General features: G+C 41.7%; 1 long non-coding RNA gene across 1 annotated transcript; it reads left to right on the top strand.

The window, feature by feature from the left end:
* Nucleotides 1-75,966: 75,966 nt before the first annotated feature.
* LOC138756484 (uncharacterized) lies at nucleotides 75,967-125,461 on the top strand. Its single transcript, XR_011353090.1, has 3 exons — nucleotides 75,967-76,064; nucleotides 117,702-117,912; nucleotides 125,295-125,461. It is a non-coding gene; the product is annotated as an uncharacterized lncRNA (long non-coding RNA).
* Nucleotides 125,462-144,179: the final 18,718 nt, after the last annotated feature.

Below are 144,179 nucleotides of genomic sequence, written 5' to 3'. Positions count from 1 at the left end.
TAGAGAAAGAAATTTGTCTGGTCACCGACTCGTGTGCCTGGTTTCTCTGGCTTGGTTGGTAAATGTAAACCTCTTTATATGTGTATATTAATTCTGTGTGTGTGTCGCTTCTCTATATGTGTGCTATGTCATGTTTTTGCACCGAGGAATGGAGAAAACTGTTCTGTCAGGAGGTACTTGTGTAATTGGATGATAATTAAACTTGAACTTGAACTAATTCTGTTTTCATTAAGGGGACCAAATAAAAAGGGATCAGTTCACAACTCTGCTTCCGTCTCAAGTTTTTAACTGAAAACCAATATATCACTGGCAGTGGTGAACATTATTAGTAAATAAACTAATTGCAACATTCCAATATTTTATGTGTAGAATTATTTGTAACTGGGAGTGATTAGGATACTTCCATAGATTATTGGTTTTTACAATGCATTTGACAAACAGAGAATGATTGCACAGCACCAATTTTGTTGTGGAATTCATAGCATGTCAGGAAATCCACAAGCCAAACATGATCCATTTTAAATTGTCATCTGAGATCTGAGGTTAGATTTATTGCACTGAAGTCACTGCAGGGTATCTGCTTTTTAATAATATCAACTTTATGGGCAGCTTTTATACAATCTTGGGTCTGTTTAGTTGTCATGAGGGGGGTCTGGGTTACTGTTATTTTCACACAGCATGATAGGCCCTTTATGCTCATTTCTGCAATGGACAAAATTTAGCTCATCACTTTACATTGCAGGAATTTTTTAATTAGAAACAAAAAGAAAGTTTTGTATTTTTCTGGCCCTTTCATATCACTTTCAAAATGTTTTTGCAGAGAATTAATCATTTTTAAAATGGTCTCTGTTGCATTGTTGAAAATAAAGCAGCCAATTTGTACCCATCAAGATTCTGTCGCTCTGCTCTTGCATAGATAGGGTAAGCTAGTTGCAATGTCTTTCCCAGGGCAGGGGGTGTCAAATCCTGGAGGACGCACATTTAACATGAGAGGGGACAAGTTTAAGGAAGTGCATGGCAACTTTGGGAGAGAATGGAATGTGTTTGCAATTGGCTTTCAGAGTAGTGGTGGAAGCAGATAATTGTGTTTAAAAGGCTGTTAGATAGCACTGACAAAAGGCAAAGGAGGAAAAACCCAACACCCAACCCCAACCCACCAATTTTCCCCTGCAACCGCTGCAATCGTGTCTGCCTGTCCCGCATCGGACTTGTCAGCCACAAACGAGCCTGCAGCTGACGTGGACTTTTTACCCCCTCCATAAATCTTCGTCCGCGAAGCCAAGCCAAAGAAGAAAGAAGAGATAGCACGTGAATGTACAGGGAATTAAGGGATATAGATTATTTGCAGGCAGAAAACCTCCTGTTTCTATTTGGGAATCAGTAGATTTTCAGCACTTTGTGAAGTTCAGTCTTAAAGAGACAAAAAAAAAGTGGGAATGTCGCTCTTAAGATAAAGTAAAACGTTTGGGTTGGGTGAGTTTATTTTGTGTATGCGTTGTCTTCACTTTCTATCAAACCCATAGAAGTGGGGTTTCAAGACTCCAGGAATGGCCAGCCACAGTGCTCAATTCCTCACCACAACCTCTCATGCTGTGAATACATCACTTCTAGCCCATATGTACAACTTCCTTCATTCAACACTTTATGGAACCACTGCTCAAAAATCTTCATCAATTTCCAACAATGAACTTAAGATATAGAAGTGCTCCAAAGATTTATTTTTATGTTGCAACCATTTCAACCGCACTGCAATCTACAGCAGGGAAAACTAACCAATGGAAGAACTCGGCACGTCAAGCAGAACTCATGGAAGGAAACTGAGACCCTTCATCTAGACTGAAAGATAGCCAGCATAAAGAAGTGAAGTGAAGGCGTGGGGAAAGAGCTACTGAGCAATAGGTGGATCCAGGTGATTAGGAAATGGAGTTAAATGGCACAGAGAAGGGTGGAGATAAGAAGGAGCATGATTATGGGATATGATAAGAAAGGAAGATAATGAGTGGAATTGAGTAGAGGAAGATTGGTGGATAGATGGGAACAGTGTGGAGAAGGGGTAGGGACCCGTTGGAAGCAGAATGACGATAATGGGCTGATGAAGTAGGGAAAGAAAATGGGCGTCAAGTGGTTGAGGGTTGGAAAGAAGAGTGGATCAGAAGGAGGGAGAGAAGGCCAGAGGGGAAACAGATCACCTGAAGTTGGAGAATTTAATATTCATGTCACTGGGCTGCGGACAACCTTAGCAGATAATGAGGCGGAGCTCCTCTAGTTTGTGCTTAGGCTCACCCTGGTAGTGGAGGAGGGTGAGGAGAAACAGGTCGGAGTGGGAAAGGGGAAGGGAAATTAAAATAACTTGTAACCAGGAACTCCAGCAGGGGGCATAGCCAGGTTCTAAAGTTAAGGAAGTGAGCACATGAAAAAGGTGCCTCGATGGTGACTCAATGGTTGAATGGCCAGCCGCACTGATTTTTTCGCAGTGTCAGACCATGGGATGGAGGGCGGGTGATGGTGGTGTCGGATCAGGGAGGGGGAGTGTGGCAGTGGCAGATGGGGGTGGGTGGAAAGGCGGCACTTTTGAAAAATGTGCTGTCACTCCCCCTACACACCCCCTAGCTATGCCACTGAGCTCCAGGTGACTATTGCAGTCATAGCGTGGGCATTTGGCAAAGCGGTCACCTTCTCTGGACTTGGCCTCATTGATAAAGAGGCGGGCAGATCAAGAGTACCGATAGGATCAGGCAATTGCCCATGAGAATAACATTTCATCTTGGTTTTTGCTTTCAGAATTAAATCCCTTCAATGCGCATCAGACCGTTCCATCTCAGGCTGTCAAAATCTAGATTTTGCAGGTCAGTCAGAATTGCGTTCTACAATGGTAAGTACTGATTCCATTCTCAAGCATTGCAGGTGGACGAGGAGTTTCTGATATTTATTAGCAAGTGAATGTACAGAGAGAACAGCAAAGTAACACCTTGTTAGTATCTTTGAAGAGAATTCTGAAATGACTTACTAATAAGCCAGTGGGCCAGACCATCTATCTTTGTGTTACTATCACTGTGGTAACAGGTATCAAATGAATCTTAATGTAGCATCTAGGCTGCACTGTTAGATTAATAGAAATAAACTGACAAGTTTTCAACTTCAGATTCATTTCAAGAACAACCTTTGCCACAATGAGGGGAAGATGTTTTTCATTGCCTTGCTTTCCTCCCCTTCAATCCCATTTTAATGTATAGGTGCTAATTCAACCTCAGCACTCTTAAGAACTAGAGCTAAAGGATGTGCTTTATTAAAATTTAAAACAAAATTATACATAGCAGCATTGCACAATTTAACCTCAGCTCACAAAGCTCCTGCTTTCATTCCCCTGAGAGGGGATTCTGCATCATCCTTAATTGATACACTGCCAAATTCTGGTAGTTAAGGGAATGTCTCCAACTTGCATGCTCAAACTGAGGTGAAATATTGACTCTTGATATAGAAAAAGCGCAAAGCTATTCAATCGAATTACAGCCCCCCACCCCCAAATGATCTTTCCTGCACAGAGTTGTGTTGGCTGATCTTGACCCTGATCTTGCCAAAGTCAGAATCACAATTTATTATTGTGAATACAAATCGAGATTTGTTGTTTGGCTGCAACATTACAGGTTCAAATATTGGTATAAATTACATTTTTAAAAATTAATAAATTTGTACAAAAAGAAGAGAAAGTGAGGTAGAGTCTGTGGTTCTTTGGTTATTCAGGAATCTGATGGCGGAGGGGAAGAAGCTGTCCTTGTGCCGCTGAGTGCTCGCCTTCAGGCTCCTGTACCTTTTACCCAATGGGAGCAGTGGAAAGAGGGCATGGCCTAAGTGGGGGTCCTTAAGGATAGAGGCCGTTTCCTTGAGACATAACATCTATGCTTATATTTTCAGTATCTGCCCTTGGACATTCAGTGTAGGTAAAATATGAAACTATAACTAATGAGGTATTCTCTTTGGCAATGGCCATTATCTCAACCATCTCTCTTTCAAGTATGATATTTAGGAGTGATCTGTAAGCTGCTCCTTTGGATGTCAAAGCAAGAATCATTTATTAAATAACATTGCAAGCTTGAGGGGTGAGTGACAATACTCCTATTCCTAATTCCAGTTTTCTGCATTACAATGGAAATTAACATAAGTAGCAGAAGTCCAACTAGGTCATACAAGCCTAAATCTGCTCTGCCATTCAATATGATCTTGGCTAATCTGGCATCTCAAGTCACACGATCATTTGATTCCATTTCCTGTGGCCCAACCAGAATTTCTTATCAGTAGTGTAAAAAAAAAGTCCAAGTAGGTCATACAAGCCTAAATCTGCTCTGCCATTCAATATGATCTTGGCTAATCTGGCATTTCAAGTCACACGATCATTTGATTCCATTTCCTGTGGCCCAACCAGAATTTCTTATCAGTAGTGTAAAAAAAAATGTTTTACAGTAGTGGTTAGCACAATGATTCAACCCAGGGTTGAAACTGGTGCTGTCTGCAAGGAGTTTGTGTGTTCTCCCCATGGGTGCTCCAATTTCCTCCCACACTTGGTTCTTAGTTCTTGATCTTCAAAAATATTCTTCATGGAATTTAAACTGAAAGGTGGGTGCGGGTGTCTTTGAGGAGATTTTTACCCTTCAAAAAACTTTCTGGGGTCGTAGGTTAATTGAGGTATTTAGCAGCATGTCCTTAGGGCAGGATTACTGGGCTGTGTCCATTACCTTTTGCAGATTTATCAGCTCAGAGGTATTGGTGCCCCCATATCAGGCTGTAATGCAGCTGGTCAGCATACTTTCCTCAACACATCTGTAGAAATTAGCCAAGTTTTCAATGTCATACAAAGCTCTGCAAACTCCTGAGAAAATAGAGGTGCTGGTGTGCTTTCTTCGTGTTGACATTTTTGTGTAATGTGAATGTGTGGAGAAAAAAAAAATAGTATTAATATTAGATTAGTATAAGTTGATGCTTAATGTGGCAGAAGAACCCGTTCCAATGCAGTATGACCTATTCATCACCAGGGACATTTAAGGACAGTTCAAACACTCATCATGGTGGTCTTGAGGGGTGCTGGGGCTTCAGATTCCTTCACCTGAGATAAATTTGCTGGTTTCCACTGACTCTATTTTGTGCGAGAGAACTTACAATCAAAGGATCTGCTAAGACAACCCATAATCTCTTGAACAAATTAAGGCGGGCAGAGTTGGGACAGGTTTGGTGATGGCTATGTGATGCTTCATTACCCGATGAGCTGAACACTTATGCACACTTTGAGTAGAAGAAGCAAACAATGTCTCAGAATTCCTGAAAAGGCTGAGGACTCTGATATCTGTCTCTGAGGATGATGTCAGAACATTATTCAAGAGGGTGAACCCTCGCAAGGCATCAGGCCCTGACAGCATACCTGACAGGGTACTGAAAATCTGAGCCAACCAACTAGCTGGAGTGTTCATGGACATTTTTTACCTCTCATTGCTACAGTCAGAGGTTTCTACCTGCTTCAAAAGGGCATCAATCATCCTGGTACCCAAGAAGAGTAGTGTGAGCTGCCTTAACGACTATTGGCCGGTAGCACTAACTTCTACTGTGATGAAATGCTTTGGTCATAGCCAGAATTAACATGTACCTAAGCAAAGATCTGGACCGAGTGCAATTCACCTATCATCACCATTGCTCCACTGCAGATACAATATCGCTGGCTCTCCACTCAGCTCTGGATAATCTCAAAAACACCAAATCATACATACGGCTGCTCTTCATTGACTACAGCTCAGCCTTTGATAGCATTATTCCCTCAGTGCTGGCCACAAACTCTAGGCCTCTGTATCCCACTCTGCAAATGGGACCAAAGTCAGTATGAATTGGAAACCACATCTCCTTCTCACTGATCATCAACACAGGCACACCCCAAGGATCCATGCTTAGCCCACTGCTCTACTCATTATACACCCACGACTGTGTGGCCAGGCACATTTCCAATGTTATCTACAATTTTGCCGATGACACCACAGTTGTCGGTAGAATCACAAGCAGCAATGAGGAAGCGAACAGGAGGGAGATCGATCCGCTCGTTGAGTGGTGTCACCACAATAACCTTGGGCTTAACATTAGCAAACCCAAGGAGACGATTGTGGACTTCAGGAGGAAGTCAGAGGAACACAACCCAGTCCTCATCGAGGGCTCAGTAGTGGAGAGGGTCAAGAACTTCAAATTCCTGGGTGTCAACATTTCCGAGGATCTGTCCTAGAGCCTCCATGTTGATGCAATCACAAAGAAGGCTCGCCAGCTGTTATACTATGTGAGGTGTCTGATGAGATTCGGGATGTCACCAAAAACTCTCGAAAACTTCTTCAGGTGTACCTTAGAGAGCATTCTAGTGGTTTGCATCACTGTCTGGTATGGAGGCACCAAATCTCAGGACAAGAGGGTTGTTAACTTGGCCTGTGACATCACAGGCACCAGACTTCACTCCATTGAGGACATCTACATGAGGTGGGTCTTAAAAAAGCAGCCTCTATCCTCAAAGACCCCCACCACCCAGGCCACACCCTCTTCACTCTGCTACCATCAGGGAAAAGAAACAGGAGCCTAAAGCCAAGGCCTCAGCGGCACAAGGACACCTTCTTTCCCACTGTCATCAGATTCCTGAATAATCAATGAACCCTTACTTTTCATGTGCTATTATTTTTAATTTTATTTATAGTAATGTTGTAAGATGGTTACAATGAATATTTGCACTAAGATACAAAACACCAAATTTCATGACTTGTTCATAACAATAATTTCTGATTCTGAATCTGAAGTTTGGGTGGAGGGCTGGATTCGATCAGAATGATCAGTCCTGTTATATGTCTGCAATTTATGGTCTCTTTGTTAAACTTGTTAATGATTATTTGGGGTAGATGCATCTGGTGATGCCTTGTCCTGGCACACTTCTGAACATAATACATTCTCATTGATGGTTTTAATGGATGGAGGAAAGAAAAGTAAAGACTGAGGGTTGTTTGAGGCATGTTACATTTTGACTAGGAGGTTAGGAATGTTTGACAGGGTTTTCAATCTTTAAATATTTATATTGCTCCCAGCTCTTTTACTCCTTCCAATTATACTGCATCAGGAGGCATGGCAGGCGAAGGCAGAGCTTACCTTCTCACTATGAACAAACACAACAGTCAGAGAAGGAAATCTGTCAAGAACATTCTAAATCTAAATTCTAAATCCTCACGCTGTAGGGAAGCAAAAAAAGAGCCATGGCTTTTCTTTAAAATGTAAAATTGTCTTGTGATGTCAGGTCAGATACCACAGGGAGCAGGTCCAGGAAGGATTCTCTCTCTTCTACTTAAGACATTATTATTCATGGAAAGTCCTAGCAATTTATTAGCAGTCCCATCACAGGAGAAGATTTCATTTTTATTTGGCTGCTTGCTCAGTTATTGTGATCAGAAACAGCACTTTGACCGATTAAGCATCTGTAATGATTTATAAATGTCATGATCGAAGTTAACGTTCTTATTTTAATTTTGCCTCTCCATTTTGAAATTTATTCTCTTACTTCCTTAGCCTATCATACATTGCCACTATAAAGGAACCTATGAAATTCTTGAGCAATCCTAATCAGAGGTCTATGAGAGCAGGTCGAGTTGGTCAGTGTTGCTGATTGAGACGTGGGTGTGTGGAGAATCTTATTAGTTGTGTGTCCCTATTGACATATCAAGGTCTTCTGAAGCTTGCTTCGTTGATTTGTGGAGTTCAGTGAAATGTCAACGTTTTTCTTCCTGAAATTAGCCATTGGTTTGCCTCTTCTGGAGTTGACAATATGAAAGAATAGAGCAACCTTTTTCTTTCCACTCACATACCACTTTAAGTCATCCCTATGCGATTGGTGCTCTGTGATTAGTAAGGGATATCTTAAGGTGGTATGTGAGTGGGAAGGAAAGGTTGAGAACCACTGCTGTAGATCCATTTGTTTCTGAAATATTTTGCTTGAGAAAAATTGTCATTAGCCCATTTCCTTTGGAGTTCTGAAACCTTGCACATAACGAGTCAATTAGGAACGATTAAAAAAGTGGTATTCAAACTTTTTCTTTCCACTCACATCCCTCCTTAAGCAATCCCTTCCTAATCACAGAGCACCGATGGCATAGGGATGACTTAAAGTGGTATGTGAGTGGAAAAAAAAAGGATGAGAACCACTGGAATAGAGAAAAGAAGTAGTTTTGCCATTAATTTCAGTGATTTTATTCTATGACTTGATATTGACAATGTTTATTGTCATATACACAAGTACAACACACATATTCACAGAAATTCTTACTGCAGCCAATAGGTACATAAGATACACCAACTACAATGGTAAACATGAATTACCCTAGTACAGAAAGAGTTAATAAACAGAGATAAATAAATGTTCACAGTTATAGTTAGTGCAAGAAAAAAGTGGAGTTTAACAATGCAAGCAGATCTTTTTGGTTACCTCAGAGTAGTTTATAGTTAGGGTAGTAAGAGGAGGTTTATGGACCTGACAGATATTGGATAAAAACTGTTTTTGAACCTAGAGTTGCAGAACTTCAGGCTTCTGTACTTGGTTTTGGAAGGTAGCAGCAAGAAGCTGTTACGAGCAGGGTGATGGGAATCCTTTATAATGCTGTTTTCCTTCTTAAGGCAGCATCTCACATCGATGTCTTCAATGGATAGGAAATTGGAGCACATAATGGACTTAGCTGCATTCTGCAATCTTTTGCATTCCTGAGCCCTTGAATTACCAGACCAGGCTGTTATGCATTGTTAGTATATTGTTCACAGTACACTTGTAGAAGTTTGATGATGTGCCAAATTTACTCAGACTTCCTAAAAAGTAGAGACATTGGTGTGCCTTCTTCACATGTGCTTCCATGTGCTGGTTCCAGGTCCTCTGAAAGGTGGACTCTCCGGAACTTGAAGGTATAGGTTGTACCTCTCTAATCCAGCACACTCTGGTCCGACAATGGCCAGGTCCCAACATCACCAGATTAAAGAGGTACAAACTCCCCACTACTGTCCTATTAATAAAGACTGATGCATGGTCCCTCACCCTTCCCTTCTTCAAGTCCACAATAAGCTCCTTGGTCTGGTTACCAGCATAACTGAGTGTGCACCATTCTGAAATCCAGGGAGCTCAGGGAAGTCTCATGGAGAAATACTGTAAATGATACTCAACTTGATACTTAAATGATACTTAACATGGGTTGGACACTTCCTTAGTCAGCTCATCCTTGCATCTGTAACTCAAGCCAATTGAAATGATAATTACATTGTAATAGCACAGTGTTTTGAACTGAGAAAATAGGATAGAGCAGAGTTATTCCCAGATCTTTTGCATTTTGATTTGTTTTTTACTGCTTCTATTACCCTCCCCCCCCCCACCACCCCAGCATGATCTGGGGGGGGGGGGATAAAAGACCTGGCATGACACCCACCCTGTGCATACGCCAGGTCTTTTAAACTGTAATTGATGATTGGGGTTCCACAATTTTCAAGTGCTCCCCAAAATGGTTCCATGAGCTTGGGATGTTCGGGAAGCCCTGACCTTGGGAATAAAGCATATACTAACAAGAATTTCACAGATTTGTCTGAAATTCCTCAATCCACATTTTAATGAAGATGCCATCGAGTTATGTAAAGCAGCCATTCTGAACGTGGTTCCAATGCCTCCCCACCCCCACTCAGGTCCACAGCACATTTACATAAAACCCATGTTTGCTTTTCACCTCACATAACATAAATTTTTTAAAATGATGTTTATGCAATCAGTAGGATAGATGTACGGAAGAAACCAAAACCTGACTGCTTCACAGGAAAGGTGGTCCCCCCCCATCGACTTTGATCAGAGTTCTGGGGGTGGGGGTGGGGGAATTGCCAAATAAAGGTTGAGAATGGTTGATTTAAAGTGTGTGGAAGGCTCCACCACTTCAATGGAGAAGGAAATTCTGATGAAGGCATTAAGTGTTTGTGCGCTGAGATTTTGCCAACTGGTTGCCGAGTCATATAAATGCCCAGGTGAACATGTTTCTTTTACTATAAATTTGCTTCTGTGCAATGTTTGGATTTGGATATTGTCCCATCACTATTTGAGAAACCATCTGGGAAGAGATAGACTTTGTGGTTCAGTATGTTTGGAACAACAGCAAACGCTCAAGGGAGGAATACCCATAATTATGTAGAACCAGAGAATGGTGCCCGACTAAAAAGGTGGCCTATCAATAAATGGGGAAGCAAGAAAGAATTGGAGAGTCTCAGAGCAAACAAATGTGGGCAGCAGTTCACAAAATGCCTCCCAGAAGTGCCTGGACCAATAAAGCAGCATTCCATCATGTATCTGCAACAGATGTGTGACAATGTGAATAAAGCATCAGCATTCAAAACATATAATTGGTGATTTGAACAACTTATTCTATGTAGTTCTTTCGTCAATTCTTGTTCAAATAAATAAGTTTGGCTTTTGATTTAATGTTTCCATATGGTTTTTATTACCGACAGCATGAGAAATGCCAAATTTATTGATGGGAAATGCACTTCAGTGAGAGAACGTTGTCCCTCAGATGTCGCTAAATATTTGAACAAGTTTCACTGAACCTCCTTGGAGCACAATGCACTATATACATTTATTGTTTCACATTCATTGCAGTAAATACATTCAGCGGCAGATTCATTGTTTAACCATGGGCTAATTTAAAGGTGGGATTTTCCTGTCCTCACACAGATGTGGAATCATGGCCATTTCATCATCAGAAAGGAGGCTGAGTGGTTTTTTTTGGTTCAATAATTGAATGAGGACAACCCTGCAGAGGATAGCATTGTATTGCCAGCCCATTTTACTCACTGGCATCAGGAGTGTTTGAAGTGATTAATATCAATATACTTAGGGGAGGCTGGGAAACATAGATGAGGAAAGACAGGAGGAGGCTCGAGTGGAGCAATAAATGCAGCATAAATTAATGGGGTCGAATGGTCTGTACCTGTGTGGCATATCCTTTGTTAAACTAATTGGCCTTGAATTAAGAAGACATCTTAATGGGCTGCTGTGGTTTGACCACTTTGTCACGGATCTGGAGTAACATAAAGTGTAAAGGCAGCAGGTTTCATTCCCCTAAGGATATTAATGAGCCAGATGGGTTTTTAGGACAACTCAACATTTCCACGTTCATTATTAGCTACTAGTTTCTCACTCTAGATTTAATTTATTAAATTAATTTCAATTTCCTAACTGCCAAGTTGATGTTTCAACTCCTGCCACTGAACTATGGTCAAGGGACACTATGGGGCAGCATGGTTATCATAGACATTAATGCAACACTGTTACAACACCAGTGACCAAGTTTGGCACTGTCTGTAAAGAGTAAATACACAATGCTGGAGAAGCCCAGTAAGTCAAATAGATACGTTTCGGGTGTCAGATATGTATTTTTATTTTTGGAATATAAAATTCACTCTTTGACCTGCTGAGTTTTTCCAGCATTGTGTTTTTACTTCAACCACGGGATCTGTAGACTTTCGTGTTTTACTGCTATAAGGAGTTTATATGCTCTCCCCGTGCCTGTGTGGGTTTCCTCTGGATGCTCTGGTTTCCTTCCTCCGTCCAAAACATATGGGGGTTATAGGTTAATTGGGTGCAATTGGGCAGCATGGGCTTGTGGGCTGGAAGTGCCCGTTACCGTGCAGTAGGTCTACATTTAAATTTTAAAAATATACATTTAAAATTACTATTACACCTCCACATCCACCATACTGTGTCTCTCGATACCTTTCTGTTGATTTTTCTAAATTAAAAACTATCAATTAAATAACATTGTCAAAAATTGGAAATATTGAAAGACGTCCATCATACAAGAGGTGAACCAATGCCTTTTAAACAGTTATTTGATGGTTCATTAGACAATTGTCCTCTCTTGTAGTTACACAGATCTGAGGACTCAAGGTTGGATCAAGGCAAAGTATGTTAACCAGGCCCTAAGAACTGTTTTCTTTGTGCCCTTTCCACCTCAAATGTTACATATGAAATATGAATAAAGAATCTCAGAGTTGTATATGATATCATGCATAAATCGGAACTTTGAACTTTGATATGGGTTCCACAAGTGAGCACACCACTGGTGGGTTCACCACATTAGGCTGTAATCCACTCTTTTTCTGCTGTTCTAGAAATAGCCTCTTGGTGAGACTGGACTTGGAATATTGTGTGTGGGTTTGGTCACCCAGCTCTAGGAAAGATATCATTCAGCTAGAAAGGGTGCAGAGATGATTCATGAGACTGTTATCAGGAATGTTAGGCATGAATTTATAGGGAGAGAATGGATAATCCAATTCAGAATTTACTGACATGGACATGTGTCATGAAATTCGTTGCTTTGCGCCACGTGTAAAAATTATATACGTTACATTTTTAAAAAATAAATTACTCATTGAAAAAAAGAAAAATTGAGGAGGGTCTGTGGTTCATTGTCCATTTAGGTGGAGGGGAAGAGGCTGTTTTTTTGCTGTAGGGCGTTTGTTTTACAGTTGGGACTTTTGTTCCTGTGGCATCAAGCACTAAATGGGGACCTGGTGGTATATAAAATTAAGAGAGGCATAGATGAGGTAGATAGTTATAGTCTTTTTTCCAGGGTGGGGAATTGAAAATTAGAAGACATAGATTTAGGATGAGAGAAGAAAGATTCTAAGGGGAGCTGAGAGATATCTTCGTCACACAGAGGGTGATGGGTATATGAGACAAATCACTAGAGAAAATGGTGGCGTCAAGGACAACAGTAAAATTTTTAAGATATGGTTTGTGCATAGAAAAAGATTAGAGAAATATAGGTAGAACATGGGTAAGTTGAAGTAGCTTGTTTAGCATGGAAAGGTTGGGCCGAACAGCCTGTTTCCATACTGTAGAACAGGGGTGGCCAACTATTAATTTTTATTTTTTAATATAGACATACAGCATGGTAACAGGTCATTTCAGCCCATGAGTCCATGCCGGGGGTGAAGGTTAATTGGGTGGCACGGACTCATGAGCTGAAATGGCCTATACTATGCTGTATGTTTAAATTAAAAAATAAAAAGGTTAGCCTCCCCTGCTGTAGAACATTATGAATCTTTGAGTTTGCACTCCCCAGCTGATGTCCAGTGCAGGGCTGTTCTTGACTGTTCATTTCAGTGACAACACACACCTGTTCCTTTTCCATCTCCGATTCACAATGGGTTTAGTTCTGTGATGCAACTCTTTGAGGTTCATCTTGATCTTTCATTGTGCTGAGCTTGTGAGATGTGTTGTTTTAAACTTTCAGACCTTTCAGCCTGTGATAGTACAGACCTATCACTAATGTATATAGTTACAGTATCTAGAGTGTAATGACTGTGCTTACAGCGATTGCCTGAGAGCTTAGCCACGCCTACTGTCTGGGCCTTAAAGGGTTGTGTCCCTAGCCAGGTCGGATCATTCCGGACTGGTCGGCCACCTGTGAAGAGCTCCTGTCTTTTGCTAATAAAAGCCTTGGTTTGGATCAATAAGTCTTTGGTTCTTTCGACGAGCTCTACAATTTTATTAGCAAAAATAATTTTTTTAAAAAGGGATGGAGTGTCTGACTCGGCCAGAAAAACTTGATATCGACCCATAGTCAGCTACAGCATTCAAAGCCTTTAAGTTCTGGCTGCTGAACTTTGAAAACTTCCTGAGATTCATTGAGGTGGAGGAGGATAACCAGCGTCTAACAGCATTGCTGTCTATGGTGTCCTTGAGAGTCTACGAGAACATCCAGGATGAGACCACTTACACCGCAGCCATAAAGGTACTGAAAGAACTGTACGATCAACCAATGAACAGAGTTCATGCCCGGCTCGTGCTTGCGTCGAGGAAGCAACAGCCCGGCGAGTCCAGCAGGGCATATTTACAAGTAGTCAAGGCGTTGGGCAAGGACTGTAACTATGTGGACAAAACTGCTGCCGAGATCACAAATGATCTCATCCGGGATGCCTATGTGGCCAGGCTCCGATCGAACAAAGTGAGGCTGCACTTGCTCGAACAAGGGGTAGAAAAACTAGAGGACGTGGCCTGGATTGCAATCATAATGGAGGATTCAGCCTTAAAGTCAAACGAGTTCTCTAGGGACTGGACCTCACATTCTGATGTGAGTAGAGTGCCCTTCTACCCTACCACCCCCCGAGATACTGACGGCCTGTCGACTGCTGCTACACTGCCCTCTGCGAACCCAAAATGTTATTTCTGCGGGAGGGACAAGCACAGCAGATCCCAGTGCCCAGCAAGAAAAGCCAGGAGCTAGAAGTGCCTTAAAAACAGCCACTTTGCTGCAGTCTGTAGGTCTAAAGTGGCCGCCGGCAAACACAGTGCCTCGTGTGAAGCCCAACCACCACTATCCCATTCAAACTCTTCTTCGCCAGAGCTCTTGTCCAATGAGAGCGAGGGCTCCCCTGCACGGCAACGCCTGACATCACGGAGACGTCGAACCCGGAAGGGGCAGCCCACCCTAGCAACCATGATGTTGGCCTGCCTCTCTCCCCCTTGCGGAACACTCGACCTGGCATCAGTCCCAACTGTAGCGCTCGCTATTGCCAAGGCCACGACCACCCCTGGGGCCGACGCTATCGCCGCTGCAACACTGCACGCGATCGATGAGTCTGTCCCGTTTCAAGTCGAGAGCGATGCATCCGACTTCGCCCTGGCAGCCAGCTTGAAGCAGGCCGGTCGGCCTGTAGCCCTCTTCTCCAGAACCCTCCAGGGTCCAGAGAGTAGACACTCCTCGGTCGAGAAGGAGGCCCAGGCCATAGTTGAAGCGGTGTGTCGTTGGAGACATTACCTCGCTGGGAGGTGCTTTACACTGTTGACTGATCAATGCACGGTCTCCTTCATGTTCAGCAACACCCAGGGAGGTAAGATAAAAAACGACAAAATCGCCAGATGGAGAATTGAACTCTCCACCTTTAACTATGACATCAGGTAAGCTCAACGACCCGCCTGACGTGCTCTCCAGGGGGACGTGCGCCAGCGTACAGATGGACAGACTACAGAAACTCCATGAGGTGCTCTGTCATCCAGGGGTCACTAGGTTTGCCCACTTTGTGAAGGCACGCAACCTACCCTACACAATCGAGGAGATTCGCTCCATTACCCGAGCCTGATCGGTGTGCGCTGAATGCAAGCCCCACTTCTTCTGTCCGGGGAACTCCCATGTTATAAAAGCCACCCGCCCCTTCGAGCGTCTTAGCGTAGACTTTAAGGGGCCCCTACCATTGACTAACCGTAATAACTACATCCTTATGGCCATCGACAAGTACTCCCGCTTCCCGTTCGCTGTGCCCTGCCCAGATACCACCTCCACCTCAGTGATACAGGCCCTTCACAGTATCTTCGCCATTTTCGGGTACCCCAATTCCATCCACAGTGATAGGGGGTTCTCATTCATGAGTGCAGAGCTGCAACAGTACCTTCTGGAGTGTGGTATCGCTTCAAGCAGGACCACTAGCTATAACCCACGTGGTAACGGCCAAGTCGAGAGGGAGAATGCCACCATCAGGAGAGCGGTTACACTGGCTCTCTGGTCTAAAGGTCTCCCCACCTCTCACTGGCAGGAGGTTCTCACTAGTGCCTTACACTCCATCCGCTCCCTTCTATGTACCACAACAAATGCCACCCCCCACGAAAGGATGTTCCTTTTCCCAAGGAAATCCGAATCAGGAACCACTGCACCGGCAGGGCTCACTGTCCCTGGCCCCGTCCTTTTGCGACGCCTCGTCCGGCACTCAAAGAACGACCCCCTTGGTCGACCGAGTGACTCTACTCCACGTGAACCCACATTACGCCAACGTTGAGTTCCCAGACGGGCGGGTGGACACTGTTTCGGTGAGGGACCTAGCTCAGGACGCGGTAGGCCCAGCAACCCCCCAACCCAACCTTCCCCAACTCCTTATTCCCCAAGCCCCGTGCCGGAACAGAAGAACCAACAGCACCCCAACGACTTGGGCCACCCTGCCGACAACATGGCTGGGGAATTGAGCGAAGGAGCGGTCACACCCGATGAGCCTGCTGGCGACACCACTCCAGCGACCCCAATCACGGCACCACGGCGGTCACGCCGGATGGTCAGACCCCCTGACCGCTACAGTCCTTAACCTACCCCTTCCATTCATTCTCTCCCTCATTTTTTTTTCCTTCCCTTCTCCCTCTTCAGCCCCTCCACCCCAGGGTCAGTTCTCCAAGAAGGGGTGAATGTGATAGTACAGACCTATCACCAATGTATATAGTTACAGTATCTAGAGTATTTAATGACTGTGCTTACAGCGATTGGCTGAGAGCTTAGCCACGCCTACTGTCTGGGCCTTAAAGGGTTGTGTCCCTAGCCAGGTCGGATCATTCCGAACTGGTCGGCCACCTGTGAAGAGCTCCTGTCTTTTGCTAATAAAAGTCTTGGTTTGGATCAACAAGTCTTTGGTTCTTTTGACAAGCTCTACACAGCCATAATGTGTTCAAGATACTTTTGTAGATCCACAACATTGTTTTCTTTCAACCTTGAATTAACATGCAGATGTTCCTCTATGTGGGAAAGGACACTGCTTATTAAGGTCTTTTGTGTGCGTATGCCTATTTCATCTTCAATCATTAATGGAATTATTTCTCCTAAGGCATTGGTGTTGATAATGTCAGAGTTAATGTTTGCTTTCTGAATCATTAACATCAATTTTATCTTTCAAGATATTTTTTCTCTCTAAGAGTAAGGAGTCATGTTGGTCTTAGGATAGAGAAACACTGGAAATGGTACAGAGAAGAACTCAAAAATTCTGCTTGAATATTTTAAGATAGGAAGAATTGATGAGTTGGAAGAGGAAATCTCAGTATTTTCAAGCTCGTTCGACAGTTCTTCGGAACTCACAAAAACTGCCTGTACAAAAGGTGTCTACATGGTTTATCAAACCTGTAAGATTCTTAAGTCATCTGAGTTCATCATCTATTATTTCTCGTAGTTCGTTCGATAATTTTATACCCTATCCTCTTTCAGATGATTCTTACTGTTTATATAAAGGAGACTTTGGTTTTTTTTCCACCAATTTGAATCATAATATTCTAAATTTAGCTTTTAAATTCCAAACAGGTCTTCTTTTCCTGGATGAAATTTGTCTGGGTTTACTCGTAGTGTAGATGCTGGAAATGCTCATTGTTGCTCTTTTCCCAGTCTCCAATATTAGAGCATCCCCAATCTGACAAATTGACCAGAACAGAACAGAATGAGGACTTGAGGAAACAAAACCATTTTTTTCAGTCTCAATGAGGATTGGGAATGTTGAGGTGTATTGCCCAATGATTGCTACATTGCACCATTTGAAGGATTAGAAAAGTTCAAGGGAAGGTGATTTCTTCCATTACCTCAGGTGCTGAAAAGCCTCCAGTGTGGTCAAGACGGTGTGCATTAATGTCAAGGAGTTATACAGTATGTAAACAGGCCCCTCAGCCCAATGCTGTCCCGTTTCCCTGCATTTGGCCAATACTCTTACAAAACTTTCCTGTTCATGGATCTGTCTTTCAAATTTGTCATGTTCATCTGCCTTTAGCTCAAAATTCCTTCCTTGCTAAGATGCTGAACTAAGTACAAGTTGTCACAGTTAGTGTCAATGCTCAGTCAAATAGGATCTTTGACCTACCCTCAAATGTTGACTATTTTGGACTAAGTCCATTTGCCTGCATTTGGTCCATATCCTTCTAAACCCTCCTTCTCTGGATGTGTTATGATTGTAAACATACCCGCTTCTATGGCTTTCTCTTTTTGCTCATCCCCGAAATAGGTTACCCTCTGGAATGTGATGTCCGTCAGGTCCTACTTAAATCTCACTTCTGGGCTCAACTTTGCACTTGTAAAACCTTTTAGCACTCATTAAAGACCCTACTTACTGTTTTGATGGCTGGGGATTAACTGCCAAATAGAGCCGCAAAGCTATAGAGTCACATAGCATGGAAAGAGGCCTTTTTGCCCACATCTGCTCACTAAGTACTTCATCATGTATAAGCGACAATATACAATTTATAGGTCAATGTCTTTTAGTAGAACATGCTGGTCAGTAAAGTGCAAGTTGCACCTTGTGTCCATAATAGAGTATACCCACTGATATAGTTCAAATCCAGGTTCATGTTATGATTTAAAACCAGGGGTCACGTCTGGAGAGAGTATTACAAGCTTTATAACACTAGCAGAAAGCATTGCCCTTTGCACGTCTTTGGCTCATGGTAATAACAACAGATCTTTGAGAGACTGAACTTATCACCAAAAGGTAACTTTTTTCCCCCCACTGATATAGTAAATAATACACTGACAATTCTTAGCACTCAATTTCAGCTTTGCATTCAGCTGCTGCAATACAATGTTACAACAGTTGCTCTGACCTGCTCCCCTTGATTTATATTTATCTCTGACACTGTCCTGTTGGGTCTATTGATGGGCAATACAAAAGGTCCCAATGGAATTTCCAATGTATGTGTGGATCCTCTGGAATTGTCCTGAACATTTTAATGACACTGTGCAGGGAGCAACTACTCTGGCAGTGGTTTATAAGAGTCACTGCAACCTGCATTGCAAGAACAGAAGAGTTATAACAAGCTTGTGGACAGACTCATTCGGGATTCCGACAGGGGAGCCCTTTGACATCGCATACCTTGGAGATTACCCTGAAACTAAATTAACAGCACGTTTTGCAAACTTGAAAACTCTGGAAATATGTAGCTTGCAGGATGAGTCATTGGATACCACTTTCCTAATGTTGTAGAGTCTCAATTGCATCAGGAAGTCACCATGTAGCCTCAGAAGCCCCATCCTTTAATTTTAATGGACAAACTCTGGTCAGTCAATGTGTGCATCTGCTGATCAGGGCTCCACTTTGGGAGATCACAATCAAAAATTCTAACCCCACGTGAAAACCATTTGTAGAGAGAAAGCTGAGGATTCCTTCATGGCCCCTCAAAGGAGATATTGATTGACAATTGAACACGCATAATTGGTGTAAAATATGAAGCCAAGATCAGGATTATGCCTGTCGGTGTCATGCCAGAAAGCTTGCACAATAGCAAAGAAATTTTCTTAATTAGTTCTTGCATAGTCCACAATTCTGCTCAGGTCCTGCATATGTTAAATCTACTGCACTCATTATTTAGAATTTATATCGATGTTGCCCTTGTTAGAATGGGTGATAAAAAACAGGGCGAAGTTCTGCAAACTATCACAAAGGTTCAACACAGAAGATGTGAGTCTCTGAGTATTGTACTCAATTAGAATGCCAAATGCTGGATTACAAAGGAGAGAGAGAGAGAGAGAGAAAACTGAAAAGAACCACTCTTTGCCGAGGGCACTTTCTGATTGAGCTAGTCTACAAAGTGTGATTTTATTTTCATATTAAATGATGACCTTTTATTGTGCTTTTCTGTGGAGGCAACAATCCACTTGCCGGCTGGTTGAAGGCTAAAGCTGCAGGCTAATGTGTTTAAAGTAAATAACATATTAATGCAAGGCACGTTTGACATTGTAGCATGAAAAAGGTGTACTCTGGGGACACATTTTTTTGAGTAATGTAAGAATTACAATTTTAGTTCTTAATCAAATGTTATCAGTGATGCCTACTGGCAAAATGATCACATGAACATATTCAAGTTTAAGAGTTAATAAATGTATATTAAGCTATGGTTTAGGAATAGAGGAACTGGTAAGATGGGTCAAATGGCCTACTTCTGAGCTTGTGAAGCTGTGATCAACAATGGTCTCCCTTTCTTCAGCTGATTGAGGCATTTTATAAATACTATGTGGATAAGGTGCTGAATGGAGCAGTGTATTGGATGCTGACCTTTGGGTTCTGGGTTCAAATCCACCCCAGGCTCATGAATGAAGGCTTCCTTTGTCTACAGAACTTAATGAGGGTCTGCTAAAATGAGTTGAGTTCTGTCAAACTTCAGTTCCTTACACCTTATTGTCAAGGCTAAATTACTTTTAATTTGGCAGCAATTAGCAGAAAAGGATAAGTTTTGGAATGCAGTAGGGCATCTCCTCTGTTTACAAAGTGTATATTTCATTTCTAATGACTACACCAGTGAGTGTCTGACCAGAGAATCATAGAAGTGTACAAAGTAGAAGGAAGAATTTTGTCTAATCAAGACACATTGGCCAAATATAGATTTTAGGTGATCAAAACTCTCCCCACCATCAAGAATATCTCCAGGGAACACTGTCATAGGAGAGCTGACGCAATCATTAAGGATCCACACCAGCCAGCACATGTTCTGTTCTCACTGCTGCCATCAGGAAAGAGATCTATCTAGGTGCCACAAGACTCACACCATAACGAATAGAAACAGCTGCACCCCCTCCACCATCAGATTCCTCAAACAACAAACTCATTCAGGGACTCTTAATTTGCCCTCTTTTTTTCCCCTCTGTATTGCAAAGTCAGTTTGTTTACATTTCTTTACGTTGAATACATTTTTTTGCACTAATGAGTGGTAATTCTGCCTCGCCTGCAGGAAAAAGAATCTCAGGGTGGTATGTGATGTCATTTCTGTACTCTGACAATAATGGGAAATGTGAAATCTGATACTTGCTTTTTAACGGTCTGTAACCCTGTAGGTTCTAACTCTTTAATTGGTTTAAGTAAAACACAAAGCTGGAGAAACTCAGCAGGTCAAACAGTGTGCTTTATATAGTAAGGAAGCCTTTGCTGTACAGGTATAGTCCACTTTACAAATACTCGAATTACAAAAATTTGCTCTTATGTAGGAAGTCCTGTTCACTTTTATGAAGAAATTTTAATGGTTCTAAATGGGTTTTCGCTTTTATGAAAATTGCCTCCAATAGTATTCAATGGGTCTTCGCTTTACAAATTTTCTGTTTAGGAACAGTTTCTCAGGGACAGTCTACCTTCATAAAGCTGGTTGTATCTGTAGTCCAGTGCATGGACCATTTAAACACCAAGGGCACTACCAGCAGCAGATCCACGGGCCAGGTAAAGAGACCCAACCATATGGACACAAAGAGGGGCTACAGGTCAAACTGAGGTGCTGGGACCTGAGGCTTCTACTCCCTACTATCATCTTGGCCAACATGCAGTTCTTAGAGAACAAACTTGATGAACCTCAAGAGAGACTTCAACATCAGAGAGTCATCAGGGAGTGCTGCGTGATGTGGTTTACAGAAACGTGACTAAATGTCACGTAGCCCAAGGGCTACACCCTCCATCACGCTGACCAAACACCGTGTCTGGAAAAACCAGGAGAGGCGGCATTTGTGTCATCGTGAAGCATAGACGTGATGGTCATGTCCCAGTTCTGCTCACCCAACCTGTGTACATTCTGCCCCAGGCTAACGTCAAGCTGGCACTGGAGTGACTGAACACTGAGATTAATAGCACATCCAGATGCCTTCCCAATCTTTGCAGTGCACTTCAATCAGGCCAACCTAAAGAAGTCTATGACAAACTACCACTAACACATGACATGCGAGACCAGGGGAACCAACACACTTGACCACTGCTCCATCACCATAAATAACGGACTCCGAGTCATACCATGACCGCACTTTGGCAAGTCTGATCACTGACTGTACTACTCCTGGCGTATAAGCAGAGACTAAGGACCACAGTGAAAGTATGGTCGAGGGAGGCGGAGGATCGCGTGCAGTACAGCTTTGAATTGGTGGACTGGAACATATTCAAGAACTCATCCATAGACTTGAATGAATATGCAACAGGTGTCATCAAGTTCATCAAGACCTGCACGGATGAGTGTGTGACTACGCACACATACTGGGTGTTACCCATCAGAAGTTCTGGATGAATCAAAGGATTCACAACCTGCTGAGGGCGAGAACAAGGGTGTTTAAGCCAGGGATCAGGATCTTTACAGGAAGTCCAGATACGAGCTGTGGAAGGCCATCTCTGAAGCAAAGTGTCAATTCCAGAGGAAGCTAGAGACAGAGATAGATACACGCCAGCAGGATGTGCAGCCCATTACAGCCTAGAAAGCGAAAGCAAACACTCGAGATGGCTATGATGCTTCATTACCCGATGAGCTGAACACCTTCTATACCTGCTTTGAGAAGAACTAAACAATACCAAGTAGAATCCCTGCAAAGGCTGAGGACCCTGTGATATCTGTCTCTGAGGGAGATGGTGAACCCTCACAAGGCATGAGGCCCTGATGGCGTACCTGGCAGGGTACTGAAAATCTGTGCTAACCAACTAGCCGGAGAATTCATGGACATTTTCAACCACTCATTTCAGTAGTCAAAGGTTTTCACCTGCTTCAAAAGGGCATCAATCATCCTGGTATCCAAGAAGAGTAGTGTGGGCTGCCTCAACAACTGTCACTCAGTAGCACCAACTTCTACTGTGATGAAATGCTGGTCATGGCCAGAATTAACATGTACCATAAGCAATGATCTGGATCCACTGCAATTTGCCTATTGACACCATTGCTCCACAGCTGGCTCTCCACTTAGCTCTGGATCACCTCAAAAACAACAATTCATACATACAACTGCTTTTCATCGACTACAAATCAGCCTTCAATACCATTATTCCCTCAGTGCTGGTCAAGAAGCTCTGTACCCCACTCTGCAACTGGTTCCTCGACTTTCTCATCAGAAAACCACAATCAGTATGAAGTGGAATTGACGTCTCTTCCTCACTGATCATCAATGCAGGTGCACCTCAAGGATGCATGCTTAGCCCACTGCTCTACTCATTATACACCTGTATCTGTGTGGCCAGACACAATTCCAGTGGTATCTCGAAGTTTGCTGATGACACCACAGTTGACAGAGTACAGGAAGGAGGTATATCAGCTCATTGAGTGGTGTAACGACAACAACCTTGCGCTCAACGATAGCAAAACTAAGGAGATGGTTATGGACTTCAGAAGGAAGTCAAGGGAACACAACCCAATCCTCATCGAGGGCTCAGTAGTGGAGATGGGCAAGAACTTCAAATTCCTGGATGTCAACCTTTCCGACGATCTGTCCTGAGGCCTCCAAGTTGATGTAATCATAAAAAAGGCTCCCCAGCAGCTATACTTCGTGGGGTGTCTGATTTGACTCTCAAAAGCTTCTACAGGTGTACCATGGAGAGAATTCTGGCTGCTTGCATCACTGCCTGGTCTGGAGGCACCAACTCCTAGGACAAGAATAAATTCCAGAGGGTTGTTAACACGGCCTGTGACATCACAGACACCAGGTTTCACTCCATCAAGGACATCTACTCGAAGCAGTGTCTTAAAAAAGCAGCCTCTATCCTCAAAGACCCCCACCACCCAGGACATGCCCTCTTCACTCTGCTACCATCGGAAAAAAGGTACAGGAACCTAAAGACGAGCTCTCAGCGGCACAAGGACAGCTTCTTCCCCGCTGCCATCAGATTCCTGAATGATCAATGAACCAAAGACACTGCTTTACTTTTCATGTACTATTATTTTTTTAGAGTAATGTTGTAAGATGGTTGCACTGTGACGCTGCCACCAAACACCAAATTTCAAGACTTATTCATGACAATAAATTCTAATTCTGATTCTGATCTTTGCTACATAAAGGACACTGTTTGACCTGCTGAGTTTCTCCAGCATCGTGTTTTTACTTCAATCACGGTGTCTGCAGACGTTCGTGTTTTACTCCTCTCCTTCCTGTGGTCATTTTAAGAATGAGGTGTTCCATGGTGCCCAAGGCAAAAAGTTCCAGTGATGTGCATATATTCATTTCTGAGTTTCACAGCGGCAGAAGAACTTTGCATGAAAGTAACATAGAATAGAAATCATCGTAGTTCTTCACAAAGTGTGTTCATAGACCTGCTCAATCTTGCTGAATTACCTGAGCTGATGGTATATGTTCAGAGGAAACCCATGTTTGCAAATTGAAAATTGGTTTTTCGCTAACAATTCCAAATATTTTATGGTAATTTAGGCAGTGTGTCATCGTGGAGCACAGACGTGATGGTCATGTCCCAGCCCTGCTCACCCGACCTGTGTACGTTCTGCCCCAGGCTAACGTCAGGCTGGTACTGGAGTGACTGAACACTGAGATTAACAGCACATCCAGATGCCTTCCCAATCTTTGCAGTGTCTATCAATGACCAAGCTTGTTAACCAATATTTGTTTTTTGTGGCTGTCAAGTTGTGTTGTCCATGGCAACTGTGGATAACTTGATACGCTGATAGGAATTGCATCTGTCCCAAGACGCATGGTTTATCCAGTGGGAAAAGCAGATGGTAAATTGCTGGCCTGTACTGTGCTCATTTAGTTAATGTGATCAGATCATGATGGAAAGACTCGAGGATTTGTGCTGAATTACCTCTGAGGTATTCCCTGCACTTCCATCCATCAGTCTCTCGCATGAAGGCGAGACTTGAGAGAGCTTTAATTTTTTTTAAAATTTAGAGACACAACATGGTAACAGGCCCCTCTGGCCGATGAGTTCAAGTAAACCCATGTGACCAATCAATCTATGAACTTCATATGTCTTTAGAATGTTGGAGGAAACTGGAGCACCTGGAGAAGGTACACAATCCTTACACACAGCACTGGATTCAAACCTAGGTCACGCACTTTATTAGACTTGTAATGGTGAAGCCATTCAGTTAACTTAACCTATTGTGAAAAACTCAGAACAGGAGGAAACTATTCAGCACTTCAACCTTATTTTATTATTCATAAGATAATGCTGAACAGTGACCCAACTCTATATACCAGGTCTTTTCCTCATAACTATTGAGAACAAAAATCTCTCAATCTCAGATTTAATTTTAATACATATATTTGATTTGGCATCAAGGACTATTGTCGGAGGAAATTTTCAGATTTACAGTATTATCTGTGTGCAGAAGGTTTTCCTAATTTTTGAAAAACTTGCCTTTAATCCAGAGGAAATGAGGACATTGCTTTTCATTATTCATTTAGTAATTTCTCCATAAAGTCTTGTTAACTTCAAACAGAATTACCTTCAACCTTGTAAATTTGAGGAATTGGAAGCCCTGTTTTTGTAGTAGCTTCTTGTAGTTACCTTTTCAATGCTTAGTGTACAGGTCTCTTTCTCATAGACCAACATATCTTTCTTAAGGCATGCTTACGAGGGTACATATTGCTTCAAGAGTGCTCCAGCTAAGGTTTATATCATTCTAATAATATTTCTACACACTTGCATAAGAACACAAGAAATAGGAGCAGGAATAGGTCATCTGACCCTGCTCCGCTATTGAATATGATCATGGCTGATCTGAGGATAGGCTCATCTCCACCTCCCTGCCTTTTCCCCATATCTTTTAATTCCCCTACTATGAAAAAAATCTATTCAAACTTGTCTTAAGTATATTTACTGAAGTTGCCTACATTTCTTCAGTGGGGAGTGAATTCCACAGATTCACCAGCCTCTGGGAAAAGCAGTTCCTCTTCATCTCTGTCCTAAATCTATTACCCTGAATCTTGAGGCTATCTCCCTCAATTCTACTCTTCCCCCACCACTAGAAACAACGTACTTACTTATCTATGACTTTCATAATTTTTTACGTTTCTATAGGAGCCCCTCTCATTCTTAAATTCAAGACCTTTAGATGCTCCAGTATTCTTGCTGATTGTTTTATGTATCTTTGAAGGTGGATCTCCAGATTGATTTGGACCAAAACTATTGTTTGGATATTCAACATTTTAGTTTTTACAATGAATTCCTATTTTCTTATGATGAAGTATGCTTGCCATAGTTTTGCCCATTAGCTTAATCTACACATTTCCTTTTAGTATTTTTATCTGCACTGTTTTAAATTCTTTGCCAGTTATGACTGGATAAGTAGCAAAGTTCTTGGAAGGTTGTGGATTTAAAACCAGAAACTGGAACACCAAAACTGCAGATGTTATTCTTGTACAGCAATGGGAAACATTGCATTGTTGAAAGTCCCATCTTTCTGACACAATGCCAATCAAGGGTCCAGATTTTTTCCCCATGTATATGGAAAAGATTCCATGGTGCTCCTTTGAAGAGCAAGTTGTTCTCTCAAGATGCCTTGGGTCCATATTTATCTTCCATTTAATAGGACTATAACAGATCTTCCAGTCATTTATCACATTGCCATTGGTGAGAGTTTGTTTAGTCTAAATCTAGGGTTCCTGGATTTCCTACATTACAAACATGACCACTCTTCTAAAGTCTCAGTATGGACAAGACAGTGGAGATGATTGTGGAGTTCAGGAGCATCAGGGTTGACCACCCTCCACTACATATTAATAGCCAAATAGTGGAGAAAGTAGAGGTCACCAAGTTCCTCCGAGTCCACTTGAAAAGTGACCTATCCTGAACACACATTTCCTCACGTCAGGAAAGCACAATGATTGGACTTCCTGAGAAGGCTAAGGTGGGTAAGACTACCTTAGTAGTCACCATTCTGTCAACATTCGACAGGAGCTCTAGTGAGGGTGTCCTGGCCGGCTACATCACAGGGATGTTACGTTGCTGCAGAGAAATGGTTTGGAGGTCAATCCACAGGATTATAAAAATGGCAGAGAGGATCACCGGAGTTTTCCTCAGCCTCATCATCATGATCTACTAGGATCAGTGCTCGCAAAATTGTTGAGGACCCCACCACCCTGCTTGCAGCATCTTTCAGCTGAGGAAAGACATACAAGAGAATCAGAACCACCTGGCTGAGAAAGAGCTTCTTCCGACGGCCAGTGAGACTGCTGAATGGTTGAATGAAACTGCTCATACAAACCTCTTTATCCTCCCAATTTGTAGGTTTTGCAAACGAGACTCTTGGAGTTTGCCAAGGTGGAATAACGGAAGAATTCAGCCACTGAAGTTGGAATTCGAGGGCCAAACCCATCAGGACCATTGCCTGAAAAGGGCGCACAAAATCAGTGAACCGGTGCGGACTCGAAAGGCCAACGTGTCCTGTTTCCGCTCCGTAAATGGTTATATGGTTAAACATTCTAGGACTCTTACTAATAATTAAACAATATTTATTTAGTTTTATATATGTATATATCGACTACATATGTATCATTTATCTGTTCGTGTGTTATGTCTGGCTGTGTTTTTACATGTTTTTGCACCGAGGACCAGGGAACACTATTTCATCGGGTTGTGCTTGTACAATTGGATGACAACAAACTTGACTTAAATCTCTTCGCAATGCCGTTAAAAGCACTAAATAAATGCAGTTATTTTCTATAGTTTTTTTATATCATGTAAATGTGATATAGGTTTGAGTGAAACAGTTCAACACAAAGCAGAGTGTGGTTCGAACTCCCATGGATTTGGAAGGTTGATACGACTGTGGTGTTTAAAATATTAAAGTAGATGCATAGAAACAAGTTCTTTCATTGAGGAAGCCAAAACAAAGAAGCACAATTTAAAAATCAGGGGAAGGACATTTTGGAGTTTAGTTGTGAACTTGATTTTAAGGACTGTGGAAATCTGGAATGCTTTTCATCAAAGAGCTGTGATTTTTTTTCTTACATAAATATTTGGTCACAGGATGTGGATATCACTGGCAAGGTCAGCATGTGTTATTTATCCTTGATTGTCCCTGAACTGAGGAGGCATATAACATTCAACCTCAATGGCGATGCTGAAATTACTTAGAGGAAGAGAGAAGTAAAAATGGCTGATTTCTTCCCTTGCAGGTCACTAGTGAAACTAGCAATTTTATAGTTACAGCAAAACCCCTGATATCTGGAATTCAAGCAATTGGCAGCCTCAAGCACCCAGCAAAACAAATTGAGGAACATAAAGGATAAAAAAAAATTAAAGTAAATTTATGTTTTCTCTGCTGCCCGTCCTTTCTCACAAACTCAGAACACATAGCATCATGCTTTTGACTTTGACCTTCTGCCCTATTCTCTATGTTCACATTCTGGTTCCTCAACCACCCCCCCCCCCCCCCCCCCACTGCCAAACCTGTTTAAACCCTCCCCAACAGTTATAGAAAACCTGCCCAGTATATTGGTCCCTTTCCGTCCTTTTTGCACAGGTCAGACCTTCACCAACCATCCAATGTTCTTTCATTGTTTCATTTTCCCCCAAATTATTATTGTAAACTGGATCTGAGCAAATCCTGATGAAACATTTTCTCTCCAGAGTCTTGCTATTTCTTCTTCAGACATTTTCCCATCGATGGACATTAAGCTATCTGGCCTATAGTTATCTGCCTTTTGTCTACTTCAGTTTTTAAAGTGTGGAGTTACATCTGCTGTCCTCTATTTTGCCAGGATCTGCCCAGAATCCAGAGAATTTTGCCAATTACTACAAGCTCATTTCTTTCAGTAAAAGGCAAATTTCAATATAGATTTAACACCAAATCCTTTAGTGGTCCTTTTTGGTACAATGGGAGCGAATGGTTCTTCTTTATCTCCATTTCAGAGTCAGGCTATTTCTTTTGCCTCTCTTATGGCGAGGTGTGCGATTTTACTTAAATGGAAGGATGCTGACCTGCCTACTCATGATCAGAGGTTGCGAGACATCATGTCCTGTTTGAACATGAAAAAGATTCTTTATTCAATTAATAATTCAGATATAAGATTCCAGAAATTATGGGGGTCATTTATGACTCATTCTCTTACTTTATAATTTTACTCCAATGTAATTAATTTGCCTGACTCGCATCTTTCCTTGTACCTTACATTAATTTTGTTTTTCTTTTAATACCAGTCTTTCTTCTTTCCTCTTTTTATATTATGTTCGGAATATCTTATTTAGTTTGTGTAACATACTATCTTATTGAATTGTACTTTTTTTGTTTGTATAAGTTCTTTATTAAAATCAATAAAAATATTTTAAAGAGAAAAGTAAGCCAAAATAATTGTGTACTCCTTAATTACTTGATAAATCCTTTTACTTCTGCAGTCAGTTGTCTTATTGGGTAATCAGTTGGCCTGTTGACTTGACTCCTAATCAACATCAGAATAAGTTGCAACTTGGCATGTTCCATGTCCCAAAGACAGTCCCAACTGAAACAGAAGGGAAGCCATTCAGAGATGTGGGGCAACATAGCTGAGTGATTTAGTTGGTGGTGCTTTTCACACTGAATTATTATATTCTGGGCTTGCAAACGGGAGAGCATAAATTTAGGTTGAGGCTCTTGTGCAGCATTGAAGAAGTGCTGTATTATTTATTGCCCCTGCCATCCTTTGGATGAGACACTAATCTGAATGTTCCACTGGACATGGGACAGTGGAATCCGGTGCAACTCTGAAGAAAATCAGAAAGGTTATCCCTGATTGTAACTGCTCTGACTGTGACCTCAACTCTTTATTCACCCCTTTCATGTTTCTGCTTATCTCTAATCTGTATCAGCATTAACAATTTTCGAGGGCTGTTTCCACTACCCACAAACAGGCATCCAAAGCTTCAGAGCCAACTAAAACTAAAATAAAATCCTGATCTTCTGTCTCAAATGGACAACCTTGTATTTTTAAACAAAGATCCTCGTTGCAAATTCTCCCACAAGAAGAAACATATCTCTATCTCTCTCTCCACATCCACTGCATCACAACCCCTCAGGATCTTGTGCGTTTCAATCAAGTAACCCATCGTTCTTTTAAACTCCAGAGGATACCAGTCTAACCTGTCTAACTTTTCCTCATGAGATGATATACCCAGTGCAGATTATTAGTCTAGAAAACTTCTCTGAATTGCAGATTAAGTGCTATGTATACTTCAGTATTGTTTCATTGCTGTTTGGAGTTTGGAACATGATGAAAGGTGTTATTTAAATGCAACAGCTCTTTTAACATTCTGTGCCACATTGAACTGGCAAGTTACACACACACACACACACACACACACACACACACACACACACACACACACACACACACACACACACACACACACACACACACACACACACACACACACACACACACACACACACACACACACACTTTATGAAATGACTATACATAAACATGGAAATCTTTTGATAAGTTGCAAGAAAGCCATTGCTGAACTTCAAGTGTTTAGCTCTGAATATTGGTCACCTTAATGTCATCATGATAGATCTCCAAGTTACACCGGATATTTTACAAACCAAATCTCAGCAGATTTTACAAGGTATTCCAATCAGTGAGTCAGAAGACATGTCACTTCTGAAGTCTGACAATGCACAACTCACCAGAGGTCTTTGCTAACAAGGGACTTCTAATATTTTACAGATGCAATGCACTGAAATGTGAAGACAGGGTTTTCAATTTTGTAAAGTGTTCATGGTAAGACGCTTCGTGAAACAGTGATGGAAGTATTGACGTTACTCACTTTACAATTCTGTCACGCAACCAAGATAATTTACTGGACCTATCAAGGCAACAGTGCCTAATAAACTTGTTTATGATGGACCTGACGTAGCATCAAAGTTAATTCTTCATCAGTTTTCCAACAGGCTGGCCTTTTGTATCCTAATGTCAGTAACCCAGCTTGTGCTAAATATATTACGATGGATTTTTTTTTAAGCAGCAGGCCACAACCGATTTCAATATTACTTGGAAACATAGTTGAAGGCTTACAGAACACAAATCAATATTCGAAAGACAGTTCCTTTCTCAGACTGTGACAAATCACCCAATTGTAAATAAAAAATATTAGATTCCTCCACAGGGGGCATTACATATGCCTTATTTATATTGAATAATTTCTACTGGAGTAAACATATTGCAAGCATGGAATTTCTCAACCAAATCAGAAAGGATGAAAATCAGCAATGAGTAAACAAAATTAAATTAAATTAGACATAATTTTAACAGGGGCCGAAGGCATTTCCCAGTTATAACTTTCATTGACTTTAATTGGGGCAAACTTGCAGTGAGTAAATTACCACATACTCGTGTAAAAGATGTAATTCTCTCGTAAAAGTCGACCCACTATTTTTGGCCAAAAAATTTGGAATTTTACATATGTCTCGTGAAAAGGTCAACTCTATTCTCTCACTTTGGCTCTGGCTGCCTGTAGACTGGAGGTCCCAACTCCTTCGACGTGTATTTCCCACCAGGTGCTGGCTGCCCACAGACTTGATCTCCCGACGCCTCAATGATGCCTCCAACATACCGCGGTCCTGACCTTCCACGTACAAGCGTCCAAAGTGACTCCCTCACCAGTTTCAACACCATCCTCAGCCTCTACAAGGCTGACACCACTGCTGGATTCCACAAGCTCATCCTCCTTACCCTTCCCTCTCCCCTTACACCTCTCCCTACTCAACCCCCATCTCCTCCTTTGAGTTTCCCCTTTCCTTCTAATCCCCCCCCAACCCTTTGTGTTTTTACTTCATTCACAGTGTCTGAGGACTTTCGTGTTGTACTCTTAGAGTTTTTGCTACTTGGTGGGACGTGTGATTTGATACACAGACTCTATTATTACTTTAAATCATTCTAGTTTTGGTCATTATTCGTTTAGAGATCATTTGGATATGGTATTTAGGATTAATTTAGACATACAGCACTATAACAGGCCAATTTGGTCCTTCGAGTTCATGCTGCCCATACCCATTAACCTACACCCCGGTACGATGTTGAAGGGTGGGAGGAAACTGGAGCCCCCGGAGAAAACCCACGTATACACAGGGAGAATGTACAAACTGCTTACCGACAGCGCGGGATTCGAACCTAGGTCTAGTCCCGATCGCTGGCACTGTAAAGGCGTTGTGCTAACTGCTACACCAACCATGCTGCCAATTCTAGTGCTAATTTCAGCTCCTCAATCCATGTAGTAGTTGAGCCCATAAATTTAATATTAAAAATTGGTTTAGAAAATTTGACTTTTATATGCAGTACCAATTTTTCAGTATTACTTGATTTTGAAATAGCTTCTACCATGGTTTATTTTGTGCATGTAATCTAATGTGGTCTAAATGTTAGGGTAGAATGCAAAGGATCTAAGGCATATTAGATCCAGAATTGGTTATTGGAGACAGAGTAATGGGAAGCTTTGCTTCTGTGATTGAATGCCTGGTACCACATTGGTACTTGGACCTTATTGCTTATGGTGTATATTAATGATGTTTACACTAATATAGGAGATGTAAATCATAAGTTTGTAAACTGGTGGATAATGAAGAGCATTGTCTCAGGATCCAGAAAGACATTGATCAGCTGGTAAATTGTACAAAGCAACAGGAGGTGGAATTTAATCCTGATATGTGTGAAGTAATGCATTTTGGGAGGTAAAATAAGAGTTGGGCATACACGAAAAATGGTGGAGAATATTAAGGAACAGGGGGACCTTGGGTTGCAAAATCCAAAAGTCCCTTTACACAGCAATACAAGCGGGCAGGCAAGGAAGGAAATGAGGATATTAGCCTTTATTAACTAGGACAGGATAGTTATGTTATACATTTTTTTTAAAAACATTGGCTGAGCTATATCTGGAATAGTGTGCAGCTTTAGTCACCTTGATATGAAAAGAACATGATTGCTCTGGAGTTGGTGCAGAGGAAATTCACTGCAGTGGGGGTGATGTTGTCTGAGTGGAGGCTCTCAGTTATGAGGAGAAATTGAACAGACTGGACGTCTTTCTTGGAGCAGAGAACCCTAAGGGGACACCCGATAGAGATGTACAAAATTATCAAGGGCACACATAGGGTAGACAGTATTACACTTTACCCCATTGTTTGGGAATCTTCAACTGGAGATCATAGGTTTAAGAGAATGTGTTAAAGGAAAGATATTTTTGACCAAGCAGGTGTTGGAGTTTTGAGTGCACTGCCTGAGAGACCAGAGAGGTTGGGTCTCTCATTACATTAAAGAAGTATCTAGTCAAACACTTGTATTGTCAAGGCACAGAAGGCTATGGGCCAAGTGCTGGTTTTTAGGGTTGGTGCAGAATGCACTGTTGGTGTTGCGCAATTGCTCAGCAAAAGGAGGTGCAAGGCACTCCTTCCATCCAATAACCTAGGTCACCCTTGGGCAAGGTGTAGTACCTGTTTAGCCTCCCAATCAGGGCCACGTAAAGCCATGGATTGCAAATGGTGGATGGTTTTTACAAGCAGATTCTACAAATTGGAACTTATGCTTATAAAACTAAAAAGCACTGAGCAGTTGAATCTGCTGATCAATGGCCAGGACAACTGAAGAAACCATTTCAGTATTTTTCCCTCATATACTCATGAACTCAACATCGAGTATGGGCTCAACTCAAAGATGGAGCCTTCACTGAAGGAGAACAGGGAAGGAAATAACTACAATTCAGAGGGTCAGAGATCGAGACAGATGGAGAGACAGGATCGCCCACCCCTAATGACAAGGCACCTGAATGATGATAAATGATGCAGAAGGTTATTTGATTGTTGGCACAGACAGTCTGGATGAAGGGCCTGTCCTCATGCTGAAAGAGTCTGTATCTCTTGGATTATATTAGAGTTTGAGGATTTTGAAGTATTCCCATCAGCATGTGAAGATTGAGATCGATTATGAAAAGGTTATTTGTATTTATGTAGTACCTTTCATAATATTACAGCTAGAGAAGTGCTTTTGAATTGTACTTACTTTTGTAATGTAGGAAGTTCAGCAGGCCAATTTGTATAGAGTAAACTCCCACACACAATAATGACCAAAGGATCTGTGATGTTGACTAAGGGTTAAATATTGACCAGTACTTCAAGTGAAATTTGCTTTATTCTTTTCAAATAATGCGATCTCTGACATTCTCTTTACAAACAAGATATTGCCTCTGTTCTTATGTCATAACCAAATAAATATTCCCAACTGCACAACTCTCGAATGAGGTGCTGGAGAGTGTTGGGCTACATTTTGTGTTTTAATTCAACATTCCTCATTCCTGTCCTGTTCATCTGAAATATTTGGGTAAATAGCCAGCCAATTGGTTTCATCTGACTTGATACCTTAAGAAGATATTGGAGATCACTCCTACTTATTGGCAACTCACCAATCCTCTACCATCATAAAAGAAGAAAAACAATAAAAAATAATAAACACTATACATTCCTTTTAAATTAAAAATGCATTTGAACTTCCTAAAGAGTGCCTTACTAACTAGTTAAATCCACACAAGAATGATCTGCCAGGACTATCTTGAACATCTGAGCAGCTAACTAGGAAGATGGCCAGCTCCCCAGCACCTGTTATTTGGCTGTGGCAGGCACAAATTTGCTTACAATTTGGGTACGTGGTATGTGAGTGGAAATTGTCGTACACAATGCACCAAATGTAAAGGGATGAGTACAACTTGCAGTGAATAGACCACTGAGTAAGATGAATTCCTCATGTCTTTTCTTGAGTTATTAAACTGATGGTGCATCTGCCAATTCGAGTGGATGTTAATGATCCCATGAAACTACTTAGAGAAAAGTAAATGCATCTCTTGGAGTTTCTGCCAACACTCATCCCTCAACTGAACATATCCAAGAATGGATTAATTAGTCATTCATCTGATTAATGGGATATCTTGGTGTTTACAAGGATTGTTTAAGTTTTCCGAATCTGCATAGGATTACAGATTTTTTTAAATTAGCTGTTTTTTTTGCGTACTCACATTGTTTAGGCAAAATTGTTTAATTCTTGTCTGTCTCTTGTGCGTTGGAAGGGATAGCTTTCATGCTTTGTGAAAAGCCTTGTGCAAGGTAGTTTTTTTAATATAATTTCTTCTTTTTCTCTTACTATTAGTTTTGCTGCTTGCAGCCAAGCATTTAATTTACATACATTATATATATATGTAATTGGTTGTAGATAATTATTAAATGCTCTCTCCCAAGCCAGCAGGAGTCATGCTGCTTTTGGGGCTGCTCATGTGTCACTGTTTAGATCTTTGACAGATGCTGTTTTAGTTGATCTCTGTAAGGGTTGTGTTTGTAGATTTGGCAGTTTAATAATAAATAAAATTCTTAAAGGATGAAACTCAAGTCTCCATTTTTTGTGTGTTAGGTTTTAATGACCTGGTTAATGAATCTGTGGATGGGCCAAGATTTGGCAGTAGAGTGGGTAGTTTTCTTTTTAGAGTGGGTAGTGTTGAAGGTAATATAAGATTACAAAAGGATTTAGAAGAAGTGGAAAAGTGGGCCAAAGAATGGCAAATGGAATTGATCTTGGACCAGTGTGACGTGTTGCACTTTTGTAGGTTAAACCAGGGCAGGGCTTATAAGTTCTCCAAGTCCTGGGGAATGTAGAACAAAGAGACTTGTGGATATTTGATTCATTTATACATACAGCACAGTAACAGGCCTTTTTGCCCCGTGAGCCTTGTGCTACCTTTATTATGTCCAATTGACCTACAATCCTGGTACATTTTTGAAGGGTGGGAGAAAACCGGAGCACCCGGAGAAAAGTCACGCAGACATGGGGAAAACCTACAAACTCCTTCCGGACAGCGCCAGATTCGAACTCCAGTTGCTGGCGCTGTAACAGCGTTACACCAACAGCGATACTATTCGTGCCATCTGAATAGATACATAGTTCCAGGAAATTACTGGTAAAGAAGGCATTTGGCATGATTACCTTCATCAGGAGCAAGGACAGTACTTTGGTGAGACTGCTCTTGGAATATTAAGTACATTTTTGATCACACAGCTGTAGGAAAAATATTAAGCTGGAAAGAGGGGAGAAAAAATTCATGAGAACGTATCTGGCACTGGCAGGCTCGAATTACAAGGAAGGTCTGGATGGTCTGGGGTGATTCTCCCTGGAGCAGAGGAGGCCAAGACCTTGTAGAGGATGAAAAAAATCAAAAAGGGAAAGAAAAAGTAAATCAACATATCCCTTATTCTAGAGTAGGGAGATCTACAACCAGAGAGCAGAGATTTAAGATGAGAGGGGAAAGAGTTAAAAAGGAACTGAGAGGCATCTTTTTCACACAGAGGGTGAAGGGCATATGGAACAAGTTTCCAGATGAAATGATAGAGAAAGGGATGACTGTGACCTCAAAAAATCCACTGAGATATTGAGCGGCATGTTTAGCATCAAGGTTGGTGCATTTCTATTACAGCATCAGCGATCCGGGTTTGAATCCAACATTGTCTGTCAGGAGTTTGGGTGCTCTGGTTTCCTCCCACCCTTCTAAGGGTACAGGGGTTGTACATTAATTGGGGTATCTGTGCAGCACAGTCTCATAGGCGAAATAAAATACATTTAGAATATGTACAATACATGGATAGGAAAAGTTTAGAGGATTATGGGCTGTACATAGGCAAATGGGAGGAGCTTAGTCAACATGGACAGATTGGGCCAACAGACCTGTTTTCATGCTATACATCTCTCTGATGACTTTCGAGGCCATTATTTATATCCATCTCTATTTATAGATGAGAAGCTTCTTCAATCCTTCTGATGAATGTACTCCCACAATTCTGGCGAGTAGGATGTTCAGGATTTAGTCCCAGTCATGATGAAGGAACAGTGACACATTCCTAGACTGGAACCTGCATGAGCAGGCCTTTTGTCTCTGTCCTTCTCGGAACAAAGGTCACAGGTTTGAGTTGGTGATCTTTGACATTTGCTACTATGGTGAGGTAATGTATGTTTAGGTCAGTGAATGGTCAGTGAACTAGAGGGTATCTTTATCCTCAATATTTTCAAACTTCAAATGTTGTTGTATCTTCACTAATGAAGACATTCCATCACACTCCAAATTTGTGCCCTGTTGGTAGTGGAAATACTTTGGGAATCAATAGGTGCAGGACACCTAGCTTTTGATTCACCCATGTGAAAATGACTGTGGCATCACGTTTCTGGTCTGCAGTGACATCTCTAAATGAATGGATGAGGAAAGTTTCAGAGATATGGTCGAGCGCTGAATAAATCTTCCCCTTCAAAGAACCAATGTCCTGGCATATGTGATAGGGATCAGATGAAAATCTGCACATTGTACCACTTCCCTATCCACCCTGAAATAAACGAATTCTACTTTAAAAGTCAAACTGCTCAACTTGCCAACTTTTTTACCTCTGATTATTTAAAGGTCTACTTAGCACATTGGCATTTTCCTTGATCTTGAAATACAGCCAGACTTGCTCCTATTTACAACGGGTCTGTTACCACAGAACAGACATGTGCAATAATGTGCAATGAGAGTGATAGAGACCTGTTACTTAAAGCTGAGCCTAACCACTGTCGACAGGCTGTCAGGTGCAGAAATGATAAATTATCTCGCCTTAACTTGGCCTCCAAGAAACCATCACATTTACCGTGAGAGTACTGGCAGCCAGCCACCAAACTGAAGCATGCACAACAACACATAATGTTAGTTAATGGAAAATGACAGCAAATCCAACCAATTTTACACAATCCTAAATTTCATTTCTAAAAATATGTTATGTTCCTGCCTGATGATCTTGGGGTAAAACTGGCTGCTTGTCAGTAGACGGAAGATCTCCGTCATTAATTGCAAGCCGAGAAGTTAGTGCTTTGTTGTCTGCTCGTTTCATAGCATTTTGATGCACATTAATACCACAGTCTCCTACCACAGATATTTTCAATCAGGTTATTAACACTTTAGTGATTGCCTTAAAGCAGCAGCTCGAAGATTCGCAATAAGCATAGTGGTGAATGTGTCTTCATTTTATTTTAATGCAAGTTAAGGTGTTTTATATTTATTGATGTGTTACGTTTGGATAACTTTATTTTATTGATAGCCTGTGTGGCATCTTTTGCAAGCGTGGATTTATCATCTGTCCACGATTGCCCCTGAAATAAGTCTTTGTCGTGTTCAGAAGAGTATCAGGTTCGGTTGGTTCACAGAGAGAATAGTCTGGACACAAGTATTACAATCACGTTTAAATTTTATTAACACATGGAAAACAAACAGGGGAGAACGTTAAGTGGTACTCCATCACTATTTCACTTTATCGATGATATAAACATTCACCTCAGACTTTGGATGGACGCCGACAATGGTAAACTTATACTCGACCCGCTCACACACTTTGAACAGGGACTCTTAAACACACGGTTCCCTTACCAACGGGGGTGCAGCTCTTTGCGGTTATTGATCTATCACAGTACTATGGCTCAGCTTCAGTGTAGTGCACACCTTACCCGTGACACTTCCAGCAATATCCACAGTAGAGACTTTGCATGGAGCGGTGTCGGGGGCTTGGACCATGAGGCAGAGAGAAATAATATGTTATATACTTGGTGTTATATACAGTGCTAATCTGCGATTCTAGCTAATAATGACCCTCGGTGATTTAAATTAGCCAACAGCCAGAGTCCAACCTTGATTGACAAGTGACTTGACTTCCGAATAAGTCACAGATGTGGAGGACATGTGATCACCCACAAGACGCACATTCCAGACAGGCGGGGAGGCCATGTTTTCTCCACACACAACATTCCACCACTCGGAAGTCACATTACTATGAAGACAATCAATAACTCTATGTACATGTTATAAAGAAAAAAAAACAAAAAGGCGTGTAAAACTAAAAATGATATCAATAAAGTAGATCAATATATGCACAAGTGCATTCTGTGCGCTTGACAAGGCACATAATCAAATTCAATGACGCCTCACCAGCAACTCCCTGACCAAACAGGGTCGCTATGTTGGTGGTGTGGGAACTACTCCCTAGTGTCAGAGAGTAGGGTACAGAAAGAAATTTGTCTGGTCATTGACTCGCGTGCCTAGTTTCTCCGGCTTGGCTGGCAAATGTAAGCACCCTTATCACCAGCATCTTCAAGCAGGAAGGGCAAGGTCATCATCAGATGCCAGATGCACATCCTATGCCTTGGCTTCATGCTTGGGCGCTCTCTAAGCACAGAGCCCAGGTGGATGCTGCTGTGCTATCCCATGGTGAGGTAGGGGCAGGCCGGCAGACTTGCATCCAGGGTGTACCCAAGCTACCCCATTTCCCTGAGCTGTCGACCAACTCCAGGATGCTATTGTGATCCAAACTGGAAATTGTGTCCTTCATGCCCTTTTGTAATCATTCAGCAAAGATATCCCAATGTTCAGCTGCCTTATTCTGTGGATGACAAGTTAACATGAAGGATATAATCAAACATTATTGAACTTCAAACCAAGCATATGTATTATACTCCATAGACTAAACACACTTGTGTTTCATCTGGTCCTGGCACTGAAAACAAGTATGGTTTACATAGTCTGGGCTGACTGTGGTTTTCAATGAAATGTCTAGACAATGCTTGCATCTCATGTCACAATCCCAACAGATATATCATGAACTAACCAGACAAAGAGGATCGATTGTGCCTTATTTAATAAAACACACACAAACACACACACACACACACACACACACACACACATTAGCTGCAAACATACTATATGTTCATACACAAACCCCAAAAAAACACATGCGATGCAGGCCGCACCCAGAAACATGCACATGCATCCCTGCCAAGTGCACACATGTACACAAGGCCCCACGTATGCTCTCATATATGCACACATGTTCACAGACATGTAATAGGGTCCAATAAAGAGGTTCCAAAAATAATTGATGGAGGCTTGTAGGAAGCAAGACATACGCATGTCATACACCTTTGAGCTGCTAATTCCTGCTCTTGCACCATAGTGTTTGTTCCAGCGCAGGGTTGGTCAGTGCAAATGATCATTGGTGAGGCCCTGACCCTAGCCTCAATCCATAGGAAAGCTATCGTTTAAATTGAAACATCTTTGGCAGTCACATTCAAAAAGACCCAGGAAGTGTTTCAAAAACACTTTTTTCAAGTAAAAACACACATACTTAAAAGCAATGGCATACATTTAACCCTTTGGACTCTGGCCATTTTTAACCTTTCATAATATATACTCCAGACTGGATCCATGAGTAAACTTCAGTAGGAACACCAGTACAAACCAGCTAGTAGTTGGGTATAAAACTAGTCCCGGAGAAACAGGACTTGGAGTCCAACATGTTAAACTCACAATATAAATCAAATAAGAAGACTTTGTCATTTTCCTGTTAAACATTACTTCGTATTGATCTCCATAGATATGGACTTTGCTGGAACATGGTCAGATCTCCCAATCTAAAGCTTGGGAAATGTCTGCTGGCTCATTGAGCTCCATGAGGAGTCCTTAGTGAGATGCCAGTTTCCCAGTGCCAACTGCAAATTGGAATGGACTGTTGGAGTTATTTCTATGTCCCAACCATCCATTCTGTTAAATAGTTAAAGACCAACAGATCCAAGTTGTCCTGCCAACTTAAACTCCTGGTTGGCATATCTCTCTAGTCCAGCATAGTAATATATCAACTTTTAATTTATTTGATGCACTCCAATCATGTAGCATTCAGGCTTGATTTTAATTCTCTAAAAGCATGTGAACATTGCCAGCATTTACTGTCAATCCCTAATTACCCTTGATTGTCCTCTTCGGAACAGCTACATCCTTCCGGTGCAGATGTTCCCATAACGGGTAGGTAGTTCTAGGATTTTAGAGGCATAGCAGCAGAAATAAGGCTATTCAGCCCATTGTGTTAATCATGAGCTGATCCATTTTCCCACCCAACCCCACTGCCCAGCCTCCTCCCCATAACTTTTGATGCCCTGGCTAATCAAGAACCCACCAATCTCTGGCTTAAATGAACCCAATGACCACAACCACCTGTGGCAACAAATTCCACACATTCATCACCCTCTGGCTGAACAAATTCCTTTGCATTTCAGTGAATGCCTTTCAACCCTGAAGCTATGACCTCTGTCCTAAGACTCTCCCACCAAGGGAAACAACCTTTTTGCATCTACTCTGTCCAAGTCCAATAAAAGAACAAAGATATATGTTTTTTTGTTAAATTTTTTTATTTTTCACACTATAAACCATACTGACCAAAATACATACAGACATTTTTCTCTTGAATATATAGTGTCATTTTCTCCCCTTTTCCCCCCTCCCTTCCCTCCCTCCCTCTCCCCCTTCCCATTTATTCAAAGTTCAATCTATAAGATACATTAAATCCGTTAAACAATGTTGTCACTTAATAAAATAAACAAGAAATTTTTATCTTTTACTTTTATATACTGAGTCAGTTCATTTCGTTGTCTTCGCCTTCTGTCATTTTAGGTGGTGGAGGTCCATGGTTGGATTTCTCTATTGCATTTCATGTATGGTTCCCATATTTGTTCAAATATTGTGATGTTATTTCTTAAATTATATGTTATTTTTTCTAATGGAATACATTTATTTATTTCTATGTACCATTGTTGTATTCTCAAGTTGTCTTCTAATTTCCAGGTTGACATAATACATTTTTTTGCTGCAGCTAGGGCTATCATAATAAATCTTTTTTGAGCTCCATCCAAATCGAGTCCAAATTCTTCATTTCTTATGTTACTTAGAAGGAAGATCTCTGGGTTTTTTGGTATGTTGCTTTTTGTGATTTTACTTAATATCTGGTTTAGATCTTCCCAAAATTTTTTCACTTTCTCACATGTATTGTTGTTCCTGTTTCTTTTTTTACAGCGAAAACATCTGTCTGATATTGTTGGGTCCCATTTATTTAACTTTTGGGGTGTGATGTATAGCCTGTGTAACCAATTATATTGTATCATGCGTAACCTCGTGTTTATTGTATTTCTCATAGTTCCGGAGCATAGCTTTTCCCATGTTTCATTCTTTATCTTTAACAAAGATATATGTTAAGGTCATAATGATTTGTAACCTGGAAAGGAACTTCAGGGTGATAGCTTTCCTATCTGTTTACTGCCCTTGGCATTCATCATTCAGTGAATTCAACAATCTATCAGACACAGCAGGAATATAGGAAAGGTTGTTTAAAAAATAAAAAGGTATATTTAAGCATGAGCATGTGAATTTGTTTGCATGTGTGCATGTATCCATGTCCTTGACATAACAAAGTCATTGCATGTGTAATGCATGCACATCTGTTAAATATTTGTCTATTTGCAAGAAGAGTTGGTGGATATTGGAAAGAGCTGGACGTCTTCTCGATTTATTTGCAGTCGCTTTTGCCATTCCTACCTTGCAGTATTCTGCAAATGATGATGAGGACTGTTGTGAATAAAAAAAACATAAACTGAATGAAAAATTATGAACAGTTGAACTCAAAGATCAAAACTGAAACCATTGAAGTCTCAAAGCTTCAGATTAAATGATGAGCTATGACGTTGAGTAGAATTGGATGGAAAGTCATAATGAGTCTGTAAAACTGGGATGTAGGCATTAATCATACAGTGGGAGAATTAGAATAGTGTACAGAAGTCTTTATTGAAGCAGTATTATTATGAAGACCCAGATCAAACCCAGGCTGCAGGTGGCTGGAGGTTATAAGGGCTCATACCTGGCTGCAGGCTGCTGGTCCATGAAAACCGGGTGTCAGAAATGGGAATTCGAAAGGATGCTGAGGGCAAGGAGGGCTCCCGAAGGACCCCGGGCACTGAAGGCTACCTCATGGCCTCTGAAGTTTGGATATAGGCTCAGATTGCTGATAATTTGAACTGAACTGTGTGGCTGCAGAGGCTGCGGGAGCACTGGAGGCAAATCTATGTTTTTTACACAGCCGCTGCGTCCCACGAAATTATTCCCATTTTCCAGAAATGCTTGCTGTGTTAAAAGCTCAGAACGAGAACGAGGGTGTAATTCCTTTTCTGCCATTTTACCTTCTAGACCCTCGTCATTTTCCCAGAATGCCTGTAGTCTAAACTGGCATTCTGTGAATAACGGATAAATGAATACCATGTTGCAATGCCGCACAATGATGCATCGCTGGTAAGCTATCTAAACTCACCGACAGAAATGGAGATATGAGACCATTGTTGCGATATCAGGAGACTTCTTAACAGTAAAATCCGCAAAGTTTATGTAAAGAATATAAATGACTCTGAGAGAACTCTCTTTTTGTTCCCTTTCTTTGACTGTAAGAGGGACCGGGCAATGCAAATGCTTATGCAGTGTCTTAAGAAAGCACTCTCTATCCTCAAGGACCCTCACCACCCAGGCCGTGCCCTCTTCATGCTGCTATTATCACGAAAAAGGTACAGGAACCTGAAGACGAGCACTCAGAGACAGAAGTCCATTTACTTCCCCTCTGCCATCAGATTTCTGAATGGATAACGAACCACAGAGGACTACCTCACTTTATCCTATTTTCTTGCACTATTTATTTATTTTTGAAATGTAATTTATGGTAATATTTGGACTGTAATGCTGTCGCAAAACAACAAATTTTGATTCTGCTTCTAATGGTGAATCTTTGTCTGCCTTCTGGCAGACTAAAGGCAATTTTGTGTAATATTACATTTCTGTTTTATTACATGACAGTAAAAAGTATCTGATCTGAAGTTGAGTAAATTCTTGCTATCAATTCATTGACATCTATTCTGCACATGGCAGTGGCTTTAAGGTGCTGAATGCCTCAGAGGAAAGGATTTATAAATCCTTAACCCACAATAGTTAACCAGTGCGCAATTCCAAGCATGAAATGAAGGGCTGGATTAACTTGAAGCAAAAACAAGAAAGAGCATAGATGCTGCAAAATTTAAGCAACATGCTGGAGAATCTCAACAGGTCAGGCACCATCCATAGATGGCAAAACTCTTTATCAGGACTGTCAAGAAAGAAGGCTTCTGAAGCCCAAATAAAAGGGCGAGAAAGGGAAAGGAACACAAGCGGGCAGGTGATGGGGGGAGAAATGGGGAAATAAAGGAAGCAAGGAGATGATGGGAGGGAAAGGGAGAGGGCGAAGGAAGATGCACTCTGAGTGGCGAGGACAGTAGATCAAGGAAAGAGGGAAAGGGGTGGGGAGCTAGAGAAAGGAAGGTGTGGGTCTCAGGCAGGTAGAGAGGGCAGGGAAAGAGGAAAAGAGTAGAAGGAATGGGGCCAGGGGCATTAAGGGCATAGAAAATAAAAGGGGTTATCAGAAATTGTAGAAGTCGTTGTTGGTGTCATATGGTTGGAAACTGGCAAGATGGAGCACAAGGTGGTATTCTCCCAATTTTCATGTGGCCTCAACTTGACAATACAGTAGGCAATGGAGAGACATGTCAGTATGAGAATGGGAGTGGCTCGCCACCAGGAGATCCTGTCTGGGGCTGTGGATGGAGAGAAGGTACTCAATGATGCGTCCACAAACCTACATCCGGTCTCCCTGATATTCTTCCCCAACAAACTAGAGCTAACTGTATCCAAAGAGTGAGAAACCATGAGATGTTAAAGTCACAGTGCACATCAGCAATCATCCAGTTGAAATGCTCTTTGATGCAGCAGTAGATTTTTCCATAATGAACAGAGACACTTATGGGAGGAAGTTCACCTATTTACATTTAATCATGTGCTCTGTTAGTCTCAAGACATATTCTGGCAAGGTAACAAGGTCAAATTAAATGAGCGCTGCCTTTTTGTGGCTAACAGTTAAAACTGCCAATATTAGAAGCCAACATTATTGGACAAGAATCAGCCAACTGAAAAACAATTGAGAAGATGAGAAGCAGGAAACAAAATTCCAATGTGGATTATGAAAACACATTTTTTGCTGCTCAATCTGGTATGTAATGTAATGATTTTCCAATCACAGCTGCGTGAAACTATCCAGAAGGACGAAAACTTCCGAAAGCAAACACGCAAAGAATGAACCAATTTAGATCCTGTCCAAGTATGTATCTTCAATGATTTTCACAAGATCAAAAGATATAGGAGCAGAAGTAGGCCCATTGGTCCATTCTAATCATGAGCTGATCCATCCTCCCACTCAGCCCCACTTCCTGGCTTTTTCCACATAACCTTTGATGCCCTCATTTATCAAATACCTGTCAATCTCTTAACAAAAGAAATACACTTTCTGCTCATGAGGAATGTCTCAAGTGAGGGCATAGACAGACTAGTTATCCCCAATGTTCGGAGAGTGTGAACTTTAAATAATTTATTCTTTGAACATGCTAACAAGATCAATATGAAAGCTATCATGACATGGACCAGGTATAAAGGTTCAAAGGATCTAGTTGCAATAGGTATAATCTGTCAGCAGAATAGAAAAAAACTATCAAGGATGCTCTTACAGATACGGAGAAACCTACATAACCATTTAGAAGTGTTCATATCAGCTTTTGTCAGAAGGGTAGCAACATTTTAGCCCTTGTTGATGCTTTAATAAGCGTCTAGCTGATTAGAACAGATGAAATGTCTTCATTCAGAGAGTGATGAACTTTTGGAATCTTCTATCCCAGTGAGGCATTCTAATTCCATTAAGGGTACCTTAATTTCTCATTTGAATGCTAATGGTTCAGCCGAAAGATTGGTTTTGCATGTGTTGTTTGAGTGGGATGGTGATATTTAAAATTTAAATTTAGACATACTGCATGGTAACAGGCTATTTCGGCCCACGAGTCCGTGCCACACAACTTGCACCCCATTAACCTACACCCCCAGTATGTTTTTTGAATGATGGGAGGAAACCAGAGCCCCCGAAGAAAACCCATACAGACACGGGGAGAACGTACAAACTCCTTACAGACAGCTTGGGATTCAAACCTAGTCCGGTCCTGATCGCCGGCCTGTATAGGCATTGGGCTAACCACTTCACCAACCGTGCTGCCCAAAAAAAGTTTAAATATTGTATTTATTTATTTAAATATATTAACTATTGTACAGCATTACATTCCATCTGAGGACTTACCCGTGTGCAGACTCTGAATGGAGTCAGTGGAAACAGACCATTTGGCCCTATTTGATCAAATACCATTCATCTGCCTTTGGCCAATATCCCTTTAAACTTTCTTTATCAATGTACTTGTAGGAATGTCCTTTAAATGTCACAATTGCACCCGCCTACAGATGTTGGTGATTTTAAAGCATCTCTAAATTGGCTTCATCCCATCAAAAAATATGCTGCAGGACTTTGGGAATACCTGTAATGCAAAGACTGCAAAGATTTGACAGGAGGTCACCATCAAAGTGTTAAAGACCATTAGGAATAGGCAACAAATGCTGAGCTTGCCCGCTATTCCACAGTTGCTTGTAAATGAATTGGAGGTAAGATGCTTCCCTGACATTGCCATGGATTGAAGGGGTGATGGGTGACTGTCTAATCAACCAACAGACAGTTGATTGTTAAGAAAACAAGGTCAAAAGAAATAGCATTTATGAAATAAGCGACCACATCGCCCCATAAAAAGGAGATATTTTGGCAGAAAAATGCAGTGAGTGAAGGATTGTTGAATAAAGATTTTGTGCATAAAATCAATCATTTATAATTGTGCAGTCACTGTAATCCTCTCCATTCTGTCTGACAACAGCGATTCTCTAAGCATAGCCTAAAGTAATTATCTTGTTAAAATGGTTGTCTTCTGGATCACATATTTCATGTATGCCTGACCATTGGCGCTTTAATTCAATAGTACTGACAAATGTCCTGACTGTAGAGAATGAAGAAACAGAGGATATGCAAACATTGGTATATTTGGCCCATAAATATGTCAGTCATGGGTGAATAGGAGAGTAGCAACATTGCATGTTTTACTTTGAAAAATATCTTTCGTGGATGGCACCCCGCTGCTTTCAATTAACAGAAGAAAACATTGACTTAATGTTTTCCTGCCACCATTTCACCCTGCAGACTATTTTCCATTAATTTCATAGATGATCTATTTACTCACTGTGACAAAATTTAACCACAATACAATCTGGAGATTCAGGAAGAAAATGACTGAGTGCTGGTGGATTGTGAAATTCACTCATGTCCTCAGGGGAATGGACTTCTGACCCTTATCTAATCTAGCCTGCATATGGTTCCACCTAAGTGGATGCTTAAATTTAGAAACTTGTCCTCCATCACTTGTGTTAAACACTGATATAATGGAGGGGTGTGTGTTGTTGTCGACCTCCAACATTTTCATTTCCATTGCCAGAAACTGAGCTGAAATTTAGTAGTGGACAACAATGTGCAGATGGTAAGACTTTGTACATTTAGACCATGTGGTCAAATCATCCTTCAAAAACAAGATCCCCTTTATGGTTTCCTCATAAATCACTCTGATGTCACTATACTGATGCAATGCAACCAGTCATCAGCATGTCTGGACAACAAATGAGTAACAAACGAGGAAGCCTAACTGTAAACACCAACATCTCAAGGTAACCAGTGCTAAATATATAATCTACTCTTAATTCCAGAGTGATGTGCAGTGCAATTAAAACTGCAAGTGGCTCTTCTTGACAAAGAGACATTTGTTTGACATAAATGAGCTGTACTGACTGGGTACCAGACCATGCTGAATCAGCAGAAGGGAAATGCCATCCCCGTGAGATTGCCACAGCCACAGAAATTATACCTCGGTGTACATCTTAATGTATCTGTTTGTACCATATGTTAAAGAAAATGGTACAAAGAAGAAGATATTTAATGGCTCCTTGCGTGCAGAAAAATGTAAACATGTTCTTGCCAACTGGGTATTGCTTGAAAATTAATGCTTCAGTTTGAAAGTGAGAATTGTTATCGAATTTTAAAAAAATTTAACAATTTTACATTTGTAGAGGAGGTTTGTTAAAGGTAGAATTAATTACAAGAGTAAGATTGTGGTATGATTAAATAGAAATTCTTACAACTTAAACCCTAAAATCTTCCAAGAGCCCTGCATTTCCCCATCTTCAGTCTCATCTACACATTCAGGGCCCTGCCCTGCACTTTCTTCTCCCCACCACAAGTCTTGGTTTCCACTGTTTATTCCCACCCAATGGAACCTCTTGGTTTTTAATTCTCATCCATTAAGACTCATTTACTTTGATCATGTTTTTTAGGCTTCTATTCTCCTTCATCAGTTGCTTCTCAATTTTTTTGGAAGAATAGGCGTGGATAATATTAGTCACTTTCTGGTATCATAGATGCTGAGAAAAATTCTGAAAGTACTGAGAGCCAATGAGGATAAGGGACCATCCTATGCCCCTCGTTGAACCTCTTAAATGGTAGATAACAATTTCAGATTCCAGATTTATTGTTAGAGTACATACATGACATCATATATACTCTGAGATTCTTTTCCCTGTGGGCAAAGCAGAATTACCTCTTATTGGTAGTGCAACAAAAACTGTACTCAACATACACAAATAAAGAAATGTAACAAATGGTCTGTGCAATATGAAGAAAAAAATGTAAGAGTTCTTAAATAGTCCTTGTTTGAGTTTGATGTTGAGGAATCTGATGGTGGAGGTTTTCCTGAACCTGGTGGTGCGAGTCTTGTTGCACCTATACTTCTTTCATGGTGGCAGCAGCGAGAACAGAGCGTGTGCTGGGTGATGTGGATCCTTGATGATCACTGCTGGTCTCCAATGGCAACACTCCCTATAGATGTTCTCAATAGTGGGGAGGGTTTTGCCAGTGATATCTTGGGCTGTGTCCTCTCCCTTTTGCAGGGCTTTACACTCAGGGGTATTGGCGATCCCAAACTAGACCGTGATGCAGCCAGTCAGACCACTTTCCACCACGCATCTGCAGAAATTTACCAGGGTTTTCCGATGTCATACCAAACCTCCGCGAACTCCTGAGGAAGTAGAGCAGCTGATGTGCCGTCTTCACGATGATATTAGTGTGTTGGGTCCAGGAAAGATAATGATGTTAGTAACTGAAGCAGCAGTACAGGGAAGAGGTGAAGGGAAAAGCTCATAATACAGGAGAACAAATCATACAGTTGTTATCAGCAAGGACACACTATTCTGGGAAATTGAACATCGTGATGACATTGGGCACCTGTCCAATTCTCTTGCTACGAGGAAAGAAGATGAAATCGTTATAATGCACAACAGATCCATCCCTTCGGAGTTGCAAACAGCAGTGGTCTGCACACTAGCTGAGAATTCTGATAATGCCAACACTCATTCGAAAGACGATGAAGCAGAAAACAAGTTGTGTGTGCAGGTGACCTTCTTCACCTGTGACAGTGCCAAACTCACAGAGCAGTTTGGTTTTGGTTCCCTTGCAGAATGTGGCGCCTACTGGAGGCAACTCTCCGCGGTTGTTATCAAATGGCATTGCAGCCTTGCCAGGTGAGCCTGCTGTCCTCCATGTCATCCTTTCAGGCAAATGGAAAATGTAGGGCTGTGATTAGAATGATTTCAAATGTGCTCCTGCAGGAAGATGATGATGGCTTTGCAAAGGGATCAAAATTCGGTGTCGCTTCCAGTTTAGATAGTGTAGCTTTTCATCGGAAAACTATTCTGTCGCTAGTGATCCTGTATTACAGCCAGAAAGGATGTCTGTGCAATCACTTCCATCATAATTTGGCAACAAAGCTTTTGTTGCTTTACTTTTTTATATATATATAGAGAGATAGTACCATTCTGTATTGATTTAAAAATAAATAGAAAATTCTGTCATTCCTATCTAAAAATAAATTTGACATCATACATGCCATAAACCATGAATTGTTCGGTGTTTGAAATGTTGTTTGCAAATACAAAAGGAAGGGTAATTTTTAGTCATGAATTTACAAAACATGAGGGCAGAATATTAAGATTTCAAAAAAGTTCCCTTCAATCTCTTGAAATTGGGATTTTAAATGGCTTACAAGTATCTTTCTGCTTATGGCTGCAGTGAAAGACTATCATCGTGGGTTTAAAACCCATGACAAGCAGAATTTCATAAAACACTACAGCACAGAACCGGCACTTTGGCCCACGGGGTTGTGCCAACAAATATATACCAAAAGAAAACTCCAAAACCTAAAGCCTCCCTACCTCATAACCTTCTATTTTTCTTTCATACATGTGCCTGTCTAAGAGTCTCTTAAATGGCCCTATTGTTCCTGCGTCTACCACCTCCCCCTGGAAATGCCCATATCTCTCTGTAGTAAAAAAAATCCTTGATGACTCACCTAAACTTTCCATCTTTCACTTCGTACAAATGCCCACTGGTGTTTGCTACTCCCATCCTAAGAAAAAGGCGCTGACTGTCTACTTCATCTATGCCACTCCTAATCTTGTAGAACCTCCATTAAGTCACCTTTCATCCTTCTTCGCTCCAAAGAGAAAAGCCCCAGCTTTGCTAACCTTGCCTGGAAAGACATATTTTCCAATCCAGACAACATCCTGGTAAATCTCCTCTGCACCCTCTCCACAGCCTCCACGTCCATCCTCTAACAAAGTGACCAGAACTGAACCCAATATACTAAGTGTGGTCTCACCAGAGATTTGTAGAGCTGCAACATGACCTCTCAACTCTTGAACTCAATCCCCTGACAAATGAAACCCAGCATCACATGAGTCTTCTTATCCTATCAACCTGTGCAGCGACCTTGAAAGGTGATTAATATTTCCTTTCCATTGATTCTTTTGTGGGGCACTTGACAGGGTCTGCCAGTTTTCCGCTCTCATTAGAAATGAAAATGAGCTTCTTTGCCTTTTCCAAGCTTGTTTGAGTGCCATTGGAAAGAACAAACGCCAAGGCTTTGAACAGGGGCTGTTCAATGTTTTTTTTATGGCACATATGCTTAATTAGCCTCTTAATGAACAAGCGCGAAATACATCAGCGTATTAAACACCAGGACGGCCTTAATCCAAATCATGAGAATTTGAATTTGGGAGTTCACAAGAATCACTATCTCAGAGGATGTTTCCTGGACTAAACACACTAATGGCATCATGAAGCAAACACGTCAGTGCCTCTGATTCCTCAGGAGTCTGCGGAGGTTTGGTATGACTCAAAAACCCTGGCAAATTTTTACAAATGTGGGGTGAAAAGTGCTGACCGGTTGCACCAATACCCCTCGGTGTAAATAGCTCCAAAAGGTAGTGGACACAGCCCAGGACCTCACAGGTAAGACCCTCCCCACCATCGAGAACATCTACAGGGAACGCTGCCATCGAAGGGCAGCAGCAATCATCAAGGATCCACACCACCCAGCACATGCTCTGTTCTTGCTGCTGCCATCAGGAAAGATGTAGAGGTGTCACAAGACTCACACCACCAGGTTCAGGAACAGTTACTCCCCCTCCACCATCAGACTCCTCAACAACAAAATCAATCAGGGACTCCAAAATAAGAACTTTTTTTCTTTATGATTTTTTTAATTCTCTCTGTATTGCGCAGTTTGTTTATGTTTCTTTGTTTACATGTGTACGTTTTGTACAGTTTTTTTTCCACTACTAATAAGTATTAATTCTGCTTCATCTGCAGGATAAAGCATCTCAGAGTTGTGTGTAATGTCATGTATGTACTCTGACAATAAATCTGAAATCTGGTGCAAGAGTAACCCACTCAACTTGCAAATCCGTACCCTGTGCAATTTCATCATTTGGGAAGGAGCTACTGAACAGTGAAGTGAACATGGTTAGCATTCCAGTCTCTGTAGAATGCCCATAAAATACAAACCAGTGCCCAGTGTGATCTCAAGGTCACAGTTCTCTTTAGTTTTGTTAAAACCAGATGCTAAAATGACCGAGTTTGTAAGGAAGGCCATTATCAAACTTCATCAGTGCATTTTTATTGTGGAGCAGGGAATGAATTGCTCAGCAGAAATTCATTAATAGTAACACCCCCATGGTGAGCAAAAATTCGCTTTACACATTTGTTCTTATTAAGCTAACGCTATGAAATGTATGGGGAATTAATTGGTAGTTAAGTAAATGTTCTCCTCAAATGAACATTCTCATTATCAAGATGCCCATTAACTTGCAGGTTTGATGATTGGGAAACCAAACAATGCAGGCATGATTATTAACTCAAGACAAACCTAAATTATACCAAGCTCTCAGTTTTATTTTGTGTTTTGAGAATCTCAGACATTCTTACATGGTGTGATTAACTTTCAGTAACTCAATGGCAATAAATGCAAAATTTAAATTGGTCAAAATCAGAAAATGTCAACCAAATTGTTCAATTTGTTAATCAAGCAACAATGTGGCCCAGCAAATAGTAAGACGAGCAGTAAGTGTTCAAACATTCCTTTTATTGTCATGTAATAATAGATTACAAAATGTGATCTACACAATACACTTCAATTTTTGTCTGTTGTAAGGCAAACCAAGAGTCACCATGAGCTTTGCTCAGCGCCCCTAACAATAGGAGAAAGAGAAGCAAAAGAGGGTCCTGTTATATAGTCAGGATAATGTGAACAATTTTGCAACCGTAGTAACTGTAGTGCACCACTATGGGGCGTATATATATATATATATATATATATATATATGTGTATATGAGTGTGTGCGAACAGTTTCCTGAGATGGTGGAAGACATCAATAAGTAAAGTCTCTTCTGTTATTTGAATCTTGCATCTCTAAATTATTTAAGAATCCTCCCAAGTAATACAGAGACATAACAGGTCCTGTCAGAGACAATGAGTGTCCATCAATTTGTCTTCAGTGCTCCTGTGGCCTCCTGTGGCCTCCGCTGCTGCACAGATTCCATTTCAAACCATCAGCAACCTGAGCTACAGATTCAAACCACTGATAGGATTGGGAAATCTTCAGGGCCCAGGGCCTTTCGGGAGCCCGTCTTGCCTTCAGCACTTTTTCAATTCCCAGTTCTGATGCTTGGTTCCCATGAGCCATTTCCCTAGCAGCCCACACAGCCTGTGTGAGTCCTTCGACTGCGTCACCAACCGTCTGCAGCCTGCATGGGTCTTTCAGCAGCTGAGCCCCTCACTGATCCATGACTGAGGTCACTGTCCTGTAGAGTCATCTCCTATGCTTCTCCAATTCAGTGGCAGTTGTGCTCCCCCTTTCTGGCACCATAAGGCAGTCCACTGCTCCCCCAGAGTCTGTAACCCCTTATGATATCCTGCCCAGCACAGGTGCTGCCATCTTGGGCACAGACCCTGTGGTTGCAGCATTTAAAAAAAAATGTTGGCTCCTTTAACAGGCTGTTTAAAGCCTATGGGGAGCTGTCAGCATTAGGACGGGCGGTAGGACTTTGCAATGCAGCACCATGTCTCTGCTCCCCACTCCCTGGGTCCACACCAGCAGCAGTGGTGCCATATTTTATTCAGAGATCAAAGTACAGGTCCAGCAGTGAAAATGTTGCCAAATGGTAAACACCAAACTTTAAAATCATCGACTGAAATTGGCACTTCAGTCCATCATGTGCATGGCCTCATTTTGCCCATTTACACTAATTCCATTTGCTCACAATAGATCCTCAATCCTTCCATGCTGTGGCATTTTAAATGCCTGTCTAAATTTAAATTTTAAATGTAAATGTAAATTTTTAATTTAGACATACAGCACGGTAACAGTGCCACCCAATTTACACCCAATTCACCTACACCCCTGGTACGTTTCAAATGGTGGGAGGAAACTGGATTCCCTGGGGAAAACCGACGCAGACACGGGGAGAACGTACAAATTCCTTACAGACAGCGCGGAATTTAAACCCTAGTCTTGATTGCTGGTGCTAGAAAGGCGTTAAGCTAACCACTATGCCAAGCATGATGCCCAACGTTCTTAAATATTGTGACTGTATCAGATTCCATCACCTCCTCTGCAGAGAGTTCTAGATATCAACCAACTATTTCCTGCATTTGGCCCATTTCAGTGTATTCCTTTCTTATCCACGTAGCTGTTAAATGCTGTGATTTCACCACCTCCTCTGGAGGAGTGAGCCATACACCCATCACTCTGTATGAAAACTTACCCCACAGATTTATTTCAAATATTTCCCCACTCACCTTAAAGCTGTGTCCTCCCCTACACTTTAGAAAATGACTTTATTCCCTATCCACACCTCTCATAACTTTAGAGACCTCTTTAAAAACCTTACCCTAATTCCTCAGCCTCCAGTGCTCCAGTGAGAATAATTCCAGTCTATCTGATTTTTCCTTATAACCAAAGCCTTCTATTCCAGGCAACATTTTAGTAAATCTTTTCTGTACTCTTTCTAGCACCACCACATCCTTTCTATGGTGACCAAGACAGCGTGCAATATTCCAAGTCTGCCCTAACCAATCTTTGTAACATTATGCGCCATCTCTTGTATTCAATATCTATGCCTATTGAGGCAAACAAGCTAAATAGGTTCTTCACTATCCTATCCACCTGTGTTTCTCTTTTCAATGAGCTATGAACTTGTGCCCTTAGGTCCCTCTATATAGCAACACTTTTAAGATCCCTGCCATTTAACATGTATGCTCTCATCGGGAAAGAGATCCAGGAGTATCAGAGCCATCACCACCAGGCTGAGGAACAGCTTCTTCCCACAGTCAGTGAGACCAAAGGAACTGCTCACACTAACCATCCGAGATGTTAACATTTACGGAACAATATTCATTTATTTATTTATTGGTCTATATGAATACTTGTCTTGCATATGTACTGTTTGTCTGTATGTGCATTATGTCTTATGGCTGCGTGTTTTGCACCAAGGACCAGAGAACGCTGTTTCCTCGGGTAGTACTTGTTCAATCAGATGACAATATACTTGACTTGACTTTATTTGACATAGGCCCTGACAATATTAGACAAGCCAAAATGTGTTTTATCTCACTTGTCTGCATTAAATTCCATCTGCCACTGCTCTGTCCAACTTTCCAGCCAAATCGGTCAGACCAGGGAAAGGTTACACAATTCATGTCCTGCAGGCCATTAGCAAACCAGATGGATTGTAACAATAATCCACTTGGGGTTATGAGCTTTAAAATAAATTGTCTATATGATTACTTGAAATTAAGAATTTGATCGCAAGTGCAGGATTATGGCCACAAGTTTAGAAACCTAACCACCCCACTCCAACGAGAAATGCACAGTTGCTACATTAATGTTAGGGTGTACAGATCTGCCACCCAAGCTCATCTCCAACCCCTTCTCCAAAATGATGGGTTTTAATGCCAAGGAGTTGATGAAAGAGGGAGATGTGGTGTTGGAGGTGAGGTGGTGGAGATGTTCTATGTAGCTCAGGAAAGTGGAAGAGTGATGTCAGAATTCATCTGTTTCGTTTCCTTTATTGCCCATCTCTTGCCAGATCATGTGATGCCCTACTGGAACTTTTCTTATCAGAAGACAGGAAAGGGAACTTGTTTCAATGGCAATCCCTGCAGTGGTCCCGGGATTCCACCAGACCCGTACCATTTCTGTGTCTCTGTTTGGAATGATACTGCAAATCCAGAGCTCTGTCAGCACACAGGACTGCTGGAATATCGATGCTTTTTACCTTTGAGCTTTATGAAGCTTCCCAAAACCTTCATGAGACTAATTTCCCAGGGATTTATTCCTATTTTTAAACTGTATATTTTATCAACAGCTGGCTCATTACTTGTTTTAGGGCTGGAAGACCCCCCCCCCCCCCCCGGGAGAGGCCTGGAGCTGTCCTGATGCCCGCCATTGCACAAGCAATGCAGCCTGAGCCTAATGTTCAAACGTGCTTCGCTCCTTATACAGTCCTGTGTTTTTCGAGAGAACTTGAGGGATTCATATTGTGGAAAGTTCCCAGCACTATATAATCTTGTTGAATTCCTGCTGTTCAATTGGCTTGGACATCCTGTCAATGGAATTGCAGATGCTGGACACTGGAGCGGAAAGGTGATTGAAAGGAACAAGAAACAACTGAAAAGGAGAGATAGATTAAGAAGGGTCAAAGGATGGGTGAAGGTTTCTCAGCATCCACCAGCACTTTCTTTTCTCTCTCCTTTCCCCTCTCCCCCTCCCCTCCACCACTCTTTCTCCCCCTCTCTCCCACTCTTCCCTCTCCCCTCTCCCCTCCCCTCCTTTTTCCCCTCCCCACTTTTCTCCTCTGTTCCCTCACTCTCTCTCTTTTCCCTCTTCCTCTCACCTCTCTCCCCCCTCTATCTCTATCACCTTCCTCCACCCAGCTTCATCTGTTCATCATCATTCACCCCTCCCTGGTTGCCTAATCCCCTTCTGATCCCTGTCCCTCTTGTCCCATCAACTTCTCCTTCTGCAGGCTATCTCCTCTCTCCGTGATCAGTCTTGATGAAGGGTCTCGACCCGAAACTTCCAATGCTTCCTTTTCCATCCACAAATGTTGCTTGACCTGCTGAGTTTCTTCAGAAGATACTTTTTGCTCCCACTGCCAATAATCAAAAGGACCTTACCATCTACCTTATTCTATTTCCCTTCTCATTCCACCTACTTTGAAGATATTTCTTCCTTCATTATTTATCTGATTTCCCATCAAGGTTATCATCCATTTATTAAACTCAAAAATACACAACAAAAAAAGGTTTTCCATTTTTTAAAAGACAAACAGTAGTAAAAGGCCAATTCGGCCCACGAGCCCATGCCGCCCAGTTACATTCATTGACATACAACCACCTTTATATGTTGAATGGTGGGAGGTACCTGGAATACCCAGAGGAAACCCACAAGGACATGGGAAGAACATGAAAACTCCTTACTGACAGCGCCGGATTTGAACCCCGGTCCCGATCGCTAGTGCTGTAACAGTGTTGCGCTAACTGCTACACCAACTGGCTGCCCTATAAAGGTACACAAAGAAGTACCACAAGTATAGTGCCACCATCAAGACAAGAAGAGAAACACAAGAGACATCGAATGTCCATGGACACTGCTGCATCCTGTGAAACCGCCACCTCCTGCAACGCCCATAACCTCTGCTATTTGTCCTGTCCAGCAGTGAATCTGAGCTTGAGGACTTCAAGTCACCTTCCTCAGTTCCAAATGCCTGAAGGGATTAGGAAGCTGTCAGTACCTGAGGCACTTTGGGAGCCCTGCTCACCGTTGGCACTCTCATGAACCCCACTCGTGATACCTGGTTCTCACAAGAAAGAAGCCTGCAACCTGGTGTGAGGTCCTTGTCCATTGAGGCCACCATGTTGTTTCCTACCCTTGAGGACCCCCTCCCAGGCTTCTTCTTCTCAGTGGGAGATGGGGGGGGGGGGTGCTGAGAGGCAGTGTTTTTAGATCATGAGATGCCAGGTAACCCAAAAGCTTCTACTACCCTCAGCTGATAAGTTAGTCACTGGAGGACATAAGTCGAGTTAATTGGCGAAAAGATTGGAAGGAGGTTATTTCACTCAAAGTATGGAGAGAGCTGCCTGAATTGATGAAAAAGCCACTTTTAAAAAGTACCAGGATTAGCACATTAAAAAAACAATAAGCACCAAGAATCTAGGCTGATAATTGAGTGGTGGGATTAACATCTGTTTCATTCTGGCTAGTATGGCCTCCTAATTGTAAATATGCATGATTTGAGGAGCCAAGAGCTAAGGTAGGGTCTCAACCTGTAAAGTTGACCATCCCTTTTCCAGCATAGGTATTGCTTGACCTGCTGATTCCCCCTTAGCAGAATCAGAATTTATTGCTATGAACATGTCACAAAATTTGTTGTTTGTGGCAGCATCTCAGTACAAACATTTATATAAACCACCTTACAAAATAAATAAAAATATTGCAAGATAAAGTCAAAGTAAGGCAGTATCTGTGGTTCATTCTACATACAGAAATCTAATGGCAGAGGAGAAGAAGCTGCCCATGTGCTCATCTTCAGGCTCCTGTACCTTTTTCCCAATGGTAGCAGTGAAAAGGGCACGGCCTGGGTGGTGGGGGTCTTTGAGGATAGAGTTGCTTTCTTAAGACACCACAACTTGTAGATGTCCTCGATGGAGTGAAGACTGGTGCCTATGATGTCTCAGGCCAAGTTAACAAACTTCTGGAGTTTTTCCTTGTCCTTCATATTAGACAGAGATGCAACTAGCCAGGATGCGCTCCTCCACGGTACCCCTGTAGAAGTTTCCAAGTGTCTGGTGACATATCCAATCTCTTCAAACTCCTCACAGAAGTCTAGCCACTGACGACCCTTCTTCATAATTTCATCAACATGGAGACTCCAGGTCAGATTGTCAGAGATGTTGGCACTCAGGAATTTGAAGCTCTTGACCCTCTCCACTCTAAGCCTTCGAGGAGGACTAGTTTATGTTCTCTTAACTTCCTCCTGAAATCTATAATCATCTCCTTGGTTTTTTGAAAGTTAAGTGCAAGGCTGTTGGTGTGACACCGCTCAACCAGCTATACTATCTCCCCCTCCTGTAGGCCTCCTCACTGCCATTTATGGTTCTGCTGACAACCATGGTGTCATGTTAGTTCGATGGGTTTGGGCACTTGGGAATCTAATGCTTCCAACAATATATAGTTTGTGCCCAATGAACCTTGTTGGGAATCGGATATTCCACAAGGAAACAGTCGCTCAACAATCAGCAAAAGAAAACCACAGTGGAAGATTTAAGGGTTGATAATTTTATGGGTGGGAACTTATTTATAGACAGTGTTCAATATACTTAATAGGTTTTGTTTCAAATGCTTTAAACATTTTAATGGAAAGTATGCCATAGGCTGTGCTGGGAGGATTCAGTGTTGCATAAATTGAGTATGTATAGATTTTAATTCTGCACACATCTGGTTTCTGTCAGAAACACTCACCCAAGGCAGTGTGAAATCGTTGCTTCAGGCCACTAGAAGAAGCACAATGAACTGCAGAGTGAAAGAGAAAACAACTCCACAATGAATATTTATAACCAACCTGAGAATGAAAGAAAATTGAAGACTTTGTGGAAACTCTTAGAGACCATAAACATTCTCTATATGTATGTGTAAATCCGAACACAATGTCTCCTGGCTGATACAAACCTGTACGAGAGTTTCAATAGGAGTTTAAATTGTTATGTTCTGAGGCTTAAAAGAAGTGTGAAAGGTTAAGCATATTCTTGGATCGTAGTATTCCAGCCAAAATAAAATACTGAATGTTTTATGCTACATAAGGTTTTCCTTAATTTGTGTGTGGACATCTGAGACTCAATCTCTCTCTCTATAATTTGCATCACTGAAATGTAACAACCCCATCAGGGCTTGTAAACAGGAGCTCTTGCTATTAAATAGCTGGTTATGAAACTTTGCAAGCTCTCAGTCGACAATTTTACTTTTATGTTTCTTCAATGAATGCAATTTCTGGACTGTGAGGTGTTCTTCATCAACCAAAACAAATGCTTAATGATTAGTCATCAAGTAGTTTTAAAAAACAGTATTTGAAATTTTAAAAAAGTCTTGCTTTTTATGAGGTACATATCTTGGCATTTCTGCTAAATATATGAGTTTATTGTCATATACCTAAGTACAATGTATATAAATTCCTGCTTGCTGGCACCATACAGATATATACAAGACACCTACAACAATGTTTGGCCTGGAAGTCAGCCTGAAGAAAACTGAGGTCCTCCATCAGCCAGCTCCCCACCATGACTACCAGCCCCCCCACATCTCCATCAGGCACACAAAACTCAAAACGGTCAACCAGTTTACCTATCTCGGCTGCACCATTTCATCAGATGCAAGGATCGACAATGAGATAGACAACAGACTCGCCAAGGCAAATAGTGCCTTTGGAAGACTACACAAAAGAGTCTGGAAAAACAACCAACTGAAAAACTTCACAAAGATAAGCGTATACAGAGCCGTTGTCATACCCACACTCCTGTTCGGCTCCGAATCATGGATCCTCTACCGGCATCACCTACGGCTCCTAGAACGCTTCCACCAGCGTTGTCTCCGCTCCATCCTCAACATCCATTGGAGCGCTTTCATCCCTAACGTCGAAGTACTCGAGATGGCAGAGGTCGACAGCATCGAGTCCACGCTGCTGAAGATCTAGCTGCGCTGGATGGGTCACGTCTCCAGAATGGAGGACCATCGCCTTTCCAAGATCGTGTTATATGGCGAGCTCTCCACTGGCCACCGTGACAGAGGTGCACCAAAGAAAAGGTACAAGGACTGCCTAAAGAAATCTCTTGGAGCCTGCCACATTGACCACCGCCAGTGGGCTGATATCACCTCAAACCGTGCATCTTGGCGCCTCACAGTTTGGCGGGCAGCAACCTCCTTTGAAGAAGACCGCAGAGCCCACCTCACTGACAAAAGGCAAAGGAGGAAAAACCCAACACCCAACCCCAACCAACCAATTTTCCCCTGCAGCCGCTGCAACCGTGTCTGCCTGTCCCGCATCGGACTTGTCAGCCACAAACGAGCCTGCAGCTGACGTGGACTTTTACCCCCTCCATAAATCTTCGTCCGCGAAGCCAAGCCAAAGAAAGACAACAATAGTATTAATTAAATGACCACAATCTATCATGGAACAGAAAAAGGGCAGCATGTTTTATGTTGCGGTTGGCATAATGCGATTACAGTGCCAGTGATCTGGACTCCAGATGAGTATAAAATCCCCGATTGCGCACATGCAGGCATGTATTTGTGCATAGGTGCCTACATTTTGCCACTGATTTTCCCTGTGTCCCTAGGCCCTTTTATAGTGATATTCTCTGCCTTTAAATCGCTTCACTTACCTCCATAAACAGTCCGAAGGAGGATTGACTGGTCAAACTCGCTCCATCTTCCATCCACCTGGAAGGGGGGATAGACTCAGAGACAGAGTGAAGCCACTCCACTTCCTCTGTGAAAGGAATGCTGCTGAACGCTCTCTGCCCACGACACAAGTGTATGAATTTTAAAGGACTCATATGGTCAAAAAAGGTGATTACGTTGCATGGGAGATCGGCCTCAGTCCTGAGGCTGCTTGCACAGATCTCCACTGGTGCTCGTACCTGCTCTTCAGTCGCCATTTTCAGTGCCGGCCATTTTCCCTTCCCGGCGCTTATGTTTGACATTACGGTGGCGGGCGGCGCTACCGCATTTCTCACCCTGCCTCCTTCAGCTTTGGAAGCCGGCTTGCAATTCGCCCTGCATGATCCACATTTTTGGTCGTCAGCATAAAAGGAAAATTAGTTTTTTTTTAAAAACTTGAGCAGGCGATTACGTGCCTCTTGTATATAAAGCCCATCCCCGTCCCCCATCGATAATCCCAGTTGAAGCATTCTGTCTTTTTTCCAAATGCAAAACTCAAGAGAAAGATCATAAAATACAGCTGGATGAAGAAGTTAATATAGTTTTCTGCTCGAAAGTGTAGAAATATCTGACAATTACTTACAGATTCTTGGACTGCTTTCCAATGAGATTCTGAGCACAAGCTGTAAATTTATTACATTATTTATACTGTTAATGTTCACAGGTTATTAAAACCCAAAGATCTTTGATAAGTTTATTGAATTGTAACTTTTTGTTAACAAATTCATTATAGGAACCATAGAACTACAGACACATTACAGCACAGAAAACAGGTCCTTTGGCCCTTCTAGTCTGTGACGAATGATTATTATGCCCACTAACCAGTACCCAGCCCATGTCCTTCCATACCCATCCCATCCATATACCTGCTCAAATCTTTCTCATGTTATATTTCTTCAAATGTTAAAATTGAGCCTGCATTTACCAATTTAGCTGGCGGCTCATTCCAAACTCCCTACTCCCACTACTCTTTGTGTGTAATCTCTGTGATACAATCACAAAGAAGGCTGGCCAGTGGCTATACTTTGTGAGAAGTTTGGGGAGATTCAATATGTCACCGAAGGCCCTCGGAAACTTCTACAGGTGGACCATGGAGATCATTCTGGCTGGTTGCATCACTGTCTGTGCGGAGGTGCCAGAGCTTAGGACTAGAGAAAACTCCAGAGCCTGTTAACTTGGCCTGCGACATCATGGGCACCAGTCCACTCCATTGAGGACATCTGTAAGAAGTGGTGTCTTAAAGGACCCCCATGCCTTCTTCACTCTTCTCCCTTTGGGGCAGAAGTCTGATTCAAGCACTCAGTGGGTTCTTCCCCACTGCCATCAGACTCCTGAATAAACAACGAACTACAGACACTGCTATTCTTTGACTTTGATTTAAGGTGGTTTATGTAAATGTTTGCTCTGTGATGCTGTTGCAAAACAACAGATTTCATGATATGTCGTGACAATAAATTCTGATTCTGATTCTGAAGAAATTCCCCCTAATGTTCCCACTGAACTTCTTCCCTTTCGCCCTTAACCCATGTCCTCTGGTTGGTAGCTCACCTACCCTTAGTGGAAAAAGCTTACTTGCGTTTATTCCTTAATATACAATATATGTTTGCAGATGTCATTATTCCATTTACCTGATGTCAAGTAACGAGATGACTGTGAACTGATTCTATTTTTCAATGACCAAACAGCAATTTATTTCATTTTATCCAGCTTACTGCAAAGGAGATTTAAAACATACTTTTTGCTTCAGTTTGTGCAATCTTTGAATGCAGGTCACATTTGAATGACCTGCAGAAGAAAATTGCTAGTAAGCAAGGTCCAAGTCTTCATCATATGTTCAATGAAACTGTTCCTGTGGAGCACTAATTTCAATTTCTGTGTCTCCGTTCTTTTAGAATCCATCCACCTGAGTAATGACCTCCTCCCGGTGAGTGTGCGAGGTACTTGGGGAATGTGTGAAACACTTGGCAAGACTGGTAGGGACTTGCTGAGAGTGGGGTGCACTTGGTGAGAGTGGGAGATCCATTGGGAAAGTGTGAGGCACTTGGCATGAGTGCAAGGATCTTGGGGAGAGTACAAGGGATTTGGAGAGTCTGGGAGGCATTTGGCAAGAGTGTGTGGCACTTGGCAAGAGAGAGAGAGCGATTTGGTGAGAGTACAAGGCACAGTGCAAGTGTGAGGCATTTGCTGAGAGTGGGAGGCAATGGGGGAGCATGCGAGGCACAGGGGGAGAGTGGAGAGTGGAAATCATTTGTCAAGAGTGTTAGGCACTCGCTGAGTATCTGAGGCACATGGAGTGAGTGTGAGGCATTCATCCAGCCCATAACTTCAGCACAGTCCTCATCCTTTGGATCTTCACTCTGGTATCATAACCATTCTGCCTCCATGGTCCTATATCGAAACAATAAGTGATCATTGGTTAATATTGTGGCAAAAACTCAGGAAAGGGAAGCCAAGTGAGTTAAAGAACTCAATACTTTAAAAGCTCTGGCAAAAAAGGAGCAGGAATAGCAGTTTGCACAATGATTTGCTTTAACTATAGCATGAATGTGGGGAAGAAGTAAAAAGCTTGGGTCGGCGAATGAGAAGCCTGAAATTGGAACGAGGAAGGGATTTGTAGTCGCAGATCATCCAAATATTCAGGACATAGTTTTGAAAATCATCAAAACCAGATGAAATTTTATGAAATGTCAAAGTTGAAAATGGAAGTGGGTGGGAATAAGGTTCCAAATGGAATTAGATGTATTGTCAATCAGCAGTAGATGGTTACAGTTTGCCGCAGCCTCTGGTTTGGATGGTAACCTCGATGTTATCACTGTTGCTGATCACTCCTGCATTCTCCTTGGGGTTTGACAGCTTGTATCTTCCTCCACTTTGATTGTCTCATCATTCAGTTTTGTGAGGATGTGCCTAACCCAGTGGATCTGGGGCTGATAGATAAAGTCAGGAATTTCGCTTCTGATAATTATTAGATATTCTCGCTAGTGATGTGAGTTGAGCTTCTGATCCAAATCATCTTCTGTTAATAGCTAGTGATGCAGCTGTTTTACCAGGTTTGAATCTGTGTGTGAGGGCAAAGCTGTTAGTTTGGTGCATAAAATTGACTGGCAGAGGCTTTGTATCTAATAACTTTCAGATCAGGTTCAATGGAGCTTAAAATCTAGATGCTCTTGATCCTAAGCCAGAGATTTCTGTCCCTTTGTAATTTTGTCAGTTAACAGCTGAATACATAAGGTCATTGACATTTGTAATAATCTCACCATCCAGTGTTACATTATAAGTATGTAATTGTTATTGTATGTGATGCCATGAACATATTGCTCCGACAATAAATTCGTATGTGAACTTGAACTTGAATGGCTATCGCAATTGTTTCTCTCAATTTTCTTTTCAAACAAATTGAGGAACAAAAATCAGAAGAACATGAACCATTCCTCAATGAGGGGTCAGCAGTGGAGAGGGTTAAGATCTTCAAATTCTTGGGTGTCAACATCTCTGAGGATCTGACCTAGAGCCTCCACGTCGATGCAATCACGAAGCAGGCTCGCCAGCAGCTATTCTTTGTGAGGAGTTTGAGGAGATTCAGTAAGTCACTAAAGACTCTTGAAAATTTCTACAGGTGTACTCTGGATGCATCACTCTCTGGTATGGAGGCATCAAAGCTCAGGACAGGAAATAACTCAGTCTGCGACATCAACAAGCACTACTCTTCATTCTACTGAGGACATCTACAAGAGGCAGTGGCTTAAGAAAGTAGCCTCTATCCTCAAGGACCCCCACCACCCAGGCCATCCCCTCTTCACTCTTCACTGCTACCATCGGGAAAAAGGAACAGGAGCCTGAAGATGAGCACTCAGTGACACAAGGACAGCTTCTTCCCTGCTGCGACCATCAGATTTCTGAATGAACAATGAGCTACAGACACTACCTCACTATAACTTTTTATTTTTATTGCACTATTTTTATTTATTTTGAGTAAATAATATTTATTTATTGTGTGGTTTTTAGAAATGTTCGCCCTGTAATTCTGCTGCGCAAAACAGAGAATTTCATAACATGTTCATGACAATAAGTTCTGGTTCTGATTTTCTGTGACTTGGTTGCTCAGAACATCAATTACTGAGACATTGAAGGAGAAATTAATTTCTGGTCACCGACACACAAAAGCATGATGGCTTCAAAGGATCTGAGTGTGTAAGCAGCGAGTACAACTGGTGCCGAATGCTCTTTGACCAATGACCAAGGCATGATTCTAATCATTCTAAGCAGCTCTACCTTTACTCTTGAGAATTAGAGAGAGGAGCCAGGTTTTTGGAATTATGAACAGTCTCGGAAACTGGGAAATCAAAAAGATCAAAGTTGAATAAATTTCATTGACACATATTCCGACATACATTTGTGCTATCCAGGCAAGTCAACATATACAGCACCAATTATTACAAATCGGCAAATCAATAAGATAACAACGTGGGGAGTAACGGCAGTCAAATAGTGCAAGATTCCAAATGTACTTGAGTCTAGCTCAAGGTTCCACAGCTGCTTCTATTCATAGGTCAGATTGTCTCTGATTTCCATGCCAGTCTGGCCCTCAACATTATGTTAGTCATTGGTGGTGTAAGGAATATGGTTCCACTCACTTGAAAAGGTTTGTCAAGTTGGGTCAAGGCAGTAGGGTTTTTTTTTTCATTTTTCTTCTTTCAGAGGATGTGGTAGAAATGGGTGTAATTACAACATTCTTGAAAGATTCTTGCTGTGCATGTGGACAGGAATATGGGCCAAGTGAAGGCAAGTGGGACTAGTTTAGATAGGCAACTTGGTTGGCAAGGACAAGTTGAGCCAAAGCTCTATGATTCTATTAATTAGTTTTCAGTTGTTATATATGTTAATGTTATTAGTTTCCCTAAATCATGTTTTGAGCATTTAGATGTATTTGAGTTGCTTTCAAATTTGCTCATCAAAGCTATTTAAATGCAATTAAAATGACTTAGGACCATGATGAGTTGTTAGGGTGCCTGAAGGCACGACTCAGGGAGAGATGTATTTGAGGTCATTCTCCATCTCATGGGATCTATACAAACTGCAGACCTCCAGGTCAATGGATCCCATGCAGCCATAAAAGATCACCTATGGCTGTGGGCAATGAACATGGTTGTTCAATGCCTACTATAAATGTATTGAAAATTAAAGTAAACCATGGGCAGTGGTTTAAATTTCAAATTTAAATTTAGACCAACATCATGGAAACAGACCATTTTGGCCCAAGAGCCCATGCTGCTCAATTACACCCAATTAACCTACACCCCCAGTACAGTTTGAATGATAGGAGGAAACTGGAACTCCTAGCGCAAGCCCAAGCAGAAACGGGGAGAATGTACCATTTCCTTGCAGATGGTGCGGGATTCGAACCCCAGTCCTGATCGCTAGTGCTGTAAAGGTGTTACACTAACCACTACGCCAACCATACTTTGCTGCTCCTATGCCAACCGTGCCATCTTTATGTGATGGAGAACAAGAGGATTTTGGTGAGAGGAATTGAACTCAGAAGCAGAGAGGTCATACTTCAGTCATTAAGGAGCATTCGTGAGACCTCATCAGGATGTTTACAAGATTAATATCTATAGTAAGTGGGAAGGAAGTCTTCTGAGGAAGGATTGAACAAGCTAGATTGTATCCATCGGGGTTTTGAGGAATGAGACAGCACGTGGCTGAAGAATGTAAGGTCTTGGTGGGATGGGCATGGAGAGGATATCTCCTCTTGTGAGAGAATCTAGAAGTTATCTGGTTTAGTAAAGGAACTATCCATTGTAGACAGCGAAGAGGTGACTTGCTATTTCTGAACAATTAGTCTGTTTTTCTCTACTTTTGCAATGGAACTGAACATTCCCAGCATCTTTTTGCTTTTATTTCTTCAGCATATGTAGTTTTTCAATTTTCATTTCCTATACAATCCAGTGCACTTTTCCTCTAGGAATGCCAACCCAATGAAGTTCCAGTCCACCTTCTCTATTCCTATTATTTGTTTGTGGGATGTGAACTTCACAGACAATGCCAGCACTTCAAGTTCAAATTCAAGTTTATTCGGTCATCCATTGTACCAGGACAGCCTGACAAAATGGTGTTCTCCAGTCCATGGAGCAGATCAGTGCCAAACACCCATATAGGCATAAACCGGACGAATTATACATATACCCAGTACCTATGTGCATTTATTAAAATAAATATTCTTAATTATGGTAGAGTCACTGAGAGTTATTTTAGCAGTCATTCAGTGGTCTCACTGATAAAGGCTAATTGTCCATGCCCAATTTCTCTTGTGACCCCTGAACTGAGGACGCATTTGAGAGGATTGGGTGTCACACACACATAGACCAGGCCAATAAGGATGGCTGTTTCGCTCACTGAAGGACATTAATGAACTAGAGAGTTTTTTTGTGAAATCCAGTGGGTTCATGATTTCCATTAGTTAGTGTAACTTTTTTAATGAACGAAATATGGAAGATTTATTTAATGATTAATTAAAATTCCCCAAGTACTATAGAAAAACTCCTGTCCCTCACTCAGTGGCCAAGACTGCTGGATATTATTCCAGTAACTTAATGACGGTGACACTTCCTTCTTTTCGGCTGGTTCTAAAACCAACTTCTTCAAACTCTATGTTTTGAGAAGCCTCCTTCTGTCACTGCCCACCTTTATGCTTGCCTCCAAAGGTATAGCATCCTTTAAATCTGCTACCCTCTCAATATAGCTGAAGAGAAAATGTAACTGGAGACACACCTCTGAGTTAGGAAATGGACTTTGTGGTGTTAACATAACATGAGGTCACAGTTCTTCTTGTGGAACGTTGGGCACACCCAAGTTATTTTCTGCAAGATTATATGCAAAGTCCGAGATGATTTACTTCCGAAGTGCAGGACATCTCACAACATGCATGTTCAAGCATAGTTCCTGGAAATGTGGATCTGCACTGGAGATGAAATATCATTTTACCCAGCAAATGGTGTTCTGCAATGCTGTATCACACATAATAGTAAAGGTGGATTCAAATATAGCAGTCAAAAGAGAGCTGGATTTATATTGGAGAGAATTTGCAAGCATAGAGATAGAAATTAGAAGAGTGGGACCAGCTGGATTGATCTTACCTAGAACCAGCATGTACTGGAAGGGCAGAATTACCTTCTTTCACATTGACACCATGTTTTGTGTGTCCCATGTAGTGCTGTCCCTGTGTTCATTTTTTTTTGCAATGAAGAATTTCTAACCAATCAATTTTTGAAGGGTTATGTCTAAAAAATAAGCCTTTTGAACAAGTTAGCAGGTCATATTTTGGGTACGTTAAAATATTATGTTTTGTTAATTTTGCTGTGGTTTATTTATGTTTAGAAGCTTTAATCAATTCACAGCAACTCCACACTTTAACATAAGAACACCTATTCCTTCAGTGAATCTGCATGGAATTTCAGTCAAGTTTCCCTCTTGGCCTGTTTCCTGTTTTGCTTGAGGGTCAATGAAAGGTCCAATTCTTTGTAAAAGAATTTAACTGCAAATATATTCTGGCAATTGACATGAAATGGTTTCCTTGGTCACTCACCTCTAAAGGGAGGAACACCTTCCCTGGTGGGATACCAAGATATTTGGTCTTTACTTGGCACTGTATTGTCTCAACCAAGTGCTGCCATGTCTGATGTATAGCTTAATAAAATCTCCACAATATTTCAGGGTCCCAACTTGCTAATTTGCCACATTTTAGCTGTTTAATGAATGTCTTTGCCTCAGGTGGTGTGTTTGTTCTGGGGCCAGTGGGCATGTCATCAGTCACTAGTTGAGGGTGGGGAATAGAATGTCCATTATTGACCTTCACAATGAATTAAGCAATCTACATTTGCCTCAGTTAGGCTATAATAAACCTTTCGAAAACAGGCTAATCTTCTTACATAGAATTTTGAGGGGTTAACTTTCTGCATGTTCTTTTCATTCAGCTGTGAAATTTTAACAGACATCGTCTTCTACGAGTATGTGATTTATATTGTTAATTAGGCTCAAATCTAAAATTCGGATATCGCTCACAAGTGCTTATAAATTCAAACCGTACAACTTTTTATAAAGACATACATAACCTGAACAATGAGGTCCCTTTGAGGCCCATTATTCTATATTGTTCCTGTTTTATAGGTTTCAGGAACAAAATTGATGTTATTGTTTATTACTTCAATAATTCAAATTTCTAGGAAGTAAGCGGAGAGAACCCAGCTGGCTTTGGTTATTTCCAGCACGGATTCATCCAGTACAAATGTCCCTAATCATCTTCTCCCTACCGCAATCTTCACGACTCAAACCTAAACCTACCAGCCCCTTGATCTCCTTTTCATAACTGGGCAGAGAATGACGGGTATGAAGTTGGCAGGATTGGTGTATTTCCCTCACTATTTCTAATAAGAAGAGGATTGTTATCAGTAGAGCGAAAAAAAACATCTTCTATTTATAATAGTGTTTTAAGCACAAGAATCTCCCAAAGTGCTTACATGGGTGTTTCAAGTAAAAAAGGTTTGGCATCAAGCCACCTCTAGAGACTTTGGGGTCAGTGACCAAAGGCTTTGTCAATAAGATCACTTTTATCTTCATGTCATGCCCACAGGCCCCAGAACAACCACACCACCTGAGGCAAAGACATTCAAGTCAAGTCAAGTATAACCAACAAAACAGCCGGGTCTCGGTCCTCGGTGCAAAAACGTGCGGACACACAACCAGACATAACACACGTACAGACAAATAATACATTGCAGGACATAGCTATAAAAATAAATAAATATCGTTTTGTGCAAATGAGAGTCTCGGGTGGTTAGTGTGAGCAGGTTATGGGGGCATGAGAGGCAGCAGCGTTGGAGGAGGTGCTGGGATCGTTAGGCACTCGATGATTCTGAAAGGACTTTGCTGCACAGTCGTGGTGCTGTACTAATAACAACTCCTTATGCGCCTTTGTGTATCTTATATCTATGACAATAACTGCAATCTTGAGATTTATAGAGATGCAGGAGAAAAAGTTATCAAGAATTTGTTTGGGTAACTTTTGGGAATTCTCAAGACTTCTGGGTCTATCACAGTTTGTCAATATTTGTGAATTGAAATCAAGGTGTGATCTAAAGTCCAACACAACTTGTTGTGGTCATTAACCATAATTTCACCTTCTGACTGAGGTGGGTGATGGAAACCTCCCTAACTCTTCTTTTGGATATTGGTGAAATAAAAAAGGCATGATAAAAAAAAATGCAGGAATTTCTGCTTCCTTTTAACTAGAAACAGGGGAGAGGGGATTTTAATTACATGTTGAGGTCAGAAGATGACAAAGGTGAAAGTCTAATGCCCATGAATCCAAGAGTAAAAGCCATATCCATTTCTATTTTGAACTCAAGGAGACCAGGGTAGTGCCAAAACAATGGACTCTGCAGCCTGGGGAAAATTGGCCAAACACATCCAAACAAATGCAACTTTGGAGGAACCAGAACAGGTGAGTAGAGGAGGAGAGATCTGACCCTGTTGCAATCCCGTTTTCTCCACACATCTACTTATGAGATGTTTAAAATGTTTGCTTAAAATGCTTTGCTTAAAATGCTTTGCTTAAAATGCTTTGCTTAAAATGTTACTTACTGTATATTCTTGTGTAATAGTGTAACAGTTGAGTTTTGAGGACCAATGTTTCAGGTCAAATTTGGGGGATCCAATTTTACACAGATACTACTTTTGATCGTGGTGAGTACCTGCATCGTTCAAGGCATTTGGAGCTCGAATGGCTGGGACTGAGTGGTACATCCATGTTCAGGGCATTGGAAGCTCTGGTGGCTGAGGAGCCTGGGCCTAGGTGAGAGACAGCGGTCGGGGTGACAGGAGCTCGGATGGGAGGCCGGTCAAGGCGAGGATCCGCAGTTGAGGCATTGGGAGCTCAGACGGGCAGGCGTTCGAGGCCAAAAATAGACTGGTGAACTTCTACTTGGGGTATGCAGGAAAATACTCGAATTTTGGGCCAGGAAGGGTGGTGGGGGGGGGGGGGGGTCTTTTACATGGGAGTGTCTACAGTATTCCATTTCACAATCACCTACCTTTGCTCATCTGTTATCTCTGCTCACATTTGTGACTCTAATTTGAACTGAACCATTATCAATTCTTCCCTTTTCTGTGCTCAACCATTTCCTTTTGAATTTGAAGGCTCAACCAATAAGGTAGGCATCTGAAGAGAAAGGATGATTTCAACACCTGGATCAGGTTGCAAATCTTCAGGCTTAATGAATCGTCAAAAGTGTACCACGTCACATCAAGTTTCTGCAGCCCATGAGGTTGGAAGCAGATTCAAAAAAGTTCAAAGATTCCTTTTATTATCGTGTAATAATGCATTAGAAATGATAAGGCAAAGGGTCGCTATGAGGATTGCCTGATGCCCCTAACAATAAGAGAAAGAGAAGCAAAAGAGAGGCCCGCAGCCTCTGCAGCTGCACAGAATCCATTTTGAACCATCGGCCACGAGAACTCCAGATCCAAGCCTCTGGTATGATCAGAAGCCTTTGGCACCCAATGCCCTTTGGGAGCCCTTTCTTGCCCTCAGCAACCTCTCAAATCTAGGTTCCAATGCCTAGTCTGCGTGGGTCTTTCAACCGCAAGTTGGCAGCAGCCCACAGCCTGTGTGAGTCCTTCAGCCTCTAAGACCCTCACTGGTCCATTGCCGTGGTCATCATCCTGTAGCTCTTTTGCAGCTGTTCTTGCTGGCATGAATAGGATGGGCTAAATGGCCTCCTATTAATTCACACGATTCTTCACAATTACAAGTTCAGCGTCCATGAATTCAACCAAATCAAATTTTCATCAACTTAGTGTGTTTACTGAATGTTGAACCTGCTTTGACACTGGAGAAGTCTTGTTCCTTTCCATTGTGTTCCCATCAGCTTCTTTCCATTCACTGTTCTTGGAACTATCCTCTCACTGGCTCTTGGAAGCTGGATGTCACACCATTTACATTTGCAATGTGCACTCAATACAGATTGAAGAACTCACTGGCATAAAACAAGACTGTATATTTTTCTTGATCATTTTATTTTATTTATTCACGAAGTCAGGATATTGTTGGCAATGTCACCATTTACCATCTGTTTGTTATTTCCTGAACTGAGGAGATAGTTGAGAGTCAACCTCAAGTTACTTTTAGGCTAAACTTGGAAAGGGGGGCAAATTTCAATCTATGTGGTGTTTTCCAAAAGCATGATGATCTTACTGAAACTATCTCTTAAATAACAGTTACATAGTTCATTAATTATCATTCCACAATAGCCATGATAGGGCTTGTACTCATATTCCTGGATTATAAGTACATTGTACTTATGTGTGGACAGGACGGCTTTCTCTTCCGGTACCGCACGGATGGCAGTCTCTTCAATCTGAGGCGCCTGCAAGCTCACACCAAGACACAAGAGAAACTTGTCCGTGAACTACTCTTTGCAGATGATGCCGCTTTAGTTGCCCATTCAGAGCCAGCTCTTCAGCGCTTGACGTCCTGCTTTGCGGAAACTGCCAAAATGTTTGGCCTGGAAGTCAGCCTGAAGAAAACTGAGGTCCTCCATCAGCCAGCTCCCCACCATGACTACCAGCCCCCCCACATCTCCATCGGGCACACAAAACTCAAAACGGTCAACCAGTTTACCTATCTCGGCTGCACCATTTCATCAGATGCAAGGATCGACAATGAGATAGACAACAGACTCGCCAAGGCAAATAGCGCCTTTGGAAGACTACACAAAAGAGTCTGGAAAAACAACCAACTGAAAAACCTCACAAAGATAAGCGTATACAGAGCCGTTGTCATACCCACACTCCTGTTCGGCTCCGAATCATGGGTCCTCTACCGGCACCACCTACGGCTCCTAGAACGCTTCCACCAGCGTTGTCTCCGCTCCATCCTCAACATCCATTGGAGCGCTCACACCCCTAACGTCGAGGTACTCGAGATGGCAGAGGTCGACAGCATCGAGTCCACGCTGCTGAAGATCCAGCTGCGCTGGATGGGTCACGTCTCCAGAATGGAGGACCATCGCCTTCCCAAGATCGTATTATATGGCGAGCTCTCCACTGGCCACCGTGACAGAGGTGCACCAAAGAAAAGGTACAAGGACTGCCTAAAGAAATCTCTTGGTGCCTGCCACATTGACCACCGCCAGTGGGCTGATAACGCCTCAAACCGTGCATCTTGGCGCCTCACAGTTTGGCGGGCAGCAGCCTCCTTTGAAGAAGACCGCAGAGCCCACCTCACTGACAAAAGGCAAAGGAGGAAAAACCCAACACCCAACCCCAACCAACCAATTTTCCCTTGCAACCGCTGCAATCGTGTCTGCCTGTCCCGCATCGGACTGGTCAGCCACAAACGAGCCTGCAGCTGACGTGGACTTTTTACCCCCTCCATAAATCTTCGTCCGCGAAGCCAAGCCAAAGAAAAAAAAAAGAAGACTTATGTGTATGACAATAAACTCATTATCTCTCATTAATAAACCCTCTGGATGCTCATCTGGAAAGTTAATCCCTGTGCTCCATCTCCAAATCAGTGGCCTTTTACCCATCTACAGCGAGAGGCATCTACCCCATTCAACTTCAGACCAGAAGAGGAAGTTCTGACAAAGAATCATTAACCGTTTATGTTAATTCTGTTTCCCTTTCCGCAGATGAAGCGTGGCCGGGTTGAGTATATTCACTATCTTCTGTTTTCAATGAAGCATAGTTGCAGTTGTGTTTAAAAGCCCATCTGCTAGGCATTTGTTCGCAATTCGTTGACCCAAGAATGTTGGTTTTCTCGTATGTAAAATGTAGGGAGAGTCCTTCTGCTGAAAAGTTGATGGGTCCAGTCAAAAAAGACAGCTGTTGAGTTCTTCACTGGATGAAAGCTCTGGACTCCCAGGCTGAGGTGTAGCCTTTCGCTAAAATTACACCTGGCATCAGAACATCTGTGCTTCACGGAGGCCAACAATACAGCTCCGACTTGCTCGGAATTCCCCTTTGGAAAATTTGCATTGCGTTAGACATGGAGGAAAGATTGTCGGCCTTTGAAAGAAATGGGATGAAAGGGTCAGGGAACTGTAAGTAGATCTTTTTATTTGATTTCATTCAGTAAGTATGATCTACTTAATTGCTTTCAGGAGTGAGTGACTGGTTTATAATGTTCTAGTTTATAAAAGTATATATTAGTTTCAAGTTTTTTTTTAATATTGCTTTTCCGTTTTTTAATACTTTCCAGATGCTTTTGAATGTGAAAACATTCAGAAACATTCAGTTTCAGTGATAGCTTTGACAGCCAGTGAGCCTTGGGGTCAGTCTTCACTGGCTGTCAAAGCCATTCTGAAGTAAAACACAAAGGTTTGCAGACACCGTGACTGAAGAGAAAATCGGCAGGTGAAGCAGCGTCCTTTATACGTCAACGATAAAGAAACACCACCTAAATTTTGGGCTCGAGCCCTTCATCAAGGTAGGGAAAAATGTCAGCAGGTGCCCAAAAAATTGTAAGGGGGAGGAGCCCGGTCATAAAAGCAGGAGGCAATGAGTAGATAAGGGAGGGAAGGTACACCAGCAAGTAGGAGAAGGAGGGATGGTTCTGTGAATGGAGAGGGAAGGGGTGGAGAGGTGGAAGAAAAAAAACAAAACGAGGGAGAATGGAGAGTAGGGTAGCTGAAACTGGAGAAGTCATTGTTAATGCTATCTGGTTGGAGATCGCCCAGACAGAAAATCAAGTGTTGTTCCTCCAATTTATGGGATCTCTAGGTGGGATCGTACATGAGAGATGTGAGTGGGCTGCAGAATTGAATTGGTTGGCCACTGATTTGGAGATGGAGCCTTCACAGAAGAACAATTTGGAGGGTCAGAGATCATGACAGATGGAAAGACCTGATTGACCTTGCCAAACAGCAAGGAACCTGAATGAATGAGATGATGAATTGAGAGTTGGAACTGTAATTTAGAGCAGAGAATTCAACTGCATTCCAGGGATCGAATGATAGAAATCTGGCATAATGTGTCACAACCTTGTTGCTTGACTCTCACTCAGAAAGAAAGGAAGAACTTAGATCTATGTCACTTCTTTCACTGTATCAGATCATCTGTTATAACTAAGAAAAAAGCATCGAAGAGTGTTAGGCAAGGAGTTTTATCCAACACTGCTTCTGTGTTTAGTTGGGAGCATGTGATGCTGACATCGGAGGGAAAGACATTTGTTCCATATTTGACGCACTTTGTTAAAGTTAATTAGGAGATAAATCTATAACCTTACAAAGTTTCTATTCAGCAGTGTAGTTGGTATTTTAGAAACACGGAAATGTTATAAAAAACTCCTGTTTAACAGAGTGCAGTGCTTTGTCATGTACGAATTAGTGAATTCAGACTAGCGATAAATGATTTGGAGTATTGTGCTCAGTGGACAAGATAAATACGATGACATGGTTCATATTTAATTCTTTCCAATTTACAAAAAAGAAGACATTTCTTTCTGAATACACTATTATTAATACCTTTTCTCCTCAAGCGGCATAACCCTGTATTTCAGCTATCATCTCCAAGAAGAAAATTTGGAAGAAAAATGAGCAAAACCAGGTGATGAAGTGTGTAAGGGGAGTGTGCTACTCTCTGCAAATATCTCGAAGTGGTATTTTGTTCTCTCTCGAAGTACAGGATGCTGAGATGAGGACTGAATAACAACTATGTTCTGCCGAGAGCTTTGCCAGGCAAGAGTCACAGTGAGGAAAAAGAAAGTTGGCTCCCTGACCATAAAGTTTTTTTAGTAATGCAACCACTGTCGAGGTTAGACATTTTTATTTTTAACATCATATTTAGGATGGGCTCATGGGATACCAGCCATTGGAAGTCAATTCTAGTGAAGTTAGAATTCAGCTGGCTTTAGTCCAGATATTTAGACCAAACATTGATGGCAGGAGGCCTTGGGATCTTTTAAACTCCTGTGCTACATTTGTATAGCTTCCTTTGATTCAAAACCAGCAGGGAGCAGCAACTAGTCATCTAGGCAGGAAGTGTGTTGTTGGTCATCAATACAATGGTGTCAGGGGCTGGAGGAGGGATCCCAAGCACTCAGTTCTGGAGAGGGAAAAACCACATGGGCAGATGGACACTATTGGCATGGGATTGGAAACTCAAGGTAGTGGAGATTTTAACATTTGTTTAGGGAGTCAAAGATGGTGGTTGCAGAGGATTTCCGCAAGTTAGCTGAGTGCTGCAAGGCCAAGAGCCGAGGAAGGACTTGCTGGGAGCACAGAGCAAGATACAATCATACATTTTGTTAGAAGTTCAAGTTCTACCGAATTGGCCTTGTGATGAACATTAAATTCTGTATTTGGGATTGTAACTGTTCTTACAAAAATCCATTGATGTGAAATTGTACTATGTGACATAAGTACTGGGCATATATTATTAACGTCACACCCAGAATTATTTCACAATTGCTTCACTTCTGTATAAGGTCTTCAAAATGTTTATGCCTTTATTTCAATTGGTCCACTCCATAAACTGACCCTTTGAACAAATTTGCCTTGAAAATTGTGCAGATAGTGTTACCACACAAACACTGAATGTATTAATAGGTCATTCTCCTCACAAAGTTTAATGCTATTGGGCAAAAATAATTGCTCCTTTCAGAGAAGACCATAAATCAGCATATGGTCCCCTGCAGATGTGTAAAACTATTCAGAAGATCAAATGGTAGTTTGCCATTCATGTAAATCCAGGTTGTAGGGACGAGAAGTAACATCACTGTTTGTTAATGTCCTTGACTGAGGTTCATATCAAATCTTTGTACGGTAGGTAATTGTGGATTGAGATATGTAATTGAAGATGTACCTCATCTTTTCACCCTCCTTGGGGCACTGAGGTAAGTGTTGCTCTCTGATGCTACCAGAGCCGAGATGAGGAATCTCAACAGAGATGGAGTTTGTACAGCTCTGTTACACACTAGGTATTTTGATCTTTGATCCGCTGAGGGAAAAGGGCTTCAGGCTTTGTTTTTTGTTTGACTTTTAACCCAATAGTAGTCACATTTCACATGCATTGCATATTGATGTTGATTTAGTATTTGTATAATTGAGGGAATGCAAATATTAGTAAGATAAGTATTCCTTGGCATATTTGTCTAACCTGAAAGACAGAAGACTATAACTCAACCCATTGGCATCTATTTATACCAGCCTTCCCTTTGTGGGTTTAATGTTTTATACATAATTGATTTTGATCTTAACAGTAAATAATGAGCTGTCCTGTGTGCATAAACTGTGAAAGACATGCATTTTCAATTAAAATAATTGGATCCATTCCTCAAAACATATGCGTTCGAGAGATTTAACATATGTGTGGTGTGCATTTACCATTAACTGTTTCGAAAGTAAAATTCTTTGCCTGCTAGTAATATTAACATATGTGATATACATCTCCAGTTTAAGTAAGAAAAATAAAATTGAGAAGAATATGTTGAAAAATGGTTGAAATGTTTTGAATAAGGAATGTGACACATTCAAAAGACTGAAGGCTTTAGACTTTCTTCTACACGTTAATGCCCAAAATATATTCCTGCTCTTAAATATTCTTATCCTTCCACTTCCTCTCTCCTCGTCCAGCCCAATGACCGTGGAAATGTTTCCTCTCCTATAGTTCAGATTTTCTGACAATCCCTGAATTTAATAATTCCTCAAATCTAGCAGCCATGTCTTCATTTAGCAAGGCACTGAGCTCTGTACTTCCTGAATGAAGTGAAACATGAAGGTCTGCAGACGCTGTAATCATAGTAAAAACACAGAAAAGCTGAAGGATCCCAGCAGGTCTCGCAGGGCTCAGGCCCGAAACATTGGTTATATATCTTCCTCTAATGGATGCTGCGGAGTTCCTCCAGCATTTCTGTGCATTAATTCCTGAACCACTCTACTTACTCATCCTGCTTCAAGATGCTTCTTAGAACATTATTTATTTGGTCCAGATTTTGGTCATCTACCCTAATACATGATTAATCTTCAATTTGTTTTCCATAAACTTCCACCAACGTGTTTTGCATTGTCTCCGCCGTGTCAAATTGAATTGAACTGTTCAGTATCATTTGTACTGAAATACAGTGAAAAAAATTGTTTAGCGCATTATCCAGACAAGTCAACCTATACAGAGTACAACAGGTAGATCAAGAATAAAAGCAGAAGAGTGTCACCGAAGACAAAAAAGTGCAGGGTTTCGTGTTAAAGAGAAAAGTACAGTTAATCGGTGCAAGGCACCATTTTTTTTTTCCATTTATGAGAAGCTTGTTCAAGAGTCTGATAACAGCAGGAATGAAACTGTCCTTGAATCCGCAGGTACACATTTTCAACTTCACTTATCCTCTACCTGGTGGGAGAGGGAAGCAGAGTATGTGACCGGGGTGGGATGTGTCGTTTAATATGTTAGCTGCTTTCCTGAGGCAGTGGGAGGTGAAGATGGAGTCGATGGAGGGGAAGTTGGCGAGCTGCGTTCATCTCTATCTGCAGTTTCTGCAGTCTTGGGAAGAGATGTTTCCATACCAAGCTGTGATGCATCCAGACAGGATACTTTCCATGGTGAATCTATAAAAATTGACCAAGGAGACTGGAGATATACTAAATTCCCTTAAACTTCAGAGGAAGTACTCATTGGCTGTGTGATTGAACCAGGAAAGATTAAAGCATAGAACATTACAGCACAATGCAGGCCCTTCAGACCTTGATGTTGTGCTAACCAATATCTATACCTACCAACAAAGAACCAAAACTTTCCCTACCTTGTAACCCTCTATTTTTCTTTCATTCGTGTGCCTGTCTAAGAGTCTCTTAAACCCCCCTATTTTTTCAACCTTCACTACCAACCCGGCAATGCATTCCAGGTAGCCGCAACTCTCTGTGTAAAAACCTAACCCTTGATATCTCCACTGACTTTTCCTCCCTTCACTTTGTGTAGATTAAAGCCTAAAATCCTAAAGCTCCACCATCTCCATTTCAGCACCACTGATAGAGACAGGCCATGCACTCCACTTTGTTTAATGAAGATGATAACTAGTTCCTTCATCTTGCTGACAAGGAAGGCAAAGTTATTGTCCCAACACAATACCCCTAGACCTTATATCTTCTTCCTGTACTGTGTCTTGTCACTGTTTGAGATTTGATCTAAAGTAGGGGTGCCAACTGGAAGCTTAAATATATTTGGCTTCACTGTCATGTGTGCACAAGATGTATGACAGGCTGGGTATGCTGTCTTCTAGGGCATGGTGATAAGGATTATTGTGGAGGAGGTATTGTTCACAATTCTCATTGAATGCAGTTGGTGAGATCCATTTGCAGAAGTGGGTACTGAGACTTGGATACCAAAGATGGAGATGAACTGCCTAGGACTGTGGTATTGTAAGTAAAGCTATGGTCACCATATAGGAGTTTAACATGCAGTAAGTGTTCTTGATATCAAGGTATTCCAGAGCTAAGTGTTTGGCCAAAAGCACCCAGCATTTGTAATGAACGACTTAAGGTCATAAGGCTTCTCCGGCTCATCAAATGCCCCAGCAGACCTCCTATTTTATCATCTTCTGGCTTCATTTCACTCCGAAATAGGATGATGATTCATGTGCTTTTGTCATTATTCCTATTGTCCTTCCTGTCCTGTAAGGCAAGGAGACTTTGACATCAAGCAATTACAGTATTTTCAATTTTGCAATTGTTAGAAGCTCTGAAGAAAGAAAGTCTGGGAAGTTAATGTAGCGGTTAGCGCAATGCTATTACAGCACAAGTGACCCAGGTTCGAATCCAGCCCTCTCTGTAAGAAGTTGTACATTCTCCCTGTGTCTGCATGGGTTTCCTCTAGGGGCTCGGATTTTCACCCACTCTCCAAAAACGTACAGAGTTTGTAGGTTAATTGGGGTATTTGGGCAATGTGGACTTAGGGGCCTGTTGCGTGTTTTATCTCTAAAATGTGTAAAATAGAAAGGTAAATATTTATTTGGCCCAATAGTTTCTTCTTTCCCATTATATTGACAGCTCATTGAGTGGTTGAGACAAAGAGGATGCATGATGTAAGGGAGGATGGATAAATACAGGAGGAAGAAAGAATAGGTGGATGTGTTCTAAGGAAGATGAAATAGAAAGATACTTGTACAGAACACTAATATTAGTATATAGGCCTTGGACCAAATGTGTACATTATCTGTGTTATAAAATACAATGCAAAATACGTAATCCCTGCAGGGAGGAATTGGGCCTCCACTGACCACAACAAATTCAGGAGCACAGACCCAGGGACAAACATTTCATTGTTCACTCTTCTTAGGCTTAAAACATAAGAAACAGGAGCAGAAGGTCTTCAGGTCTGCTCCAACATTCAATTAAACAGCGGCTTTTATGATCTTGGCTAATTTCTAATTTCCTGTCTGTTTTCCATAGCAACTTCCTGAAAGGCTTGAATGGAGTGGAAAATTCCTAGGAATCTTGGCCGCCTGAGAGAAGGAATTTCTCCTGATCTCAATCTTAAATGGGTAACTCTTTAGTCTGAGTCTATGCACTCAAGCTCCAGACTCTTCCAAAGGAGGGGAAACGTTCAGCCACCATTTACAGTTAAATAGCTTCAGGATATTATATGTTGACAGCTGAGATTCCCATATTGTTTAATTGTTCAGATTCGCTTGTCTTCCATGAAGGCTACGGGTGTATTTTTATAATTTAAGCTTGAAATTTCCAATTATTATTATTAAATATGACCTTAGTAACCCTCATCATCTCCGCCAGTTATCCATCCAACACCGCTCACCATGTCCCGAAATTCCAACCCACCAAATCCATTGACATAATACGTTCAAGATTAAAGGTTCCATTATTGTCATATAATACTACATTTAGAATGTAACACACCTGAAATTCTTTAATTTTTGGCACACAGAGAGTCGCCAGCGCCCCTCATAGAAACCTACAGCACCTGGTGTTCCTAGGCGGTCTCCCCAAGTACTGACTAGTCCTAAGCCTGCTTAGCTTCCGAGATTAGACGATTTCAGGCTATTTGGTAATGCCAGGCTATTAGGTAAGTCCCCAAAACTTACAAGCCCAGTATTTCCCTCATCCAAATATTTAACATTTTTTTGTATCCCTCCGCTTTCAAGTAAGAGACCAGTTCGAATTGTGTCAGTCAATAAAAATAAATGTTGGGAAGAATGTTGAATATACTCACTTTGATATCTGAAAGAGAGAGGTTGAGATAAACTTGAGAATATTTTATCATACGCTGCTTAACCTGCCAAGCATTTCAACCATTCTGTAGTTCTATTTCAGATTTCCAGAAAATTTGATTTTTATTTTGCTTTTCAGTAGATAAGATCTTAACTGGGCTAGCCATAAAATTCCTGCGGCTACAGCAGTAGGTCGGACATTGCCCATTCTTTGACTTTCCAGAAATTTTTCACTGCTTACAAGGTACAAGTCAGTAGCATTTTTGGACAGCACTTCCAAAACTCAAGAAGCTTATTTCCAAGGATAAGGCCATATCCCACATTCTATCCTCCACTCTTTCACAGTCACTACCACTTAGAAAATGGATGGATTGCAACAACTTGCCCTGCTGTGTCCAAACTCTGGTTAAGTCAAGTTTTTTGTCATATGATTATACAAGTACAACCTGACAAAAGAGCATTCTCAGGTCCTTGGTGCAAAACATGCAGACACAAAACCAGACATAACACACATACAGGCTACATATACATATGCAGGAAATATTTTATATATGAAAATAAATATTGTTTTGTACAAATGAGAGTCCCGGAGGGTCAGTGTGAGCAGTTCCTTTGGTCATTCAGCATTCTCACTGCCCGTGGTAAGAAGCTGTTCCTCAGCCTGATGGAGCTGGCTCTGACGCGCCTTCCCTTTTCCTCACATCCTCTACCTCAAGAAAATCCACTGGAAATCCAACGCCAGCAAGTTTCTCTCCACATTTCACACCCTCCAGATGTGGTCTAGATCACCAATCCCTTGTTACTGCTGAGTCAAGATCTCAGAACTTCAGATTCCACATCACTGCAGGAGTGATCAACAATACCTTAATAGACTATTGTGAGGATATCCTAATAGACTATTGGAAGGAAGTAAATAAATATACAAGAAAAGCCTGTCAAATTACGGACTAGTACGGTAAACGAAATTCATTGTACAGTTTCTTTTACCCCACTTAACTGCTCTCAGACACATATATATTGCGCTGTTAATGTTGTGTCCCTTGCCAAAGAAAAACAAACACTTCTTACTTTTCAGCTCACTCCATAGTTTTCTTTCTGTTTTGTATATCTTATGTGCAACATATCCCTGCCATATCCGGCCTCCCCTCTTTCATCCTCCCCAAATCACGAGCCCCAACAGATGTAAAAACCTGCTACCAAGCTATTTTAGGTCTGTCTCAAGTGACTCACACCAATGTTTCCTGAGGATTTGCAGAGAATTTTTTCCAGACTGCATGCACATTTTTTTTCCTTATGCAAACATTTTTGTGCATGAATATCTGCTGTTTAACATTCGCTTCCCTTCTCAATAAATGTCAACTCAAGTGTACTTCCTGCAATGAGTCACATTGTTCATTAAAAGAGGGTAGGTTACAATTTACCACTTAGCCCTTTTTACATAGTGAGTTGATACGGTTGCATTAAGGATAAAAAAGGTCAACTGGGATATGAGTCAATAGGGAATAAAATTTGCCCGAACAAATCACTGAGAAAGATTGGAGAATAAACAGCGTTAAGCCCAATAGAGAAGTGTTACTTAGAGTGGGTAAATTCAATGACACATCAGTTAGAAAGGGATTCAAAGGAAGGGTAGAAAGGCTTGATTAAGAAAGAAGATTTTTTTTGTTTAATATTTACAATCTCCAATGCTATTACCTAAGGATTGAAATACTGAATTTTAGGTGTCACAGAGAACTGATTGGCAGGAATTTAGATTTAGCTTATTATTATTAACAAGTTTTCTTACAACATAAAAAGATGTCATTAGGCCCATCAAATCCATACCAGCTCACAGAGCAATCCCATTCCCCCTCCAGTTTGCACGGCAACTTAATTTTCCGATGTTCCTTTCATCATTGAAAGAGTTCTGGGACTTCAAATAAAACAATATAATTTGCTTTCATCAAATTAATGTTTGCTAAATGTGGTAATTACATGCTGTTCACTTGAGGCTGAGAGTGAGATGTATTTTTCTCTAAGCTAAATGGCTCAATCAAGACATCAGCATCTTCAACTTCCTATATTCCATGCCTGAAGTTGCCACACCAATCATGGAAAAATAGCATTAAACTTCCTTAGCCAAAACATTTTAGTTTCCTGGGATCTCATGGAAACATTTTAAAAGGCACGGACAGAGTAGATGTAGAAAGATTGTTTCCCATGATGCGAGACTCTAGGACAAGGACGTCTGCTTAGAACAGAGATGTGTAGGAATTTCTTCAGTCAGAGGGTGGTGAATCTGTAGAATTTGTTGCCACAGGTGGTTGTGGAGGTCAGGTCATTTGGTGTATTTAAGGCAGAGATTGATGGGATCTTGATTTGCCAGGGCATCAAAGGTTATGGGGAGAAGGCCGGGCCTAGGGCTGAGTGGCAAATTGGATCAGCTCATGATTAAATAGCGGGCAGACTTGATGGGCTGAATAGCCAATTTCTGCTCTGATGTTTTGTGGCCTTTATATTATTTGAACAAATTTCTGCAATAGAACAGAGAATTGTTGTAAAAAGTTATCCCTTATGTCAGATAGATGTGCAATAATAATGATTGACTCTTACAAGGAATGGTAGATGACTTGCTTCAGGGGCACTAACTGTACTGTTAGCCCTAGCATAAAATTGCCTAGACTTTGCAGTTTCAGTAGCTACAAACGTAATGAGGACTTAGCACTGTGGCGGAGATAGTAGAGCTTTTGCCTCAGTTCCAGCGACACAGATCCTAACCTTTGGTGCTCTTTGTGTGAAATTTGCATGTTCTTCCTGTACATGCATGGGTTTTCTCTGGGTGTTCTGATTTTGCTTTGTACTTAAAAGCATGCAGGTTAGTAGATTAATTAGGTTTTGCAAATCACCCCTGGTGTAAATTGGAGAGCTGGGAGGAGTTGACAGACATGTGAGAAAGAACAGGTAACAGGGAAGTAGGTGGAGGAATGGAATTGATCTGAGACTCACCACAGACTCATGTGGTCTCCTATGTTATAAGGCAAAATGGCATGAAATACATAACAAAGAGTAAAATCTTGTCTGATTACATCGGACAACAAAGATAATGTTTCCTGAACTCTTCTGGGTGAATTTTATGGATTTTAGGCTGCTGATAACGAAAATCATCTTAAAATTTTTCTATCAGGTATCTTTTTTTAGATACAACTTATTTTGTGATTTCCCATCATATTTTGCCCACAAAGCAAGCTGTTTTGGTCAGTCCAAGCCTCAGAGCAGGTGTTCTGCCAATGTTGTATTTGGCCTGGGCATGCTTAGACAGACTATAAAAGCAGCTCACATATATAGATGGTGTGCATGACATTGATTAGAGATTGACTGCATGTTGATGCACCTGTTCTTCAAGTAATAGAATAGTAAGTGCACTTAACAATAGCATTTATTATCTTTAGGAAGATTCAATGCAGCAGAAATGTTTTGTCAATGTTACAACAGCTGTGATTCATTCTGTTACATTTGTGGTGAATATATGCATAAGGCTCAAAGATGCAGCATGCCTGCACTTATTAAGAAAGCCTATGAGCTCTACTTCAGTTGTAAAATTTATGACCAAGACAAACCCTGGGCTCCTCTCATTTGTTGTGCAACATGTGCAGTCAACTTGAGAGCTTGGCTCAGAGGTACATTATGAGAATAAACATGCTAAATTCAATAAAAGTTAGTTTTCTGTTTCTCAAACTTCCCTCGCGATACAGCAAATCTGAAACAATTTTTGTATTAAGCTTGAAGTTGTCTGTCATAATCCCTACTTAGTTTTCAGGAAGCAAATCCTTTGAAAAAAAATGTCCAGTGTGATCAGAGTTATAGAGTAATACAGTGTGGGAACGCACTCTATGGCCTAACTGGAGGTCATTGGTTTAAAAGTGAGGGGAGAGAATTCAAAGGAACTTGAGGGCAACCTTTTGACTCATATCTGGAACAAACTACTTGAGGAAACTGTAGAAGTGGGCACACGAAGGCAACATGGTTGACATAGTGGTTAGTGCAATGCCTTTACAGCGACAGCGATCGGGACCGGACAGGTGTTCGAATCCCGTGCTGTCTGTAAGGAGTTTGTACGTCGTCCCTCTGTCTGTGTGGAATATCTCTGGGGGCTCTGGTTTCCTCCCACCCTTGAAAAAAAGTGTTTGGAATGTAGGTTAATGGGGTGCAAATTAGGCAGAAATGGCCTGTTACCATGCTGTATGTCTAAATTTAAAAATTAAAAATAAAAATTAAATTAAAAAATTTAAAAAATTAAAATTAAAATTTCAACATTCAAAAGACATTGGATAGATGCATGGATGAGAGGGAGTTGGAGATGGACTAACTGTAGGCAAATGGGACTCACTCTGAATGCCAACTTGTCTACCCAAACCCATCCCCTTTTATTAATGCTAAGATCCTGTAAATGTTATTGCATAAGAGGGTAATTCTGACTTTGATGTTATTTGTTCATGGCAGGTGTAGAACAGAGTTAATTCAGTATCACAAACTTTTCATTAATACCCAAGGTCACATTTGGCTCCAGATCATTGTCACCACAAGTTCCATGTGAAGGTCCATAATCCCCTTTCCATGGCAACTGAAACAGTCAATAAATGCGGCCTTGTCCAGCATCCCAAGAACAAACTTTTTAAAAAATGAGGCCCTACTGCCTATTGCATTTAATCCAGTTCTCTGTCAGAATTAATTCAGAAAACATTCTACTTATCTTTCCTTGTTTGTACTCTCTGAAATGCTCACATTTCATTTTTCAAATAGTTTCGATGTAATGATTACAAATTTTGTACCCAGTCCTGTTTCTTCACGGCAAATTCTTTTCGGTCAAAAGCCTATATCTTCTGGCAAAGTAACTGATGGAAATATTTATGGATTTATGGTTGAAGAACTTCTGATATTGTCTTATTTTTGTTTCTCTTTGGGATCAGTAAGTCAATCATGCACTCCCAAACATATCTCCACACACACACCCACACACACACACACACACCCACACACCCACACACACACCCACAGACGCCCACACCCACACACTCTTGAGTATACATGCATGCATGCATACATACAAACACATAATTGTGCACACACTTGAGTGTACATGCATACAAGCACACACACTTGCGCACAGATACACCCAGCCATATATATATATATATATATATATATATACATTCACACGCACATGCACAAAAACACTTCAGATGTTGCACACATAGGCACACAAATGCAAAGATAAAAAACAGGAAATTTAACAGGATTCCAAGTGCAAAGAATCTCAGGCAAAAGCTCATCAAGAAATATTCAGTTGTAACATCTCAATGCTGTGGATCATCAATTTTATGCAACCTTCCCTCCCATTCTTGGCCTCGCCTCATCTGCAGAAACTGCAGATCATTTTAAAGTGACATTTTAAGTCATGTTCTAGATAACATTACCTCTGTTCCCTCAGCCTTTCCATCAGTCCACTTGTAATAATGAACCGCCTTCTGTCAAACATGACACATCATGCATTTTCTAAGCAGAGTAGTGAATTTTCCATTTGAAACCACTCAAATTGATGGATGAAAATCAGGGAGTTTGTGTCAGGTAGTGTCTTGGCTTTAAACTCTGAAAAATGTACAAATTTGCTGGCCCAATTGTACTCAGTATCATATTGAGCCAAACATATCAGCCTCCAAAGCTCAAAATTGATTGTTTTTATTCTCGTGGGAAGGGCTGTGTATTAAGAGGAAGCATACTCACTCTGCCATCAAATCTACAGCAGTTTTCTTTTTCATCCGCTCCAAAGTAAAAAAGTACAGTGAGTCTAGGGAACTCATTAGAGGAATTCCTATGTGAGTTTAGGCTACGCAGTGGAACAGTGGCTGTGGTGATTTATCTATGTTAGGAACTGTGCTTCTTTCCACTCTTTCTTATTATACACTGTAACAATAGACATCTAAATGATAGGAAATAGTTGGTAGGATGAATTGTTATGTACCTTCGGAGCACAGTGCCTGGCAGATCTTTTAGACAGGGAGGACAGATTTAGAAAACTATTCAGGAGTTATTGTGAGCATGTCGGGAATGTCTATGAACATAGAGTAGCAGTTAGTGCAATGCTATTACAGGACTTTGTGAGGTTTTTCAGTTGGTTGTTTTTCCAGACTCTTTTGTGTAGTCTTCCAAAGGCGCTATTTGCCTTGGCGAGTCTGTTGTCTATCTCGTTGTCGATCCTTGCATCTGATGAAATGGTGCAGCCGAGATAGGTAAACTGGTTGACCGTTTTGAGTTTTGTGTGCCCGATGGAGATGTGGGGGGGGGTGGTAGTCATGGTGGGGAGCTGGCTGATGGAGGACCTCCGTTTTCTTCAGGCTGACTACCAGGCCAAACATTTTGGCAGTTTCCGCAAAACAGGACATCAAGCGCTGAAGAGCTGGCTCTGAATGGGCAACTAAAGCGGCATCGTCTGCAAAGAGTAGTTCACGGACCAGTTGCTCTTGTGTCTTGGTGTGAGATTGCAGGCGCCTCAGATTGAAGAGACTGCCATCCGTGCGGTACCAGATGTAAACAGCGTCTTCATTGTTGAGGTCTTTCATGGCTTGGTTCAGCATCATGCTGAAGAAGATTGAAAAGAGGGTTGGTGCGAGAACACCATTGTTAATGGAGAAGGGTTCAGAGAGCTCATTGCTGTATCTGACCCGACCTTGTTGGTTTTCGTGCAGTTGGATACAGAGCCGTTGTCATACCCACACTTCTGTTCGGCTCCGAATCATGGGTCCTCTACCGGCATCACCTACGGCTCCTAGAACGCTTCCACCAGAGTTGTCTCCGCTCCATCCTCAACATTCATTGGAGCGCTTTCATCCCTAATGTCGAAGTACTCGAGATGGCAGAGGTCGACAGCAACGAGTCCACGCTGCTGAAGATCCAGCTGTGCTGGGTGGGTCACATCTCCAGAATGGAGGACCATCGCCTTCCCAAGATCATGTTATATGGCGAGCTCTCCATTGGCCACCGTGACAGAGGTGCATCAAAGAAAAGGTACAAGGACTGCCTAAAGAAATCTCTTGGTGCCTGCCACATTGACCACCGCCAGTGGGCTGATATCGCCTCAAACTGTGCATCTTGGCGCCTCACAGTTTGGCGGGCAGCAACCTCCTTTGAAGAAGACCGCAGAGCCCACCTCACTGACAAAAGGCAAAGGAGGAAAAACCCAACACCCAACCCCAACCAACCAATTTTCCCCTGCAACCGCTGCAACCGTGTCTGCCTGTCCCACATCGGACTTGTCAGCCACAAACGAGCCTGCAGCTGACGTGGACATTTACCCCCTCCATAAATCTTCGTCCGCGAAGCCAAACCAAAGAAGATTACAGAACAATAACCCAGGTTCGAATCTGGTGCTGTCTGAAAGAAGTTTATACTTTCTCTACACGTCTGTGTCAGTTTCCACCATGTCTGTGTATGCTCTCTCCAGGTCTGCGTGGGCTCCCTCCAGGTCTGCGTGGGTTTCCTCCGGGCTCTCCAGTTTCCTCCCACCCTTCAAAACGTATGGAGGGTTGCAGGTTAATTGGGCAGCATGGGCTCGTGCGCCGGATGGGCCAGTAACTTGTGCATGCTTGGATGTGTGTGTTTGAGTGTGCATGTATGAGTGCACAGGTGCATGTTTGTATGTATGTGTATATATGTGAGTGCACTTTTTTGTGTGGGTGCACGTGCATTGAAGTGTGAGATTGTATTTGCATAGGTGTGTCACATTAGTGCTTGCTTGCGTGGGGATGTGTCTCATTCTTTGCTGAACCCAGATGGTCGTTCTGATGGAGACCATATGGTCCTTTGTGGATATGATACCATCGTGCTTACCTGGCCTGTTCAATACCCAAAGATGTGGACAAGTGAACCAAAGGCACGATCTTAAATCCCACATAGCAGTTGGAGATATTAATTCCAATTAATTAAATCAAGAATGGAAATTGAGTCTTAGTTATGGTGATTAAAGTTAAAAATCCAGCTGGGAATAACATTTCTGGGGACTGAGGTTGCATGTGGCTCCTGAACTATCAATGTGGCAACCACCAATCTCGTGACAATAAGGACTGTCATTGCAATATTCACATTCTGTAAATGAATGTAGTCCATGGTGTATTTTCCATGACATCCTGATGGGAGAATGGAAGTGGGCACTGGAGAGTGGAAATGTTGACTCTTACTTCGTAGAAACATTTGAGAAAGAACATCGTTTCTGTCCACTCTTGAGGGGGCATCTCAGCTTTCTCTTTGGTTGAAATACATTTCACTTACCACTAGAGGGTGAGAGAGAGAGAAGAGAGACGGGCAGGGTGAAGGAGGATGGATCCCAGTACCCATACTTTTGGTATACCACTGTTTACAGACCCAATCAGAAAAGCAATCTTCCACCACTACTCTCTGGTCCTTTTCCATCTCAATTTTTGAATCCAGTTTACCAGCATGATCATATAAACCACCTTACAAAAAAAAATAGTGCCTGAAAAGTCAAAGTAAGGCAGTGTCTTTAGTTCATTGATCATTCAGGAATCTGATGGCAGAGGGGAAGAAGCTGTCCTTGAGTTGCTGAGTAGCAGAGTGAGAGGGGAGGGGGGGGCGGATCCTTGAGGATGGAGTCTGCTTTCTTAAGTTACCATCTCTTGTAGATGTTCTCGATGGAGTGAAGTCTGACATCAAATTAATATTTCTTACCTCTTTTCTATTGGAATATTGTGCTAATTTAATATTTACTATTGTAGTTGGTGTATTTGCATACCTGTTTGGCAGCAGCCAGTAAGAAATTTGGTTCATCTGTATATGTATATGACAATAAACTCACTTCCCAGAGCAGCTGGGATTAGAGGGGGAGCAGTGAGAGAGACTCTCACAGAACTGCCTTCGAAGAGAGGAGAACCCCTTCAGGGTAGGCATCCTTCAAAGCAACTTCACTGCACAGCTAAGTAGAGTGAAACAAGAAAGGGCCCAGGCCTGAAACATTGGTTATGAATGCTGAGTTTCTCCAACACATCGTAGGAAGTTTAGGATTGCACTGGGGAGGATGCAGAGCTCATTCAACAGGTTGTTGCCTGGGATATAGTGTTTCTATTATGAGAAGACCCTAGATAAGTTGGATTTATTATCCTTGGAGCAGAGGAGATGGAGGGAAAATTACCCCTCAAAATTTTGTATTCAGGGGTATGGAAGATATTAGGAAACCTTTCCCCATTACAAATTCAAGATACACAATTATTTTATCGAGATGTAATAAAATAGAAAAGATGATGTGACACGAAAGTTCCTTTAGTCTATCTGCAAAAATTTCCCAGCACCCCTAACAGCCAGAGAGAGAAAAGAGAGCGTCTCCATAATCCCGGAATGTCCATGGCTTTGCTTCCAGCAATCCTGCAGCTTCAACAGCCACACAGCCTTCAGTCCAAACCATCTAAAACTAGAGAATATTGATGGCAGGCTTTCTTGTTTAACTCTATAATGTGGCAAGCTGAGCTGCACTCAGTAATCCAGTTGTGGTTTAACCTCTGGCATGTGAAGTTGTACCATACTCCTCTGCCCAACAGGGCAGTGTACAGGATCATCCAAATCCAAAAGGTCATGCTTCCAACAGTCCCTCTATAACGCAGTGAAGCAGCAGCATGGATTTCATGCAGAAGAGGATTTGACGGGTATGAAATGGTGATCAATGACTACAAGCTGTAAAGCAAAACACTTGCACAAATGAAGTCTCAATCTATGAATGTCATCAGGTAGAGCATACCGAGAATTTGTATCTGTTTAAGGAACCACTCCTAATGTTAAGACCCTCCGGAACAGAATTTCAAATAAAAACCCACATTAACTGAAAGCAGTGAATGTTTTAATTAAGGTACCAGGGAATAACAGCAGGTTGAAATCTAATCTCGAGGATCAGATGACAGTGACAAAGTGCTCAAATTTTGATCTCTCGGTTTATGACTTCATTGGAACATTGTAATTGGATTTCTGCCTTGCAATCACCCTCAAGTTATTCTCCACAGAGTCCCCCATCTCTTATTAAAAATCTGTTTAGGTTATGCAAATATTGAACTAAACTGGAGAAGATACTAATAAAAGCTTTTTATAAATGTGGATAAGACTGAATGCAAGTCTCTGCTAGAAATAATTAATGACCTTTTATTTTAGCAAAACCAAAAGTTACAAGTTTTGTGTCAGTCTAAGATTTTGTCTTTGTTGCAATGCTAGTTACTTGTTTAAACTGTTCAAGCATCTTGTGTTCAGAAGTGCTGAGTGTGTTCATACTGATTTACATAAAAAAGAATAAAGAAGGAGGAGTCACGTGATGGAGTAGTGGCCGGACGGTGAACTCCAGCCCTCTCCAGAAAAGTCGGGAAAAACAAAAGAAAACACAAAGGCACAGAAATAAAAGTTACAGAAAAGTGAGTATAAAGGTGGAAAGAAGATGGCGACAAAAAAAGAAAAATCGAAAGCAACGGTAAGAAGAGAGGAAGAGAAGACAAAGGAGGAAAAAGGTGAAGGCCTTACCTGTCCGAAGAGGCCCGCTGCGGAGAGAGAAACCCGCTCCCTCAGGTCGGTAAATAATGGACTACAAAAATGGCTCACAGAGCCGAGTAAAAGTGCGCAACCGCGCATGCGCGAAGTATCGCGCATGCGCGATGCGAATGAAAAAAAACACACCGACGGGAGGGGGGACCAGCTGGGGAGTCGATCTCCACAGCCGGCAACGACAGCTGCAGAACACCTGCAGCAAGAAGAGACCACAGAAGACAATAGAAACAAGAAAGAAGAGGAGGAAAGGGCACCAAAGAAACAACAGATGGTCAACCCAGAAGAAGAAGCAGAGGAAGAGGAAGAATACAGTGAAATAGAAGAAGAAAAGAAAGGCAAGATAAAGGATATACTTTTTCTTATTAAAGGATACATGGAGTCATTTAAAGAATGGCAAACACAGGAATTTAATGATTTAAGAAAAAGAATAAACAACACAGAAGAGAAAATAAATAAAATGGAGATGACCTTAACAGAAATGGGAAAGAAAATGGACAAGATGGAAGAGCGGGCAGTAGCAGCAGAAATGAAGGTAGAAGACGTAAAAAAGAAATTGGAGAAATCTAATAAAAAAACTAAAGAGACACAAGAACTACTAGCTCAAAAAATAGATACAATGGAAAACCATAACAGAAGAAATAACATAAAGATAGTGGGCCTTAAGGAAGATGAAGAAGGCAAGAATATGAGGGAGTTTATAAAAGAGTGGATCCCTAAGACCCTAGGATGTCCAGAACTACTGCAAGAAATGGAAATAGAAAGGGCACATAGAGTATTGGCCTCTAAACCACAACCACAACAAAAACCAAGATCTATTGTAGTAAAATTCCTAAGATATACTACAAGAGAAAAGGTACTGGAGAAGACAATGGAAAAAGTAAGAGAGGGCAACAAACCACTGGAGTATAAAGGGCAAAAAATCTTCATTTATCCAGATATAAGTTTTGAACTCCTAAAGAAGAGAAAAGAGTTCAATACAGCAAAGGCGATTTTATGGAAGAAAGGGTATAAATTTATACTAAAGCATCCAGCGGTATTGAAAATATTTATTCCAGGACAACAAAACAGACTATTCTCGGATCCAGAAGAAGCACGAAAATTTGCAGAACAATTACAAAAATAGACTGAGGGAGGAAGACGGGTAATGAGAGTTAAAATGATCACGATTGATATGTATGTGGGTAAAGACAAAAATAGACTGAGGGATGAAGACGGGTAATGAGAGTAAAAATGATCACGATTGATATGTATGCGGGTAAAGAGGTATAAGAGTGAATAGAGACAATGAGCATACAAGAATGTATCTGTACTTAGAGGAAAATATAGATAGTATAGACAAGAATTAATAAGGGAAGGTAATGGAATAGAGAGAATAAGGAGGGAATTAAAAGAGTGACCTTTGTGACATATGAAAAGTGAAATCTTTTCTGGGGGAGGCGGGGTGTGGGGAAATAGCGGTCACTGCAAAATCAGTTGACGCTTGCGAGTGGATTCGCAAATCCAAATGGAGAGGGGAGATGTGGTTGTCCGACAAGGGATAAAGGACAACTCAGGAGGTGAAGGGGAGATTGGGGATAAAGAAGATAGAAATAGGAGAATAAGGAAAATGTTGGATGTTGTAGGAATGTTGTCTTATAAAGAGTTGAAAATAAGAAAACAGAAATGGAAAAGGAGGAAAGGTAATGATGGAAAAACGGAAAGAGAAGATAAACAAAATATAAAAGGGCTACGCTGAACTATATATCTTTAAATATTAATGGAATACATAACCAAATTAAAAGGAAGAAACTACTAGATTTAAATGAATAAATGTATTCCATTAGAAAAAATAACATATAGGTTAAAAAATAATATTGAAATATTCGAACAAGTATAGGAGCCTTACATTAAATACAATAGCGAAAACCTACCAGGGACAAACATTACCTAAGTTGATGGAAGGAGAAGGAAAGAAAAGAATGGACTCAGTAGAATTTCTGGTGTAATTTTGTTGAATGACAACATTGTCTGACTGGCTTAATGCAACCTAGATTGTATACCTAAAATGGATGAGAGGGGTGGGGGGTGGGGGGGTGGTTTGGGAGGAAAGGGGGGGGGGAGAAAAAGTCACTGTATATGTGTGAAAAAGAAATAGTGTATATCATGGCTAATGTGATTTATGGTGTGAAAAATAAAAAAATTAAAAAAAAAGAATAAAGAAGGACCTGCTTTTGTATAAAGTCTTTCACACACCCTGTCCATCCCAAGTCATTTAGAGCTACAGTAATTGTTTTCTGAATGATCCTCCTTGGGTCCCAGAGGATCGAGGACCAATTAATTACATGCCAGTGGCCAATGAGGAACCTACAAATTTTGTCCTAGGCAAGGCAAGGCAAGACGATGGGCAATTTGAGAGGAGATCCTGCTCCCAATTCATGGGCCTGTTTTCAGCCCAGCCCTGAGCGCTGCTTCCCCAATTTGAGTGGTCATCCCCTAAGGGAATGGTTCTCAACAATTTTTTTTTCCACTCACCTTAAGTAATCCCTTACTAATTACAGAGCCCCTACGGCATCCTATGGCATGTGTGGTTAGTAAGGGATTATTTAAGATGGTATATGAGTGGGGGAAAAAATTTGTTGAGAACCACTGGAGCACAACACCATTACAGCACCAGTAATGTGGTCTCGAAACCACTGCTGTCTGTCAGGAGTTCGCATGTTCTCCCCGTGTCCATGTAGGTTCACTCCGGGTGCTCCGGTTTCCTCTCTCGGTCCAAAGATGAATGGAGTTAGTAGGTTAAAGTAAAACCACAGAAATGCTGGAGGAACTCAGCAAGTTTCCAGCATCCTTAGGAGGAAAAGATATATTAAATTGGTCACATGGGCATATTTGAGCATCACAGGCTCATGGGCCGGAAGGGCCTCTCACCCTGCTATATCTCGAAATTGAAATTAAATTTAATCGACATGTCATACATTTATCCCTCTCCTCACCCTCAGAACAAAAGTGTTTAGTGCAGAGCATGCAAATAATGTGGCCTGCCCAAAAGATGGGGGGGTCGGGGGGGGGGGGGGGGGGACAACTGAGGTCTCATTATTGAGAATGTTGTCTTTACCCTGTGCGGATTTGGAGGATTTTTCAGAGATATTATTGGTGCACTCCCTCCAGTTATTTGAAGTCTTACTGTTGGTAGTCCAACTTTCAGAAATACATTGAAAGGATCACTGTGACTGGAATTCAGGAGTTTGGTGTCGCATTAGAATTCTGAATTTGGATCAAGGTTAGCATAGTGGTTAGTGCAATGCTGTTACGGCTCCAGCGTCCGGAGTTCAAATCCAGTGCTGTCTGGCAGGAGTTTGTGCCTTCTCCTTGTGTCTGCGTGGGTTTCCTCTGAGTGCTCTGGTTTCTTCCTACTGTTCAGCACTTACCAGGGGTTGTCAGTCCGTGGGGTGTAATTGGGTAGCATGGGCTCGTGGACTGGAAGGACCTGTAACCATGCTGTATATCTAAATTTAAATTTAAAATTTAATCTTCAAACACTTTTCTTCAATTATCCAAAGGCTGTGCAGTCACACTGCAAGGGGGTAAATTCCATGAATTCACTTCACCTGTCAGAGGTGAATTCTGTCATTTGTGACTGTCTTTGCCAAGAAGCAGTTCACATTTTCCAGGGTCTCGTCGTTGACCTTCATTGTTCAAGGACGGATTAGTGGAGTTATAGAATGTTGGTATAGGACTTTTATTTGGCTGTTGAACTGAAGGCCCTGTTCCACAGTTAATGAATTAACAAAACTTTGGAGAGTGGCCTCAGAACACATGCTGGATTGCTGAGCTTTGATATGACCTCCACCTCTGAAATGGAGCTATCTTTCCAGGTAGATCAATTCTATTCCAGCAGGAAGCTTGTGGGAGTTGGTGAAGCTTTGTGGCAAGGAAGGTTACAAAAAATTTCAGTGCAATTATGTAGCGTTGCTTGAGACTGATCTGCCCTAAAATCAGGTCCTGTTTCCACTCTTTGGAGGTACAGGTAATATTTGATGAGAGATTATTGACCTGGGAGCCTGCAGGATGGTGGCGCTAGTAGCCATGCTCATCAGAATAGGCGAAGTTGTAATGCAAGAAATATCATAGTAAATTTGCACCGAGCCAAGTCCCACAAATAATACAGATGGTCCCCGATATACGTCCGAGTTATGTTGACTGACCAGTCGGATCTCAAATTGGACGTAAGTTGGTCGTATGTTGCTCCAGGCCGACACATTCTTAAACTGGAGCTGCGGCACTTTGTCCACGGCACTGGAAAGTCCTGTTGTCCACCACCACCGGCAACTGGCCTGCGCTCACCTCCCCCACCTCGAGCATTGGTTCCGCCACTGCCTTCGAGTCCTGAAAATAAAACACATTTGGCGGTAGCGGGGTCTCACCGCCCTCCCAGCCCATGGCCGCTGCCATGTTGGTCTGTCAAAATAAACACCTCCTGGATCCCCTGGACCTGATGCGCAATTTTATATTTACATTTTTTTTCTTTATTTTTAAGAATGTATGCAGTTTTTGTTCCCGGATGGTCATAAGTCATAAGTAGGGTATAAAATACCCACCTCAATAATCGATATCTTTTGTAAGTATTTATGCCCCTCCGTTATGTTTAATATATACAATTTTGAAGTTATCAGATTGAAAATTGCCCATTAGAGCCCAATGTCCATATACTGGCCCAAGGACAATTGACTTACTAATTGAATGCTGTTGGGTGAGCATTAAATCTATTTTAATACTATCTAAATTTAAAATATTATAAACATAAACGTATTGCAAGGATTCATTTCTTGATCTGAACTGAGTATCCTGAATAGAAATCAATCTATATTGCACCTGGAGTTGAAGTGTAAAACAGACATCTATCCCACCCTAGCAGTGCGATATCCGAGCTCAATCTCCATAGGTTTCCTGCTGAGAATAACATTTCTAATGCCTATTTCTTAGGAATCTAACATTTAAAAGGAGCTACTTATTATTTAGATATTAATAGGTATTAATCCACTTCATTAAAAAATAATCCACATCCTTTTTAAAGGAATATTTGAATGCAGAACTGAATAGCGATTGGTATTTTTTCATTACCTCGTACTGAGGTACTCGTACTGCATCTTTTTTATTGATCCTCTGTGTGTTCACTTTTTGAATTTAATTGCCTACTGACATATCTATGTTTTTCATTATTTTGCGTACTCTATTATTTCCCACGTCTTCTCCACAGTGTAAAATCTATTCTCAATACATTTATATAAAGTTGGACCAAAACTGCATGCCTTGCACAACAACCCACCTCCCCAGTGACCTGAAGAGCTATTCCTCTATATCACATCTGAGTTGCTGGCTTCTCAAGAGCATGTACAAGGTGATGGTGGTGGTGGAGAGGTGAGGTGATGGGAAGTAGGTGGAGCTGCGACAAACAGGCTCATAGGTCAATTTTGTAATAATTATCCAAAGAAAAGATGTCATATAAAACTGTGGACATGTGTAAATATAACTTCATAAGTTCATTATCATCTAACTACATTTACAACCAGAAGAAGCAGTGTTTCTCCAAACCACGGTGCACACACATGCACAATACACAGCTCATAATAATCACATATATATAAAGATACAATTTAAAATATATATAGTAAAGTCCCTGTTATCTGGAAATCAAGTAACCGGCAAAAAAACGTGGAAAGTAAATAGGTAAAAAATACGTAAATTTAAAATTGGTACGCCCTGCCGTTAGTTCACCAATCACGGAACACGCAATCTCCGGATCTACCGATCCCCATAGGTGCTGGATCCAAGAGGTTTTACTGTATGTATAAATATTTTGGGATGATTTATTCGGTTACAGGAAATCAATTTCACAGCCTGCGTAAGGAAGATGTTAAGTTTAATGTTTAGGGTGTGTGTGTGTATTACTTCAATGGCTGCCGCATACAAAGTTCTCCACATACCCATTTGTTCCCTGACTATTTGTTCACAATGTGTTTTGCCAAAGTCTATTGTTCACCTCTCAACATTTCTGCTTAATCGGATCAAATCCACCTGTGTAGCACTTGTCCTTTTTTTTCTGTTTTATCTACTCACGTGGCTTTATGTGTTCAGCCAGTTTTTGAATGCTGCCTCACTGGTATATAACTCATCAGTGGCAAGCCCTAGTCAGATCCCGATGGAACACCCACTGTCTCTCAGATAAATCATTTTCCATTTCCTTCCACTCTTTGGATCCTGGAATAAAATCAATTTTCAGCTCACCTGGGTAATCAATAGCCTGTTCCATGAGCCTTATGCACAGTATTGAGCGACCTGGTAAAAAAATTTTTGAGGAAATCCAAGTAAATTTTGGAATACCTGTAACCCCAACAGTTTCCCTGGAGGGAACAGAATGAGAGCAGGGCCTGTCGTCTTGATTCTCCAATCCAATGAGTGTAAGTATCTTTAAATTTACCATCATCCACATGTCTCATTAGCTGTTGAAAAGTATTGTTTGGGGCACCACACTTGACCTATTATTTCTAACAACTCGTTATTCACTATGGAATTGTGAATGCAAGCAACGCCGATTCATAAATCATGAAAATAATTTACTTGTGTTCACTCTGTTCCCACACACAATCTAGATTAGTACATCAGCAACGGCCTGAAGAAGGGTCCATTATGGATGATGTCACATTTTATTTGAAAAATTAATCCATCAGCCTATTTATTGTACTAACAGAAGAATGCTCTTGGCCCAGAATCCATCCTGTTCCAAAATATTGGTCACGTACATAATCATGTTTCATCTTATACTTGGACTGTAGGCACTGTCTTTTGTAAGATGCAAAATCCCTACTCATAACAATGGAGCACCCAACATGAGTAACAAAGGAAAGTCTAAAGTGTATCCACATAAGAAATACAAACAGGAGCAGGATTCGGCCACTTGGCTTTTTACCCCGTCTTCAAGATTCAAGATTCAATTTATTCCTATGCAATAACAAGATGTCATATTACACAAAACTACCTCTACCATTCATCAAAATTATGGATGATCTTCCACATCAGCATCATTTGCCAACATCATCAACGTATTCCTTGATTGGCCTAATATCCAGAAATGCATAAATCTAATTTTGATTGAACACAATGGCTAAATATCCAGAGCCTTACTGTGTGTAGAATTCTAAAGATTTTCCACTCTTTGGGTGAATAAATGCTTCCAACTTGTCCTAAATGGCCCACCCCTTATTCTCAAAAGGTGCCCTCTGGTCCTATAGTTTCCATTCAGGGGAAACCGCATCTGGCCTATGATGTCCTTTAGGTTAGTCTTTGTTAATTTGAGCTGAAAGTGCTAGCGTTGATCCATTGTGTCCTCCTACTGGAGTCTCCAGCAGCATAAAGGCTAGCCTTCATTTAATTCTAGTTAGGCCCTCTTGATATCTACAAATGGACTCTGGAACTCACTGCTGACAAAGGTGGTGGAACAGAATAAATCCAGATTTTTGAGTTGGGGGGGGGATGGGTTGGATAGGTAGTTGAGAAAGAATTACTTCAATCATATAATTAGCAGGGCTATCCAGAATTGGTGTGGATGGGACTGCTCGACAAAACTGGGTCAACTGGCTGTCTTCTGTGTTATCATTCTGATTCCATGCTACAGAGTGCAGTCTCCTCCATGTGCCTACACTTTGAACATAATACCTCGTTTGTGGAGTGCCACAGGCAATTGGAGAATATGGCACTGTTTATAGAAAACTTTTTTTCTTTCTACCGTATCCTTGTGATTCAATCTTACAGAAAGTATCCCATCCTATAAATCTATCCAGTAAGTTCAAAGCTCAATGGTGGATAATGATTCAAGCAACACAAAGGGATTTATTTTACTTGAACAAACAACTGTACTCCAGTGATACTTCTAATATTCGATTGCTTTTTTATGTAGCAACACAATCTCAATTTTTATACAGTGTGTGAAATGTGATGGAAAACTGATTGCACAGGTTTTGTTCTCTTGTGCCCATTGTGAAAGTGTGTGGAAGAATTTTGCAGCTGATCAAATAACATGTTCATCTGGCAAGGGTAAACCATCTCCTCGAAATAACTGAAATCTCCCAAGTCAGTACAAATATGACAACAATGTCCTGTTTCAATTCATTGAAATCTACATCCTGAGAAAGGTGAGGCTTACTTTGCATGCAATTCAACTCAAACTGATTTCCTTGATGTTTTAATTGGCTTATATGGTTTTATGATCTCAATAAGTTTTTGCATAATTGCAGAGGCTTTCTTCCATTAGATGGACATAAGCATGTGAAATTAAGTTAGTGAGCAATTGCCAAATTAACTTAATATTGATTAATGTGAAACAATCCATTTCAGCAGGAAGAATAATGGTTACCTGCTTCTTGGAAAATATTGGTGTGAGGGAACGGAGGAACCCTCAGTACAAGTTTCTAGGGACACAAGTTAATAAGCCTATACCATAAGCAAACATGGAAAAATCGAAAGAGCTCGAATTAAAAGTAAGGACGTTCTAACTTGTAAAATACTTGAGTTAGATAATGAAAATATGTGTTTTAAAATGTCGACTGGGAGAAAGGGAGACTAACTGCATTCCATTCTTTTGCTTGTACTTCAGCAAGGCTAAGGCTAATTATGAACTTCTCATTTGGCAATAAAAGACTATTAACCATTGGGTCCCAAGAGAATTCTAAGAAACATGTTCTTATATGGTGAAAGTTTGTATAAATATTTAATTTGTGAGCCACGAAGTAGACTCTTGTGGTGAGACTAGCTACATATGATGGTGCTTCTTGCTGTAACATATTTCTAATGCTTTGGAAAGCGAATTAAAATAGCATGTGAAATTTTGCAGCTGAATCTATGTCTGTTTATCAATTAACATCAGCTCTACTTTAACAATCACACTTGGGGTATTATGGATAACTCTCGGCTCCACACCTTATCGAGGCTCTGGACAAGATGCAAAAAGATAGGCCTGAATGACATCAAAACTGTGAAGATCTGCCTATCATGAAAGATTGAACAGGCTGGTGTTCTTCTTGACAAGGTTCTAATGTAAAATAAAAACACACCAAGATGCTGGGGGAACTCAGCTGGTCTTTTAGGAGACAAAGATATATTGCTGACATTTTGGACCTGAGCCCTTCTTCAAGAAATAATCAGAAGGAGCAAAAAATGGTAAATCTAAAAGTAAATGGCGGCTGGGGTAGGAATCCCGACCAACACAAGTTGTTAATTGGATATGATAAGTGCAGACAATGGTGGCTGGGGGAGGAATCCTGACCAACACAAGTTGTTAATTGGATATGATAAGTGCAGACAATGGTGGCTGGGGGAGGAATCCTGACCAACACAAGTTGTTAATTGGATATGGTAAGTACAGACAATGGCGGCTGGGGAGGAATCCCGACCAACACAAGTTGTTAATTGGATATGGTAAGTACAGACAATGGCGGCTGAGGGAGGTATCCCGACCAACACAAGTTGTTAATTGGATAAAGGGGGAGGTGAGAATTGATTATGTCTGTCTGAAGGTAAATGGAAAAAAGGCAAGAGACAGACAGAGCTGGGGGAAGGTGATAGATGGAAGAAGTTGGGTAGGGGGTGGGTGTAATGAAACCGAGATAAGTCTATATTAATGCCATCTGGTTGGAGGGTAACCAGTTGGAAAATGAGGTGTTGTCACTCCAAGTTATGGGTGGTTTCAGTCCGGCAGTGCATGAGATCATGGACAGGCATGTTGGCAAGGGAATGGGATGGGGAATTGAAATGAGTGGCCACTGGGAGATCCATGCCATTGCGGTGGCAGAACCAAGGTGTTCAACAAAGCAGTTTCCCAGACTGTGTCCTGTCTCTCTGATGTAGAGGAGACCACAACGGGAGCACCAGATACTGTAGTGACCCCTGCAGATTCACAGGTGAAATGTTGCTTTACTTGGAGGGCCCTGAATGGTGCTGAGGGAGGAGGTATGGGCACAAGTGGAGCATCTTCTGTGGTCTTAGGGGTAGGTTGGTGGGGAGGGATGAATGGACAAGAGACTCTCGGAGGGAACTGTCCCTGCAGAGTGCGGAGAGGGAAATATATGTCAAGGGATGGGATCATGTGGCAGAAATGGCGGAGGAGGATGTGGATGCTGAGGCTGGTGGGGTGCTAGGTGAGTATGAGGAATCCTATCCTTGTTGCACATGGGGGTAGAAGGGGCCAGGGTAACTTAGCAGCACACAAGACTGGGACTTCAGAAGCAGGACTCCATCTCAGCTCCGGTGAACAACAGGATCAAACCTCCACCATGAACTTGGCTGCCTACAGGACTGAGTTTTGGAAGTGGGTTTCCACCTTGGTCCCTGCAAGACTTCCTTGCAAACTCCAACCTTTGCTCCCCTCCCTCCTATCCTCCTCCCCTCCCCAACTCCTTCAATGCTATTGAACGTCCCCTTAACCCCTGCTTGGTCTTCACCATCCCCTCTGATCCTCCTCTCTTGGATCTGAACATTCTGTCCTCAGTAGAGGCTTCACCTTCATCCCACTTCACCCACACCTCAATGAGTTCCACACATGCCATGATGCAGAACACTTCATCTGTTGTCTCTGTATCCATCCTTACTTCCACAACCATGATTCTTAACCTCCCATTACAGATCCTTCCTCCTCTTGGACACCTCGATCTGTTTTTCTGGTTGCTCTAGATGTTTGCATTTCCAACTGCCGCTGTGATATCAAACATATCCCTCACTCATTCTAATCTCACCCTCTCAGGATGCCTGTCCCTCCACTTCTCTTTACACCAAATCAAACCTCACCATCAAACTTGCAGGCAAGGGTGGCACTGTTGTGGTCTGACGTGCTGACCTCTATCTGGCCAAAGCCAGACAACAACTCTCAGACAGCTCTTCTTACCCCTCCAACAGGACCTCACCAAAAACTCATTTCACCATTGTATCATGCACTATCTCTGAACTCATCACTTTCGGTCACCTCCAACTTTATTATTTCCCAACCCTGCCCAATCTCATACCCAAGATCCACAAACCCAAATTTTCAGGCAGACACATCGTGATTGCATACTTCTGCCCCACTGAATTGGTCTCCGCTTACTTTGAATCTTTTGTTCTCCCCCCCCCCCCCCCCAACCCACCCACCCTCTGCCCCTGGTCCAGTTCCTTCCCACCTACATCCGGGACACATCACCCTCCATCACTTCAACAAATTCCAGTCCTGAACTTGATTGCCTCATGTTTACCATGACATCCATTTCCTATACACCTCCACCCCCCATACTGAAGGCCTCAGAACCCTTCATTTCTTTCTAGACAATAGACCCAACCAGTCTCTCTCCACCATCTCCTCCAGCTGGCAGAACTTGTCCACAGCTTCATAACTTCTCCTTTGTCTCATCCCACTTCCTCCAGCTCAAATGAGTAGCCATGGGTACCCGTATGGGCCCCAGCTATGCCTGCCTTTTTTGTTAACTATGTGGAGCAATCCAATCCATGCTACAAACCTATACAGGGAAGGCCCCTCAACTCTTCCTTTGCTACATGGATACTGATGAATAGTTTGATGCTGCCTCATGCACCCTTGATGAGCTCGCCAACTTCATCCACTTTGCTGCCAACTTCTACCCTGACCTCAAATTCACTTGGTCCATCTCTAGCAACATTCTCGCTTTCCTCAATATCTCTTTCTCCATTTTGGGAGATCATCTCTCAACAGACATCTTTTACAAACCCACCAACTCCCACAGCTACCTCGACTACACCTCTTCCCTGTAAGAATTCCATTACATTCTCTCAGTTCCTTCTTCTAACAAAGTGGCTTTCCCTCTACCACCATCAACTTGGCTCTTAACTGCATATCCTCCATTAGCCGCACATCTGCTCTGGCCCCCTCCATTCCCACATGCAACAAGAACAGGATTTCTCTTTTCCTCACCTACCACCCCACCAGCATCCACAATCAACACATTCTCCTTCACCATTTCTGCCACCACTAGATGCAGATTCCCCTCTCCTCCCCTCTCCACAGGGACAACTCTTTCCGTGACTCCATTGTCCACTCCTCCCTCTTTCCCTTAGTACCTACCCCTGTGAATGCAGGTAATGCTCTACTTCGCCCACACCTCCTCTCTCAGCACCATTTGGGGCCAAACCACTCCTTCCAAGTGAAGCAACATTTCACTTGTGAATCTACAAGAGTTATCTGGTGCTCCCGTTGTGGTCTCCTCTACATTGCAAAGACTGGGAGATCATTTGTTGGGCATCTTGGCTCTAACGGCTGCAATAGTGTGGATCTCCCAATGGCCAACCATTTCAATTCCCCATCCCATTCCCTTGCTGACATGAATATCCATGATCTGAGACTGAGACTACCCACAAATTGGAGAAAAACCACCTCATCTTCTAACTGGGCACCCTCCAACCGGATGGCATTAATATAAACTTCTCTTAACAGACATAATCAATTCTCACATCTCCCCTTATCATATCCAATTAACAATTTCTGTTGGACAGGATTCCTCCACCAGCCAGCACTGTCTGTACTCTTAGATTTCCTCATTTTTGCTCATTTTGCTTATTCCTTTCGGCCCGAAACGTCAGCAATATCAGCTGAGAGATCATCTGAGTTCCTCCACCATTTTGGTGTGTTTTTACTACAATCGCAGCATCTACAGACTTTCGTGTTTCACTTCGGCTGTAGTATGTTTAACTGTTCTCTGAAGGAATGATGCTCCACATATGCAAAATTATTTTTCAAAGCCAGAGTACTTGCCATTTAAGATTGGGAAAAGGAGGAATTTCTCTCAAATAAGTGATCACAGTGAATCCAAAGGAGAATTGTGAGGAAACTATTTTTCTGAGAAAGGGGATTTTCCACTGTCAGAAGTTATGGAAAATGGAATAGATGCATTGTGATAGTACAGATCTATCACCAATATACATAGTGTATATCGTTACAGTATCTAGACTGTGCTTACAGCAATTGGCTGAGAGCTAAGCCACGCCTATTGTCTGGGCCTTAAAGGGTTGTGTCCCTAGCCAGGTCAGATCATTCCGGACTGGTCGGCCACCTGTGAAGAGCTCCTGTCTTTTGCTAATAAAAGCCTTGGTTTGGATCAACAAGTCTTTGATTCTTTCGACGAGCTCTACATGCATGAAGTAGAAGTCGTAAGGTAAAAAAGAGAAATACAGTAAAATGCCTGGTATCCAAAATTCAAGCAGCCGGCAAAAAAAATTGAGGAAAATAAATTTATAAAAATTTAAATAAATAAGAATTAAAAAAAGTAAAAATACATTAAAATTATAAACATAAGTTCCCTGAAGTAAGTCATAAACCTTTAGTGAAGATGGGAAAAATATTCAGCCAGCGGAGGGAGGGCCTTGTTCGGGCTTTGCTCGAAGCAGCTGTTTGAATAAAGTTGTGTCAAAGGCTTTATCTGTAAACTTCGGGTGGGGGGGGGGTAATTATCTATAATATTATTGTTCTTTTTTCAGGCAGCTCTGTGGAGGCAGATGCAGTGATGGTTAAATTTTTTCAAAAAATATAACTGAAAATAAAGTAAAATCCTTTAAGGTTTATATATTTATGCAAGTGAAGTTTGCCTAGTCTAAGTCCGGTATAATATTTTTGTCTTTTAAACTGTTCATTTTTTAATGCAGGTGTATTAGTTAGGCATTGCAAGAATAAGTCTCAAGCAACCGGAAAATGCCCACCGGCATCTACCAATCCCCATAGGCGCCAGATACCAGGGTCTGAGCAGAATGAAAAGAGGTGAAGCCTAATCCCTAATGTGGACCATATGTCCTGTTTCTGTGCTCTTATCACTTCATAATTCTTCAGGAAGTTATATGGCAATTGCATCACTCCTCGAGTGAAGGGCAAAGCAAAACAAAAATGACTGCTCTGTGAAGCTGGGCCTGATAACCTACTGTTCAAGGATAAGATTAGGGTCACAAACAGTTTCAGTCATGGTCAGAATATCTTGGCACAAATGTTTCACAGCAGAAGACCAGTCAACATAATAATTATATTTTCTCTCTGAGCTCTGTGGTGTTAGTTGAGATTGGTGTAACTTTTTGAACCGAACTCCAAGGTGATCTGTGTTAATTCACTCTGCCCTTCCCAATTCTTTATATGGCGAGGAGTTGCCTGTATTGTGGTTGGTGCTGGCTGCCATTGCACCCACTATTTGTTTATCTGTAATATTTTATTTATCATTTTAAGTGTATTTTACAGTTAACAAATTACACAAAATACGAAGTGTCAAGAAGACCCCATTTCTCTACCCTTTTTGTGTAAGTCTAATAAAACAAAAGGTTTTATAATCGGAGTGGCCTTCTCCTATGCAGGTTTCTTACCCGGGCTGGAGGGGCCTCCCTCCCCTCCTAGGTCGGACCATACTGCTCGGACTGGGGCCGAGGCCGCCGCTGCTTTCCATGTGCCCGGACCGGGGCCGCCGCCTCCTACTTTCTGCCCGGACCGGGGCCGCCGCCTCCTACTTTCTGCCCGGACCGGGGCCGCCGCCTCCTACTTTCTGCCTGGACCAGGGCCTCTGCCTGCCTCACTCGACCGAGGACGCCGCCTCCCCTTTGCTCTTGCCCGGATCGGGTCCGCCGCCGCCTACCCTCTGCCCGGACCGGGGCCGGGGCCACCGCTGCTTTCCCTGTGCCCGGACCAGGGCCGCCGCCTCCTTCTTTCTGCCCGGACCGGAGCCTCCGCCTGCCTCACTCGACCGAGGCCGGGGATGCCGCCTCCCCTTCACTCTTGCCCGGATCGGGGCCGCTGCCGCCTACCCTCTGCCTGGACCGGGGCCGGCGCCACCGCTGCTTTCCCTGTACCCGGACCAGGGCCGCCGCCTCCTTCTTTCTGCCCGGACCGGGGCCTCGACCCAAGGTCCTCGCTGCCACATCCTAGCTTGCTTGGCCACGGCACACGAACCATGGGTGTAAAGGGTGGGGCCAGTACTGCGCGCACTGCACTCCACCTAAAAGCTCCTTTGCGCATGCCCGAGGACAGGTCCACGTCCTCCCCCTCCACGTCCTCCCCCTCCACGTCCTCCCCCTCCACGTCCTCCCCCTCCACGTCCTCCCCCTCCACGTCCTCCCCCTCCACGTCCTCCCCCTCCACGTCCTCCCCCTCCACGTCCTCCCCCTCCACGTCCTCCCCCTCCACGTCCTCCCCCTCCACGTCCTCCCCCTCCACGTCCTCCCCCTCCACGTCCTCCCCCTCCACGTCCTCCCCCTCCACGTCCTCCCCCCCCACGTCCTCCCCCCCCCACGTCCTCCCCCCCCCACGTCCTCCCCCCCCACGTCCTCCCCCCCCACGTCCTCCCCCCCCACGTCCTCCCCCCCCACGTCCTCCCCCCCCACGTCCTCCCCCCCCACGTCCTCCCCCCCCACGTCCTCCCCCCCCACGTCCTCCCCCCCCACGTCCTCCCCCCCCACGTCCTCCCCCCCCACGTCCTCCCCCCCCACGTCCTCCCCCCCCACGTCCTCCCCCCCCACGTCCTCCCCCCCACGTCCTCCCCCCCCACGTCCTCCCCCCCCACGTCCTCCCCCCCCACGTCCACCCCCTCCACGCCCTCCCCCTCCACGCCCTCCCCCTCCACGCCCTCCCCCTCCAGTCCTCCCCCTCCACGTCCTCCCCCTCCACGTCCTCCCCCTCCACGTCCTCCCCCTCCACGTCCTCCCCCTCCACGTCCTCCCCCTCCACGTCCTCCCCCTCCACGTCCTCCCCCTCCACGTCCTCCCCTCCACGTCCTCCCCCTCCACGTCCTCCCCCTCCACGTCCTCCCCCTCCACGTCCTCCCCCTCCACGTCCTCCCCCTCCATGTCCTCCCCCTCAAAAGATGCTCACAAACTCAAGCTAGCATGCTGGAACTTCAGAACCATGCTAGACAAGGCCGACAGACCTGAACGTCGATCTGCCCTCATCGTACATGAACTCCTCAGACTTGACATCGACATAGCCGCTCTCAGTGAAGTCCGCCTTGCAGATGTAGGCAGCCTCCAAGAACGTGGCGCGGGCTACACACTCTACTGGTCTGGCAAGCCTATGGATGAATGACGCCTATCTGGTGTAGGCTTCATGGTCAAGAACTCCATTGCCTCCAAACTCGAAAACCTCCCTACAGGCTACTCGGACCGGATCATGTCCATGCGACTCCCCCTTCAAAACAAGCGTCGCATCACCCTCATCACTGTCTATGCTCCAACCCTCCAGGCGGAACCAGCAGAAAAGGACAAGTTCTACACTGACCTGCGCAACCTCATTCAATGCACCCCTATAGCCGACAAGGTTGTCATCCTTGGCAACTTCAACGCTCGCGTCGGCAAAGACTCAGAAACCTGGCCAGGAATCCTGGGCAAGCATGGTTTCGGCAAGTGCAACGACAATGGGCGCCTCCTGTTGGAGTTCTGCGCAGAACAGCGGCTTGTCATTACAAACACCCTTTTTCAGCAGAGGGACAGCCTTAAGACCACCTGGATGCATCCCCGATCCAAACACTGGCACCTCCTGGACTACGTCCTGGTGCGATAAAGAGACAAACGAGATGTGCTCCACACCAGGGTCATGCCCAGCGTGGAATGCCACACTGACCACCGGCTGGTTCGCTGCAAGCTCAACCTTCACTTCAAGCCAAAGCCCAGGAACAGTATAGCCCCCAGAAAGAGGTTCAATGTTGGAAACCTGCAGTCAGACGAAGTGAGAGGAAACTTCCAGGCAAACCTCAAAGCCCGAGGATGCAATCCGCCTCACGGACTCGTCCCCTGAAACCCTCTGGGATCAGCTGAAGACTACCATACTGCAATCCACTGAAGAGGTACTGGGCTTTTCCTCCAGGAAAAACAAGAACTGGTTCAACGAAAACAGCCAGGAAATCCAGGAGCTGCTGGCAAAGAAGTGAGCTGCCCACCAGGCTCACCTTACAAAGCCGTCCTGGCCAGAGAAGAAACAAGCCTTCCGTCGTGCATGCAGCCATCTTCAGCGCAAACTCCGGGAGATCCAAAATGAGTGGTGGACTAGCCTCGCCAAACGAACCCAGCTCAGCGCTGACATTGGCGACTTCAGGGGATTTTACGAGGCTCTAAAGGCTGTGTACGACCCATCACCCCAAGTCCAAAGCCCGCTGCGCAGCTCAGACGGCAAAGTCCTCTTCAGCGAGAATATCTCCATCCTCAACCGATGGTCAGAACACTTCCAATCTCTTTTCAGTGCCAACCGCTCAGTCCAAGATTCCGCCCTGCTCCAGCTCCCTCAACAGCCCCTAAGGCTAGAGCAGGACGAGGTCCTCACCCTGGAAGAGACATATTGAACAACTGAAAAGTGGCAAAGCAGCAGGTATGGATGGAATCCCCCCCAGAGGTCTGGAAGGCTGGCTGCAAAACTCTGCATGCCAAACTGCATGAGTTTTTCAAGCTTTGCTGGGACCAAGGAAAACTGCCTCAGGACCTTCGTGATGCCATCATCATCACCCTGTACAAAAACAATGGCGAGAAATCAGACTGCTCAAACTACAGGGGAATCACGCTGCTCTCCATTGCAGGCAAAATCTTTGCTAGGATTCTCCTAAATAGAATAATACCTAGTGTCACCAAAAATGTTCTCCCAGAATCACAGTGCAGCTTTCGCGCAAACAGAGGAACTACTGACATGGTCTTTGCCCTCAGACAGCTCCAAGAAAAGTGCAGAGAACAAAACAAAGGACTCTACATCACCTTTGTTGACCTCACCAAAGCTTTTGACACCGTGAGCAGGAAAGGGCTTTGGCAAATACTAGAGCGCCTCAGATGCCCCCCAAGGTTCCTCAACATGGTTATCCAACTGCACAAAAACCAACAAGGTCGGGTCAGATAGAGCAATGAGCTCTCTGAACCCTTCTCCATTAACAATGGCGTGAAGCAAGGCTGCGTTCTCGCACCAACCCTCTTTTCAATCTTCTTGAGCATGATGCTGAACCAAGCCATGAAAGACCTCAACAATGAAGACGCTGTTTACATCCAGTACCGCACGGATGTCAGTTTCTTCAATCTGAGGCGCCTGCAAGCTCACACCAAGACACAAGAGCAACTTGTCCGTGAACTACTCTTTGCAGACGATGCCGCTTTAGTTGCCCATTCAGAGCCAGCTCTTCAGCGCTTGACGTCCTGTTTCGTGGAAACTGCCAAAATGTTTGGCCTGGAAGTCAGCCTGAAGAAAACTGAGGTCCTCCATCAGCCAGCTCCCCACCATGACTACCAGCACCCCCCACATCTCCATCAGGCATGCAAAACTCAAAACAGTCAACCAGTTTACCTATCTCGGCTGCACCATTTCATCAGATGCAAGGATCAACGAGATAGACAACAGACTCGTCAAAGCAAATAGCGCCTTTGGAAGACTACACAAAAGAGTCTGGAAAAACAACCAACTGAAAAACCTCACAAAGATTAGCGTATACAGAGTCGTTGTCATACCCACACTCCTGTTCGGCTCCGAATCATGGGTCCTCTACCGGCATCACCTACAGCTCCTAGAACGCTTCCACCAGCGTTGTCTCCGCTCCATCCTCAACATTCATTGGAGCGACTTCATCCCTAACATCGAAGTACTCGAGATGGCAGAGGCCGACAGCATCGAATCCACGCTGTTGAAGATCCAACTGTGCTGGGTAGGTCACGTCTCCAGAATGGAGGACCATCGCCTTCCCAAGATCATGTTATATGGCGAGCTCTCCACTGGCCATCATGTCAGAGGTGCACCAAAGAAGAGGTACAAGGACTACCTAAAGTAATCTCTTGGTGCCTGCCACATTGACCACCGCCAGTGGGCTGATCTCGCCTCAAACCGTGCATCTTGGCGCCTCACAGTTCAGCGGGCAGCAACCTCCTTTGAAGAAGACTGCAGAGCCCACCTCACTGACAAAAGACAAAGGAGAAAAACCCAACACCCAACCCCAACCAACAAATATTCCCCTGCAACCACTGCAACCGTGACTGCCTGTCCCGCATCGGACTTGTCAGCCAGAAACGAGCCTGCAGCTGACGTGGACATTTACCCCTCCATAAATCTTCATCCGTGAAGCCAAGCCAAAGAATAAAACAAAAAGTAAAAACAAAATGAAAACAGAAAATCCCATTGTCAGTGGGTACAGTGGAAAACATAGAGACATGATATTGCCACAGGATTATATTGTTTACTGAGGTCTACTGGCTAGCCAGAAGTGATCGCAACCCTATGCTGGCGTCAATGAAGTGCCAATATATTCTAGACATGGTTGCTAAATTTTCAGGAAGGTGTTATATCCTTTCTAAGACTATATATGATCTTTTCAAGAGGAATGCAGCTATTCATTTCCGAAGACCATGTATCAATGAGGAGAGGGGAGCCAGATTTCCATGTCACTGCTATACATTTCCTGGCCACACACAAGGCAATTTCTGTAAATTTTATTTGGAAATTAGTTAGCAATCTATCAAAACTCATAAAGTTCCCCAGTAAGCAAAGCTCTGGGTCCACTGGGAAGGTGACTCCTGTGATCTTAGTCAGGGTGTTACAGAGGTTGTACCAGAAGGGTCCCAACGTCATGCAGAGCCAGGTAGAGTGTAAAAAGGAGCCAACCTCGATAACACACCTAGAGCACATCTCTGACAACTCAGGTTTATATTTATATAGTTTCTGTGGGGTGAGGTCCAGCTGATGAAGAAAATTATAGTGAACCAGTCTATAGTGGTAGTCAACAAACTTCCTTGACATAGATCTGACCAGAGTTGCTCATCAATTGTTATGTTCAAATCTGAATCCTATCTCACTCTATACTTATGCAAACCTGGCTTTGGGCCCTCATTCATCAGTAAGAAGAACATTCTAGAAATAAATTTATATACATTTCCTTCATGAAGCAGTTTCTCCACTTCAGTGAGTCCCAGTAAAGTAATTTCAGGGCCCAAACTGGCCTTAAGAAAGGATCTTAACTGAAGGTAACAGAAGAAGTTCTTGTTAGGCAAATCATATTTCTTCTTGAGCTGTTTAAACAATTTTTTAAAAAGTAGTTTTTCATAGCAATTTTCCAGATGTTGTATTCATTTATAATGCCATCTCACTATTTATTTTTAAGACCAGAAGTCATAGGAGCAGAAATAGTCTATTCTGCCCATCGCATCTGCCCCACCACTTAATCAAGAGCTGATCCATTTTCTCACTCAACCCCACTGCCCAGCCTTCTCCTCATAATCTTTGATGCCCTGTTAATCATGACCTGGCCTTCACAACCACCTGTGGCAACACATTCCACAGATTCACCACCCTCTGGCTGAAGAAATTCCTACACATTTCTGTTTTAAGCAGTCACCCTTCAGTCCTGAAGTTGTGCCCTCCTATCATGAGAAACAACCTTTCTACATCTACTTTGTCTATGCCTTTCAACATTTGAAATGTTTAAATCCCCAACCCCTAAATTCCAATGAATACAGGCCAAGAGCTGTCAAATGCTCCTCATATGATAACCCTTTCATTCCCAGAATCATCCTTCTGAATGTCCTCTGAACCCTCTCCAACATCAGCACATCTTTTCTTAAATGTAAAGCCCAAAACTGCTCTTAGTACTCCAAGTGAAATCTCAACAAAGCCTTATAAAGTCTCCACATCACTTTTCTGCTTTTATATACAATTCCTCTTGAAATTCATGCCTATCAGTTCACAGACCTTGCTTTCAGATAATGAAGGAATAACACCCCACATACATAAATTTAATCTTCAGGACCAGGAAAAGACACCGCTCTAAATTGTGCTGCGTAAATTCTCCAATAGACCTTCTCAACAATGCTTAATGTTATCAGAGCAAAACAAAATAATATGTAGGCTAACATTTTTCTTCTCTCACAGGATGTGGATTGTGCCAGCAGGTACTTACTGTCTATCTCTAACACCCGTGAACTGAATAGTTTATCAGGTCTATTGAAACAGTAAGACCATATGGCCATGGGTCTGGTTTCACGTGTAGGTTAAGCCAGATACTGAAACTGATTCTAGTTTTTGTAGTTTTGTTACTTTTTTTTCAATTCCAAAATCAATTTATTTTAAAATCCCCCCTCCTGGCTATGATGAAATTTGAACACATGATTCTAATTTATTAATTAAAGCCACTAATTAAGTCTAATAGCTATTATGCTACTTATACCTTTGAATGCATCTGTTAAGGCTATAAGCTGGAGATCCTGTGACAGAGCAAATACGCTTATTCTGAAATTGCAGCCTGTGTGGACCGGAAGTAAATTTAGGTTTGTGGAAAAACTCCAGAACAAACATTGGAGGGATTTGCCAGGAGTGGAATGTTTAGATTGCAACAGATTAAAAGGTACTGGGAGGTGACTAAAACTGGACAAAGTAAGCAGAAAGGTATGGGTGGCTTTGAAGATTAGCACTTGGGCCATGATTTAATTAGAGAATTAGTATCATCTGTGGTAGCATTATTATTTTGAACTATATTCCTCTGGTTTGCATCTTTACAATATTGCAAAACACCAGGAATTGTCACTTGCTTTGTAAATGTGAACTTCAGGGTTAAAGATTAGTTTCATGTCTGTATCTGTTATGGTTATTGTATTTCTCCTAGATTACAATTATCACAAATATGTCCTGAGGGAAAATGACTGCATTTTCCTGTGGCAGTGCCTAATTTGCCAACCACGTGGACGATTCAAAACCGGCTCTGATAAGAGGTGGCCTAATGTAACTTGTACGTGGGAGAAAATGCTAGCAGTAAATGCCCCTCAACTCGTAGCATTCATCTACATTCTCTGCAAGATCTTGAATGTTTTAAGATGACTGATTTGCCCACTGGCCCTCCAGGTGATGGAAATCCAGTCTAGGCTTGGAATAAATATTCTGAAAAATCCAGTTTTTAGGTCTGGTCTTTGGTGTGATAGAAGCAGAATAATTAGCCTCAGCATCTGGTAATATTAAATTTGGTTTATTAAATATACTATAGGAAAAAAAAGTTGAGTTAATAAACTGGTTATCAGAATTCTGGAGTAAAAACACACAGTAAATGCTGGAGGAACACAAATGGTCTCACAAGGTCCATAGGAGGTAAAGATATTTGGGGCCTGTGCCCTTTTCAAGGTAGAAGCAAAAGAATAAACAACCAGATGTCTGAAGAATGGGAGGGGAAGGAGTCCAGGCCAACAAAGTGTTAATTGGGTATGATGAAAGAGAAGGTGAGAATTGATTTTTGGTTCTGAAAGGAGATGGGGGAGGGAAGGAAGAGAGACAGAGCTCAAGGAAAGGAGATGGGGATGAAAATGGGAGGGGGGGTGGTGAGCAGGGATTTAACAGAAACTGAAGAAGTCTGTTTTAATGCAATCCAATTGGAGGGTGTCCAGGCAGAAGATGAGGTTTTGTTCCTCCATTTTGTGGCTGGCCTCAGTCTGGTAGTATGTGAGACTGTGGATAGGCAGGTCAGCAAGGGAATTGAAATGAATGGCCACTGGGGGATCCAAGCTCTGGGCCATTAGGGGATGCCAATTTGAATCCCACCATAGTGGCTGACCATTTCAAATTAAACAGTTGGCCAAGTATGAATTTTGCAAAATAACTAATCATTAACCGTAAAACTTCAGGATTTTTGTAAAAGCCCATTTGGTTCACTGATGTTCCTCAAGGTAGAAATTGGCCACAACTGGTCTAGCCTAAATGTTGTTAGGTCTGCTTTGCTCATGAATGAGTGAGTCAAACACCAGACTGAGTCGAAATCAAGGTTCTTTGTTCTTTATTGCCGGATTGTAACACTTGCAACTAACAGTGTTAGTTGGAGAAGGCGCATTCTGCCGTTATCAGCAAGTGGTGTTTTTTTTATACCTCAGGATATGTACTTAGTAAATGATCATACCATGACATTGTCCAATGAATAAACTGTTGCTATCCTTCTCTGCTAGCTTCCTGCACATCATTCTTGTTAGTGCAAAGCTTATCTTGAGTGTTCAAGGTCACATCTGCATTCTGTTACTCCTTAGTACTGGGTGACTCCTTCTCCGGTCCCATCTCATGATGTTTTTACCTTACAATGTGTGATCCACAGAGTTGAGGTACATTTATAGGGATGCACAATAAATGTTGATGTTAACCTCCAATGAACCAAAAAATAAGACAATCTGGACTAAAAGGAAAGGATGGTTGTGAGTAATGGTGGCCATAAGTACTGGAGGGTCATAAAACCTCTCATTGGTCCTCAACCTTTTTTCTTTCTACTCGCTTCCCACTTTAAGTATTCCCTATGCCATTGGTGCTCTGTGATTAGTAAGGGATTGCTTAAGGTGTTATGTGAGTGGAAGGTTGAGAGTCACTGCTCTAGACCCAATTGTTACTGAAATATTTGGCTTGAGAAAAATTGTCATTCTCCCATTTCCTTTGGCGTGACAACCTACAGTCAGCTCCGTACAGGCTGTTCAAGGAATGGACTGTAGTGTTATTTAAAACCTGGGGTCTGGACCCAAGACCACAGTGCCTATAATTGGCAGCAGCCATGAAGGGAAGCAGAGGGGACTGGAGCAGGGCACCAGAAAATCGGGAGACCACCCCATCTGAGAAACCCATGGGACGGTGACCATGGTGGTGGACCAATGAAGGGTTCTGCATCTGAAGGAACCCCACAGGCAGTGGGCTACCGGTGATTCTAGGCGAGGAACCCATGCTGGCTGTGGGCCCCGTACCAGTCTGCGGACTGCTGGAGATTGGCTCAAAAATGGATGAAGGGATTCCAGGTATCAGAACCAGGATATGAGAGAGTGCCAAGGGTATTGAAGGATTCCTAATAGCATTGGAGGTTCAAATCTGGAGCTCTGGTTGCCAATGGACTGGACTCTGTGTGGCTGCAGAGGCTGTGGGAGCAATGGAAGCAAATCCATGGACACTTGGGGACTCTGGGGGAACTCTCATTTGCTTCTCTTTCCCTGACTATAAGAGGCACTTCAGGTAATTTCTGCTGATGGTGAATCTGCCTGCTTTGCATGATACTGTTTTTATTCCATGACAATAAATTGAATCTTGAATGTTGAATCTGGGTTGTAACTCCAATCGCTTAACAACATTGATTCTGGATTGCCTCGGAATGTCATACAGTTCATGGGCAATTGGGGATGCTGCTAATTTCCATGGAATTCCATATTCCATAAATGCACAGATGTGTGGTGGAAAGTGTGTGGACTGGCTGCACAATGGTCTGGTATGGGGACACCAATACCCTGGATGTAAAACCCTGCAAAAGTTGGTGGACACAGCCCAGGGCATCACAGGCAAAGCCCTCCCCACCAACGTGAACACTGCTGTTGGAGAGCAGCAGCAATCCTCAAGGATCCACACCACCCAGCACATGCTCTGTTCTCACTGCAACCATCAGGAAAGAAGTATCGGTGCTACAAGACTTGCACCACCAGGTTCAAGAACAGCTGCTGCTTCTCAACCACAAAGTCAATCAGGGACTCATTTAAGGACTCTTAACTTTACACTTTATTAACTTTTTTTTCTCTCTGTCTTGTACGCTTAGTTTTCTTACTTGTCTTTATTTCTTTACATATGTATGTTGAGTGGTAATTCTGCCTTGCCTAAAGAGTAAAGAATCTAAGGGCTTAAAACATTTGTTGACTTCAAAACTTTCTAACATTTCAATCCAATTCATCCAATCTTGTGCGATGGAATCTGGAATAGTTTCATCCCATCCAAATTTTCTTCTGCACAATTCTTGCAGAATTTCATGGCTATTAATACTATTGGTGCCAGTATTCCAAAAGGATCGTATATTGAGCTTACAATCGAAAGAATACCTCTTCTTGTCAAAGGTTGTTCTTTCAAAACAATTTTGTATTTGAAAACATCAGATTGAATACACCATTGCACTCCAAGAATCTGACAATAAGTCTGAAATCTGAAAAAAAAATCAGTTTACTAAAGTCTGAATTGGTTTAAAAAAAAATAAAAATAAATAAATAAATAAAAATTCTATTTCAAATGGAAAGAGGTGAAAAATTAATTGCACATTGGATGATCCATTGAGCTGATTGCTGGCTGGTCTTGTTGTAATTTGAGTGGGTGAAAGGATTTTGATGTATTATTGTATTAAGTTCAGGTTAAGTAGATGCCATGTTCTGACATCTGACAGGGTTTTAGATTAGCTACATTACAATGGACCTGTTAGAGGTATTGGGTCAAAGATACAAATATGCTGTTTATAAGTTTTAACAAGACTTGACTATAATTAGGTGATTTATGGCATTAGTTGACAGCAAAGGAAATCTGGATTCTCAATCCTCTCCTTATCAGTGGTTAGTTTTCATGGAGAAATTAAGCAGGCAATAATGTCTGCTTTTGGGGAACTGAAAACCCTTGGCTCCATCCCTGTCCTGGTGATATTAAGAGAACACAGTTCACCAACTCTTAAATCTCTATTTTAGGACCTAAACTCTGTGTCTCTCTTTCAACTTCAGTTAAGCTATTTGATCAGAAATTTGCCCAAATTTTGCCTGCTTATTAGGTTTTAAATGGACTGCAATGTCTCAGTAGTAGATGACAAAAAACCTAGACTGTAACATAATTCATATTTATAGAGACCAAAATATCAGAGGACAGGAAAGGATGCCAGAACCTCTGAGAATGAGAGGTTATTATCATGTACATCATTGTACCAATGCCTGAAATTCTGCTTGGTGCAGTTACATAGGTACATAAAATTGTGTGGCCAATTTTGGGTAAATAAGTATTTTAAATGAGATTTTTTAAAAATTTCATATTGCACAATGGCTTTGTGCGACTTGAAGAAACTTAATCCAAGTAAACTCAATCACTTGGTTGTGCAATTTTCAGTATATGTTCTGCATCCTCTGCAACTTGTCCAAAATTCATTTGCACGAGTTCATGAAGGGCCTATGCTACTCAGACACAAGTCATGAGATGAAAGGGATCATCTCTGCACCTACTCTGCAGTCAGGGGGTCTGAGTCATGGGTTTTCCCACCCACTTGACTGCTTCCTTGCTGCTGAGGAACCTGTACATTTAAACCTTCCCACACCTCCCTGGACCCAGCTTGGAGTCGTGGAAAGGTGCAATGTGGAAAGAGGCCCTTCACCGCACTGAGTGTGCACAGATAGTCAGCTACCCATGGCACTAATCCTGCATCCATTCCATTCTTGCCATATTCCCATCAACTGCTCCAGATTCTATCAATGACCAATTAAAATACCAACCTGCTCCTTGTTGATATTAGAGGAAAATGGAAGAAACCCATGCTGCTACAGGGAGAAGTGTACAAACTCCTGACACCTTGCATTGAGATCGAATCTGGGTCCCTGGTGCTGAAAGGCAATGTCTCTACTATGTGTACCACTGTGCTGTTCTCTGACATCCCACAGCTTGACTGCTAATCCAATTCTCAATTTCTTTTCCTACCTCCCCTTCCCTGGCAGTATCTTAATTACAAACCCCAACCCTTTACACTCTGTGAATGAATAGATTTGCTCCCGTGAGCAATTTCATGTGCAAGGCCTTTCAATCACATACAGGTATACGCTCAGTGACAGTTTAATGTGCCTAAAGAAATTGCAAGCAATGGTACCTTGTCCATGATGTGTGTCCAATAAGGCTCTTGTTACTTATTGATTTCAATGGCATGTCTTTAATTCTGCTGTAAATTACTTTCAGGGTGAGAAGAACATTCACTTCAGTTGTCACTACCTCTCTGGCATCAAAACACTCAGGAAAAAATGGACTGAATGTGTATAAGGATGTTGTCTGCCACTAATACCTCCTCCAGACACTCAGCTCCAAAGAATTGGGTCTTTCATTCAGCCGCTGACCTACAAACACTGGTGTGATTTTTCTCTGCAAATTGAGTGCTGAAGGATTTCTCCATGTAAGTAAATGCTCTTCTGTAGAATGGTTGGTAAAGAGTACACATCATCTTTGCAACTTGCTGTTATCTGGGCCAGTTTGATGCTCCAGTTGAGTTTGCTAATATTGAGAGTATTTCATTCAGCAGAAGCTGACAGCTCTCTTCTATTTGCAAAGTTCACATGCAAAACAAAAAGTCTTAAACAGACTGTTGATCCCTGCTGTTCTGATCAAGCAGGCGTCATAAGGAGAAATTAGAACAGACAACAGCAGGGAATTGCAGTTACACATTCCAGTCACACCATTAAAAGTGTCAAGATATGATTTGGCAGTTTATTTTCTTTTGAAATGATCAATCTTGCTTTCTAATATTGTTATCTTAAACATGGAATACAGGGTTATGTAATAGCAAGGAGCCTCTTTCAACCTCTGGGTAATGACTGGAACAGTGTGGAATATTGCTGGGTGGTTCATTACCCTGGTGTTTAAACAAGTCCATGTTGATAGAATTAGCTTCTCCACCACCGAAAAGATGTGAGGTGAAATGATTAATGCATCACAGTTGAATAAACTAAATCAGAAGTCGACCCTAATTTTGTGGAATTCAGGAGTGTTGAATCAGAATTTTTTTAAATGAAATTAGGAGATTGCTTATGGATTCAAATGCCACTTGAGAGGCTTTAACATAAAAATTTAGTTCCACGCTGCAGTGCTGAGGGAAAGCTGCTCTATCAGGGATGTTATTTTGGAGGTAAATGTAAAATACAGTAAAATCCCTAGTATCTGGCACCTATGAGGATTGGTAGATGCAGGATAAGTGAATCTTTTAGTTGCTTTTCGAATCTTTCAGACTGCATGATGTGTGCTTGGCGAACTAACAGTGAGGGACGCCAATTTGAAACTTGTGTATTTTTTCCCTATTTATTTACTGTTTTTTTTTGCCGGTTTCTTGAATTCGAGAGAGCAGAGGTTTTATTGTAGTTTTGTTTTATGGATATTTGCGCAGCCTGCAGTTATCATTTAGTGCAATGTCCCAACTTGTGGTAACAACCAGCAAGAGCAAAGCTGAGAAGAAACAGAAGGTAACGGGACAACAGAAGAAAAAGGGGAAGATTCAGCAGCAGGTAGAGAGCAGAAATGGCCAGAGACAGACTCAAATGAAGCCACGTCAAAAACTTGCATTATGTTTGTGAATGTAACAGGGGTTTTACTGTAGTCCCATTTTAACAAAGTAAATGGGAATTCTCTGCAGAATGTAAAGACAAATGCTGGAGGAACTCAGCAGGTCTCGCAGCCTCCATAGGAGGTAAAGATATATTACTGGTTTTGGGCTTGACCCTGTCTTCATTGTTCTCTGCAGAGTGATTTTTAATAGCTAACATTATAAAAACAGATTACCTGGTCATTAACACTTGGTCCTTGTGGGAGCTGGCTGTATACAAATTTTGCTCTGTTTTGAAATAGTGACCAAAGCATAAAAACATTGAAATACCCTTGGGGACATTCTGAAGGGGTTATGAAAGGTACTGAATAAATCTAATTTTTTCTTTGTTTTTGGAAACAAAATTAACAGTGTTTATATATTAAAAAAAAACTCTATTGCAGCTGGCTCTACTATAATTTTTGAAAAGGAATTTTTGATCGCTACAATGTGTTGACAAGCACTGCAGAGGACCCAAGGACACTAGTTAAGTTGTCAGCCTCTCCTAAGTCAATGCAGAAGTGAATTGTATTTAATTCACTGAAACAACAAGGACCTCCCAGTGGCCAACCCACAATTCCACATCCCAATGTCGTACTGATGTGTCTATCCATGGCCACGTGTGCTGTCGGGTTGAATTGGAAGAACAGCACCTTGTATTCCATCCTGGCAGTCTCCAACCAGATGGCATCAATATGGACTTCTCAACTTTCATTTAACCCCCTTCCCCTGGACTCTGTTTCCTTCATCACTCTGACTCCTTCCTCCAACTCCCAGCCCCTCCTTTCTTTCTATCAGAGAGTTGTCTTTTATTTTTCTCAGCTCTTTACCCCTTTCCCCATCATCTCAGCTCCTTTCTCCTCTTCCCCTTCCCACCTGCTCCTTCTTATCCCCCCCCCCACAACTTCTTATTTCAAGCATCTGTCTGACCTTCAACACACTCAAAGCAGGCTCAGGCCTGAAATGTCAACTGCCTTTTCCTTTCTCTGAACACTGAGTGACAAGCTAAGGTTCTCCAGCAGTTCTGTTTACTTTGTGAGACCCCCACTATCTGCTTATTCCTTGTTTACCAATACAGGTACACAATCCTTTATCCGGAACCCTTGGGGGACAGTGTGTTCTGAATTTCCTGGATTTTAGAACAAAAGCCAGCTGCCCAAGATTTCCCACCTGAATTGTGCTACCGTATCCACCCCCTTCCAGTCGCGCTGCTGTCTCTCTTTCCCCCTCTCCCCCCGCCCAATTGAGTCACGCTGCCATCTCTCTTTCCTGCCCACCCTGTTCTTAGTTTCTGAGCAGTGCATTCCTGGCACCTAAGGCACACACTACTGTTCTTTTTTAATTTTTGCTTTGTTGTTGCATTTTTGTTTTTTTTTTTTGCTCCTTTCACCTGACATCTATGCCTTCTATTTCCACCATGGGAAAAGAGTCTGACTATCTAATTTTCTGTGCCTCATGTAATTTTAGAAACTTTTGTCAGGACACTCCTCAGTTTCCAATGCTCTGTAGGTGAGGTGAGCAACCTTTTTTTAAAGAAAACCTCACATTCCACCTTAAGTATTCCCTATGCCATAAGTGCTAGTAAGGGATTGCTTAAGGGTGGTATGTGATCAGAGAGAAAAAAGTTTGAAAATGACTGTTTTAATTGTCCCTAATTGACTCATTAGGTGCATGGTTTCAGAACTCCAAAGAAAATGGGCCAATGACAATTTTTCTCAAGCAAAATATTTTAGTAACAATTGGGTCTACACAGCAGTGATTCTCAACCTTCCCTTCCCACTCACATACCACTTTAAGCAATCCCTTATTAATCAGAGCACCTATTACATAGGGATTACGTAAGGTGGTATATGAGTTGCCCATCCCTGTTCTAGAGGAAAGAACATTCTGATGAACCTCTCTGCACACCCTCTAAAGCCTCCACATTCTTCCTGCAATGTGGCGACTAAAACTCCGCGTCTTTATAAATTTATTTTACTGACTTCCCAACCTTTACACTCAATGCTCTGACTGATGAAGGCAAGCATCCAATACCTCTCTATTTGACCAACATACTTTGATGAAGGGCTCAGGCCCTAAACGTTGGTCACCCTTTACTTGTTGTAGATGCTGGGTGATCTGCTGAATTTATTCAACATGTTGGTGTTATCCACTCTATCAAAAAGTGTTGCCACTTTCAGAGCTATGAACTTGCATTCCAACATCCTTCTGTACATCAAAGCTCCTAAGGGTCCTGCCATCCTGCCATTTACAGTCAACATTTCTCTTGCCCATTAGACCTACCAAACAATGCAATATTTGTCCCAGATTAAACTGATTTGATGACTCAACCAATAAATGCAGATCAATTCCGTGAAAGGGCTGGATGGGTTGGAGTTTGTAAAATGTGTGCAGGATAGCTTTTTACATCAATACGTGGAGGTCTCAACTAGAGAGGGAGCGGTGTTGGGGAATGAGATGGGTCAAGTGACAGAGGGATGTGTGGGGGAGCACCTCGGGACCAGTGATCATAATGACATTAGCTTCAAGGTAATTATGGAATAGGATCAGTCTGGGCCCAGAGTTGAGGTTTTTGAGTGGGGGAAAAGTTGGGTTTGAGGAGATGCGAAAGGATTTACAAGGGGTGGATTGGGACAATTGGTTTTCTGGGAAGGATGTAATAGAGAAATGGAGTCTTTTAAAGGAGAGGTTTTAAGAGTACAACATCTTTATATACCTGTTAGGTTGAAAGGTCAGGTCAAAAGTTTGAGAGAGCCATGGTTCTCAAGGGATATTGGAAACTTCATTTGAAAAAAGAGGGAGTACTACAATAAATATAAGAAACAGGGGAAAAAAGATGTTTGGGTACTATAATGAATGTAAAAAGAATCTTAAATAAATTAGAAAGCTAAAAGAAGGTATGAGGTGGCTATAGAAAGCAAGGTGAAAATAAATCCAAAGGGTTTCTACAAATATGTAAATAGCAAAAGGAAAGTGAGAGATAAAATTGGTCCAATAGAGAATCAGAAAGGACAAATGTGTGTGGAGCCAAAAGAGATGGGGGAGGTCTTGAACAATTTCTTTTCCTCAGTATTTACTGAGGTGAAGGATATTGAACTGTGCAGGGTAAAGGAAGCAAAGGGGGTAAATATGGAGACTATAGTGATTAAGAAAGGGGCAGTACTGGAGATTTTGAAACATCTAAAGGTGGATAAGTCTCCAGGTCCTGACAGGATTTTCCCCAGGACCTTGAGAGAAGTTAGTGAGGAAATAGCAGAGGCTCTGGCAGTGATTTTTCAAATGTCATTAGAGACGGGTATAGTGCCGGAGGATTGGTGTGTTGCTCATATGGTTCCTTTGTTTAAAAAGGGTTCGAGGAGTAAGCCTAGCAATTATCGGCTTGTAAGTTTGACGTCTGTGGTAGGTAAATTGATGGAAAGCGTTCTTAGAGATAGTATATGGAGGGACAGGGTCTGATTAGGGACACTCAACATTGATTTGTGCGTGGAAGGTTGTGTTTGACCAATCTTGTTGAATTTTTTGAAGAGGTGACTAAGAATGTTGATGAGGGTAGAGCAATGGATGTTGTCCATATGGACTTCAGTAAGGCCTTCGATGAAGTTAATGGGAGGTTAGTTAGGAAGGCCAAGTCCTTGGGTATTAATTTGGAGATAGTCAAATGGATTCAACAGTGGCTGGAAGGAAGGTGCCAGAGAGTAGTAGTAGGTAATTGTTTGTCAGGATGGAGGCCAGTGACAAGCGGTGTACCTCAGGGTTCAGTATTGGGACCATTGCTGTTTGTCATATATATTAATGATCTAGAGGATGGGGCAGTAAATTGGATTAGTAAATATGCAGATGATACTAAAATAGGGTGAATTGTGGATGATGAAGAGGGTTTTCAAAGATTGCAGAGGGCTTTAAACTGCTTAAAGGAGTGGGCAGAAAGATGGCATATGGAGTTGAAGTGTGAGGTGCTTCATTTTGGAAAGAATAATCAAAGCAAGACATATGTGGTAAATGGGAGAGCATTGAAGAATGCAGTGGAGCAGAAAGATCTAGGAATAAAGGTGCATTGTTCCCTGAAGGTAGGAGCACATTGGATGGGGTGGTGAAGAAGGCCTTTAGTATGCTTCCCTATATAAATCAGTGCATAGAATAAAGGAGTTAGGAAGTAATGATGAAACTGTACAAGGCATTGGTGAGGCCAAATTTAGAGTACTGTGTGCAGTTCTGGTCACCGATTTATAGGAAGAATATTAACAAGATGGAGAGAGTGCAGAGAAGATTTACAAAAATGTTGCCTGGGTTTCAGCATCTGGAATACAAGGAAAGATTGAGCAAATTATGTCTTTATTCCTTGGAACGTAGAAGGCTGAGAGGGGATTTGATAGAGGTGTTTAAGATGATGAGAGGGATAGATGGAGTTGATGTGGAAAGGCTTTTCCCATTGAGAGTAGGAGAGATGGATACAAGAGGTCATGGGTTGAGAGTTGACAGGCAAAGGTTTAGGAGTAACATGAGGGGGAACTTCTTTACTCAGTGGTTACTGTGTGGAATGGGCTTGTGGGAAAGGTGGTGGAGGCAGGGTCAATTTTGTCATTTAAGAAAGAGTTGGATGAGTATATGGATGGGAGGGGGATGGATGGATATGGGTAGGGTGCTGGTAGGTGGGATTAGAGGAGGGTACTTGGATTAGTGTGGACGAGAAGGGCCTGTTTCTGTGCTGTAATTGTTATATGGTTATATATCAATCTGAATACTGCACTGAAGAGTTGGCCTAGACAATATGCTCGAGTCTCTGGAGTGAGACCTTTGCTCAGAGATGAGAGAACTAACATTGAGCCAAGTCTGTCACAAGATTTAAGCTCTGTGTTGATGCCCAATGGCACATTCTTCACTAATCAACCTTTAATGGTAATATCGAGCAAGTAGATTATTATAGTCATTTGGTTGCTAAACTAGTCTCCATTGTTAGAACCATTGATTTGGAGATCTGCGTTTAAGTACCACCAGGCAGTTGGGAATTTGAATCAATTTAATAAAATAAATCTGGAATTAAAATGTCAATATTAGTGACAGTGGTCATGAAGCTATCTGATGTAAATCAGAGATGTAAATCTGTCAATCTTAGACTGACTCTGGCTTGGTTGTTATTCAGAACCACATCTCCTGGCTCCTGAATGAATGTAATATCTTGATGGGCTGATTAGCCTTCTGAATGATTCTGTTTGGAATAAAAGCAAGAATTGTGCTTGGCACCATAATGTAACACAATTTTCCCTGTTATTGTGTGTTGAGCAAGCATCCTTTATCAAAATACTAAATCTATTTAATTAAACAAATGTGAGTTTTTTTTCCAAATGGATTGACAACCTAAATGCTAATAATAAGTGGTAGTAACAAATATTAGGACTGCATGCACTTCTTTTACTTTTTCCAATTATAAATTCTTGCATTTGTAGTGGAGTCAATTTGTGAAACGCAAGAGTCTGCAGACAGTCTGATGATATTGAAATCACAGAAATGGTGCACAAGACCTCAGCTGGTCTCACAGCACCCATAGTGGGTAAAGATATATAACAGATGTGTCGGGCCTGAGCGCTTCTTCAAGGTGTGAGTAAAAAGCAGACAGGCACCTGAATTCAAAGGCTGAGGGGAAAGGAAAGACAGGGCAGGGGAGAAGTGCAGGCCCACAGACAAAAGGCGATCATTGGACATGGATAGGAGGCAAGGTGACAATTAATAGGGGGAGGGGTGGCTCTGAATGCAGATCTGGAGGAGAGTAGATAGAGGGAAAAGGAAAAAGAGAGCTAGAGGAAAGGGGAATTAGGGATAGATGGGAGGGCTAACGGAAACTGGAGAAGTCAACGTTAATGCTCTGCAGATGCCTATTGTCCAATTATAATCTTTTGTCTGTGGGTCTGTGCTCCTGCCCTGTCTTTCCTTCTCCCCAGCCTTTTAATTCGGGTGCCTGTCTGCTTTTTACTCACACCTCAAAGGAGGGGGGGGGGGGGGCTCAGTCCTGAAACGTCGGTAAAATGTCTTTACTTCCTATGGAGGCTGTGACACCTGCTGAGTTCCTACAGCATTTCTGTTTTTTTGACCTTCTGAATCGAAAATTTTCAAAGAATTGTTCAGACACAGGTAAACATGCATTAATATACATGCAATTATAAACTATTAAAACTAAATAAGTCCTTGACTTGCCTTTCTCCCCACAGACAACATCTCCTGTTGATTTCAGCAAGCCCATTGTACTTTGGAGAAGATGTAGATTTCCCAGCCTGAGAGTTGAGAAAACTTCACTGATTCTTGCTGTACTCTCTCTCCGACTTGGTGGTGCTCAGGTGCTGTGCTGAGGAATCCTCCACCGTCAGAGGCTCCATCATTCAGGCCAGATCTAAAGCTAATAGTACATTCAGTTCAGAAACACTGATTCCATACAATCGCTCACTTGCATAGCAATCCACACTAAATTGCTGCTCCCCTCTAAACCTGTGATGACTTGGATCCTTGGCAGCTCCTGACCAGTGAAAGGTCTTCCCACTGTAAATATGCCTGGTCTGAAATGCTCTGAGCCACGTCCTCAGACTTGACTGCTGAGAAAACTGCATGTCTCTGACATTAACAAACACTGAAAAGTCTTCAATTAAAATTTAATTATGCTATTAAAAATGCTATTAAAAAATTCAAACTTTCTTAAACATTTTTATAAAATATTTTTTTAAATGTTAGGAAACACTTAACCTAAAATATATTTAAATATTAAAAAAATTAACAATTAACTACATTTAAATTAACTCGATTAATCGAAAACATGTAATGTAACCGATAGTCTATGGAGTCATTTGTCACCTTGAAATTAATGGAACTACTGAACTTCTCTTGGGTCTAATTGGAAACTAGTTTAGCAGAGACATTTCCCGAGTGATCCACTGGGGAAATTGGAGGAAGTTGGTGCTCCACATTTGGACGCCAGAAGAAGGTCAAATGTCAGCCAGAGTGAGAATGGTGAGGAGCTCTCATGAAGTTTGGTGCGTCCATGTGTTCTTGAGTGGCCTCTGAATTGATTCAGATTGTCCAAGTTAAAATGTTGTGGCCTTGTGTCTTTTACAGAGGGCCATTTACTTTTATTGTGGATGCAAAGGAACCCATTTACTCTGTCAAAAAAAAACATGGAACATAACATTTGGGTCATTATCATTTTGCTGCTAATGGGAGATTCCATGTACAAAAGAAGCTAACATGTCTACTACAAATAAAGGCACTTTATTGTCTCTAAAGGACATTGGTGCAAGGAGGTACATATAGGTAGCAAACAACCTGCTCATCAAATTCAGCAGGGTTGAGCAGTATCACCAGGTGAGAAGCAATTGCTGTTATTTTGGATCAGATGGGAACCCTTCATCACACTTCATACATACGTAATATTCTGAGATTCTTTCTCCTGTGGACGAGGCAGAATTACCACTGAATGGTAATGCAAATATAACGTACTCAATGTACATATGTAAACAAACTGCAATACAGAGAGGAATAAAATAACAATGAAGAGTAAGAGTCCTTGATTGAGATTGTGGTTGAGGAGTAGCCTCTGAACCTAGTACTTTGGGGTCTTGTGGCACCCATACCTCTTTCCTGATGGCAGCAGTGACTGTCGTGGATAGAATACCCTCCTTTTGAGTGAAAACCTCCATAATTCTATTTGGCCCTTGTGCAGGGAGTGAACAAAGAAGCAAACTCAAAAATAGAAATGAATGATTGTAAAGACGAGTTGAACTGAAGAAGGAATAAACATCATGGTTCCAATGATCCGGACAACTCCTTGGGACGGCTATTCTCAACCTTTTTTTTCCCCCAGGCTATGTTCCCCTCTAGGATTCTGCTCAAAGATTATGGTTTATTCCGTACTTCTCCTACCGACAGCATGGAAAATGTATAAAAGTACTCGTGTTACATGAGGTGAAAATAAAACCAGGCTTTTACCTAAATGTGCTGTGACCCTGGGGTTTTTAAAAATTTTTTATTTTTCACACCATAAACCACATTGACCATGATACATACATTTTCCTTTTCAAATATATACAGTCATTTTCTCCTCCTCCCATCCCACCCTCCCTACCTCCCCCCCATCCATTTAAAGTACAAACTCCAAGATACATTAAACCAGTCAAACAATGTTGTCATTCAATAAAAATAAATAAAATTCCACTGAGTCAATTCTTTTCATTTCCTTCTCCTTTCGTTAATTTAGGTAATGAATGTCCCCGGTAGGTTTTCTCTATTGTGTTTCATGTAAGGCTCCCATATTTGTTCAAATATTTCAATATTATTTCTTAAACTATATATTATTTTTTCTAATGGAATACAGTTATTCATTTCTATATACCATTGTTGTATTTTCAAATTCTCTTCCAATTTCCAGGTTAACTTAATACATTTTTTTGCTATGGCTAGAGCTATCTTAACAAATCTTTTTTGTGCACCATCCAAATCAATTCCAAATTCTTTGTTTTTTATGTTACTTAGGAGGAAGATCTCTGGATTTTTTGGTATATTGTTTTCTGTAATTTTATTTAATATTTGGTTTAGATCTTCCCAAAATTTTTCTACTTTCTCACATGTCCAGATTGCATGAATTGTTGTTCCCATTTCTTTTTTACATCGCAAACATCTGTCAGATACTGTTGGGTCCCATTTATTTAACTTTTGAGGTGTAATGTATAGCCTGTGTATCCAGTTATATTGTATCATATGTAACCTCGTATTTATTGTATTTCTCATCGTTCCAGAACATAACTTCTCCCATGTTTCCTTTTTTATCTTTATATTTAAATCTTGTTCCCATTTTTGTTTAGTTTTACCATTTGTTTCCTCATTCTCCTTGCAGCTTAATATACATATTTGTTATAAATTTTTGATTATCATTGTATCTGTAATCACATATTCAAAGTTACTTCCCTCTGGTAACCTCAGACTGCTTCCTAATTTGTCCTTCAAGTAGGATCTCAATTGGTAATATGCCAGCACTGTATCTTGAGTTATATTGTATTTATCTTTCATTTGTTCAAAGGATAGTAATTTATCTCCTGAAAAGCAATTTTCTATTCTTTTGATCCCTTTTTTCTCCTATTCTCTAAAGGAAAGGTTATCTATTGTAAAAGGGAGTAACTTATTTTGCGTCAATATTAGTTTTGGTAATTGGTAATTTGTTTTATTCCTTTCTACATGAATCTTTTTCCAAATATTGAGTAGATGATGTAATACTGGAGAACTCCTACGTTGTACCAATTTTTCATCCCATTTATATAATATGTGTTCAGGTATCTATTCCCCTATTTTATCTTGTTCTAATCCAGTCCAATCTGGCTTTTCCCTTGTTTGATAAAAATCTGATAGGTATCTTGATTGTGCTGCTCTATAATAATTTTTAAAGTTTGGCAGTTGTAAGCCTCCTTGTTTATACCATTCTGTTAATTTATCTAGTGCTATCCTTGGTTTCCCCCCTTTCCATAAAAATTTCCTTATTTTCTTTAACTCCTTGAAGAATTTCTCTGTCAAGTGTATTGGCAATGTCTGAAATATCCTTGGGAAAATGTTCATTTTAATACAGTTTATCCTTCCTATTAGTGTTAATGGTAAATCTTTCCAATGCTCTAAATCGTTCTGTAATTTTTTCATTAGTGGATAATAATTGAGTTTATATAGATGGCCGAGATTTTTATTTATTTGTATACCTAGGTATCTTATTGCTTGCATTTGCCATCTGAATGGTGATTCCTTCTTAAATTTTGAGAAATCCGCATTATTCATTGGCATTGCTTCACTTTTATTTACGTTAATCTTGTAACCCGACACTTCTCCATATTCCTTCAATTTCTTATATAATTATTTTATTGATAGTTTTGGTTCTTTTAAGTATACTATAACATCTGCAAATAAACTGATTTTATATTCCTTGTCTTTTATTTTTATCCCTTTTATATTATTTTCTGTTCTTATCAATTCTGCTAGTGGTTCTATAGCTAACGTGAACAATAAGGGTGATAGTGGGCATCCCTGCCGTGTTGACCTGCTTAAGTTAAATTGCTTTGATATATATCCATTTACTGTCACTTTCGCCAATGGCCCCTTATATAATGCTTTAATCCAATTAATACACTTCTCTGGTAAACTGAACTTTTGCAATACTTTAAATAAATAATTCCATTCTACTCTGTCAAAGGCCTTCTCTGCATCTAAAGCAACTGCTACTGTTGGCGCTTTACTCCCTTCTACTGCATGAATTAAGTTAATAAATTTACAAATATTGTCTGTTGTGCATCTTTTTTTAATAAATCCAGTTTGGTCTAGATTTACCATTTTAGGTACATACTCTGCTAATCTGTTTGCTAATAGTTTAGCTATTATCTTATAATCTGTATTACTGTAATTATTGCTGTTTTACATGAATCTGGTAAGCTTTGTGTTTTATCAATCTGGTTGATTACTTCCAGGAGGGGAGGAATTAATAAATCTTTAAATGTTTTATAGAATTCTATTGGGAATCCATCCTCTCCTGGTGTTTTATTATTTGGTAATTTTTTTTATTATCTCTTGTATTTCTACTATTTCAAATGGTTCTATTAATTTATTTTGTTCCTCTATTTGTAATTTTGGTAGTTCAATTTTAGTTAAAAATTCATCTATTTTGCCTTCTTTCCCTTCGTTTTCAGTTTGGTATAATTGTTCATAGAATTCTCTAAAGTTTTCATTGATCTCCATTGGATTATATGTGATTTGTTTGTCTTTTTTCCTTGATGCCAATACCATTTTCTTAGCTTGTTCTGTCTTAAGCTGCCATGCTAGAATTTTGTGCGTTTTTTCCCCTAGTTCATAATATTTCTGTTTTGTCTTCATTATGTTCTTTTCCACCTTATATGTTTGTAGTGTTTCATATTTTATTTTTTTATCTGCCAATTCTCTTCTTTTAGTTGTGTCTTCCTTCATTGCTAATTCTTTTTCTATATTTACTATTTCCCTTTCCAACTGCTCTGTTTCCTGATTGTAGTCCTTCTTCATCTTGGTTACATAACTTATTATTTGCCCTCTGATGAACGCTTTAATTGCGTCCCACAGTATAAACTTATCTTTTACTGATTCCGTATTTATTTCAAAGTACATTTTAATTTGTCTTTCAATGAATTCTCTAAAATCCTGCCTTTTAAGTAGCATGGAGTTTAATCTCCATCTATACATTCTTGGAGGGATGTCCTCTAACTCTATTGTCAATATCAAGGGCGAATGGTCCGATAATATTCTAGCTTTATATTCTGTTTTTCTTACTCTATCTTGCATACGAGCTGATAACAAAAATAGGTCTATTCTTGAGTATGTTTTATGTCTACCCGAGTAATATGAATATTCCTTTTCTTTTGGGTGTTGTTTCCTCCATATATCCAAAAGTTGCATTTCTTCCATCGATTTAATTATAAATTTGGTTACTTTGTTCTTTCTGTTAATTTTTTTCCCAGTTTTGTCCATATTTGAATCCAAATTCAGGTTGAAATCCCCTTCTATTAATATGTTCCCTTGCGTATCTGCTATCTTCAAAAAAATATCTTTCATAAACTTTTGATCATCTTCGTTTGGTGAATATACATTGAGTAGATTCCAAAATTCCGAATATATCTGACATTTTATCATTACATCCCTGCTGGATCTATTATTTCCTCTTCTATTTTAATTGGCACATTTTTACTAATTAATATAGCTACTCCTCTTGCTTTTGAATTATACAACGCTGCTGTTACATGTCCTACCCAATCTCTCTTTAATTTCTTGTGCTCCAATTCAGTTAAGTGTGTTTCTTGCACAAATGCTATATCAATTTTTTCTTTTTTCAATAAATTTAGCAGTTTCTTCCTTTTGATTTGGTTATGTATTCCATTAATATTTAAAGTCATATATTTCAGCGTAGCCATTTCATACTTTGTTTATCTTCCCTTTCCATTTCTCCATCATCACCTTTCCTTCTTATCCATTTCTGCTTTCTTGTTTTGAACACTTTATAAGACAACATTTCTAAAACATCGAACATTTTCCTTATTCTCCTATTTAAAACTTCTTTAACCCCATTCTCCCCTCCCCCTCCTGAGTTGCCCTTTATCCCTTGTCGGGCAACCATATCTCCCCTCTCCATTTGGATTTGTGAATTCACTCGCAAACGTCAACTGATTTTGCAGTGACTGTAACTCCTCCCCACCCAGCCCCCCCGGAAAGATTTCAATTTTCATATGTAACAAAGGTCACTCTTTTAATTCCCTCCTTATTCCCTCTATTCCCTCACTCCCTTACTGCAAATTTTCTTGCTTCCTCTGGATCCGAGAATAGTCTGTTTTGTTGCCCTGGAATAACTATTTTAAGTACTGCTGGGTACTTTAACATAAATTTATATCCTTTTTTCCATAAGATCGTTTTTGGTGTATTGAACTCCTTCCTCTTCTTCAGGAGTTCAAAACTTATGTCAGGATAGAAAAATATTTTTTGACCTTTATATTCCAGTGGCTTTTTGTCTTCTCTTACTTTCTTCATTGCTTTTTCCAATATATTTTCTCTTGTATATCTTAAGAATTTTACTAAAATGGATCTTGGTTTTTGCTGCGTTTGTGGTTTCGGGGCTAAAGTTCTATGTGCCCTCTCTATTTCCATTTCTTCCTGTAATTCTGGTCTTCCTAGGACCCTGGGGATCCAATCTTTTATAGATTCTCTCATATTCTTGCCGCCTTCATCTTCCTTAAGGCCCACTATCTTTATGTTATTTCTTATAGTTTTCTATTATATCTATCTTCTGAGCTAACAGCTCATGTGCCTTTTTAACTTTTTTATTAGATTCTTCTAATTTCTCTTAAGTCCTCTATTTCCATTTCTTCAATTATTTCTCGTTCTTCACTATTTTCCACTCTTTTTTCTATCTCTGATATGACCATTTCTATTTTATTCATTTACTCTTCTGCATTCTTAATTCTTTTTATCTCATTAAATTCTTGTAATTGCCATTCTTTCACTGATTCCATATATTCTTTAAAAAAAGATACATCCATTGTCTTGCCTTTCTCTTCTTCCATTTCTTTCTGTTCTTCTTCTTCCTCTGGGTTGACCATCTGTTGTTTCCTTGTTTTCTTTTTACCCTCTTCTTTCTTGTTGTCGTTATTGTCTGTGTTCTGCATCTGCTGCTGTGCTGCAGGTGTCTCTCTCAGCTGTGGAGATCGACTCCGCAGCTGTTCCCCCCTCCTGTCAGTGTGGTTTTTTTTCATGCGCATCACGCATGCATGGTTGCGCACTTTTACTCGGCTCTGTGAGCCATTTTTGTAGTCCCGAGCCCGGAACTTCCACTGACCTGAGGGAGTGGGCTTCTCTCTCCGCGGCGGGCCTCTTCGGACAGGTAAGGCCTTTACCTTCTTCTTCCGACATTCTTTTTTCCTCTTCTTCCTGTTGTTTTCGACTTTTCTCTCTTCGCTGCCATTTTCTTCTCACCTTTGTTTTTACTTTCTTGTAAATTTTAATCTTGTACCTTTGTGCTTTGTGTTTTTTTTTAACTTTTCGGAAAAGGGCTGGAATTCCCTGACCGGCCATTACTCCATCACGTGACTCCTGTGACCCTGGGGTTGAGGGAAGAGGATGGAGGGATGTAGGACCTCCATTGAGGATGGTGGTTTAGGAGATTACTTTCTGTGGTGTGTTTCTGTGGCAATATAGTTACTTCATCGATAGTGTGACCAATGCGATGGTGATGTTCTAATTATGGCCCTTGGAGCAGTGTAATTATGCAAATTTGTGATTGTGCGGCTCAGAATGAACGAGTGTAGGGGAAATAACAAGATTGCAGGACTGAGAAGGGATTGATCTATTTAATAAAGTGTATCTGTCATCAGGTTGGCATCAGTATGTTAGTCTCTGTAAAATCCACCTAATACACATCACTGGAAACCATCCATTATACTGTCACAGTTGTAATATGAATACATTGCATGTCATCTGCATCTGACTGGAGTCTGATACACACCCAGTTCATCCAAACTCCGGAAGCTGTAGAATCAAAGCACTGTCATGTGACAAATCAATAAAAGAGCACTGTTAATTAAGTGGGTAACTGCTGACCATAAGGGTTTGAAGCCTAATATGCAGTCTATGGTTATTTCCTGGCTGTCACTGAAGTGAGAAAAGAGGAAGACCAGAAGATATAGGAGCAGAAATGCACTATTCAGCCCATTTGAATCTTCCCCACCATTCAATTATGAGCTGTTCCATTTTTCCACTCAGTCCTAGGCTCAGCCTTTTCCCCATAACCTTTGACACCCTGGCAAATCAAAATCCTAATGATCTCTGCCTTAAATGCATCCAATGATCTGACCTCCACAACCACCTGTGGCAACAAATTCCACCGATTCACCACCCCCAGATGAAGAAGTTCCTCTGCGTCTCTGATCTAAGTAGACACCCTTCAATCCATAAGTTGTGCCCTCTTGACCTGGGGAAACAACCCTTTCCACATCTACTTTGTCCATACCTTTCAATATTCAAGATGTTTCAATGAGATCCCCCTTCTTGTATTCATGTGGTGCCTTTGAGAACTTTATCCTGATCCAAAATGTCTTGTAGCCAATGAAGTATTTCTCTGAAGTAGAGTAGATACCTTTGCTATTAGCCCATTTATGTCTATGTAAATTCATTGCTTTTATTCAAGGAATGTGCTAGTGAATTTGCACATCAACTTGCTAATAACAAAGGTATTGATTTTATTTTAGTTGGTTCAGAGAATATTGTTAGCTAGAACACCAAGCACAGCACATCTCTTCCCCAATTGCTACTATAGGGTCTATTTTTATTCTCCTTGAACTGCAGATAGAAGCTTCAACTTCATTGGGCGGCAAGGACTCGTGGGTTGAAATGGCCTCCTTACTGTGCTGTATGTCTAAATTTAAATTTAATAACTGAAATTTATTTTGTGTTTAATTCTCATAGCAACGAACAGTAATATTCTGTTAGGTTTCCTAGTTTTCTTTGCTTGCCTGAATGCTGACCATGTGCAATTTGTGCACAAAGCTACTTAGATCCCACAATCTCTCACTACTTTACTTATTTTTTTTCTGCCAAACTAGGCAATTTCACATTTTTCTGCATTGTGCTTCATTTTGTCTGAAGTTTCTCCTCTCCCTTGACTCATTTGTATGCCTTTTCAGCCTTGTTATGTTCTCTTTACAAGCAGGAAAGTATTTTAAAGTTAGCGGAAAGTTTAGTAACCACACTTGCGGTGCCTTTGTCTAAATCATTTATGACATAATTGTGACAATTATGAAAATTTTAAACAAAGGGTTGAACCTCCAGCGCTGATTCCAGTCACACACCACTTGTTGCTTCTTCCCAGCCAGAAAAAGACTTATTTGCGTCTACTTTCTGTCTCCTGTAATCCACCCAATCATGTCTCCACATCTCCACCAACCATTCTTGTAGTTAATGCATTGCAAATTGCAATATAATTTTTTAAAAATTGGGTATCCAGCACCTATGGGGATTGGAAGATGCCAGAGAAATATTTTTGGTGGTTGCTTGAGATTGAATGTTGTATGATTGATGAGCTAACTGCCAAGTATGCCAATTTTAAACTTCAGTATTTTTGCGTTTATTTCCTACAATTTATTTATCTATTCATTTATTTATTTATCTATTTGTCTTTTTATCAGTTGATTGAATTTCACATAATGGGAATTTTACTATATTTGTGTCTACTTTCAGTCTCCTGTAAACCAATCACCTCTCCACCTTCCACTCCTGTAGTGAATGCATTGCAAATTGCAATAATTGACATGCTCGTCTACTCTTCTTTCCCCAATTATTTTAGAACTGCATTCTCTTGTGACTAGGTGATGGAAACAGCTTCACCTTGTCACCTTCATGAAGAAACTCTCATAATCACTTGCCCTTTGTGGTTGGGTCACCATTTTCCAGCTCATTATCCTTCTCTCTCTGATCATCTAGGGAGAAAACAAAAGCAGGACCAGCATCAAATCCCATCGGGAGCAAATTTCCACAGCTGCAGGATGAAATGAGGGCCAGAGACACCTGGAATGGAATATTGGCTGCATGCCCTAGTTTATAAAGAGGTGGGCTGGAAATGTTTCTAGGTGGGCAACCACAGGGCCGGACAAGCATTTGGTCAGTGCCAAGCCAACTCCCTGTAAATGTCAAGTCAAATTTATTGTTATCTGATTGCACAAGTACAACTTGATGAAACAATATTCTCCAGTCTTCGGTGCAAAACATGCAGACATAACACATGCATACAGACAAACAATGCACATGTAGTAGAAGTATTCGTATATGCAAATAAATAAATGTTGCATGAATGAGTCTCGGAGGGTCAGTGTGAGCAGTTCCCTTGGTCATTCAGTATTCTCACTGCCCGCGGGAAGGATTTGTTTCTCAGCCTGGTGATCCTGGCTCTGATACTCCTGTATCTCTTTCCTGACTGGAACAGCTGAAAGATGCTGTGTGCAGGGTGGAAGGGGTCCCTCATGATTTTGCACACTCTTTGGACAACAATCTTGGTAGATCACATCAGTGGAGGGGAGGAAGACTCCAGTGATCCTCTCTGCTATACTTGTGGTCCTGTGGATTGACCTCTGATCTCTTTCTCTGCAGCAAGTGTACCACACTGATGCAGCCGGTCAGAATGCTCTTGACGTAATTGTGGCCGGTAGACTTGCCTGTTTTAGTCTTCTCAGGAAGTGCAGTCACTGTTGCGCCTTCCTGACAAGTGGATGATATGTTGTGTGTCCACTAGTTAAGTGAGTTCCAAGGAACTCTCTCCGCAACAGAGATGTTGATGTGTAGGGGAATGAAGCATACAGACAAACAATGCACATGTAGGAGAAGTATTCGTATATGCAAATAAATAAACGTTGCATGAATGAGAGTCTCGGAGGGTCAGTGTGAGCAATTCCCTTGGTCATTCAGTATTCTCACCGCCCGCGGGAAGGATTTGTTTCTCAGCCTGGTGGTCCTGGCTCTGATACTCTTGTATGAACTCTTTCAAAGTGAAGGAAGACTTTAGCTGTGATAATGAGCAGAAATGTTAGGGTTCTGATGGGAAACCAACCAAGAAATCAACAGTTTGGTTATATCGTGGAATGTGTTGGAGTGTTTGCACAATTTAGTGGTCAAAATGCATTTGATTTTTATTGGAAACATTGTTATATGGCGAGCTATTTATTGCTTCCTTCAGTGAAATGGTCCTGGAGAGCACTTAGAAAATCCCTGGGATTTTTAAAAAGAAGAAAATCAATTGGTGACTAACTAGATTGTTGATGATTTTATATTAATTATTTAACACCTCCATTAACCCAAACATTAGCAAAATAAATACCACTTTTAAAATTAATGTAAATTGATGTAATGTTGCTTGATCAATGTTGTTATGGCTGTAGCATCGCGAGGACAGAGTTTAGACTCTTAAATGCTGAAGTCAAGTTGAATTTGATTTGATGGAATTGATCCAGATAAGGACATCGCTGAAGTGAACAGTTTTGCAAATGGGAAAAATAGTCAGTCTAATCATTTCTCTGATGGAAATTATCCCAATTAATGGGGTAGTTGAAAGATTCCTAATTAATCAGTTAGTTGAAAGCTTCCCAATAAACTCTCCCCAAACCCTACAAGCATCTGATGTCCTTTTAGTTGGCAGCACTCCCTTGTTATTGCATTGGTACATTTAAGACCAGCCTTCAATTTACTGCCAGGGACTGAGCTACCAATCATCTTGGGTACCTTCCTATGACGATTGCTTTAATAAGCCCATTGAGTCATATTATGAATTATTCCTTTCCTTTGACAAGGTTACAAACTCTTTCATCGCATTATTACGAAACTTCAGTATAAATTTGTGCTCATCTCAAAGGACAAGTTATTCATAAAAGTGAATTTACTCTGCCTGTTTGACCTTCTACTTTCCTCAACTCCTGAGCCATTAGTTTAATCTGCCAAAAATAATGGGGCAATGACTGAATTTAAAGGTGGCTTACATAATTCCTTATTTTAAAGGAGGACTCTACATACAGATGACTCTTCGGATGACATCTCTTCTGCTCTGAGAGACGAGTTGAACTTCTCGCTCTCGGAAAGAGAAGGCAGCAATTGGCAGGGAGTGTCAGCACCTTTGTCAAATGGGTACTTTTAACTGCCTGCTGAGATTCTGCTGGTGGCAGGATCCTAATTGGCCTGTATTTTGAAATCACAACATACAGTCGGATATTTGTGCTAACAAAAGTGATTTATATAAAAAAAAATCAATTTGCAATACTTGGCACTCCTTTTTGTATTTTACACCCCCTTGATGTGGCTGATTATTTATCTGTCATTGGGGAAACTGGTTCCTCCTTTATGGTGTTAATTTTGGCTCAATGAACTGATAAACTGTTTTGACCAAAGGATGGTTCATCGTCTGATTATAATGAATTCATGGCTTAAATGGAGTACCAAACATCTCTTGTCTTCCAATTTCAATTTCAATTCCAAAGGGTAAACTGAATAGACATGGTCTTTACTTCAATAAAGCAAGAAAAGTAGTTGTTTTAATTTTATTTTTTTAATTTTAATTTTGACGTTGCTGCACAGTTGAAGATCCTTCCAGCCCATGCCGCCAAATTACACCCAATTAGCCTACAAACTCCCATACATTTTGGGGGGTGGGATGAAACCAGAGCATCCGGAGAAACACAGGGAAAATGTACAAATTCCTCTCAGAAAAAGCTGGTTTAGAACTCAGGAAACTGGCACTGTAATTATATTGTGCTAACCATGTCGCATGTTGGTTCCTATATCAACAGTACAATATTGGTAAAGTTATTGGTTCTCAACTTGCACATTAAAAAAAAAACTAATGGCAATATAATGGCATAAACATTGACTTTTCTGGTTTCCCCCTCTCCTCTAACCCTCTGTTTCCTTTCCTCCAGCTCTCCACCCCCTTCCCTCTCCATTCACAGAGCCACTCCCCCTCTCTATTTTCTCTTTTGCCCTCCTTCCCTCATCCACCTATTACCTCGTCCCTGTGGGACTGTGCTCCTCCCTGCCCCTTCCCTGTCCCCACCATTTTGTCCAGGCACCTGCCTCCATTTTTCTCATACCTTGATGAGGGCCTCAACCCTGAAACATTGGTTATGTACCTTTATCTTTGCTCTATAAAGGACATTGTTTGACTTGGTGAGTTTCTCCAGCATTGTTTTTTATTTTGATCACTTTTGTATTTTACTCTAATGGTAATACTCAGTTTAGTTATGGGAGAACTTGATAATTAAATATCAACTTTTCAACCTTTATCTTCCATTAGCTAACTGTGTTTTGACTAGCATGGTTGGAATATAAATCACACTACCACATAGATCATTGAGGCAAATAACACTGATGTATTCAAAATGGAACTTGCATTTTGTATATACATCACCTTTCATAATCTATGGACATTTTTTAAAATTAACGATTACTTTTGAGCTGTGATCAGTTTTAATGGAAGAAAAGATTTATTTACACTGTTGTTAGCCTTGCTACATAAAATATTTCTTTTGAATGCCTTATAAAAACTCTTCAATTGCTGCTTTTTATACTATTTCTGACCCAGTTTGTGTTTAGAATAGTGTAGAGAAGCAGAGGGACATGGAAAATGAATAACCACAAGTTCCTGGAGGGAGCAGATAAATGATGGACAAAAGGCCATATGAATTTTTTTATTGAATGAGACATAAAAGATCAAAATGAAATTTAATAAAACACAATGCGAGAGAAACTCAGCAGATCAAACAGGGTCCTTTATATGGGCATAAATATATAACCTATGTTTCGGGATTGAGACCTTCATCAAGGTATGGAAAAAGGTCGGCAGGCATTGTGGGGGGGGGGGAAGAGTGGGGGAGGCATGGTCACAAAGACGGGCGGTAATAGGGGAAGAAACGAGGGAGGGAACAGGAGCGAGCAAGGGGAGGAGGGATGATTGAGTGAATAAAGAGGGAAGGGAGATGAGAGCAGAAACTGGAAAAGTAGATGTTAATGCCATCTGGCTTGAGAATGCCCACATGGAAAATCAGGTGGTGTCAAAACTGTTTAGTTCTAGGTCATAAATTATATGAAAGATGTGATCACATTCACAGGGATTCAAAGGGAATTTACAAAGATGAGACGAAGATTAAATATAGAACGTGTTTTTTGTAACCGTGATGGTAAAGGTTAACTGAGAAAATGGCAGGCATCTGAAACGAATTCATTGAAAGAGTGAAGAAGCCAATGCATTTGATGTGCAGTTTTTGAAGAGTGAATCATTCTTGAGCCTTTCTGGGCAGAATGAACGATGGTCCAAATTGCATCCTTCCATTTCATTAACTTTTATGATAATATGATGCAAAAGAAACAAAATACATGGAGAAGTCAAATGAACACATGAAGGAGAAATGTATAGAAATGTGGGGGTGAAGTAGAATAGGCTGGAGCTTGGGTGAAGCATAAAAGTTGGTTTGGACCAACTGGGCCTGAATCAGTTTATCAGGACTATGGAGAAAATGACTGTAATTATGCAGGTATCCAGCAGAGGGAGCCTAGGTTTTATTTACTGAGCACTTAATTAACAGATTCAGAATTTATTTTCATCAGCATGTCACGAAATGTATTCTTTTGCAAGAGCACTGCAGTGCAAATATTGCTATAAATTACATTTCCAAAATAATAAGTGCAAACAAAAAAATAGAATATGAGGTAGTGTCTGGTTCATTGTCCATTCAGAATCTGATGGCAGCGGGGAAGAAGCTGCCCTTGTGCCACTGGGTGCTTGTCCTTGGGCTCCTATACATTTTTTTTCTGAGGGTAACTGTGTGGAGAGGGCAGGGCCTGGGTGGTGGGTGTCCTTGAGGATAGAGGCTGTTTCCTTAAGACACTGCCTCTTGTAGAGTGAAGTCTGGTGCCCGTGATGTCACTAATTGAGTGACCAACCCTCTGGTGTTGTTTCCAGTCCTGTGCATTAGCACTGATCAGAATGCTCCCCACCATACACCTGTAGAAACTTTCGACAATCTTTGGTGACGCACCAGATATGTGAAAAGATTGACGTGACTCTGGAACCATTAATTCAATACTCTGAAAGGGTGAAGGAAACTAATCCTCAATTATGTCCAAACCTAGAACCATACATTTAAAGGGAATTTATGAATGTAGGAGCAAAACTGAATAAAACTTGATTTCAAAACAACTGAGAGTCTAAGACGAGGGTGGCCAAACTTGCTTAATGTAAAGCCACAAACGATAAAGCTCAGATGCATGAGAGCCGCAGAAGAACAAAATTCACATATACGTTTTTATTGTTGCATACACATTTTGTAACAAAAATTTATATACATTTTAAGAAATGCATATTAAATGCAATAATATTTATTCCTGCCTACAGTTTTTAAACTGTTAATTTGTATTAGTTTCAGTAATCACAGAGACAAATATATTTTAAAAAAAAAGAAAATCAAAAAAATGGGGGATATTTTAATTAGATTTCCACCTAACAAAATTAGTCTTATTATAATCATTTTTTAATGACGAAAATACAATGCTCCAAATATCAGGCTATTAAAGATGCCGGGCCAGCGAGCGGGAGAGACTGGCAGCGCGAGTCGGGCCAGCGAGCGGGAGAGACTGGCAGCGCGAGTCGGGCCGGCGAGGCGGGGAGAGACACACCAGCAGGGCGAGGGGGGGGGGGGGAGGGAGAGAGACACACCGGCGGGGGGGGGGGGGGAGAGAGTGAGACACACCGGCAGGGCGCCATATATTAAAGGTCAAAGAGCCGCATGTGGCTCGTAATCCGTGGTTTGTCCACCCCTGGTCTAAGAGAAAGTGTGAGATTTTTAAAAAAAAAAAAATGTTGGAGAGAATTATGAAGAATGAAACTGGTAGTAACTAGTAGAGAAACCAATGGGCTGAATGATCATAATAAACAAACTCCAAGTTTTTTTAAATTAGTATTTTCCCAAACTGTATCTTAACCAGGACCTTCTAATCTAAGATGTTTTTAAGAACAATGGCAAGTTCTCTTCAGGTTGCTCCCAAGAGATGGTTTATTGTGCTTGCTGTACATTAATGAACTTGGGAACACTGGAGGAAATGTTCCAACATTCGAACAAGATTGTAAAACACTGGGGAAAATCCAAATTATGTTTATGAATATCTGATGTGGCTTCAATGGTATTTCCTCCCTCACAAGTGACTGGTTTCTGACTCAGCCTGTGAGCCGATTGTGTGTACACGTTTGAAGGGGAGAGTTAATCAAGGAATATGGGCTAAATCTACGTGGTACAACAGTTGTTCAGATGCAAGTTGAATAATAAATTGTCTGGATACATTTGGAGCCACCTTGAAAAAGAGATGCTTTTGTACGATTTCTTTTACCCAACTTTTGAAAGACTTACCCAACTTTTGAAATTCCTTGAATGTAAGGTTTTTTTTAAAAAAAAAATCTAGGAGTGCGTTAGAAGTTTAGTCACCAGTAAATTGGAGGAACAATGGCAACAATTTGTGAATAGTCTGCTTCAATATTCAGAAGTCGAACTTGATAATGATTGCATTTCTGGGTGTGGTGGTGGATGTTAGTACAATAAGGAAATTCAATATGGATGTAAAAACAAAATTGGGGGTGAGGTAGGGAAAATTAGATGGTTGTGGAGCAGGTCACAAAGGTTGGCACAGTAATGTGGGCAACTGTGCTGTTACATTTTGATTTCCTTTAGTAATTCTTCTTCTTCTTTGGCTTGGCTTCGCGGACGAAGATTTATGGAGGGGGTAAATGTCCACGTCAGCTGCAGGCTCGTTTGTGGCTGACAAGTCCGATGCGGGACTGGCAGACACGGTTGCAGCGGTTGCAGGGGAAAATTGGTTGGTTGGGGTTGGGTGTTGGGTTTTTCCTCCTTTGCCTGTTGTCAGTGAGGTGGGCTCTGCGGTCTTCTTCAAAGGAGGTTGCTGCCCGCCAAACTGTGAGGCACCAAGATGCACGGTTTGAGGCGATATCAGCCCACTGGCGGTGGTCAATGTGGCAGGTACCAAGAGATTTCTTTAGGCAGTCCTTGTACCTTTTCTTTGGTGCACCTCTGTCACGGTGGCCAGTGGAGAGCTCGCCATATAACACGATCATGGGAAGTCGATGGTCCTCCATTCTGGAGACGTGACCCACCCAGCGCAGCTGGATCTTCAGCAGCGTGGACTCGATGCTGTCGACCTCTGCCATCTCGAGTACTTCGACGTTAGGGATGAAAGTGCTCCAATGAATGTTGAGGATGGAGCAGAGACAACGCTGGTGGAAGCGTTCTAGGAGCCGAAGGTGATGCCGGTAGAGGACCCATGATTTGGAGCCGAACAGGAGTGTGGGTATGACAACGGCTCTGTATACGCTTATCTTTGTAGGTTTTTCAGTTGGTTGTTTTTCCAGACTCTTTTGTGTAGTCTTCCAAAGGCACTATTTGCCTTGGCGAGTCTGTTGTCTATCTCGTTGTCGATCCTTGCATCTGATGAAATGGTGCAGCCGAGAGAGGTAAACTGGTTGACCGTTTTGAGTTTTGTGTGCCCGATGGAGATGTGGGGGGGCTGGTAGTCATGGTGGGGAGCTGGCTGATGGAGGACCTCAGTTTTCTTCAGGCTGACTTCCAGGCCAAATATTTTGGCAGTTTCCGCAAAACAGGACGTCAAGCGCTGAAGAGCTGGCTCTGAATGGGCAACTAAAGCGGCATCGCCTGCAAAGAGTAGTTCACAGACAAGTTTCTCTTGTGTCTTGGTGTGAGCTTGCAGGCGCCTCAGATTGAAGAGACTGCCATCCGTGCGGTACTGGATGTAAACAGCGTCTTCATTGTTGAGGTCTTTCATGGCTTGTTTCAGCATCATGCTGAAGAAGATTGAAAAGAGGGTTGGTGCGAGAACACAGCCTTGCTTCATGCCATTGTTAATGGAGAAGGGTTCAGAGAGCTCATTGCTGTATCTGACCCGACCTTGTTGGTTTTCGTGCAGTTGGATAATCATGTTGAGGATCTTTGGGGGGCATCCGATGCGCTCTAGTATTTGCCAAAGCCCTTTCCTGCTCACGGTGTCGAAGGCTTTGGTGAGGTCAACAAAGGTGATGTAGAGTCCTTTGTTTTGTTCTCTACACTTTTCTTGGAGCTGTCTGAGGGCAAAGACCATGTCAGTAGTTCCTCTGTTTGCGTGAAAGCCACACTGTGATTCTGGGAGAATATTCTCGGCGACACTAGGTATTATTCTATTTAGGAGAATCCTAGCGAAGATTTTGCCTGCAATGGAGAGCAGCGTGATTCCCCTGTAGTTTGAGCAGTCTGATTTCTCGCCTTTGTGTTTGTACAGGGTGATGATGGTGGCATCACGAAGGTCCTGAGGCAGTTTTCCTTGGTCCCAACAAAGCTTGAAAAACTCATGCAGTTTGACATGCAGAGTTTTGCCGCCAGTCTTCCAGACCTCTGGGGGGATTCCATCCATACCTGCTGCTTTGCCACTTTTCAGTTGTTCGATTGCCTTATATGTCTCATCCTGGGTGAGGACCTCATCCATCTCTAGCCTTAGGGGCTGTTGAGGGAGCTGGAGCAGGGCGGAATCTTGGACTGGGCGGTTGGCACTGAAAAGAGATTGGAAGTGTTCTGACCATCGGTTGAGGATGGAGATCTTGTCGCTGATCAGGACTTTGCCGTCTGAGCTGCGCAGCGGGCTTTGGACTTGGGGTGAGGGGCCGTACACAGCCTTTAGAGCCTCGTAGAAACTCCTTTAGTAATATTGAATAAGGAAATATTGGCCTGAACATAGAAAAGAAACTGTTCTTCAAAACAGCCTCATGGGATTTTTTTTTTTTAAATTTGCAAAACTACAAAAGACAATTCCAGCCATTGAAACTCTGTCCCATCCAATTAACATACAACCTCGGATTTTTTTTTGGAGGGTCGGAGGAGACTGGATCATGCAGGGAAAACCCACATAGATGTGTGGAGAATACGGGGAGAGTTCCCTTCAGCTCGAACCTGTCACTGTGATAGATTTGCGATAATTGCTTTGCT

Source organism: Narcine bancroftii, chromosome 3, assembly GCF_036971445.1.
Source record: "Narcine bancroftii isolate sNarBan1 chromosome 3, sNarBan1.hap1, whole genome shotgun sequence".
NCBI lineage: Eukaryota > Metazoa > Chordata > Chondrichthyes > Torpediniformes > Narcinidae > Narcine > Narcine bancroftii.
Note: the sequence above shows the minus strand (reverse complement) of the source record. Positions and strands in the feature narration are given on the sequence as shown.